The following is a 144,179-nucleotide window of genomic DNA, read 5'->3' as shown; positions in this document are numbered from 1 at the left end:
TTTTACTTTAATAAGACCAGTTAATTTAGATATTTACCACATGAAGCACATTTTAGGTTACCTTAGGTTATAATTTTTTGGAGTGTAAACATCACAAAACACTTCATGAAAAATAATTCTTTCTAAATTACAGAGCACTAATTATGTGTATTTTTCTTGCCACATCTCAAAACCATGCCAGCACAGAATACAACAAATTTTTTGGTTATTAATATTTTTTTTTCCAAAATACGACAATCGCTACGGTCATGACTTGAAATATGAAAAAATATAAATCAAATTAAATGAAGAACAAGAAAAATAACACACTGTATTATTTCAGCCACATTAACCAGAGAGATTTTAATATATTACATTATAACCTGGCAAAAAATTCTGAGTGCTGCAAAGCTGAACGCTCTGCAAATAAAGATGATGAATACTGAAGAGAGAATGAGCGAGAGCGTGTGCGAGAGAGAGAGCAATAGAGGTTCACATGTGTTCCTTCGGTCCATTTAAGACATGTCCTGTTGGGCAAACCGCACTGCTCTTTCAAGCCTGCCTCACATTACCATGGCAACACACAAACCCCCGCTGGCCTCTGCCAGACTCACTGTCCATGTAAGAGAGTGCAAGCAAGACATGCTCACTCGCTCTCTCACCTTCTCCTTCCTCCGCACACACCTAAACATGCATGAACACACACACACGCACGTTACAGTAGGTGACAGCACACACAACAAACACAGAAGTAGTGTACCGTGCGGAACGACTAATTATCATTCAGGTACAGGGAGCTTTATATGTCAGCGACGACACACTTATGGCACAGTGATAAGCTGCATTAATTCCAAGGAAAGCAGAAACCCTGGAGTCATGTGTATCTAAGCATGCAGATCTGGCTAATGGCTCAATGCGGAGATAGAATCAGGGCTCGAGGGGGGATCATGCAGACAGGCAGCCGATCACAAGCCCTTCCCCATGGGGCGTAACGGCATTTTCCACGGATGAGCTGGGATGTCGCTGCTCTGTTCAGGGAGCCCAGAGAAGGACAGACGCAGTGTGACAGTCTACCACCTTCTGCAGTGGATGAACAAACTGTGAACTGTTGTGCTGCCATTAGTTTTGTAGCCAGTGCACAAAATCAAAGATAGAATCGCGCCCGCTGATGGTGACGTATTTTATTTTATTTTAATTTCTTTTCATTTTTTTTAAGTTATTGTTATTAAATATTATTTTGTTTCAATTTACGAATGTTCCACAAAGGGTTATGTTTAGGAGTGAACCTTCATTCATTTTTCTTTCTGTCTTTCTTTCTTTCTTTCTTTCTTTCTTTCTTTCTCCTTCAATTCAAACCGGCTAGAACTAGCAAACCAGCTTAGTCTGGTTTTAGCATTATTTTATTTTATTTTATTTTATTTTTTTAGGTTATTGTTATTAAATATTATTTTGTTTCAATTTACTAATGTTCCACAAACAGTTATGTTTAGGAGTGAACCTTCATGCATTTTTCTTATTTTCTTTCTTTCTTTCTTTCTTTCTCCTTCAATTCAAACCAGCTAGTACAAGCAAACCAGCTTAGTCCGGTTTAAGCATTATTTTATTTTATTTTATTTTTTAGGTTATTGTTATTAAATATTATTCTGCTTCAATCTACTAATGTTCCACAAAGGGTTCTGTTTAAGAATGAACCTTCATACATTTTTCTTTTTTTCTTTCTTTCTTTCTTTCCCCTTCAATTCAAATTAGCTAGAACTAGCAAACCAGCTTAGTCCGGTTTAAACATTATTTTATTTAATTTAATTGTATTTAATTTTATTTATTTATTTATTTTATTTTAGGTTATTGTTATTAAATATTATTTTGCTTCAATTTACTATTGTTTCACAATAGGGTCATGTTTAGGAGTGAACCTTGATGCATTTCTTTCTTTCTTTCTTCTTTTTTTTTTTTTTTTTTTTTTTTCAATTTGAGCCAGCTAGAACTAGCAAACCAGCTTAGTCCGGTTTAAGCATTATTTTATTTTATTTTATTTTGTTAAATATTATTTTGCTTCAATTTACTAATGTTCTACAAAGGGTTATGTTTAGGAGTGAACCTTCATGCATTTTTCTTTCTTTCTTTCTTTCTTTCTTTCTTTCTTTCTTTCTTTCTTTCTTTCTTTCTTTCTTTCTTTTTCTTTTCTTTTCTTTTCTTTTCTTTTCTTTTCTTTTCTTTCTTTCTTTCTTTCTTTCTTTCAATTCAAACCAGCTAGAACCAGCAAACCAACTTAGTCCGGTTTAAGCATTATTTTATTTTATTTTATTTTATTTTATTTTATTTTATTTTTTAGGTTATTGTTATTAAATATTATTTTGCTTCAATCTACTAATGTTCCACAAAGGGTTATGTTTAAGAGTGAACCTTCATGCATTTTTCTTTCTTTCTTTCTTTCTTTCTTTCTCCTTCAATTCAAACGAGCTAGAACTAGCAAACCAGCTTAGTCTGGTTTAAGCATTATTTAATTTAATTTTACTTTATTTTATTTGTGTACAAAAGCAAAGATGGCATCTTTGCTGATGGTGTTGTTTATTTACACATGCCATCTGCTTTGTTTTAGAACTTGATTTAGTTACGTTGGGGTCGTTGACCATTTAAAGACATTTTGTATAAAGGCAAGTTGCTGAATTTTAAGCTTGGCCTATGGTATCCGTCACACTATGTTGCTGCAGGAAGAACAATCGAGATGCGAAGTTGCATTAACAGTCTTTAATAAAAGAAACACAGGGGATAATCCACAACAGGAACTTGAGCAAACACACATAGACCACAAGTAGACCAGACGGGAGAAATGCACAGACAGGAACTAAAATACCAGGGGTAATTGGAAAAACACAGGTGCACTAAATGATAAACTAAACAAGGACAGGAACATGACCAAATAAGGGAAAACAGGAACAGAAATAAGGGCAAAACACAACAAAACAGGTCCATAATCCTGACAGTACATATTTATGTGGGTATTTTTTATTTAGCTCATATTTTTTTAATTTTGAGATGAAACAATAACTGGCAGACCCCCTGCAGTACTGCCTTCGACCCCCTGTTGAAGACCTCTTAACTAAAGGAATCATGCAAATCAGGTAACGATGCAAGTATGGGCTAAAAATGATTGCTGAACTCAATTTGCATGGCACTTTTTCTTTGTAGGTTGGAGTGTGTGGATGAACCAGACTACCTATTTTGGATTATTTTTACTGTATGTACACACAACCCAGGTAACAAAATTGGCTCTTAAAATGGCCAAGTATAATGATTGTAATACGTTTTTATTTAAAAGCTGTAATTTTTGTGCTATTTATATCAAATCCATATTGTTTTCCCATAGTGTTCCAAGAAAGCTTGTGAGATCTATGTAAATCAGTGTCAAGAGTGCTGAAGTTCTGAACTATGCCATTTTCAAACTATTTTAGGTTTTGGTGAATTGGTGGCCATTTTCATACAATTTATCTACTTGCACTCAACTAAATATAGGTTTAGGGGTGGACCTTCATGCTTTTTTCCCCCCACAAAAAAAGTCTTACATGTTTGTACAAATCTGATCATACAAATTCAAACAATTTACCACTAATTTGCCAAAACATATAAAGATTCGGTTGGTTATTTAACCTATAAATCACATTTATCCACAGCAACTTTTACAGAGATTACTTTTGCTGTCACCCTAGAAGGATCATGACCATATCTGATGGTATATTAGTTTGTTTTTGGTTAACAATAACAACGCTGGTCAGGCTGAGAGACCAATTTAAACCAGCTAGCACCAGCGAACCAGTTTAGGCTGGTTTAAGCACCTAATTTTTTTTATTTAATTTATTTTTTTTTTATTTTATCTTTTACTTACTAATGTCCTACTGAGGGTTAGGTTTAGAAGTGGACATGCTTTTCTTTCTTTCTTTCTTTCTTTCTTTGTTTCCTTCTTTTCTTTCTTTCTCCTTCAATTCAAACCAGCTAGAACCAGCAAACCAGCTTAGTTTATTTTATTTTGTTATTAAAATATTATTTTGCTTCAATTTACTAATGTTCCACAAAGGGTTATGTTTAGGAGTGAACCTTCATGCATTTTTCTTTCTTTCTTTCTTTCTTTTTTTCTTCTTCTTCTTCTTCTTCTTCTTCTTCTTCTTTTCATGCAATTCAGATCATGCACCACCACTTCACCAAAACATAACATATAATATTGGGTTGTTGTTGTTGTTGTTGCTTTTTGTTCACCTCAGATTTGTTTTTTAACTTATAAATGTTAGATTTCCAGTACATGTATATTATAATAATTATAGTATTTTTCAGAAACAACAATTATTGTCACCCCAAGACAAGTGATGATATATAATGTTGGTTTAATTTAATTTCTATTTAATCTCATTTCTAAGTTGTTAAAGGGATAGTTCACCCAAAAATAAAAATTCTGTCATCAATTACACGGGGGTGCCATGTCGTTCCAGACCTGTAAGACCTTCAATAATCTTCAAAACGCAGATTAATGTATTTTTAATGAAATACAAGAGCTGTTGTGAATGTGCATTGAAGACTCAAAAGGAAGAGAAGAAATTGTTGAATAAAGTCGCTATTTTTGTTTTCTTTGCAAAAAGTAGTGTTCTCGTAGCTTCATAACATTATGTTTGAACCACTGATGTCACATGGACTATTTTAAGGATGTCCTTACTACCTTTTTGGGCCTTGAACGTGGTAGTTGTATTGCTGTGTATTGAGGGTCAGAAAGCTTTTTGGATTTCATCAGAATATCTTAAAGGAGTCATCAGATGCCCATTTTCCACAAGTTGATATGATTCTTTAGGGTCTTAATGAAAAGTCTATAATATACTTTGGTTAAAAATTCTCAATGTTTGTGTAAAACAACACACTTTTTCCCTTGCCAAAATCAGCTCAGCAAAATGCATCCTGTTCTGGTCGAGGTTGCTTTAAATGTGTAATGAGTTCAGCTCGCCCCGCACCTCTCTTCTCTCTGTGGAGTGACGAGCCTGTTTACTTTAGCCGCATTTAGCCGCGTTTAGCTGCTAAACAAAGGCGATCGCAAAGATTTATAAAAAAACCTTAATACTCACTTCTGCTGTAAGTGAAGCTAGATCACGAATGATTTGCGCAAACATAGACGGATATATGTAGATCTGGAGGTGCATTCCCTTCACAAACAAATGTAATTAACTGCATCTTTAGTGGCTCAGATGTCGGGAGTAAATGACGACCACTATGTTCATTATTAAATCCAGCAACACAACACCTCAATCACTCAATCTGAGATATTCTTGTCTAACTTACATCCCTGCTCCGGCATCGAAACAATGGAGAATACTGGACCGTTACAGCTGATGTCAATCAACTGTCATGAAAGCAGCCTATTATTAGGCATCTGAGAATGGCTCGATTTGAAAAAGGGGATATTATTTTTACAGATTAATTAAAAACCACTGCATGAATTTTTATCATTATAGGGTAGATGTGCACATACACTGCCAACACACATTAATGTTCAAACAACATGTAAAAGTGAACTTAGCATCCGATGACCCCTTTAATTAGTGTTTGGAAGATGAACAAAGGTCTTACGGGTTTGGAACAACATGAGGGTGAGTAATTAATGACAGAATTTTCGTTATGTGATGAACTATCCCTCTAAACTAACAGTTCCAACTATCATGTCACCCCTGTATGTTTTCCCCCATCATCTAATTTAAGCACATGAATGTCTTTTTTCAACAAAATTGAATTTGCCACCTACTTTACATGAGCATTTATAGTAAATTGCAACAGGAAAACATAACTTACGTGAATAATTCTGCATAATAATCCACATTTACATAAAAAGGAGGCACGTTTGCACTCAGATGACTTATATATAGCTGCTGTTTGCAGGAATAAGACCTAGATTTGTTAAGTGGCATGTGAAAATCTGAGCATCTGAGGAAAATGAATTCAGTCAAACTTACATTCGGTTCTGAGACTGTTAATCAGAAACATGTTTAATGCAGACGGCTGGACGTGCGACTGGCTCTGATGCTTCCTTTGCGCTCTTCCGTTCGTTCTCGTTCGCACCCACTGGTCCTGTGCCCCTCCACTACGGAGAAGATGAAAATGATGTGCACTCGTTAAATTAACAGTCCCCAGTGCAGTCTAATTAGCATGTAATAGGACACCAAATCCAGTGCAGGAGGCTTGTTATTTAAGGATAAAGCTCATCTCTCATTTGAATGCATTTTTCATTAGCCGTGCTAATTAAGTTTCATTAGCATTATTAATTAAACATGAAAAGTTCCTCATCCCCTCGCTATGATTATGTCTGCATTAGAGTGGGTCTGAGTGACAGCACTCTATGGGGCGGAGAAGGAAATGATTAGTCCCAACACTCAGCATTCGACCTGGTCAAAAGCGCCTTCGCCGCCAACATTTATCTCCCAGCACGATGACTCGGTTTTTCTCGCAGAGCCAAACGAATCGTGTTGTCTGAAGCCGCGCCGTTCCTGTCTTATGAATGTATTTAGACCGTTTGAAGATTGATTTCTCCCCGTATATGAATGGAAAATGTACGCAGGTTGAAAGGCCCGTTGATACGGACAAACTAAGTGCTTACAGCACCCAGCAAAAAAATAAAAAAAGCCATAATAGGCTTCCCGGAATTCATATGGCGGATTATAAGAAAGTGTCAATCAAAGAGGAGCTCGCTTTGTGTGCGCGGGTTTTATTGAGAACGGGCCTGACACTCGTGATTACTCACTCTCAATCACACCGGCTAGTGTCATCACCCGTAGCCGCTAGCAATAAAACCTCCCGCCAGCCCCAGAAGAGGTTCTCTGCTGTTCCCCCTTCAAAAAAAAAGAAGAAGAAGAAAAAAATCTGGTGCTCGATCCTGGCTAAGCAGAACAGGAGCATGGCTCTGTGGAAATTGAGGTGAGTTTCTCGGCGGGAGGCTTGCTCTGAATCTGTTATGGATACCCCGCAAACTCATCTCTCACTAGACTCTGATAAGTGAAACCGAATCGATTTTGCATCTCCCTGGGCTAAGTGTCCTCCCGTTGGTCATGCGCCCCCCATCCCAGAATCCCATACTCTGTGGTTGCTCCAGTTGCCCTTGGAGCGGAGCAGGGTTACGAACGATCTTCTGGTAGTCGAAGCGGTGTGTTTTGGCGTGTCTCTTTATTTTACAGCGTGAAGCTCAGACAAAAGCGAACATTTGCTCTGTTTCTCTCACTTCACCAACACAGGTGCTTTGGCGTTGTTGTCAGGTGGTCCGCAAGGAGGAGAAATCCCTCACCACCTGAACTAAAAATAATCCCAGAGGTGAACAGGCTCTAATTAAAAACTAGAGGCCAGATGTTTTGCCTTCTCTGTTTCTTTTCCCAAATGCTTTGGCTTGGCATCCGTCGACTCTTTTCGCTCTTGCAGCGGCACACAGATTTGGATGCTCAATAAAGCAACATAACCTGCTTTAATACCCAGCCAAACTGATGCTGTGATTGGGTTTGTTCTGCCTCTGATAGCGAAACATGTGCTTTCTCCCAAAAATAAGTTGATTTTGAATGCAGCGAGCGTTTTATCATTTTGATGCAGAGTATTTTTGGAGCTTGTCCAAGCATGTGACAGCTCAGCCTTGAATTTTCTCACCCATAAATCACTCACTTAATTAGAGTATTCTCACTCTAAATATATCATTAAATTTAGAAGATTATATATATATATATATATATATATGTATACAGGTGCATCTCAATAAATTAGAATGTCATGGAAAAATTAATTTATTTTAGTAATTTAACTCAAACTCGTGTATTAAATAAATTCAGTGCATATAGACTGAAGTAGTTTAAGTCTTTGGTTCTTAATTGTGATGATTTTGGCTCACATTTAACAAAAACCCACCAATCTTGACAAATTAGAATATGGTGTCATGCCGATCAGCTAATCAACTCAAAACACCTGCAAAGGTTTCCTGAGCCTTCAAAATGGTCTCTCAGTTTGGTTCACTAGGCTACACAATCATGGGGAAGACCGCTGATCTGACAGTTGTCTAGAAGACAATCATTGACACCCTTCACAAGGAGGGTAAGCCACAAACATTCATTGCCAAAGAAGCTGGCTGTTCACAGAGTGCTGTATCCAAGCATGTTAACAGAAAGTTGAGTGGAAGGAAAAAAGTGTGGAAGAAAAAGATGCACAACCAACCGAGAGAACCACAGCCTTGAGAGGCTTGTCAAGCAAAATCGATTCAAGAATTTGGGTGAACTTCACAAGGAATGGACTGAGGCTGGGGTCAAGGCATCAAGAGCCACCACACACAGACGTGTCAAGGAATTTGGCTACAGTTGTCGTATTCCTCTTGTTAAGCCACTCCTGAACCACAGACAACATCAGAGGTGTCTTACCTGGGCTAAGGAGAAGAAGAAATTGACTGTTGCCCAGTGGTCCAAAGTCCTCTTTTCAGATGAGAGCAAGTTTTGTATTTCATTTGGAAACCAAGGTCCTAGAGTCTGGAGAAAGGGTGAAGAAGCTCATAGCCCAAGTAGCTTAAAGTCCAGTGTTAAGCTTGTGTTAAGATGATTTGGGGTGCAATGTCATCTGCTGGTGTTGGTCTACTGTGTTTTTTGAAAACCAAAGTCATTGCACCCGTTTACCACAAAGTTTTAGAGCACTTCATGCTTCCTTCTGCTGACCAGCTTTTTTAAAGATGCTGATTTCATTTTCCAGCGGGATTTGGCACCTGCCCACACTGCCAAAAGCACCAAAAGTTGGTTAAATGACCATGGTGTTGGTGTGCTTGACTGGCCAGCAAACTCACCAGACCTGAACCTGAATATAAAATATAATAATCTTTATTATATAGGATATATGATTTAATAGAAGAATAGTATTAGAATAATATTTATTATTGAGTAGAAGAATAATATGTATTATTAATTAGTAATAATTAATCTTTAGAAAATTCATTGTCTTAAGCTTGTACACAAGTATTTAATAATAAAGTATAAATAATTCAAGTAAACAACAACAACAACAATAATAATAGTTAAATGAACAAGAAATGCCACCTGATTTTACCACCGGTCATTATTATATTGTTATCATTATTATACTGACATCTCTTAATAATAATAAGAAGAAGAAGAAGAAGAAGAAGAAGAATACTACTACTACTACTACTACTGATAATAATAATAATACATTTATTACAATTTTAAATAATTCTAATTAATTAATATTTAGCAAATTATTGTCTTAAGCCATTGTAAAATATAATAAAGTCTAAATAAATAATGTAAATAATAAATTAAGTACATAACAACAACAACAGCAACAAAAATAAAAATAATAAGAATTATTATTGTTGTTGTTGTTAATTCATCATTAAAGTAGGTATATAATCTACTATATATAATCTATTTTGTAAAATAATATAATAATAATAATTATTATTATTTTTATTATTATTTATTGTTACTACTATTTTTATTATTTTATAATTATTATTGTAAAATTTATAATAATACAAAACTAAAATAATAATAATAATAATTTAAAAAAAAAAAAAAAAAAACTTGATCTAAAACTTATTATATAACTAATTAATTTAGTATGGAGCATATTTTAAACATAAACCTTATATATCTTTCATACAGTACAATGTGATCTAATTAAATTCATGGTCAGACAAAAAAACTTTATTTTTTTCTTCAGCAATAAATCTATAAATATATCTGCCTGGCCTCTTAGAACAACCCCCAAGTGAAAAATCAATGTTCTAGATTTCGCCCCATATGAATAAACAGTGGCATGAATTAATAAAGAGATTTGAAAATGTAACTGTATCTAGGAGGAATGTTGGCGTGGCTGTCTTTGAGAGCCCCTGGGATTGTGGGGTACACAGGCTGAGTGGGCGAGTTGTTACCGACTAGAGGGCTATCAGAGGAATATCACTGATGAGACACTTTCATTCTGCACGGCTGCTTGTCTGCGCTGATGAGCTGCACTGATGGCTTACTTTTGATTGGGTTTTGAGAGAGACAGTGGAGAGACCTTGGGGAAAACACAAGGGCTATGTGTGGAGAATTAGAGATTGAGCTGTTTAGTTGCTGAATTGGGAGTTCCTGTCTTAATCAGACATGTGAATCGCATTAAAAATCCCCCAGTCTTCATTCCCTGATTGCAGCTGACAGCATTGTCAGTGAAGTCTCATATGTAGTGCTATGACAAATCATCAATGTTGCTGGTCTAAATGGCCTCCCGCAGGGGCAGCGGAGGGTATAGATGACACTTTTCTGCTAAGATGATATACTGTGATCCATATGCATGATATGATCTTGGCATAGACTCAATATTGCACAATGCATTTGGTGCACGGACAACATGCACACACACATACAAAGGGCCTCTGACCTTTTCTTTTATTTTTTTGCAAGCACAAATTTCAGTCACCTTCACCTAGTCTATGCTGGATGTTCTAAATTTTTCAGGATTTTCTTCAGTCACAGCAAGTGGCCTTGACGTCCCATGAAGTGACCTGGCATTGCACTCACACCCTGCTCTATTTCCCACCTACTCCAATAGACGTTATGACTCATATCTACTAATAGAAACAGTACCGTCAGATGAAAAAGTACAGTCAAATGAAACAGGGATGGATTGATAAATAATTAGAAAGCACATATCACATTTTATAAATGTAATAAAATGTAATTATATTAAACATTTTGCTTATATAGTAGGAGTGTAACAATGCATGTATTTGTACCGAACCGTCACGTCACGACATTCATTTGATATAATATTTAGTATTTTCACATGTGGAAAAAATCGTAATTTGTACTATACTGTCTGTTTAAAATAAATGTAAAGAAACCTAGCATAGTAGATTTTTTTTTTCTGTTGTACCGAAATCGTAAAGAACCTTGACCCTCGAACCGAGATACGTACCGATCATGACATCTGTGTACCGTTAGACCCCTATTATACAGATAATACAATAAAAACATTGTACAGTACATCTTGATATAGAGATAATTCTAAATAAATAGATAGAAAGTATCATAAACAATTAAGACCTAGTCTAACACACGCACTGTGTAATACAGACATTTTATGCTAGTTTATTATCTCATTATATCAGAGATATATATCTGCTGTAAATTATTGTGCATGTAAACAAGTTTTAATTGCTTAGAATGATAGAATGATAGATCAATAAAAAAGACAGATAGATAGATAGATAGATAGATAGATAGATAGATAGATAGATAGATAGATAGATAGATAGATAGATAGATAGATAGACAAATGAATAGATGGGATGGATGGATGGATGGATGGATGGACAAACAAATGGACCGATAGACAGATGGATGAACAGATGGATGGATAGACAAATGGAGTAATAGAAAGATGGATAGACAGGCAGATGGATGAATGGATAGATGGATGGATGGACAGACAGATGGGTAGACGAATGAATAGACAGACAAATAAATAGATGAATGAATGGATGGTTGGACAGATGGACGGAAGAAAAGGATGAATAGATCAGGTGGACACACATACAGGTGGACAGACAGATAGACAGACAGACAGATGGATGGATGGATGGATGGATGGATGGATGGATGGATGGATGGATGGACAGACGGAGACAAACTGATAAATTAATGAATATGGATGGATGGACAGACAGATGGGTAGACGAATGGATTGACAGATGAATAAATAGACGAATGGATGGATGGTTGGACAGATGGACGGAAGGAAGGATAGACAGATAGATAGATAGATAGATAGATAGATAGATAGATAGGTGGACAGATGGACAGACTGAGATGTAAACTGATAAATGAATGAATATGGATGGATGGACAGACAGATGGGTAGACGAATGGATTGACAGATGAATAAATAGATGAATGGATGGATGGTTGGACAGATGGACTGAAGGAAGGATAGACAGATAGATAGATAGATAGATAGATAGATAGATAGATAGATAGATAGATAGATAGATAGATAGATAGGTGGACAGATGGACAGACGGAGATGTAAACTGATAAATGGATGAATATGGATGGATGGATAGATGGATGGACAGACAGATGGGTAGACGAATGGATAGACACAGATGAATAAATAGATGAATGGATGGATGGTTGGACAAATGGACGGAAGGAAGGATGAATAGATCAGGTGGACACACAGACAGGTGGACAGACAGATAGACAGACAGACAGATGGATGGATGGATGGACTAATAAACAGATGTATAGACAGACAGACAGATGGACAGACAGGCGGATGGATGGATGGATGTCTGGACAGACAGACAGGATGGGTGGACAAATGGATAGACACACAAACAAATAAACAGATGGATGGATGGACGGATGGTTGGAGAGACCAGATACAGATTCTTGTCTTTGACTAATAAAATCATTATGAGGAAGTGTAAGAGTAAACTACTGCTCTGCAGTCTCTAATTGACCCCTAACACACAATGTTGCAGTCATATTCCTGACATCCGATCTCATCAATTCTGTTTATGAAACTCTATCAACCTCAATGGAGAAAATAATTAAGTCTATAGATCACAAAATTATTGGCCCACTGTTTATTCTCAGTTTGAGGCATTCTGGGAAGAGGAGTTTATCCTTTGATAATTAGCCTCTCAGTAAAAGCTAAAAAAAAAAATAAACAGAGGTGTTAGTTATGTGTGAAGATATAATTCCATGCTTTGATAACAACAGGACACCCTCTAGCAGAGAAACACTAGCAAAGCTACAGCTAATTAAGGGAGGATTTGGCTGTTTTTCCATATTACACATAGATTTATTTATAAGAGTGTGGACCGAATGCAGAGTCTTCGGCCAAAAGTGGTCTGGTGTGAGTCACATACGGAGCGTCTCATTATTGTTACAAAGTGGTAATAACCTTTGAAACAATCCCTTAGATAATAAAAGACAAACGAGTTGCAGGGCTCAAAGCTGCTATCAGCATCTCGCCGCCGCATTTAGATCCGTCACCCTCCGTCTTACATTACAGAGCCTTTTGATGGTGTCTCTTTAGATTTGCTAAACAGCACAGAGGGAGATCATTTCTCCATTCTGACATGAACAGCACATTGCATTTCAGGGACATTACAGTGTCCTTGTTACATATACAGTAGTACATGTTAACAGAATTCTTTATACTGTAATAATAATATCAATGCAGCAATAGTAATTACAAACAGCTCTAGCACATAATTACATATTAAGTGCGTGTTTGTAATTAGCATGACCTTGCACATTATATTGCAAAGTGAGCAGTGTAATCTAAAGCGCAAACCAGTATTATAAAGAGCTAGTCTAACAGAAACCTGGGGCAAGTAGTCACATGAGGAATTTTTTTATTTTTATTTTTTTTTGGTAATTTGACCTAAAATATTTATTGCTGTAGCTGTTGTATAAACAAGCAAACACAATAAAAGCACATTAGCATGCATTCAGGCAAGAGTCAACTATATTAAAGCAATAAGCCACGAGAGGCCATGTGTTACAGTGATTTTACACAAAGCAGAGTGTCTGAACCCCCCTACGCATGCTGTAATTCACTACAACGCACAGACTCCAGCGGCTTATTGCTTTTATAAAACACTGGCAATGCCACTGTGATAAAAGACACTAGTGTTCAATAAAGGTTTACATTTATTATAAACAATTAGCGGTATAATTCATCCGAGTTCATTATCCTGCCTGTAGGCCGGTTATGGTTGTAAAGCAATATGATAAAGTGTACAGTCGCAGGTGTGTACGTTTTATGTACTTTAAATGTGTCACAACCAGAATTGTAGTCACAAAATCAGAATTGTAGAAAAATACAATAATAATATAGTAACATATGTCTATAAAACAAAAGAAACAGTGAATACTTTTCATTAAAGCCAAGTGAAAGTTGTTTTTTCCCCTATATCATACATTTATAAAATTTATTTGAGATATATATTTTTGCATATAAAAACAAGTTTTAATTTTTTACATAATTGTGTCTAAGGCAAGTAAGACAGATGAATAGATAGAGTGATAGAACGATAGAACAATATATATAGATGGATGGACGGACAAACAGACAGATGGATGGATGGATGGATGGATGGATGGATGGATGGATGGATAGACACATGAAGGGACAGATCAATAAATGGATGCATATGATGGATGTATGGACGGACAAATAGACAGACAAAAAGTCGGATGGATGGATGGAACAATGGATAGATAGATGATAGATGATAGATTGTGTCTAAGGCAAGTAAGACAGATGAATAGATTGATAGAACGATAGACTGATATATACAGATGGAAGGATGGACAGACACAGACAGATGGATGGATGGATGACAGATAAATAAATGGATGCATATGATGAATGTGTGGACGGATAAATCGACACAGGCAAAAAGACAGACAGATAGATAGATAGATAGATAGATAGATAGATAGATAGATAGATAGATAGCTGGATATGGATGGACAGACAGAAGGGTGGACAAACAAATAGAAACAGACAAATTAACAAATGGATAAATGGATGGACGGACAGAAAATTGATGAATAGATGGATGGAAGGATAGACACAGATGAATAAACAAATAGATAGGATGGATGGACAGATGGATTGACAGACAAGTGAACAGACAGTTTAACAGACAGATAAATAGATGGATGGATATGGATTGATGTGTGGATGGGTAGACACAGACGAATAAACAGATAGGTGGATGGATAGTTGGACAGACGAACAGATGGACAGACAGACAGAAAGACAGACAAATAGACAGATGGATGGACAGACAGATGAATAGACAGACAGACACAGATAGATAGATAGATAGATAGATAGATAGATAGATAGACAGACAGACACAGACAGATAGATAGATAGATAGATAGATAGACAGACAGACAGACACAGATAGATAGATAGATAGATAGATAGATAGATAGATAGATAGATAGATAGATAGATAGACAGACTGACAGACAGACACAGATAGATAGATAGATAGATAGATAGATAGATAGATAGACAAAGACGTAGAGAAAGATAAGGCTAATAGATGGATGGACAGATAGATGATGGATGAATGGACAGACTGATGGACGGACACAATAGACAGATAAATGGATGGATAGACAGCTGGACAGACACAGATGTAGAGAAAGGTCAGTGGATGGATGGATGGAGACAAACAGGCTGATAGATGGACAGACAGATGAATAGACAGATAAATAGATAGATGGATGGATAAACAGATGGACAGACACAGACGTAGAGAAAGATAAATAGATGGATGGATATGGATGGACAGACGGAAGGGTGGACAAACAAATAGAAACAGACAAATTAATAAATAGATAAAGGGATGGACAGAAAATGGATGAATAGATGGATGGAAGGATAGACAGATGAATAAACAAACAGATAGATAGGATGGATGGACAGATGGATTGATAGACGAATTAACAGACACAGTTTAACAGATAGATAAATAGATGAATGGATATGGATTGATGTGTGGATGGGTAGACACAGATGAATAAACAGATAGGTGGATGGATAGTTGGACAGACGAACAGATGGACAGACAGTCAGACAGAAAGACAGACAAATGGACAGATGGATGGATAGACAGAGATGAATAGACAGACAGACAGAAAGATAGATAGATAGATAGATAGATAGATAGATAGATAGATAGATAGATAGATAGATAGATAGATTAAAAGTTAAAGTAAAGTTATAAAAAAAAAATGCTTCCATACGACATCTATTCATGAACCTCGAATGCAAAATGTCTCATAAAGCATATGTTTATCATTCTGAGAGATTATGCTGTAGGCAAACCTTCACATTTACAAACAGGCAAGTTAATTTCCGTGAAAGAACGGACCCCGCATTGTGTGCCACATTTGCCCACTCAATAGAAGTAGGAGAAGGGCTTTTCAGTCCACCTCGAATGGAAATCAAGAAAGGCAGTGTATTAGACAGCAGTTTAATGCCACGGCACGTTTCCTCATAACCACAAACAAGAACATTGTCTGCCATCAAGGCCCCCGTGAGCAGGTGTGCTACTTCACTGGAGCAGGACTTGAGGACTGAAAACTCAAGTGCCCATTCAGATTTGCCCTCCTCTAATTTCTCTCAGGCGCCGAGGCGTTTTTATTTTTTTGTCTCGGGATCTGGTTTTCAGGTTTTTGCTCTTGTGTGGGCACCGAGACCAACCATTAATCACACAGCGCTCGCCTCGCACGGTCCATTGGGAGCGAACGAGTAATGAATACTTTCAGCTCGCCTAAAATGAATCAGCGTTGTATTAAAACAGGCAAGCAGCACATCCATTTTTATCTTTTTGAACAATACTCTGTACAAGCGATCTAAAGCGGTGTGAAAATGTGCGGGACTTTGTCAAACGAGTTGATAAATGACACTTAAGCCCCATGTCTATTGGATTAGCATACATTAGCAATGCAGCGCACTTTAGCCACACGGCAACACTCGGCCACTTAGAACATGCACGGACGGACTGAGGAGCGTTGGACCCTCCCAACACTACATTATCTCACATTAATGAAGAGTACTCATGCACACAGGGCGCGCTCACACACTCTCATGCCAGAATAAATCTCTGACGGTGCCCAGGGAGAGAGAGTTTACAGTACATTAACGCTAGCAATATGGAGACCTTTCCGGATAGCGGTCATTACCTTGCGCAGGTATCATTATGTTTAATGAAAAAAAAAACAATTTGAGGGATTAACCTCGCTGACTGGAACTGATATCAGTTTTCGTTGGCGATGAATCGTGTAGCAGCCGGTAACTGCAACTGTCATGGTTTCCTGGCCATAGTCTACGTATTGTCTCTCTGAGAAAAAATGGCAATTTGAGTAAAATGGCAGAAATGTATTGTCTGTTTAATGGAAAGCATTTTAAGACATCATGATACTATATATTCATCTTTGATGACACAATTCACAATATAAGAAGTAATTTGACCCAGGACCACAAAACCAAAGGGTAAATGTTTTGAAATTGAGATTTATACGTCACCTGAAAGCTGAATAAATAAGTTTTCCACTATCTGGTCGAGATATTTGAAAATCAGGAATCTTAGGATGAAAAAAAAAAAAAAAATACCTTTACAGTTGTACAAACAAAGTTTTCAGCAATGCATAATACTGATCAAAAGTTACGTTTTGATATATTGATGGTAGAAAATTTACTAAATATGTTGACATTTGATATGATGACACAATTTGCAGCAAATCAAGTTATCTGCAACATAACTGTCCTCTAAACTAATAATAATAATAATAATAATAATAATAATAAATATAAAAAACACATTAATTTATGCTTAAAACCACTAATGTCCATAAAGTTTTATTTTTAAAAATTTTAGGTTTATTATTAAAAATAAAAAATAATAAATAAATAAATATTTGGATTGATTGATTCATAAATTAATTTATTTTGCTCAAAACTAACTTCCATATTTATTTTAGTGTAAAAAATAATAAGAATAATTTCTTAAATAAATACACACTGTTTCACAAAATCTAAGTTATCTTCAACATAACTGTCAATCATTACTGAATGAATGAATGAACCATTGTTTGTTTGTTTTAAACAATTATTCTTTCAAAATAACTTCCATAAAAATTTCTAGTTTTTTTCTTTGTTTGTTTGTTTTTGTTTTGTTTTTTAAAATAAAGTTTGTATTTAAAGTTTTATTTATTTTTATATAAAATGTTGTCTGTTCAATGGCAAAAAAACGTTATGATACTATATATTCAATACTTAATATTAAGAACTCTAATTAAATAAATAAAGTCAATATTTACTTATTTTGACTGACTGATGATTTATGTATTCATTTTTGCTCCAAACAGCTATTGTTTAAAAGTCACTTCCATAAAAATTTCCACTTTTCTTTAATTAATTTATTTATTTTTTAATTAAAATATTGTCATTATAAAAAAGTCATTATGATATATATTCAGTTAATTAATTTATTTATTATTTTTGCTCCAAACAACTATTGCTTAAAAATAATTTCCATAATAGTGTAAAAAGTAAAATAAATAATAATAAAAATAAAAACTTAAACAATAAATTTATTATTTTTGCTCCAAACAACTATTGCTTAAAAGTCACTTCCATAAAAAAAAAAAAATATTTTTTTTTGTACTTTTTTTTTTTCATTAAAATAGTGTCTATTCAATGGAAAAGATCATTATGATAATATATATATATATATATATATATATATATATATATATACATATATACACATACACACACACACACACACACACATACAGACATACATACATGCATACATTTGTTTGTTTTAAACAATTACTGTTTAAAATGAACATCCATGATTATTCCCAGTTTATTATTACAAGAAACATATGTTTGGTTTGGTGTCAATGAAAGCACACTTGAGTCTTACTAATGGGGCTGTGCAGTTGCATGAAAAACAAATTAATTTCACTTTTCTTTGGCAATGAATCGCATTGAGTGTGTGTAGCTGTCAGCGACTGCGAACGTGACGATACCTTTGCCATACGTATTGCCTCTCTGAGACAAATGGCGAATTTATTGTCTGTTCAATGGAAAACGCTTTAAGACATCATGATACTATACATTCATCTTCGATGACACAATTCACAACGTATGAAGTTATCTGCAACATAGCTGTCCTCCATATGCACTCGTACTATCTAAAGCAATCTCTCGGCGTCAGCAGCCGCACAGAGTTCAAGAGATATCTTCTCACAATCGATAACCATCTTCTCGGCACGCAAACACACTTCACACTCTTTTGATATTGCTAATAACTGATAGAAGGAAAGTTAATGAAATTGCCTCTGCCGCAGTCCTGACACTCAAACCAGGGCCTGGGCTGTCAGGGTTTTATCAATCTAATGTTCAGGCATCATGCCCGAGCTAGTCAGAGAAGCAGTGACTCATGGGAACACAAGCAAATGGCTCCTGACCAGCATCTGCATTTTGTCTCAGCGGAACGCCTTTGATTAGCGGAGGCTACACTTAAGAAAGTAAACACAATACATACAAATGATATATAATCACCCGGCCAACGGCAAGGCCAATAATCGATCAAGGCTGTCGACCCGCCTGCTGATTGCCTCTAGCTCTCTCCGGGCTTAGATGTGTTTGGTCAGCAAAAACACAACAGCAGCTGGGAATGGGGATATTAGCTAACTTAGCGCAAACCTGTTACGAAGGATTGCAGGAGGACACACCCATCCAAGCAATTTTGTTTACATCACGTTCTTCACCACCTGCCTGCAAACTCCCTTGACCATTCGGCCCAAGAGGTTAATACCTGGCTTGTTAGTGTACTCATGTTAGCTTTTGCTAAGAGGTTGCTATTGCATAACATCCTGTTTCATTTGGAGCCCAAATTATCTCACAATTCTGACTGTCTTTCTTGCATTTGTAAGTTTACATCTCGCAATTCTTTTTTCTCAGAACTGCATGATAAAAACAGGCAATTTTTACTTTTTTTTCGGAATTGCTTAATGAGTTATAAAGTCAGAATTGCGAGATACAAAGTCAGAATTGTGGGAATATAAACCCACAGTTGTGAGAAAAAAAATCAGAATTGTAAGATATAAACTCACATTTGCAACTTTTTTTCTCAGAACTTGTTTTATCTCACAATTCTGACTTTTTTCTCACAGTTGAAAGTTAATATCTAGCAATTCTTTTGCAATTTTTTTTTTTTTTCTCAGAATTAGGAGATATAAAATTGCAATTGTGAGTTATAAAGTCCAGTTCTGAGGGGGAAAAAAGACAGATATTTTCTCAGAACTGCAAGTTTATATCTCAAAATTTTGACTTAATATCTCGCTGTTATATTAGTATATATAGTATTGCGAAATATAAACTCACAATTCTGATTTGAGTTTATATCACACAATTCTGAAAAAAAAAAGAGTCAGAATTGCAAGTTTATATTTTGCAATTATTAATATATAACTCACAATAGCAAGGTTATTTTATGACTTTATGACTTTTTTTTATGAATTATGAATTATGACTCAAAACGCAATTATGAGTTTATATCTCACAATTCTATCTTTTCTACTGAACCCAGAATTGCAAGATATTTAAACACAGAATTGATGATTACTTTTTAAAGTTTTTATTCTGTGGCTGAAACCCCCCCCAAAAAAAGGTATTGAAGAGAGAGAAAAAAAGAGAAATCTGAGAAAAAAATGTGAGACATCTAATTTTTAAAAACTGACATACATCCAGAATTCCGAGAAATCTGACATACATTCAGAATATATCTCATATTTTTTCTCTTAATTCTGACTAAACATCTTGCAATTGTTTTTGTTCTTTTTAATAAAAAGAAACGTTTTCACTATGTCAAGTTTTTGAACAGTAAGTTGTTTAATGTTTTTAAGCCTCCTTTGCTCACTAAGCCTGCATTTACTAGTACGGCAAAAACAGTAACATTTTGAAATACTTTTACCATTTAAAACATCTGTTTTCTATTTAAATGTATTTTAAAATGTAATTTTTAGCATCATTACTTCAGTCACATTATCCTTAAGAAATCATTCTAATATTCTGATTTGCTGCTCAAAAAATAAATAAATAAATAAATAAATAAAAAAATAATAATAATAATAATAATAATAATAATAATAAAATTCTCTCTCTATATATAGAATTAGAATTATTTTTCAGGTTTCTTTGATGAATGGAAAGTTCAGAAGAACAGCATTCATCTGAAACAGAAATCTTTTGTAACATTATAAATGTCTTTATCAACATTTTTGATCAATTTAAAGCATCCTTACTAAATAAAAGTATTAATTTCTATAATTTCTTTCTCAAATAAATAAATAAATAAATACATATACTGACTCCAAGCTTTTAACTGATGTATAATGTTACAAAAGTTTTTTTTTTTTTTTTTTTTTTTTCTCAGATAAATGCTTTGGATCTTTCTGTTCATCAAAGAATCATGAAAAAAAAATTTACTCAACTGTTTTAAATATTGATAATAGTAAGCAAATTAGATAATATATCAGCATATTAGAATGATTTTTGAAGGATTATGTGACACTGAAGACTGGAATAATGATGCTGAAAATTTTGATTTGATCACAGAAATAAATTACATTTTAAAATATATTTAAATAGAAAAAAGTTATTTTAAACAGTAAAAATATTTTTAAAATGTACTGTTTTGCTGTACTTTGGATAAAATAAATGCGGGCTTGGTGAGCAGAAGAGACATCTTTAAAAAAAAAAAAAAACATTAAAAATCGTACTATTCAAAAACGTTTGAGTGGTAGTGTAAATCCAAGAAAAAAAGTCTGAATTGTGAGGAAAAAGAGTCAAAATTACCTTATTTCTTTATTCTGTGGCAGAAACGTAGACCATCAATCTATAAATTAGAATAGTTATTAAATTATTATAATATAATATAAAAATAATTTCAGAGTGTACTTCAAATAAACATTTAAGAAGTTTGGATAATACAGAATTTTTTTCCAATTGATGGTTATTCATATGTAGCTGTGTATTGTAACAAAATTTTCTGTAAACAGCATTTAAATATTTAATTAAACAATAGTTGATTGTTACCATAATGTATAATAAGTTTAATGACTATAAATGTACACATAATTTAATTATTTTTACTTTTATTTTTTTTGGATGGCTTTCTCCAGGTATTATAGACCTTGTTGGCCCTTGTCGGCCCTCTACTGGTAACAACAGACACAAACGTTGACCTCTAACTTCCTAAAGTTGAGGACGAGAAAACTGTATTTTTCTTGTTCTCCATGAATCGTCCGTTCACTATGTTGCTAGGGGTCAAGGGAGTCGAGTGTAAACCAATGACACCGCAAAATGATGTGACCCAAACGCTGGACAGAAACAAATCAGCGCTCTACAAACCACCGCAGGATACTGCTCAATTTGTAATGTTGCAAGATTTCTGGAACATGAGGAAAAATGAATTTCTGACTCAATCCATCACACTTGGCAGTTTTGTGAGATGGTGGTCCAGGGAGGGAAATGAATTAGATTTGCAATGTGGCCTGACGTGGTGAAATGAGCAGCCGGACCCCAGTCCTGTATCTCCTGTCAATATTCATGATCTCTGCATCGCAGAGCTGCCGGCTGGCGAGATGAGAGCTGAGATGATTGTGTGCATGTCGGTTAACAATGCCAGTCTGATGCGGGGTGCTACAAACAAGAGCCTTGTTGGTATGGCGTGACCATACATGTTCAAATAAAAGATGGAAGCTGTCCATCAAAATGAATGGCGCTATTTAGAGGGTGCAGCGGCCTTCAGATTGTCCTGTTTGATAAAATCAGTGTGGCACTCCAGAACACTATAAAACATGTCATGTGCCATTCTAAAATTTATCCAATTTAAAATCTGATTACATGTTTTTATTCGAAATCTGTGAAATTTGTGGTGAAGGAGAATGTTGGCATATGCTCTGCAAAATTGAAATGCTGTGTAATTACTAAATGATATTGTTCACTCAGCTGGTCATTATCACAAAATGAGCTCAAAATTGACATTTATACTTCTGTAGTTTAACGTTACATCAATGGACCTTTCTCACATTTCCGGGTTTCTCGTAGCGGAAGTCGTCATAGTTGGGTAAAATCCGAAAGGAGTGAATAGTAGAGTACCGCAAATATATTTTTTGCATTCCCATTTGCTCAAATAGTAAAAGAAAAACTGCATGATCCTTTCAGTCAAAGGACAACAATTGAGAAAGACTGATATCGGCAGTCAGAGAGAGAGCAATGTCAAATTAACCGTCCCTCCCATAGACGCGGCATTAGAAATACCCTCGCATAGCGTTAACTAGTTTTTTGTTTTTTTTTGTAACTTTATGAAACTGTGACATAATACAAAATATAGTGTTATAAATGTACATACATATTTTTAAAAATCAAAATGCAAAAAACTTTAAAGGATTTATGATGATGATGACCGTTAAAATGAGAGGGTGCTCGCTGCAGAGCCAAATGGGAGGAGCTGGAGCTCTAGTTCCTCCTCGCTGGGGGTAATGGGTGGAGATAGACACCTAACCACACCCCAAATCCTACCCCTTACCCTATTCTGAACATAACTCCACCTTTTAGTTCACACAGAGGTGGAGCTGGACATCCAGAGAGGGGGAGCTGGAGGCCATTCGGCTTTGCAGTGAGCTGTACTTGGTTAAAACACTTCATTACAGGCTTGTAAAAAAAGGGTCCATACCACAGTAGGTGGCACCCTCGAATAAGCGAATCATTCAAAAACGTTTATTCATTCAGATATGAAACAGGTCACTGTCATCACGAGTGATTCATTGAATCATTTAGTCCACCAGTTTGCTTAAAAGACTTTCAAGAATGAAACAAATGACTCTCTTTTATGAATTAATTAGTGAGACTTGTTCAAAACGCCAATTCAGTCAGGGATTAAACAAACAACTCTTTTCTATGAGTGAATTACTGAATCATTTAGTCAACCGATTCGTTTAATTCCGGAACAAACATCACCGCGTGTTGGTCGGAGACTCAGCAGCTGTTACATTTGTTTGGAACTGGTAATATTTTTTCTAAAAGGTAAGTTATTCAATATTAACTTGTTTATTGAGCTGCTGTGTTAATAAAATGTCATACTCACAATGCTGCAGTGTTGATACCTGCGATAGCTGACACACAATATGGCGTCTGTTGCGTTTGTACAAGAAAAAGGAGAAAGCGAGTTTATTGTGTGAAATGCCACACATTGTAAGGCCACTTTCATATGTACTGACTTTAACAGTCCAAAAGAAGTCTGTTATGCTGTTGAAATCGCAAACATGTATTTGTTGTCTTATTAGCTATTAAGTTGGCTTGAGAATACCAACTTACTGATCTGCTTATATACAGTAAGTATATTCTTCTGAGCCAAAATTTAGTCAGTATCTCCTCCTAGAGCTTTAAAGCAACAACCACCAAACTTGGGTCAGACCTTTAGACTGATCTGAAGTTAGCTGCTATATCTTGTCTAACTAGTCCGAGAACCTGACTATGAAAGCCATCTAAAGTCCCATAGACTTTCAGTGAGGGTGTGAAAACTTTTATACAATGAGACTCATCGTGTATAAGCTGTCTATTGCTATAGTAAAGCTTAACAACTCCCTACTAAAAAAAAATACTAAAACCAGCCTAAGATGCTTTGGCTGGTCTTTCAGGCTGGTTTTGGCCACTTTTTTTTAGCTGTTCAGGCTGGCCTTAGCTCTTCAAGCTGGGAGACCTGCTAAAAGACCAACCGACCAGCTATTTTAAGCTTAAACGAGCTAAGACTAGACAACCAGCCTAGGTTGGCTTTAGCTGTTTTTAAACTGTTTTTAGCCTGGTTTAAGCATTTTTGTTTTCACAAAATTAGCTGGTTTAGCAACATGCTAATCATGCTAGAAACATGTCAATTTTTAAAAACATGCTCACATTAAAAATATGCTAACAACATGCTAGTCATGCTAAAACCATGTTAGCAACATGCTAATCATGTTAAAAAAAACATGCTAGCAGAATGATAATTATGCTAAAACATGCTAGCAACTTCTATCTAAGCTTTTTAAACCTGCTAAAGGACCAACCAACGTAAACCAGCTATTTTTTAACTGGTTTTGGCTGGTTTTAAGCAGTTTTTTAATGAGATCAGTTGGTTTATAGCTAGATTTATTCATTCATGTTAACATGTTAAATACATACTAACAACATGCTAATCATGCTAGAAAAGTGCTAGCAGCATGTTTATTGTGTTAGAAACATTCTAGCAACAAGCCAGACACGTTAGAAATATGCTAACAACATGCTTATCATACTAGAAACATGCTAGCAACATGTTAATCATTCTAGAAACATGTTATCAACATGTTAAGCATGTTAGAAACATGTTTTTTTTTTTTTACCAAATCAGCTGATTTTACTTGATTTTAGCTGGTTTTAGCTATTTTTTTTCATTCATGTTAACATGTTAAATGTAATTTTTAAAAAAACATGCTATCATGTTAAAATCATGCTAACAACATGCTAGTCATGCTAATACATGTTATCAACGTGTTTATCATGTTAGAAACATGCTAGCAACATGCTAATAATGTTAAAACGTGCTAGCAACATGTTAGCAACATCTTTCTATCTAAACTTTCTGCTAAAAGACCAACCAATTTAAACCAGCTATTTTAAGCTTAAATTAGCTAAGAAGACTAGACAACCAGCCTAGGCTGGTTCATTCATGTTAGCAACATGTTAAATCATGTTAAATACATGCCAACAACATGCTAATCATGCTAGAAAAATGTTAGCAGCGTGTTAATCATGTAATAAACATGCTAGCCGCATGCCAGAAACATGTTATAAATATGCTAACAACATGCTAACCATGATAGAAACATACTAGCAACATGTTAATTATGATAGAAACATGTTAGCAACATGCTAGTCATGCTAACAACATGTTAGCAACATCCTTCAGTCTAAACTTCCAAAATTAAAGCTTTTACAACTGCTTTAATTTTCTCTAAACTCTCTAAGTTTGTTCTCAAACATTACTCATCTAGTTTTAACTTACTATCTTAATCAGATACAGTCTTTTTGGGGGGCAAATAGTTTTAACGTTTACTGTACTTTGTTTTTGTAGTATTTTTTGTCTGTATAGGCAAAAAGTGTCGTCACAAGGAGAAATTTCACCAGGCAAATCGATTGTCTTTTGTCAATATTATGCATAAAGCACTTCTCAGAAAGAAATCAATTTCAAATCAAGCAGTTTTGGTCAACCCACATTACCAGCTTGAACATACTGAATCAGAAGTCTTGAACTTTAATGGGAAATTTACTTAAGTTTATATTCATTTTGAAACATAAAGATGCCGCATGACCAAGAACGAAAGAAAGACGCTGTTATGAAACATCTGACCTCTGTATGCTACGGCTGACCAGTCAGAGTAAATCCAGAGCGTTGTGTAATAATTAAAAGCAAATCTTAAATGGAATAGCCGATGTTGAAATGCACTTGTTGCGTAATAATTCATCGAAATTCTTGCCTGAATATTTGTTTATTCCAGTTGTATGTCTCTGTAGGGCTGAGTAAATATGACAGCGTGGGAACATTTTTCAATTACAGAGTTGACCACTGCTAGTTCAAAGAAAAGATCTGCATTAGCGAGATAAAAAACAGGGTTTTTAAGAGTTCCAGAGTGTGTAAATGTCAATAAAAGCCAGATTACACCTTTTTAAAAACCTCTGCTTATTAAAAAATGCTGTTTTCCACTTTGTGAATTTGTTTTAACTGCCATATCGTTGACCTGCACTTCTGGCATCCAACATCTCTAATGGAGCTCTAGCACACTAAACTTACTGTGGAGTGTGTGTGTGTGTGTGTGTGTGTGTGCAGGTGTCTGACAGCAAGCCCCGTGTGGGTGGGTGGATCTGTGAGTGCATGCTTGTTAAAAGGTGTTTGTGTCTTAGACCGTAATAGGCCGGTGTATGTGTGTATTTGAGTATGCTGAGTTTGTGTTTGCGAGAGCAGTTCTGCCGGTTAGCTGTGTGTGAATTTATTTGAGCGACTAAGACAAGCGTGTGTATGTGCGCTCATCAGCTGGAGCAGAACAGGCGCATCGGGGGGAGATGCATTGCTACAAATCTGTCTGTCTAATTAAATAGTCTGAACGCCACATGCGGTGCTATAGCTCTAAACATGAAAACCCTTTGCTTTGTGCTCTGGTAATTATTGAGCCAGTCCTCTCTTGTTCTGAGCTTTAAGGGGCCATCGCCTTCAAAGGACCAAGCTCATTTCCTCTGTGCCGGGCTCGCCTGAGGCTTCGCCTGTGTCACTTGTACTGTGAGTATGAGGAAGTGGGAGTTTGTATTATTTAGTTGAGGTATTGAAGGGGAAGGTGTGTATGGAATATGGATTGAATCTGAGGACGTAGGCATAAGAGCTTACTGTGAGACTAGAGGAATAGAGGATGGTGGGATGATGTCATGAGGAGAGCAGAGGAAAATCAAGGTTTGTAGCAGTAATGCAAAAACATAGAAAAAGGTTTGAACACTTTAGCTTTGTTCAGATTCACAAGGTCCCTGTGCAGTTTTTATTGCTCCATATTCATATGAATATCTGTTGAAATTCATTTAACGTGGCGGAACTTGTACATTTGAAACCCTACAATATCAAACACAAACACTTTGACACAGATTGATTGATTTACACATTTAAAAGTTTGGAATATAGGAATAATAATAATTCTAAAATAATTAGGATTTTTTTATAACGTTTTTGAAATAAGTATCATAAAAAAAAATAATTGTCGATAGACAGATAGATACATACACAGACAGATAGATAGATATAGATTTATGCATTATTTTTTAACTTTTAACTTTTATTTTTTCACATTTATTTATGTATTACAGTGTTTCCCCAGCCATTATATTAGAATATATATATATATATATATATATAATTGATTATCATAAAATTTAAAAAAACAAAAATTTCTGAAAAATAGAAAAGAAAACAATTCTAGGGCCCTATTATTCAAAATGAGATATTTTGACCTTTTTTTCCACTGAAATAAATGTTTTTGTTATTACACAGAGAGTAAGTACTGAAAAAAGTGTATATATATATATATATAGAGAGAGAGAGAGAGAGAGAGAGAGAGAGTCCTAATTATTTTAGACTTATTATTGTTGCAATATTACAAACCTTTGACCAACTTTTGACCGATATTTACAAATCATTCAACAAATCAATCAACAAATACATTTCTGCAGGGTTGGTCTCCCATATATTTAATGAAATATATGAAATAGTGTTATTAATTATTAACAGTTGAGCACCAAATCATCAAATTGGAATGATTTCTGGAGGATCATGTGACACTGAAGACTAGAATAATGACTGCTGAAAATTCAGGTTACCATCACTGGACTAAATTATGTTTTCAAATTTACTTTAAAAAATTGTATTTTAGATTGTAATATTTTACAGTGTTACTAATTTGATAATAAGTCTTTTTTTTTTTTTTTTAAGTTTTACTGTATTTTTTACATATAAATGTAGCATTGGTGAGCATAAGAGACGTCTTTCAGACAAATAGTTTTTAATTATTTCAGATGTCATGTTAATAATAATTACTTGTGGATTGTTGTGACTTTTCTATCAGCTGTTTGGACTCTCATTCTTGTATTGAGTACATTTTCCCTTGCTTGCATTTGGAATTTACCCTTTGATGTGCTCTAACGTACACAGAAAAATTGATGTGGAAGCTGTTTTCTCACAGAAATTGCAAGCAATTTTCACGAATAATTATATAGAAACCGCAAGTAGCACATTGAATTAAACATGAAATCTCGAAATAAAAAGACTGACATAGTATTTTCTAGTAAAAATGCTACATTCATTTTTTGTTTACAACTTTGAAAAATCATTTTTTACACTGTAGGCATCCACTGACCATTGATAATTTCCGAGAAATGGGTGTAGATGTGCTTTCACCATTCCATTTTGCTGTATTCCTGCTTGATTTCCACCCCCTCCAAATTGATCTCACTCATTCTTATCCATCAAACATCAGTGACTTCAATAGTGTCTAAAAGACAACAGAATAAAAGACTCTAGATGATTTTAATGAATGCGTAGGTGTGGGTATGTGTGTGTGTGTGTGTGTGTGTGTGGACATGTACTTCTGTATGCATCTGTGATTGTGTTGATGGGAGACGAGGAGAGGTTGTGCATATAGAAAAAAAGGATTTACAATTTCCTTATGTGCATATGTACGTTCGTGTGCATCAGTTTAATTAAGTGTGTGTGTGTGTGTGTGTGTGTGTGTGTGTGGGTGGAGGTTTTGACTCCGCAGGCGCGTGGCTGGTAATTAGTTCCTTCCACTGCTCTTGGCTGGCAGTCCAAACACAAGCCCAAACTCCAACATTTATATTATCCAGAGGCTAATTACTGAAATGACACAACATTTATAAGAGAGAAACAGTGTGGATCCACACAAACTACAAATCAATATATATTTTGTCTTTAATTGGAGCTGTGTGGGATTAACACAGTGTCAAAAAAGGTTGGGGGGAAGGCAGAGGAAATAAAAAATTAGAGTTAATACATTTTTAAAACTACCATGTTTTAATTAAAGCAACACACTGTAATCCTCCATAAAAATTATCTCTCTTTTTTGTTCGTATTCAAATAGCTGAAGTTCCTTAGGGAATTTTAGTGTAGACACCAAAAAGCTTTCACAGAGTGGGCTGAGAAGTTCAGGACCAAGGGCAGTAACAGATCTGCACTGTAACGTGCATTTGAGGACATCCTCAGGCGAACGCTGTCATCATTTTCTCACCCTTATGTCGTTAAAAATCCATGTGACTTTTTTCCTTCCGTGGAAAACAGAAGCAGATGTTAGACAATGTTCATGCTGCTTTTTCCCCATACATTTAAAATGAATGGGGACATGTGCTGTCAAGTTCTATAAATGACAGTAAGAGCAGCACTGCACTATAACAGTCTTCTTGTGTCATTTTAAAAACTTGCCACAAAAATTGTGGCAAAATTGACTGTTTTTGTTCCTTGTTTTTGCTGCTCAGCAGCGCCTACTTCACTTTCATTGTATGGGGAAAGCAGCGTTAAAATTCTATCCATCATCTTCTTTTGAAGAAGTAAATAAATCATACAGGTTTGAAATGACATGAGTAAACGAAGACAAAATTTTCATTCTGCATTTGCTATCCCTTTAAAGGAACACTCCACTTTTTTTGAAAATAGGCTCATTGTCCAACTCCCCTAGAGTTAAACAGTTGAGTTTTACCGTTTTCGAATCCATTCAGCTGATCTCCTGGTGTGGCGGTAGCAGTTTTAGCATAGCTTAGCATAGATCATTGAATCTGATTAGACCGATAGCATCTCGCTCAAAAATGACCATATATAATGACAATGTTTTTCCAATTTAAAACGTGACTCTTCTGTAGTTACATCGTGTACTAAGACTGACGGAAAATGAAAAGTTGCAATTTTCCGGGCTGATATAGATAGGAACTATACTCTCATTCCGGCGCAATAATCAAGGAACTTTGCTGCTGTACCATGGGTGCAGCAGGCGCAATGATATTACACAGCGCCTGAAAGTGACCGGCACTAAGTTTGTGTAGATGCAGAGTTGCAGCCGGCAGAGTTGGCGGTTGCGTAATATCATTGCGCCTCCTGCACCCATGGTACGGCAGCAAAGTTCCTTGATTATCACGCCGAAATAAGAGTATAGTTCCTAGCCATATCGACCTAGAAAATTGCAACTTCTCATTTTTGTCCGTCTTTGTACACGATGTAACTACAGAAGAGTCAAGTTTTAAATAGGAAAAATATCTAAGCTCTTTGGTCATTTTTGAGCGAGATGCTAACGGTCTAATCGGATTCAATGATCTATGCTAAGCTATGCTAAAAGTGCTACCGCCAGACCCAGAGATCGGCTGAATGGATTCGAAAACCGTAAAACTCAACTGTTTAACTCTAGGGGAGTTGAAAAATGAGCCTATTTTCAAAAAAGGTGGAGTGTTCATTTAACAATGTAGCCAACAATGCAATGTTTACTTGCACTTGTTTACTTGTTTAATTTTCGTCAATCTGAATAAATCCATTTCAGTTTCATATCTTGAAAGTTGTTTATATGTATAAATTATGCATATTCTGATCAAAACTTCAGCACATTTTGAACAAGGTATTTCAGGTCTACACCACACTGTAACAAAAAGTTGTCCCAACTTAAAAAAATAAGCTAACTCAACTAGCAACTGATGACTTAAAGGAGAAGTCCACTTCCAAAACAAAGATTCACATATTATGTACTCACTCCCTTGTCATCCAAGATGTATATGTCTTTCTTTCTTCAGTCGTCAAGAAATTACGTTTTTTGAGGAAAACGTTTCAGCATTTTTCTCCATATAATGGACTGATACGGTGCCCCGATTTTGAACTTCCAAAATATAGTTTAAATGCGGCTTCAAACGATCCCAAATGCGGTTGTAGATCCCAGCTGAGGAAGAAGGGTCTTATCTAGCGAAACAATCGGTTATTTTCATAAAAATAATACAATTGATATACTTTTTAATGTCAAACGCTCGTCTTGTCTTACTCTGCCTGGACTGTCCTCCGGTTCATGACAGTTAGGGTATGTCGAAAAACTCTGATCGTTTTTTCTCCCTCAACTTCGAAAACGTCCTATATCACTGTTTTACCTTTTTTGTTAAGGGTGTTTGATCTTCTTTGCATGTTCACTTTGAAAAGACTGGGTTGGTACTTCTGCAGGATGATTTTGAAATGATTTTTAAAGTTGAGGGAGAAAAAACGATTGGAGTTTTTTGACATACCCTAACTGTCTTGAGGCAAAATACACAGAGTTCAAGCAGAGCAAGGCAAGACGAGCATTTGAGATTAAAAAGTATTTAAATTGTATTTTTTTTAATTAAATAACCGATCGTTTCATTAGATAAGACCCTTCTTCCTCGGCAGGAAGTTTACAACAGCATTTGGGATCGTTTGAAGCCGCATTTAAACTACATTTTGGAAGTTCAAAATCGGGGCACCATATCAGTCCATTATATGGATAAAAATGCTGAAATGTTTTCCTCAAAAAACATAATTTCTTTGCGACTAAAGAAAGAAAGACATGAACATCTTGCATGACAAGGTGAGTATATTATATGTGAATAATATACTTGGACTTGTAAGTGGACTTCTCCTTTAAAGGGATAGTTCACCCAAAAATGAAAACGTTGTTGTTGATTACTCATCCCCATGTCGTTCCAAAAGACCTTTGTTTATCTTCAGAACACAAATGAAGATATTTTTGACGAAATCTGAGAGCTTTCTGCAACGCAAGACTGACACGGAAGAGAAGAAACTGTGAAATAAAGTACTTATTTTTGTTTTCTTTGTGCACAAAAAGTATTTATGTAGCCTTATAAAATTAGTTACACCACTGATGTCACATGGCCTATTTTAACAATGTCCTTACTTGCCTTTATGGGCCATAAAATGTTTCAATTGCAACATTTGTTTTGCAATAATTTGTGTTCTGAAGATGAATAAAGGTCTTATGGACTTGGAATGACATGAGGGTGAGTAATTATTGAAAGAATTTTCATTTTTTTAAACACTTTTGTGTGACAAAAAAACCCAGTTATTTTCTTGTCAAAGCAACTAAAGATGAAGAAGAATGTAGCAATTCAAGGAGCCACAAAACTCATTTGTTCTTTACTTTTGATTTTCAAAGCCTACTACATGATATGGCTGTTATTTGGCTCTTAAAATTAGAAGTAAACATATTAACCTAATAGTCAAATATATTACATCCAGCAGTTGCAATGAAATGCACATCGTTAACACATAAATCTTAAACACGGTGATTATCAACAAACGTTGATATCAACAGCTAATCTTAACTAACAGTGACAGCAGCAGCATTAATTAACTCAGTAATTGAATGTAAAGCTATTTGTTTTTATAGTTACCACAGTTATTTTCAAGATGCAATGCATTCTAGGAAGTTGCACAATAATATGACTCAGTTTGGAACTGTTTGGTTTTGAACAAATGAGCGTCTAAGTAACCTTTATTAGAAACATGTTTACAGTATTCTTATTCAGTTTACACACAAAAATGGATTTTTGGATTGGATTTTGGTTGGATTTTTTTTTTACAGTGCACGCCCTTCAATCTGATTGAAAGCTTTTGAACTGAGCCATTAAACCAATTACAAACTGATTATTTTGGTTGCATGTTAATGTACTGTCAGTTAATAGATGTTTCAGCACCATGGACAGAGCCGCACATCTGCAACTTCAGATCAGTATGGGAAGCATGCCTTAGTATGTGCTGGAATGAAAACTGTGAATAACAGCAGCAAATGTACACTCGGCGCAGATGACAAGTCTATGTCGCAGAATGTAAATAAGCGAAATTGCCAAATTTCCTCTACTGTATTCATCTTTTCTATTCCAAAGAGAGAGCGACGAGAGCCCGTGCGCTCAGCTATCCTGACAATAGCAACTGCTAATGCGCCATTGTGACATGTTTTGGCTTACTATGTGAATAATGAGCTAATTACGTTTCCTCCATTGTGCATTGAGATAATCCTCAGTGAATAGGCGAAAATGATTGTGTTGTCATTTTCAAATTGTAAAGTAATGTTCAGCTAAACCAACTCCAGCAGGCTGAATTCCTCTTTTTGAGCGCCTGCCCCAGAGATCAGCCACTCCGGAGATCAGCAGCTCTGACAGCCTGTAGTGATCTCTGCGCACGCTGTCTCCAACACTATCAGCTGGGGGACAGCATCTCAGTAAATGGAAAATAGTCTGGTGTACAGTGGTGTTCTCGGAGGCATAGTGCGTGTTTAACTGCCAGCGCGGCTGCGACAAGCTCTGCGTAAACCTTCTTTATGACACATCTCCTTGTGATGAGGCATCGCGGCATCAGTGTGGCTTACAACCGTAGCCTGGAACAGCCCTGAGCTTGGCTGTTTGTTTGTCTTATTAGCGCTTGCTGAATTAAAACAATCCTTCAAACGCGTCATTGTCATCCGGGGGTCCGTGGGCCCCCGAGGGTACTGCAGGGAGTTTGAGAGAGACAGATAGATAGATAAATGGATTGTAATTACTCTTTGTATTAAAGTATAATGAATGATATATGAAGTGTATACCTATCTATCCATCTAGCTGTAATTAATTGTTATATAGTAAGAAAAGCAGTTAACTTAATACGAGTTTGTATCTCACAATTCTGACTTTTTTCTCGCAAATACGAGTTTGTATCTCACAGTTCTGATTTTTTTCTCGCAAATACGAGTTTGTATCTCACAGTTCTGACTTTTTTCTCGCAAATACGAGTTTGTATCTCACAATTCTAACTTTTTTCTCACAAATACGAGTTTGTATCTCACAATTCTGTCTTTTTTCTCGCAAATGCGAGTTTGTATCTCACAATTCTGACTTTTTTCTCGCAAATACGAGTTTGTATCTCACAGTTCTGACTTTTTTCTCGCAAATACGAGTTTGTATCTCACAATTCTAACTTTTTTCTCACAAATACGAGTTTGTATCTCACAGTTCTGATTTTTTTTCTCGCAAATACGAGTTTGTATCTCACAGTTCTGATTTTTTTCTCGCAAATACGAGTTTGTATCTCAATTCTGTCTTTTTTCTCGCAAATGCGAGTTTGTATCTCACAATTCTGACTTTTTTCTCGCAAATACGAGTTTGTATCTCACAGTTCTGATTTTTTTCTCGCAAATACGAGTTTGTATCTCACAGTTCTGACTTTTTTCTCGCAAATACGAGTTTGTATCTCACAGTTCTGACTTTTTTCTCACAAATACGAGTTTGTATCTCACAGTTCTGATTTTTTTCTCACAAATACGAGTTTGTATCTCACAGTTCTGACTTTTTTCTCACAAATACGAGTTTGTATCTCACAGTTCTGACTTTTTTCTCACAAATACGAGTTTGTATCTCACAGTTCTGATTTTTTTCTCACAAATACGAGTTTGTATCTCACAGTTCTGACTTTTTTCTCACAAATACGAGTTTGTATCTCACAGTTCTGATTTTTTTCTCGCAAATACGAGTTTGTATCTCACAATTCTGACTTTTTTCTCGCAAATACGAGTTTGTATCTCACAATTCTAACTTTTTTCTCACAAATACGAGTTTGTATCTCACAGTTCTGATTTTTTTCTCGCAAATACGAGTTTGTATCTCAATTCTGTCTTTTTTCTCGCAAATGCGAGTTTGTATCTCACAATTCTGACTTTTTTCTCGCAAATACGAGTTTGTATCTCACAGTTCTGATTTTTTTCTCGCAAATACGAGTTTGTATCTCACAGTTCTGACTTTTTTCTCGCAAATACGAGTTTGTATCTCACAGTTCTGACTTTTTTCTCGCAAATACGAGTTTGTATCTCACAGTTCTGACTTTTTTCTCGCAAATACGAGTTTGTATCTCACAGTTCTGACTTTTTTCTCGCAAATACGAGTTTGTATCTCACAGTTCTGACTTTTTTCTCGCAAATGCGAGTTTGTATCTCACAATTCTGACTTTTTTCTCGCAAATGCTAGTTTGTATCTCACAATTCTGACTTTTTTCTCGCAAATGCGAGTTTGTATCTCACAATTCTGACTTTTTTCTCGCAAATGCGAGTTTGTATCTCACAATTCTGACTTTTTTCTGAATTGTGTTCAGATTTACGTTGCACTTTCTTTCTCAGAGTTGTATGATATAAACTTGCAATTGCGAGTTATAATTCTGACTTATTTCTCGCAAATACAAGCTTGTATCTTGTAAATTCTGACTTTTTTTGCAAATACGAGTTTGTATCTTGGAATTCTAACTTTTTTCTCGCAAATGTGAGTTTGTATCTCATAATTCTGACTTTTTTCTCACAAATGCGAGTTTGTATCTCACAATTCTGACTTTTTTCTCGCAAATACGAGTTTGTATCTCACAATTTTGACTTCTTTCAGAATTGTGTTCAGATTTACGTTGCACTTTCTTTCTCAGTGTTGTATGATATAAACTTGCAATTGCGAGTTATAATTCTGGCTTTTTTCTCACAAATACGAGCTTGTATCTTGTAATTCTGACTTTTTTTCTGGCAAATGCGAGTTTACGTCGCACTTTTTCTCAGAATTGTATGATATAAACTTGCAATTGCGAGTTATAATTCTGATTTATTTTTTTGCAAATACAAGTTTGTATCTCGTAAATTCTGACTTTTTTTGCAAATACAAGTTTGTATCTTGGAATTCTGACTTTTTTGTGAGTTGATGTCACACTTTTCTCAAACTTGTATTTTATTAACTTGCAATAGCAAGTGATAATTCTTACTTTTTTCTTGCAAATATGGCTATGTCACAGATTTTTTCTCGCAAATGCAAGTATGTATCTCACAATTCTAACTTTTTTCTCGCAATAGCGAGATTGTCACTCTTTTTTCTTAGATATGTATGAAGTAAACTTGCAATTGTGAGTTCTGCCTTTTTTTCTTGCAAATACAAGTTTGTATCTCATGATTCTGACTTTTTTCTTGCAAATGCGAGCTTTGTCACACTTTTTTCTTAGATATGTATAAAGTAAACTTGCAATTGTGAGTTCTGCCTTTTTTCTTGCAAATACAAGTTTTGTCACACTTTTTCTCAGAATTGTATGTTATAAACTTGCAATAGTGAGTTATAATCCTGACTTTTTCTCACAAATATGAGTTTGTATCTCACAATTCCGACTTTTTTTGCTTGCAGTTGTGAATTATATGGCAATTCTGACATTTTTTCTCAGAATTGTGAGATATAAAATCCATTTATAAGGGGAAAATAATTTTCTCAGAATTGCGACCTTTTATTTCACAATTATGACTTTAGCATAAAACTATTATGAAGTCAGAATTGTGAGATATAAACTCACAGTTCTAAAAAAAAAAAACTATTCTAACAATTCTCACAATTCTTTCTTTATTTCTTAGAGTTGCGACTGTATTTCTCACAGCTGAGTTTATATCACACAATTCTGACATTATTTCTCATAATTGTGTCTTTTATATTATACAGTTACTTAAATATGATTCTATCTATCTATCTATCTATCTATCTATCTATCTATCTGTCTGTCTGTCTGTCTGTCTGTCTGTCTATTTGTTTTTTGTTTGTTTGTTTGTTTGTTTTTCCTTAAATGGATCACATTCTTACATCTGTCATGTGGCATGATGACTCCAGTACATGAGAGAGTAGGTCAACGCTTTAGTAAAAATATTCCTTAAACCATTAATAAAAGTGATCCAGTGTTTCAGAGTATTTTTATATCATCAGTTCCCTGGACTCTTGAGAGTCTGGGGTGGGAGGGGGTCCCTGGGTCCAAAAAAGTTGACAGCCCCAGCTTCAGACAACCGGATGGCGGTTCCCCGAGTGCCCCCCCCTCCCGTTCAAGAGACGACATCTAAAGGCCTAATTACAGCACTGGCTCAGCCTGCAACCGGGCTGACCGTTTTTGCTCTGGCTTTTATTCGGCGTCTCTGACACTGTCGTCCCCAGGGCGCTCTTCCCAGAAAACGCAAGGAGGGAAGCGCTTCTCTGGCTCTCTGGCTCTCTGGTCTCTGGCCCTGATTTGGAAAGGGGGATGGGTGATGTGAGAAATCGAGTGCCCAGCTTCATATCGCTGACAGCTCATTACCACGGAAACAGCACTGTCCTGACATCAGCACTCCAGCCTCATCTCTGGAAGAAAAATAGAGAGAATGAAAGTGGTAGGGTAGTTTTATTCTCTCCCACTCCCTCTCTCTCCAATTAAGATATTAAACCAAAGAGTAAGGGTGTCTGAGCTGGATTAGTCTGTGGCTTTTTTCATTGGATAATCAAGCACTGGGACTCTAATAACAAAGAGAGGGAGCCAGAGCGAGAGAGATGGGGTAGTGGCTTTGCTGGCATTGCATCATAACTGCATAACAGGTGAATGTTGCCCGTAAGTGAGCAGAACATCATTGTGCACAAATCTAATTGCGCCAGGGAAGGATGTATGAGACAATTCGCCATTTTTATCCCAAAAACTACAGCAAGCCCGGCTCACAGGATGTGAAATTTAAAAGTCTGTAATTAATAAATGAATTCATTAAGTGATAGATTAAATAACTTGTGATTTCCTGGCATGCACTTAAGTGCTTTAAGTGAGTGTTTCAGTTCCCACTGTCCCACAGAGTGAATCTGGTAATTAATGGTCTCTCAGCGGGGAGCGCTGAGTATGGCAGATGGCATGGGTTACTCGGAGTGAAAGCAACACTGCTGAGCTCGCATCCGAAACGGCGGTGGAGTGATGAGATCTCGCTCTGAACATGAATCAGCGTTTTTGATTAGACCCCCAAGATATGAATGATGCTACGGCCGGCTTGTTTCCTAATCAATGTACCGCAAGTTTTTAATTTTAAAAGGCAGGATGTAGAGTTATACTGCAATTTATTTAATAGTAACACCTGGATGGTTTTATTGAAAATGTTATCAGTCAAAAATACAGGGCTTTTTGTCGTTTTTTTTTTTTGTCTGAGCAGTACAGCCAATCTAAATTCCCTATGTTAAAAATGAAGTCTTACAAGGTAACGGAATATAAAATAAAAAGAATGGCAGATATTTAGGCCAAAGTGGGTGAAAATAAAATCTAACGTAACAAAGATACACATTACAAAAACACATAATTAATACATAAATACACATTATAAATACATAAATAAACACATAAATAAAACAAACAGTGCTTTATTTATTTATTTATTTGGCACAGTATGTTTATTTAGCAGTACAAATTATGAAACTGAATGAACAAATATAAAAATAAAACACTATATTCACTTCACTGTATAAATTATTGATTCTTTTTTAAGCAAGTATATTAAAGTTCTTCAGTCAAGAGCAGTGAGTGATTTTACTCCTTGTGTTTTGTTGTTTTATTACCATTGAAGTGATAGTTCACATGTCGTTATTTACTCACACTCAAGTTGTTTTAAACCTGAATTAGTTTCTTTCTCCTGTTGAACATATTTTTTTTTTTTTTTGAAGAGTGTTGCTGGTTCCCAGTGACTTCCATAGTATTTATTTATTTATTTATTTCACTGGGGACCAGCTTTTGTGTTCAGCACAGAAAAGAAATTAATACAGGTTTGGGACAACATGAGAGTGATTAAATAATGACAGAGTTTTAATTTTGGGGTTAACTATCCCTTTAATGACAAGCGCCAGCATTTTTAGTACTTTTAGTGCGCTGTCACTTAAAGAGCTGTACACATCTATTATACAGATACACATCCGTTTTTATTTCAGCTGTTTTCTTTTACTTTAGACATAATCAGCTGTGTTTATATGCAAACCTTGTGTGTTTTTGATAGTATTCGCAGTAGGGATGCACGATATTGGATTTTTGCTGCTATCCAATATGCCAATATTATTCATATTTATGTTTATATTATAAGTCATTTTGGCCAAATAGTCGATGCCGATATATTTCCTTTTGTTTGGAAACAACACAAAGACTCTCCTGTGCAGAAATTATAAACAAATTATTTTTAATTTTGGTTAGTTTTTAACAAGAACTTATTTGTAATAAATTAAGTAAACAATAATAAAGTTCTTTTATAATGACAGTACACTGAAGCTTTGAAAGTAACTATAAATAAACTATATATAACAATCACTGCATTTTTTCCTGGAAAAATGCAGTGGTGACGTTAACATTTTATTTTAAGATTTAACATTTGTACATGGTCTTAAGCAAAAGTGTTGCAAAACTTCTGAAAATCTGTTGGAGCTCCTAATTTAAAAAAAATACTTAAACTTAAAGCTTAAAAAAATAGGAGCACAGTCAAAATTTCAGGAGCAACTTCTAATCAGTAATCCAAAAATCTGATCAAAAATTAGCCTTACCATTACAAGGTGATATTTGACTGCTTAAAGTGATTTACAGGGGAATTTTTCTAACTTTATTAAAAGTATGTCATCTTTTATGTCAATTTTTTAAAATATATTTTATAAGCTTTTTAAAATTTCTAATTAAAACAACACAATACGAACAAGCAGAATAGGAAATTGCTAATTAACAAAATTAATTTGTACTACAGAGGTGGCACAAAAGAACACAAGAGTGGCTTGTAGGCGTATTTTCATGTTTAATGAGGCTTAGAGGTGGCAAGAGTGCAATCAAATTCATAATTCATGTTGAGATTAATGTTTCAAATATAACATTTTGAATATAGAAATATTAAATGATTTAAATAACTGAAAAGATACTTTAAAAATGAAACTAAATCTGCCAGTAGGTGGCGGCAAGTCACTGATTTAATTGCTGAATCATTCATTCATTTGATTCATTCGAACGGCTGATTCATTCAGGAATAAAGCAAGTGACTGTCTTTATGAATGGAAAATTGAATATATGACTCACTAGATTCATTTAAAAACTCATTTTCATTTATAAACAAAACGCCACTGTGTTTGAATGGAGATGCGCAGCGGTTCAGTTTTGTCTTGTTTCAAACTATTTTTGACGACGACGAAATAGACCAAATTCAGGCAATAGTGTTATAGTCAGACAATGTAAGTCACTTAATATTAACTTTCTGTTTATTTAACTGTTGTATTAAATCAATATCTCATTTACAAACTCCCTTAAAAATCATTAAAAGCTGTCACTCATCTTAGTTCATCGCGATCTCACAAAGTTCCATTATAATCAACGAAGCTCTCTACACTGCACAATGAATCTCTTATTTACACTCTCTCTACACTTTGTTTATGAAAGGATTTGTGAGATATGTCTGTGATACATTACTCAACGTTGCAAAAACAAGTAGAAACCTTTCAAGCTCCCCCCCAGCACAAACATGATCGGTCAGTTGCACTGGTTTCTTAATCGCACGCACTGAAATGGTCGCAATGTAGAGCCCAGTTTTATTAGAAGTAAACCAACAGCGCCCCCTATGGAATTAAAAAGAACTGCCAGAACTGAACTGATAGAATGTATACTACAATATTTCTTCAAAACCAGGTCACGGAGACATTTTAATCATCCACGATCAAAAAATGTGATATCGAAAACTCTAATATGAACTGTTGTTAAACTGAATGACGTTTTGGTACATGTAGTACATGAAAAATGTAAAAATGTATGGTAGTTATTGTTTTTTGTTCAGAAAAATTAATTAAATTAAATTAAACCAAAAGAGGACACACTGTAATGTAAAAGAAAAAAACTTATTATTTTGAAGTTTGAAACTCCAATAGAAATCCAAAGTCAGAGAATCAAAAAAAAAAAAAAAAATTCTGAAATACCTGGCGCCCTAAACCTCAGTTCTCTGGGGTCGTATCACAAAAACATCCTGTCTTAAGATCTGACAAGTTGTACGTTTCTGAACTGACATCCCCATGGTAACTAAACAGATGAGATAGGTATTACGAGGATTTGTGAATTCTTTTTTGTGTAGCCTCTACAACAAGGAGGATTTAAAACATTATCCCTTCACTTATTTGACAGTTACTCAAAAACTATTGATTTAATCAGCTTGAATGAAACTAAAAATCTTAAACAAGTGTTGTTCTCAAAACAAATGTGATAATTTCAAAACCAGCCCTTTGTCACTGACATCATGGATCAGGAAAATTGCAGTGGATAGTGACAAGCAGGTGTTTCGGAAAGTGCTGGGGTACTATTATGTGTTTCGGGAGAAAATAAAGCCAAAAGGGGCCTTTTATCCCGAGCGGCTTTTAGCCTCGTTGTTCCCCGTGTTTGGATTAGTAATTTCACGAATGGTTTTAGTTTAAAAAGTTTCCACCAAGTCGACTGTACAAATCACTGTCATCTTGTTCCATTATGTAAATGAGCTGTCAGTTTGCGGTATTATGTGATGATCTTCGCATTGGAAAAGCTTTTGCATGGATCACTGTTTAGACATTGACACTGTCACGTTCTGCGCGGTGATGTTCGAGCATCTTGCCCTGTAGTGCACGTCTAGAGTTTAAATCCAGTAATATCACTTTAATGAACTTCTAAAACTGCGTCTCATTGGCATGAAAGCCTCAGATGCCGAGGAGACGCGTCTGAGAGGAAAGTGAAGAGGCAAAACATCTGCGCTCCAATTTTTAATTAGACTTGGCTCTTTCTCGTCCGTTTCTTGTTGAGCCAGTGCCGGGTTTCTGGCCTCAATGACCGAACGATGGGCTTCTCTCAGACTCAAATGAGAATTTAGATCACCAAAGCAGGCCAAGGGAACCTTTGCGTGTGTGTTTGTGTGTGAATAAACATGATTGCTGCCTTTTGCATGGAGTAATCTCTGTTTGTAAGCGAGTTAGCTGGATTCTTCAGTAGTGTGGAATTAGCTCAGCTGTTCTCAAACGGTATCGCTATTCCAGTAACAAGTTGCTTTTTCAAACGAGTAGAGATGTAATGCATTAAATGCTACATTGTCTTTTTGGTAACACTTAATGGTAACAATAAGATTCTATTTGTTAACATTAACCACATTAGTTAACATAAACTTCAAATGTACTTCTAAAACATTTGTTATTTTTAGTAAATGTTATTTTTTTTAGCATTTACTAATACATTATTAAAACCAAAAATTGTATGTTATACAATATTTAAATATTTAATGACCTAATTGTGAACTCACAATGAATAGCTGTGTTTTTTATTAACTAAAGTTAAATTAGATTAATAAATACTTTAACACATATATTGCTTATTGTTAGTTAAAGCATTAACAAACGTGACACTGTAAAGTTTTTTGTTTGTTTTTTTGGTGTGAGTGGCATAGTCGAAAATGTCAGTGACAAAAAAAGAAAGTAAAATATATGATTTTTATGATATTTCTCATTATTATGATTTAGTAACTCATTATATTAAGAAAACTTCTTGAGAAAAAATTGAATAATTATGATTTAGTATCTTGTAATTATGATTTCATGAAGTGGGTTGATTCTGACTCACAGGCTTTCGTTTTGATTTGTTTTTGGATTCAGTTCAGTTCAGTTCAGTATCGATTATTTTGTACATGCCAAATTTTCTCAAGGAGACAAAAAATCTCTCAACTAATGCTGTAAAATATAAATGTTTAAAAAAAAGTTACATGTATATCATTTTTAACAGTTCATTTTTTGAAGTACAGGTATATGTGAAAAAAAAAATCATAAAATTCATAAAAACCTTCTTCATACATAAATAAAACACTAAAAAACAGTATAAAATTATAATAAATATGTTATATGGTGCATATATCTAGCAAAATGCTCCTCTCTAGAATTATTTTCTAGCAGACTAACAAGATTATAGTAATTGAATATGTTTTTTTCTGTTAAAGGAGAAATCCACTTCCAGAACAAATATTTACAGATTATTTACTCACCCCTTTGTCATCCAAGATGTTCATGTCTTTCTTTCTTCAGTCCTAAAGAAATTGTTTTTTGAGAAAAACATTTCAGAATTTTTCTCTATATAGTGGACTTCTATGGTGCACGTGAGTTTGAACTTCCAAAATGCAGTTTAAATGCGGCTCTAAGTGATCCCAGCGAGAAAGAAGGTTCTTATCTAGCAAAATGATTGGTTAAATGCTCGTCTCAAATGCTCGTCTTGTCTAGCTCTGCGTGAACTCTGTGTATTCCGGTTCAAGACAGTTAGGGTATGTCAAAAAACTCCCATCTAATTTTCCTCTTCCTACATTGCTGTTTTAACTTTTTTGTAAAAGGTTTTTGATCTTCTTTGCACGTTGACTTTGTAAACACTGGGTCGGTACTTCTGCAGCGATGTAGAACGATTTTGAGGTGGGAGGAGAAAATGAGATGGTTTTTCGACATACCTGTCTTGAACTAGAGATCAGACAAGATGACAAGACGAGCATTTGAGGTTAACAAGTATAGTAATTGTAATTTTTTTTAGAAAATAACCAATCGTTTTGCTAGATAAGACCCTTCTGCCTCGGCTGGGATCATTTAGAGCCCTTTGAAACTGCATTAAAACTGCATTTTGGAAGTTTAAACTCATGGGCACCACAGAAATCCACTATATGAAGAGAACTCCTGAAATGTTAAATGTGATGTTTATGTGGCATATTGTTTAGAAGCTGTTATTGATGTCTTTTTGCAGTTAAAACGCTGATTGAGCGATTACATGAGACAGGATACAGATTTCAGTAAGTTGTACTCTTTCTTTTAACATACTTTCAGATGTTCATTCATTTTTATTTTGTGCTGTAAACAATCAGTTCACGTGCTGCCGCTTCTCTTGTACTGAGGGGCTAAAGCAATCTTTCACTCCACATTAAACAGCACCAAAATGGCATTTATTGTTTGAATACTGTAATAAAATGACAGAATTTGAAATCCAAGACTTTGTATCATACCAAAAGTGACAAAGCACAAAGCTTATTGCGATCTGGATGTGAGGTGCGCTACAATATTACATTCATTAACTGAAAACAGGCTAAACTAATCGATTCTTGGGATTTAAGAATCAATGTCATTTCATAAAAATGAGAATTGATTAAAATCAAGACATTCAATTTTTTTATATAATAATGAGAATTTGTCATAATAATGACTTATTGTGAGATGTTGAGTCATTCTTATTATTATTATCTCAATTTTACAAAAGGTTCTCATTATTAGAATATTTATTTATTTATTATTATTATTATTACTTTTTTTTTTTTTTTTTTTTTTTAATGAAGCAGAAATGGATTTCATTACTAAAAAAGTGAATTACTACAAATTTGCCATGTACTTTTTAAAGCAGATTCATCAGAGTATACCTCCTAGCAGTAAAAAATTAAATAAAAAATTGTGCAGGGCAATATTTGTTTAAAAGCTGCTGGCCATGATTGTTTTTGAGAGTTTTGTTTTTTTATTATAGTGTGAGTGCATGGCATCATTTGAGCGGCGAGATCGCCGCCAGGCATTCCCTTCGGTGCATATGCTCCCCATTTTTACGCTCTTGGTTCTGGGTTAAATACAATTTAAGCTCTGTTGACAACATCTGTGCCATGCCATCCCGCCGATTACCACAGAAAATAATTCTGACACATCCCACAGTTTGTAGGAAAACAGTGTTTGTTTGTGTTACAAACTGTGGGACGTTTCGAAACAATTCTGTGGTAATAAACCGCATGTCACAACTTTTTAATCAGTTTTAGATTTAATCCAAAAACTTTGAAAACAACTAGTGGTCTTGTTAGCTAGTTTCCAGCAGCAATGAGAAAAATAATGATCAAATTGTGGTTTGGATATTTCTTTAAGCATTCAACCAATTACAGCACATTCATCCTATATTTCTTCACTTAGAAGCAAGAGTGCAATTTGCTTTAATTAAAGCTAATTTGTTCACCGCACAAGTAAACATATCCATCAACTGTGCACTCTAAGCAATGTGTGTCGAGAGAAACGGGTTACGGGTTTTCAAACCAATACCACTTTCCACCACATTTTTACAGTCCATAGCTGTCTGTCATGAAATTTGAAAGCCTGAGCCTCTAAAGGACTGAACCCGAAATATTACAAATCCTGATGTATCCAAAGACCACGGAGCGGAAAAATCACAAATCCAAAGGTTCTCTGAGACTAGAGGGCTGTCAGAGTGATTACTGCCCGAGGCGGCGCTCATCCCCGCAAAGAACAAAGTCTGGGGCTGACAATAGTTCCACGCTCGTATGCGATAAAAATAGCCAGATTACAGTTCCTGCTCCCTGTCCGTAAGAGGCAATAACGGCGAGCATTATAGGGGATATTTTGTTACAAAAAGACACCACGGCTCAATAATCTTCAGCTTCGTAAATCTCCGTTACATTCGAACGCTGTGAATACAAGCATCCAGCTGCCTCGTGACAGGTCTGAGCCCTTGAAACTCTGAATAGGCGAGATGGAAACAATGCAGGATGAACTTCCTCAGCTGTACGTGACCACAAAGCGAGGAGAAAGAGTGACGGAAAGGAAGGAGGTGTGGTAATGGTGAAAGATGCTTAATAAAACAGACTTCTCGCTGTTCTTCTCACAAGAAGTGTGAACGACACCCACATCACACCACTTACAAACGTGCAACCTTCTCCCATGTGGCTGATTAGATTCGGAACGCCGCTACAGTCGCTATTTGTGCGCCTACGTATATGTGTATGTGTGTTTATACACATCGTGCATCATCAGTGACAGTCGCAGTTGAAAAATGAGATTGTGCTATTGCTCTCCTTTCGATTTCTTCCGCAGCGCTTCCTTTTTCTCAGGGCAGGCCCGCGAGTCAGAGCCGCAGATGGGGCGAGCGCGTCCACGGTCCCCGCGCTTTCAGTCTGGGCCCGTCAGGAGCCGAAAAACATGGAGTCTTTGTCTGCATTTAATGAGAAACCGCAAGCCCAGAGGGCAGATGTAGAGGAGTCCATCCGAGCAGAACATCCTTTTCTGTCTTTCTCTCAGCTTCGATCTGTTGGAGACCTCAGCCACACATGGAGAAACGTCTGCCATTTTCTTCTGTTTGATAATGAGTCTCCTTAAATATCCTCATCATTGCCAATCACTCGTAAGCAATATTTGCTCCATGCCGCTCAACAAACTACAAGCGGCAACAGATTTGTTTATGAAATGGCTTGTAATTAAACTAGTATGAGTTTACTCTTTGAGGAGTTAAAAAACTCCTACACTAGATCATGCGGTTCAACTTCTGAAACTCAAATCTTACATAAAATTCATCTTCAGGTTGAAAATTTCTCATCATAATGACTTGGCGTGTCATAATAATGAGAAACTTTCTCTAAATTGTGGGTGGTATCTCATAATATACAAAACCATGATCTGCACTCACATATTAAAGTCTTTTCTTTTTGTTTTATTATACATATATCACCAAAGGAACAAGGATACGAACGTTTCAGCTCAAAGGGCTTCTTCAGTGTGCTAAACAATACAAATCTTCCACCCACTTTTTAAATCACCAATTTTGACCTCGTCATTCATTCACCAATGTTTATTCACACAAGCTTATGTATTCCATTTCAATATTGGAAAATTTTCATTTAAAAATCACACATATAATCACATGCACCACTGCATTATACATCTCTTATTGGCACATAAAAATATATAGGATTTCATTTTTGCACTCTTGTATAAACAGGCAGTTAACATAAACCACCAGCAGAATTTATTTTTAACTATGGAAAATTCAATGGTTAAAGTCATCAGATATACTTTGTCATTAATAATCATTATTTTGCACTCTGAATGCTTAAGTTAAACAGAAAGATTCAACTCCTCATTCATACCCTTTGGAGTTAGTGATTTGAGTTTATAGATACAAAATGCTTATTGTTTCAATAATTCTTTATTTATATTACCTCCTCTACACAATCCAATAACTTCCTCTATACCTATACATTCTGATTGTTTGATGTCATGTCCCAGTTCATTAAAACATTGGTGATTGAATGATGACGTCAAAATTGGTGATTTAAAAAGTGGGTGGAGTATTCATAGTATTTAGCACACTGAAGAAGGCCTTTGAGCGGAAACGTTTGTCCTTGTCCCATTGGTGATATATGTGACCCTGGACCACAAAACCAGTCATAAGGGTAAATTTTTTACAGTTGTCCAAATGAAGTTCTTAGCAATGCATATTACTAATCAAAAATTAAGTTTTGATGTATTTAAAGTGGGAAATTTACAAAATATCTTCATGGAACATGGTCTTTACTTCATATCCTAATGATTTTTGGCATAAAAAAAAATCGATCATTTTGACCCATACAACACATTTTTGGCTATTGCTACAAATATGCCCGTTTTGTGGTCCAGGGTCACATGTGTATAATAAAATGGAAAGAGAAGACTTCAATATGTGAGTGCGGATCATGATTTGGTATATCAAGTCATTTCATTGCTTAACGCACCCAAACGAAAGATAGGGTGATGAAAGAGCACGGTGCTCTTTGTGACTTTGTATGACTCTGCCAAACATTCTCATCAGAACACCAGTCGTAGTACTCTTGTGAACGCGTGTCAGCTGACACGGAAAAGAAGAAATTGTTGAAAAAACTTTTGTTGTCTTGTAGCTTCATAAAATTAAGGTTGAACCACTGATGTCACATGGACTACTACCTTTCTGGGCTTTAAAGGAGAAGTCCACTTCCAGAACAAAAATTTACAGATAATGTACTCACCCCTTGTCATCCAAGATGTTCATTGCTTTCTTTCTTCAGTCATAAAGAAATTATGTTTTTTGAGGAAAACATTTCAGCATTTTTCTCTATATAAAAGACTGATATGGTGCCCTCATTTTGAACTTTGCAAAAAATTGAAGCCAAAATACACAGAGTTCAGGGAGAGTGAGACAAGAAGAGCATTTGACATTAAAAAGTATTTAAATTGTATTTTTTTTAAACGAAAATAACCAATCGTTTCACTAGATAAGACCCTTCTTCCTTGGCTGGGATCGTTTGAAGCCATATTTAAACTGCATTTTGGAAGTTCAAAATCGGGGCACCATATCAGTCCATTATATGGAGAAAAATGCTGATATATTTCCCTCAAAAAACATAATTTCTTTACGACTGAAGAAAGAAAGACATGAACATCTTGGATGACAGGGGGTGAGTACATTATCTGTCAATTTCTGTTCTGGAAGTGGACTTCTCCTTTAAATGTGTTAGTTTCATTGCTGTCTATGCAGGGTCAGAAAGCAATCGGATTCAGTCAAAAATATCTTTATTTGTATTCCAAAGATAAATGAAGGTCTAATTTGGAACGACATCAGGGTGAGTAATTAATGACAGGATTTTCATTTTAGAGTGAACTATCCCTTTATTATACTAGAAGCAACAACAAATGTGTGTGAAATAATGGCTTGTAAATAACCCAGCACAATTTTACCAGACTTCTGTGAAGCTTTTAGAGACTCCTAAACTAGATCATTTAGGTGAACTTTTGAAATTGAGTTCCAAAAGCTCAGATCTTACATAAAACGCATCTTCAGGTTGTTTTACACGGTGTTATTCGATCAAACGGCATAATGCCATTCCTCGCGTCTTCTACCTCACTGAGGCACGGAGCAAATTGCATTAAGGAGAATTACAATGAAATTAAATCAGATTCTCTTCCTCGGCTAATGCTGCGAGCTCACCATCGCCGATACCTCAATGACAATTTCCCTTCCCGGATGGCTGAATACTGATGAGTAGACTAAACCTGACCATTTTTAGTCATGACTGACTACATCTAGCGCAAATAACCGGAGAGATAATTTACAGTTTGTTTGACTATTTAATTACGAGGAATTCAGATCACGCATATCTTAAAAGCAAGTGAACCGTGCCAGCATCCCATACACACATCTGCCCACAAACCACATGCTCTATTAAACCAGTATCGAGTTACTATAATGATCTTATGGGCTCAGGAAGCGAGTTGAGAGAACAATCAACTAATTTGACCTATAGGCAGAGAGTCTTGTTTTGACAGTTCTGTCTGAGCTCAAGAGGCGAGCGAAAGGGAATAAAATCAGTCATTCCCGGTGGTGACGCAAGCGTAGTATATGAGAACCTCACCAAAGTACTTTCTTCGCAGTTAGTTCCAATAAAAAGCGAGCGGGTTTGTTTATGAAAGTTTAATGCTGTGGAGTCTTTGTTTCTAGTCATTCTTAAACAAAAAAAGCATTAAAAATGCATTCATGCAACAGTGATACATTATTTTTACACAAGCACGGTGGGTTTCCTCTATTCAGCCTGGGCTTTTTCCCATTCTTTTCTTCTCTTATTCCTTTTTATTTGCAGAGACAGAGCTGCAGCAGACAGCTTTCTATCCTCGCAGCCACCCAGGCAGTTTCTGAAGAGGGCTCGCATTACCTGACAGCCTGTTATGTCAGTGCCAGCCAGCCAATTTCATAAACATATGCACCAATTAAGAAATCCATTAATATCCATCATGTCCTGTCATAAATCATACAGCTCTGCAGCGGGTCTGACTATGTAATTATTGTTGAGCAAAAAGCGGAAGTCCTTGATTAGGTTGACTCATTATTTCTCTCCAAATGATTCAGCTCGGCCCTGAAATAATGGAAAAGTAAAATGAAGCAACTCCGCTTCAGTGTGTTTATAATTGCACATTTGGGCTCTTTTGAAAACGCCGGCCGGGTGGGATGCCGCTTTCCCTGCGGGCTGATGAATTCAACTGGCGCTCGTACCTCCCAAACGCCTCTCATCCTCCCGGGCGACCTCGCATCCACGACCCAGAGGAAAGAATCGGATCATTATTTAAACCAGGGGAGACGTTTGCACCAAAGCATCTGCCAGGAACATAAAAGTAAATGTAAATGCAAAGTCTAAACTGAGGATTAGCGATATGTCCAATTTGTAACTAATTACAGATGGGAAGTCTTAGCTGAGCCACCGGAGGAAACATTTGAGACTGATTTAAAGAAACTGAATTAAAGAATATTCCCGCTTCGATACAAGCTGAGCTAAATCGACAGTATTTGTGGCGAAATGTTGCTAACCACTTAAAATAGTTTTGACTATTAGAATGGAAGTGAATGGGGACCATTTTTGGATACTTTAAAGGGATAGTTCACCAAAAAAATGAAAATTTGATGTTTATCTGTTTACCCCCAGGGCATCGTAGATGTTGTTTCTTCAGTAGAACACAAAGATTTTTAACTCAAACAGTTGCAGTATGTCAGCCATGTAATGGCAGTCAATGGGATCCACGGCTTTGAGAGTCGAAAAAACATGCACTGACTAAACCAAATTAAACCCTCAAGCTCATGACGATACACTGAGATGTTAAGACACAAAACAATCAGTCTGTGCAAGAAACTGAACAGTACTTATATCATTTTTTACCTCTGATCCACTGCAATGTCCAACTGTCCCGAGCGCGTTCACAACAGCAGGCGTGTGACACGTCAACATGCTCTGGCATATACAAGAGCAAGCAACCATAACGTCAGTCAATCAGGCTCAAAAGTTGGGAGTCGATGAGAAGTCAACACTCCCGGATTTTTTTATTCAGTTGCAACAATCAGGACAAGCACAAATTACTTAATTTCAAACGGACAAAGTTCCCAGACCTTCTGCTGTTAGCCTGAAAGTCTGGCTTCGTGAGGCTATAAGCCGGCTGTTGTGAACGAACAGTTGAACACTGCGGTGGATCAGAGGTAAAAAATTACATACAGTCATGGCCAAAAATATCGACACCCTTGCAGTTCTGTCAGAAATGCCACACTTCTCTTAGAAAATTGTTCCAATTGCAAATGTTTTGGTATTCTTGTGCTTATTGTTTTTGTTTGCACTGCAACAACACAGAGAAGAAAAGAAAAACTTGATAAAATTTCACACAGAACTCAAAAATAGACTGGACAAAATTATTGGCACCTTGTCAAAATTGTAAGAAATAATTGCTTTTCAAGCATGTGATGCTCCTGGAATTTGTATTTAGACACACCTGTGGCAAGTAACATGTGTGGGCAATATAGTAATCACACTTGCAACCAGAAAAGTTGACTCAACCTTTGTGTTGTGTGTCACACTGAGTATGAAGAAAAGAAAGAAGTGTAAAGAGTTGTCTGTGGATTTGAGAGAAATAATTGTGGAAAAACATGGACAATCTCAAGGCTGCAAGTCCATCTCCAGAGATCTTAATGTTCCTGTGTCCACTGTGCGCAATATCATCAAGAGGTTTACAGCCTATGGCACTGTAGCTAATCTCCCTGGATGTGGACGGAAGAGCAAAATTAATGAAAAATTACAACGAAGGATTGTTTGAACGGTGGATAAGGAACCCCGATTAACTTCCAAACAAATTCAAGCTGATCTGCAGACACAGGGTACAACAGTGTAAGCTTGCACTTTTGTCATGATCCGCAGGGTTTAGTTTGGTTTTGTCTGTGTATGTTTTTTTTGACTCTCAAATCCGTGGATCCCATTGGCTGCCATTATATGACTGACAGACTGTAACAGTTTGAGTTAAAAATCTTTGTTTGTGTTCTACTGCAGAAACAAAGCCACCTACATCTTGGATGCCCTGGGGGTAAGCAGATAAACATCAAATTTTCATTTTTGGGTTATCCCTTTAAATGAATTCTTCTGTTAAAACTTGTGTATTATTTGAGCTGTAGTTTGGGGGTTGTAGGCATCATGTTTGCCATGGCAAACAAAGTTGTAAAACTGGATAAATATTTGTCAGTCGACATTACGCCGACAAGCGCAGTCGATTGAGTTGAACTTGTATTGAACCCAGAATATTCAATTAATGTCTCTGAACGTGTTTGTTTTGTAATATTTTCTCACACTAAGTAGTGAATCAGGTGTATTTCTATTTTAATTCTGCCTTGGTGAGTCCAGCGCTCTTGGTAAACACGGCCTAACTGCAAATCCAAATTCAGATTGGCTCGTTATTGCCGTAGGTTGTATATCTTTAACCCTATTGATCTCGCGGCGCAGCAATTTCTCTTAATTATGAAAATAACCCGATTTACAGTGGCTGCATATACGAGATTAAAAATATCCTTCAACCTGAATGCAACACGCCAGACTCTCAGTTATGTAGACTAGTTGGCGAGCAGCCAGAGCTGACTAATGTCTCCTCGCTAGAGGGGGTTGGAAGAGAATCGATACCACCCAATAACCAGTTCTTCCTCTAGGACAGCAAGGAACACGTAAGGCTCTGAGAGCAAACCCTATTAAAAAACGACACCGTAGAGGCATACATTATTTAAAGATTCCCTTTTCATGAAGCCAAATCAAAACAAAAATTAATTATGCATCCGTTTCAAGTCCGCCGTTTTGATTATCGCCAAAGGGGATGTGCGTAAGTAAATGGTGTAATGGTAATAATACAGAGTTCGGTATGTTTGGATTGTTGGTTTAAAGTGCACTGGAAGCACTGGGTCAATGAAGGCACTCTGAATGCAGGGAGGTGATCCACTCCGCACAGATCAAAGTTAATGGGGGTTCGCCATCGCGGCCTGGCCACATTAGTGGAGGCTCTCACGGTGTATCGATTAGAGCCCAGGGAAAAAGTTTGGCCATTATGTGAAAGCGGTGACGGGATGGACCAGCTCTCTGGGAGATCAATGATGTGCCCACAGCAGTAATCACCAGGCAGCTGATGATGTTTTCATTGGCCTAGCAAGTACTGGGAATGTGTTTGCAGTTTCTGTTGTCCGTATCGTGTCAGCAGACTGAGTGGCTCGTGGTGGACTGGGAACAGAATTAGGGCGTAAAGTCAACAATCATTCCGAACATTATACACAAGTAATTGTGCCTCGGAGCACTAGATTCTTCCTAATGCACTCGGAGAAGGTGCGGGGCTAATTTTTTTGCCTTCCTTTTTTTTTGAAGCTGCTGTCTAAACAACAAATAGAGCATTTGTTTTCTGTGTGAACAACACACCGGGGGTCTGATGGAGCTTAGTGTTTTACATCCAGCAAAATGAAAACCATTAAAAAGAAAATGCTTTTTTAGCTTCAAGACATTGTACTGTAGTTTTAAAAGCTGAGCAGTGTTTTACACATTGTTTTGACAGCACTCTGGTATATTCCTATCACTGCTGAACTGATTAAATATTAGGTCTTCCAGCATTCTCTGCAGCCTTTTTTCTGTACAGCATATGACATGTTAACATGTGTCTCAAATCCCACTGTGCTGCCTACCTACAGTAGATGTTTTCTGGGCATTTTATTGATTCTAATTATGCTACCTTCTAAGATAATTTTGTTCAAGAGTTTACTCAACACACTGATAAGCCTAGGGAAATATAATTTAGTCTGTACCAACATGTAGTGATAGATTTAAGGGGGTCTTCGGATGCCCATATTACACAAGTTGATATGATTCTTTAGGGTCTTCATGAAAAGTCTATAATATACTTTGGTTAAAAATTGTGTAAAACAACCTTTGAGAAGAAGTCATGGCTCGTCACAGTACACCAGTTTTAGGGTCACGGTTCGATACAAGTTCGGTGCAACAGGAAATGTATTTTTCATTTATTTTGTATTTTTCATTTATATTATAACAGACAGTAGTGCAGTTGTTTTGATTTAAATTCGACCGTATAATTTCAAGATTTAAAGATGATGCCCCTTTTTACAATATGTAATATAAATCTCAGGTGTCCCCAAAATGTGTCTATGCAGTCTCAGCTCAAAATACCCCACAGATCATTTATTATATAAATTTAAAAATTCCCATTTCCTTTTCTAGAATAGTGCTGTGCCTTTACAGCACGTACCTCAGATACTCTCCCAAAAAAACATCTGTTTGGTTTTGATTATCATGTCTATCAAACTGCGTTTAAATCATATTAGTTTAAACTTCTGATATAGGGTTTTCTGAGCACACACATCCAAAGCACCTGCACAGAAAGTAGCTGTAATACGATTAATAATGTGATATTTCTTTCATGTCTTATTGCACTTAAACTGTCAAATACACACAAGTTTATGTTAAAAACACACCCGATTACTGGACATGGAAGAAGTCAGATTTTCATGACATTTCACCTTTAAAGCAAAATCTTTTTTTGAAATTATGCTACATAAGACACCTGCACAAAACAAAAACAGCACATGGACTGAATTAAAATGCAAATTCATTCTCTGACAGCAGGTGGCATGTATGGAACAGCAGTGACATAGAGTTTCTTTGGTTACCGCTGTAAACAAAGCAGCTGCGCTTATACTACTTGAATATGAATATGAATTATATGGAGGTAGGAGGAAAAGGAAATGCCATCAAAACATTTCTGGAGAAGGTCAGTTCCTGTCAGAGATGCATTCATATAAATCCCCACATGTTTATCTGCCTGGTACAGCATTTTCAGACTTCATAAAAAATTCCACACAAATTATATTTTGCAATACAGTTTGTGTGCAATTGAGAATAGAATAAAACTAAAAACTGGTTCTATTTTATAGCTGGTTGACCTGTACATCTCTCGAACCCGAAACTTTTCCAAACTGCTGATTTAAAACAAGCAGGCGGTTTTTCGAGCCCTTCTGTGCCGTCTAAACTCGCCATTCTTGTTTTGGGTTGGTGCATAGACCATCTCTTCTTCTGCTCTTTACTGTTGTGACAGTAGGCGTTGCATTACCGTACGCGCCCTCTTTTGAATTGATTGCCTGTGACTGACTGTATTTGTCATCCAGTGGCGGCTACTGGTCTGTCAAATAGGGGAAGCTCATTTTCGGCTATTACGCTAGGTAACTCTGTAAAAGTGAAACAAGGAATGTGGTGTATAATTGTGTGAAATGTATGATGAAAATCAAGCAATTTCGCCAAGCAAATATAAAGAAATAGGTTGCAGCAGTTTTTATTTCGACTGAACTTGAGAAATCCGCGATGGGACTGAGCCAGTGTTGCCAACTTTTTTCAATGGAAAGTAGCTAAACCCCACTTGAAAAGTCGTCAAATGTCGCTAAATGACGTCATACGCTCATTAGCATATTAGCTCATTAGCGTACGTTGCATTGTCTTGCGTCTCTGTGCTCACATACTGCTATTTAATGCAGCCAAATTCAATAAAACTGTTTTCATTTATATATTTCATAGATATATTGATATATTTTACGGTTTCCTTTGTCAGACAACGGGGTAAATATGAAATAGTGACTGAAACGCGGCCCATTAGGACTACATAACCAGCTCTCGAAGATATTTATCTACACTAAAATCTTGATTCATAATCAGGACATTGTCTAATGAAATAAAATACACATACGATTAAGACAATGGCTGTGCTGTGATTTCGGCTATACTTGCATGTAAAATAGAGTTAGAAGCATCAGAATATCTTTTTTTTATCTGAAAGTGCTGCTTCTCAACCGCTCACTGAACAGAGCAGACGCAGATAGAGAGAGAGGGAGAGCGCGCGCGCTGGGAAAGCACGACTTTGCGCTCGCGCGGCAGTACCAGAGAGTCTCATAAACTAAATAAGGTTTGTCCAAGAAGTCGCTAGATTTGTCGCTAGGCGCTTTTTCGAAAAAAAGTCGCCAGGGGGGTCTGAAAAGTCGCTAAATCTAGCGACAAAGTCGCCAAGTTGGCAACACTGGACTGACAGCGATTTTGTACTATAAGGAATCGCTGGAGCTATTCGCGCTCAGTGACTGAGCGCGAATAGCTCCAGCGATTCCTTATAGTACAAAATCGCTGTCAGTCAAAAGGAGATGCAATCTTTCGACAGACCCTCCAATCATCACGCAGAAGCTCGGAGTCCAGGCCAGCCCACTCCTCATTTGCTCCTCATTCACCCCCAGAGACGCTGAGCGTCCGTGGGCGGGACATAATCGCAGCGTTTATCCAATGACCGTCTAGTTTCAAAGCACTGAAAAAAAACGTTCAAAGCAGCCGCATTGAAGTCAATGGACGCTGGGCTTCAACGGGGAAATGCACTGTGACGCTACGGGAATGTATGAGAAGTTAGATAGTTAGATATAGCAAGTCAGCCGACCTGCTATATCTAACTGATTCTGAACGAACTCGTCTTTGAGATGAACGTTTTCTAACGCATTTTTAGTCAATAAAATGTTAATACAATAGTACATAATTTGACCATTAATTTTGTGACATTATAGGGGAAGCTGAGCTTCCCTTGCAGTCTTAAAGAAATCGCCACTGTTGTCATCTAACTGCTTGAACCAGTCTATGACGTCCGTACCGTGATGGTTCGGAATGAATACAGTGGCATGTGAAAGTTTGGGAACCTCTTGCAGAACTTGTGATAATGTGAATAATTTTAACAAAATAAGATCGATCATACAAAATACATGTTATTTTTTTATTTAGTACTGTCCTGAGTAAGAAATTCTACATGATATTTCAACAAAATAAGAAAAATTTGGACATCTTCATACTGTTCAAAAGTTTTCACAGTTTATTTTAATAGTTTGTCTTGTGGACTATATGTAAACATCATTTATGTAAAATATCTTACTCAGGGCAGTACTAAATAAAAAAAAAAAATCTCTCTCTCGTGATCTCTCTTATTTTGTTAAAATTATTCACATTTTCACAGATTTTGCATGCCACTGTACATGTAGACCCCTAGAATTCTGACACGGGGCAGGTGTCTAAGGCAAATTCTTGGCTTAGATCCAAAAAGTCAGATTTTTTAAGTAATCCAAAAATATCTACGAACAAGCAAAAAACTGCTGCTGGGGTGTAAAAATAAATAAATCGGTGCTCTTTGAGTCCGGGATTCTTTTGTGACACCAAAAAACTCATAAAGGCTTTTTATATTTTTCATATTATTCGAGTGCCTTGTAATGTGAAAAATATAAAAAGCCTTTATTCACATGGCCTTTATTTACATGATGCGTCGGTGTGCAAATGTGTTGTTTTTTAAAACTTTAAAGCCATGTGAATAAAGGCTTTTATATTTTTCACATTATTCGAGTGCCTTGGACTTCCAAAAATACTGTGTTAAGTCAAAATTACCCAAAGAAGAAAACTGTGTCACCATTTACTCACTCTCCACTTGTTGTTTTTTCTTCTGTTGAACACAAAAGAAGATATTTTGAAGAATGTTGTAACCAACAGTCACTGACTTCCATAGTATTTCTTATAATGGAAGTCAGTGGCTACCATCAACTGTTGGAATTTTCATTTTTGGATGAACTATCCCTTCTAGAATTTCAAAGCAGTTACTTATGTGGACACTGAGTCAGTTCACTAGATTTTAAAACAGCATTTGCTTTAAACAAAATTTTCAATTTAAAACCTTTTCTGAATCATACCTGTATTCTCTAAAACATTTAATATCGTCATATACTTCTCAGGATTCTCTCTTAACACGATCAACATTTCTGCTCCATTGAGATCGGAAGTGACCCTTTCTATTTGAAAAGCAATTTGCCATTGTCTGCACCTCAGGGACACACGTCTGCGCCTTCGCACCAGTCGAGAGCTGTGACCTCTGTGATCTTTCTACAGACTGATTTTAACCTTCACTCCGAAAAAGAAATCTCCTCCACGCTCCCGTTTGGCTTCAATCACAAGAAGCCTGATTCAGAGCGCCAGCGTAGACGTGCTGAGAGATGTGGGGTGTTTTATACTGCTGAGAATGTAAGAGGATAGTGAGAAAGAGTTCATTTTTCAAAGTGCTGAGAGGCATGTGATGGTCCCTCAGCCATTGTCTTGGTGTCAGGGCAGATGAATGGGACAATATGGGGGGAGAATAGCTTGAGACTAAAAAACCGAAGACAACACAGGGAGCAGCGCAGAGAATGAAAGCAACTAGACAACGGCATTAAAAAGCGCTACCTCCCTTTTCCCTCTCAAGCTCTCTATGTCATATCATATGCAATTCATCATCCCGCACGCCCCTCGTGGGAAGATCTGTTCCTTTTTAAGGTAGCGCTCCGAATCGCTTCTCAGAAAATTGCGGTACGCCTTCTCATTACGTGCTTTAAAGTTTCACATTTATTCCTGGAAAAACGCCTGACAGCCATTCGAGATTAGAACATTCGTGATATTTCCGAGGAATGAATGCTTTGACAGCTCTGTCAGGGAAAAGTGAGAAACTAAACACAAATATGTCAACTTATTGAGTGCTCTTTCTGTAAAGGACGGCCCACCGATCTGTCATTGCATTCTTTTAAAGGGATTCAATGATTTTGGGGTCAATAGAACGCTGTTAGCGGCTTGTCTGTCAGAGCTGTCGGCTTGTAAGGGAGTCGAGCGAAAATGTCAACTGATGTATCTTCATATCTCTCCGTCTGCCGTTTCCTGATGGCCGCGTGCAGTCGGGCAAGCTGTGTGATGTGCGTTGCGTAATTCTCTCAAATAATTCATAAAAAGCTTCGCGTTTGAGATGAAAAATTTGACTACAGTAGACTATCCTCCCGTGTAGAAGTCGGATGACGCTTCATGAAGTTTTTGCCACGCTACGTTCATCCCGCATTCAGGATCAGACAAAACATGGTGACGATGAGAAATGCCACCAAGATGGTATAAAATTTCATGGCATTACCGTCGTGAAATGTCACAGGCCGCTGGCTAAAGCCGCCGCACGTCCTCAGGGGCTGTGCCTTTTCGCATTGTGCGTTGTAACTGATTGAATAAATATTCATTATGAAAATTAGATATGAAAAAACAGCTCATTTTGCGAAATATTGCCCAGATCTATTCTCCGAGAGCTTTCGAGCTAGAGTATTTATCTAGCCAATTGAAGCAATATTACCATAATTGGTCTGAGACCAAACGACAAGACATTGCGGTGGGAGTCATGCTAAATGATTTTCAACAATATGAACCGAATTTCTCTGCAATTTCACTTTGAAATGTCAATGGAAGAACATCAAAGTGCATTTCATCAGCGCTAAATGAAGGTACCGCGGTATGATATGACATCCCTTAAGGGTCATTTACGAGCTGTTTTGAATTGATAAACGGAAATGAAGGAAATTGTGAGGCTTGAGTGGCTTATGTTATCAGAACAACAATACTGATGCTTTTAGTTCTGTCAAGATCACTTCAAACATGATGAAAAATGCTGGATTCTTTGAGAAGAATGTTCTACAGCGATTCTCATCAACCTTGATAGAGCCTGCTATGTGAATGCTAACAGTAGATGTTGGCAAAAACAACATGGCGTGTGTTCACGGCTGCAATCTACTGTACATATGTTAAGCTTGTTTGTCGATAATCCTGCTGTAAAAGCTCTTCTCCACACACTCTTTAAGTTTTTGGGGCTGAGCATCCTTAATATATTCACTTTTATGCTTTGAAGTGTGAAAATGCCTTGATCATACAGTTATTGTGCAATGCTGCGTATTTAAGCACGGGGATGGTGGTGGAACAAGGCTGTGCTATTTATCTTTTTTCCCCTTTGTGTTTGCGGATAAGCAATTAAAATAAGTGGGTCACCCGTTGTTGAACGAGCACTTGAACCCATAGGCGCAGAGGTTTCGTATCTGATTTTAACACTGAGGCTTTTGTCTTTCAGTTCCCCGGGTCTTTCTGCTCGGAGAGATGGAGAATGAGAGAGATATTATACTGATGACAGGCTAGAAGCCCGTATTTACCTACAGTCTAATCTGCACATATAATGCGATTTTATCATTGGCATGTTCCAGCGCCGCTGAGAATACGAGGAGCCACTCTCTGCAATTTGCTCGCCCCACGCCGGGGATCGAGTGCGGCTGCAACAGGCCCTAGCCGACGTGATCGACAGGCACCGGGACCTGTAAAATATCCCCAGGCCAGCGCGTCTCACCCCCATCCATCCACAGAACTGTCAGTGATATTGAGAGACTGTCAGACTCCTTCTCAAGTACGTCCAAATCAACAGTAAATATTAGTCCTGTAGGGCCTCTGGGAGCTCAGTTACATCCCCTTTATTAACCTTGCAGCCTGGCTGTTTGATGTTAAATAATTACTCTGGCAGCTCTCGGGGGAAAACGAGGCACAGGGCTCTTTCCGTCCCTTAGCCGTGCCGCCGCTCAAGGGGCTTCACGTTTCACGCCGACTAACACACATCCTGAGCATGAACCTTCATAGGGTGATGAAAATAATGATGTCCATAATGATAATAATGAAAAAATCTAGGTTCTTTTAAATGTACTCTTTGTATTGTTGGCTTTTAAATATATTTTTTGACAGGAGGCAAAATTGTATAAATATAAGTTATAAGTAATATAACATTAAAAATAATATAAATCACTAGTTTTTCTAAAGAAACATTGTCCGACACAAGCAGGTAAAGTTACAGTGGGAGTCCGCATCTCTCTCACCTCCCCTGAGCCTGTTGAGTTTTAACAGACCCCCTAAAGTGTGCTGTGAGTTTGGTGGGGGATAATGGAAATGCCTCCATTATGATATGATTGGATATGACTGGTTATGATTGGTTGTGATTGGTTCATGCGATAAATCCCGCCTCTTGTGTTTGTGCGCGTTTTGTGTTTGCGAATCAGTGTAAATAAACAATATAATGGCGTTAAAGGAGAAGTCCACTTCCAGAACAACAATTTATAGATAATGTACTCACCCACTTTTCATCCAAAATGTTCATGTCTTGTTCATGTTTTTTTGAGGAAAACATTCCAGGATTTTTCTCCATATGATGGACTAATATGGTGCCCCGAGTTTGAACTTTCAAAATGCAGTTTAAATGCGGCAGTTTAAATCCCAAATGTGCTTGTAAATGACCCCAGCCAAGGAAGAAGGGTCTTATCCAGTGAAACGATCGATTATTTTCATAAAAATAATACAATTTATATACTTTTTAATGTCATGTTTTTTCCTGTTCATGACAGTTAGGGTATGTCGAAAAACTCCCATCTCTCCCTCAACTTCAAAATTGTCCTATATCGTTGTTTTACCTTTTTTGTTGAGGGTGTTTGATTTTCTTTGCATGTTCACTTAGCGAAGTAGAATGATTTTGAAATGATTTTTGAATTGGAGTTTTTTGACATACCCTAACTGTCTCAAGTCAGAATACACAGAGTTCAGGGAGAGCAAGACAAGCGTTTGAGATTAAAAAGTATTTAAATTGTATATTTAAAAAAAAATAAAAATAACAGATTGTTTCGCTAGATAAGACTCTTCTTCCTCGGCTGGGATCGTTTGAAGCTGCATTTAAACTGCATTTTGGAAGTTCAGACTCGGGGTACCATATCTCTCAATTATATGGAGAAAAATCCTGAAATGTTTTCCTCAAAAAACACTTACAACTTTTACAACTGAAGACAGAAAGACATGAATATCTTGGATGACAAGGGGGTGATTATATTATCTGTAAATTGTTGTTCTGGAAGTGGAGTTCAACTAAAATGGTAATACTAATTAAAAATGTAAGTAAACAACTCACACACTTAAGATACATTCAATTTTTAGGTCAAAATAAGAATTAAAATGGCATTAAAACAGGATTAATAATCAGCTTGAGGACATTTAAAGTAAATCTCCATGTCTTTGACCAATATTCACCAAGCTTTGATGAAAAATGAAAAAATAGTTAAAAGTTAACTATAAAAAAAAAAAAAAAATAGCTGAACATAAATTCACAAATAAAATATACTTGTTATGGAGGGAACGAGGCAAAGAGTGGGCGGATCCATGCGCAAGCTTTTTAATGACTTTAGACAGAGACATGGTAATAAACAGGCTGGGTCAAACACAGGCAAACAGGCAAAGGGTCCATCAACGGCAAACGTAATCCAAGGGGGGCGATCAGATCCGTGATGACAACTGACGAGAAAAAGGAAAAATCCATGATGGGCAAGAACCAACAATGCTAGGGTCAAGACACGAATGACAAAACTAGATAACAAGAAATAATTAGACATAGGAACTAGGAAAGGGTAATGCAGCTAACACAAACGAGTGCTAAACGCTGTACAATACTTGGCCTAGAATAGTGGGAAGGGCCTCGTATTTATGCAGTTTGTGATTGGCTGCAGCTGTGAGTGTGGTGAATGAGGTGGAACATGGGAAAGGTAGTCCGGGGTATATATATATATATATATATATATATACACACACACACACATATATATATATATATATATATTTTTTTTTTTTTTTTTTTTTTTCCTGATAGTGTAAGTTATGTTTATTTAACCAAGAAAATGTGAACATGATTTGACATTTGATTTAAAAAAAAAAAACTTATTTCAGAAAATAACTCATTTCAACACACCACATATCACTGATTTTTAAAAGCATTTTTTTAAACAAATATCATAATTTAAGAGTTTATAAACATCATTAAGTTTGGAGAGATTTTGGTAAAATGTTATATTTAAGTAAGATAAATCTTCTAAAAAAAAAATTAAATATTATGCCAAACCACTTAAGGTTTTTATTTCCATAGTGTTATTATTTTAATGAGGCTTTTTTCATATCATGGTGTCGCTACAGTTGCATCATCCTGACATTCTAAACTTGATGCCACCCAAAAATATAAAAACAAAATTTAATTCAGAAATGAAAAACATTGTCATCTTGTAACAGGTGTTTTTTTGTATGCATGAAATACATTTCTGCTTTTACATTTTTTGGATGTGCAGGCAAAATAAATTCAAAACAATGCTTTTTGGTTACACTTGGATTAGTAAGTTCACCACAAGGCTTGAGGTGAAAAGTGTTACAGTATCACAGATCTAATTATGGGTTGAGGGGGTGTAAATAAGGCAGCTGAGACATACAATTCTCGCAATCATTTGCACTACAGTGGATGAATTATTTATGATGCCTGTTATTTGTGGCCTTACGCAGCTGGGCTGCGGAAACATGGGCCTGTCATGTTGACATCAAAACTCACACTGTTCTCCACAGTGCGGCAAACATGACTCTTGTACACACACAACACCCCCCACGAACCCCCCTCGACAAAGCGCAGTCTGGAGTCCGAGCAGCATCCTCACTCTTATTCAAACAAACAGGGGCTTACTCTAATCCTTGCTTCCTGTCTCCCCGGCTTGTTTCCAAGGTAACGTGTCAGAAGAGACAAGAGCGCTGCTGACTGCCTCCACGGGGCCAGTTCCCCTCCTTTGCCCAAGTTCATCTGACTTTTGGTCACATGACACCTGTTCCCATGACAACCAGGTTGAGGACAGCCCGAGAGCACGCGAGCAAAGGGAGCTCCGCACGTTCTGCCAAAAATGAGGATGGGGATTGAGATCGGCCTCGCTCCTTGAAAGTCCCCCGATATTACGCACCGCTTAACTGCGCCAGCAGCTAGACGGTTCTCAGGTGCCTTTGTTAAATGGAGAAAACATATTGTATTTCAGACAATCCAGAAATCACTCAACAGTGTGATGGCTCCGAAACTGCTTTAAATGAACACCCTCTCCAACAATAGCAGGTATTGAAACGAAACTGAACAGGGCTCATCATCAAATACTCGGGCACATATTTTCTTCCTTTCCTGTTGCAGTTGTGTTGCTATGGGAACGTGATTCCAAATGACAGCATTTGAATAAAGGTTTTGATGTTAATTTGGAGGAAAATCACTTGGCTGAACCTGTCCGGGGAGAGATGCGATGCGTTCTACTTCTTCACCTCTTCATTTCTTCACCAGGTTAATCATTTGTGATTGTACGCTCGAGAGTGTAAATGTCTCCGTTACAGTCCTAAAATATGAGCAGCTGCCGACAATTATCATCAGATTTAATTCACATGGCTGGAATTAGACTCCAAGTATCGTGCCTTGGACGTTAATGTGTTATCTTCAGGAACAGCGCTTGACTTCTTGGCTACGGTGGGCATAGAAGAGACCCTAAGAAAAGCAGATTTCATCCTTTGAAAAGCAGATAAGCACATGACCTTCTTGTAGTCACTGTAAACCTGCACTGTCTGCAGGCCTTTTAGTTTGTGTAAAGATCAGATTGGGTTGGAACGGAGCCATGAGATGGCATAAGAGTCCCAGTTGAGTAGTGAGAGCCAGGGTGGTTTGGCCTCAGACACCTGTCCCTTCTTACTCCCTCTCACGAGCCCGATGGATCCAACTGCATTGATCCAGGCTGCGATGTAGAAGCTGGTTCGTCTCTGATGGCCATTGACTTGGCTCTTCACACACTGTCCAATGCCATCAGGGACCTTTGTGACCTATAAGACTTATACGAGTGTCTGCCGGGTTGGGATCTTCTCCTGACAACAGTATTAAAGGATTAGTTCACTTCCAGAATAAAAACTTCCTGATAATTTACTCACCCCCCATGTTATACAAGATGTGCACGTCTTTATTTCTTCAGTCGAAAATAAATTAAGGTTTCTGAGAAAAACATTCCAGGATTTGTCTCCATATATTGGACTTAAATGGGAGCCAACAGGTTGAAGGTCCAAATTGCAGTTTCAATGCAGCCTCAAAAAACTCTACACGATCCCAGCTGAGGAATAAGTGTCTTTCGTAGCTAACGATCAGTCATTTTCTAAAAAAAAAAAAAAAAATGTATGTGGTTTTTAACCACAAATGCTCATCTTGCACTAGCTTGATTTCACAAATTACAAGTCACTTTGGAAGGGTCACGCATGACGTAGGTGGAAGTACCGACCCAGTGTTTACCAAACTCTGTTTACAAAAAAGATAAAATGAACAAGAAAATGAAGGAGAAAATGAACTTTTTGAATCACAGTACACAGATGAAGAACTAACCATGCGTGACCTTTCCAACGTGATTACGTGAAGATTCGCACGTAAGAGCTAGTGCAATACGAGCATCTGTGGTTAAAAAGTATGTACACTTTTATTTTTTTTTTAAATGACCTGGGAAATAATAGAACCTCTTCTTCCCTCAAACACCGTAGCAGATTCAGACACTGTAGGAGAAGTACAGACCCAGTGTTTACAAAGTGAACGTGCAAGGAGGATCAAAAAAAGGGCAAAAACAGTGATGTAGGAAAATGTTGAAGTTGGGGGCGAAAATGAGATGGAAGTTTTTCAACATAGCCTAACTGTCTTGAAACTGAGTGCAGAGTATGCATGCGCATTGCAGACCAGAGCTAGACAAGACAAGCATTTTTGGTTTGATAATTTTTTTAGGAAAATGTCAGATCGTTTTGCTAGATAAGACCCTTATTCCTCAGCTGTGATTACCCTTTTAAGCTGCACTGAAACTTCATTTTTAACCTTCAATCCACTGAGCACCACTTAAGTCCACTATATGAAAAAAAAAACCCTGGAATGTTTTCCACAAAAAAAAAACAATTTCTTTGCAACTGAAGAAAGACATGAACATTTTGGATGGCATGGAGGTAAATTATCAGGATGTTTTTATTCTGAAAGTGGAGTAATTCCTTAAAAACTGTTGCTCTTATCTACTCTGTAGCATGCAAAATACGCATTTAGTTGTGTGTGTCGTGTTTTCTCCGTGCAGCTTGTAGGTCTCTGGCTAACCGGCTAACAGCAATATCTGCTCACTCACAATTGTCTAGAACCGTGTCGATGAATAGTGGATGTTTGTCATTGATATTACTTGGAGTTCTGATAAAGAATAGAGCAATATGTTGGTGTACAAACTGCAGTGCTTTATCAGTACGTTTCTGCGTTGGGCTAACGCATATACCATGGCTGTTTGGGTGTTTAATGTAATGGTGATGTGTGTTCCATTTCCAACAACAGACTAGGTCAACGAACCAATCACCGCAGATTAGCTTTGCAAAGGATGAAATGAATCGTTGATAAATGAATCGTTGAGCAAACCATTTGGGAGTCATTAAGCAAATAAGGTGAAAATAAATGCATATAAGACAATAAAAGTGTTTTTTGACCATGCATGCATGTCAAGCTGTTGTTTAGGACTCCCAAAACCAAAATATGAACCTTTTATAATCTATAATAGGGCCATTTTAAGGTCACATCTGGATTTGAGTAGCAAGAGCCAGGGTGGTTTGGCCTCAGACACCTGTCTCTTCTTACTTCTTCACCTAAGGCTAATAGATCCAGCGGCATTGATCCAAGCTGCGATGTTGAAGGTGGTTCGTGTTTGATGGCCATTGACTTTGCTGTTCACACACTGTCCAATCCCATCAGAGACCTTTGTGACCTATAAGACTTATTCGAGTGTCTGCTGGGTTGGGATCTTCTCCTGACAACAGTATTAAGGTCACATCTGGATTTGGCGCCGTAATGGAACAGACGGCGGTGTCAAACCCAAATCCAGACAGGCACTATGAATGATCAGACTAAAGCTCATTCATCTTCGCCTGGAATCCTCACAATTGTAACCTGACAGTCCATCAGTGTTACGTATCCCTGCTGTTACTATCCCACGTGTGAGTCAGACTCCCGGAGCTGCCGCGTAGCTTTGTCTGACAACCTCATGCGTTTCCCGCCACTGTGACTTCGCAGGAACACAAATCACCTCGCGTGGCCATTAAAAACCAGTGAATGGAGCTCCAGACTCCTCTGATTTCCCATCCAACCAATCGTGCTGATTTATTGTCCTCCAAACACCCAGAGAGCCAGCAATAGATCAGAAAGATTCACGCCTTCCTTGCCGGAGCAATATGAACTGCTTCCACGTCTCACAGGAAGAAGCAGATGATTAGGGTCACGCTGGCAGAGTCGATGCTGACACGCTCCTCTGAATCAGAGCGGGCGTTCCCAGACCTAGGGAATCCTGGGAAACCCTCGTTGTGATCCATCTGCCATACTACTTACTCAGCATCCAGGCCTACTTGGGAGGTTCCTAGGTTTCTATACTTTGTTCTCTCTTCGTCTCCTCCATCATTTCCCTCCATCCTCTGCATTCCGCTAATAAATCACCACAGTGGAGGCCTTGGCTGCTAAGCTCAACCCCGCAGTGCGCTGAAAACCTGATTAGTGCCGTTTACCCAAATGATTTACAGAAAACAATTGCCTCAACTAATTCTAGCCGCCTAATTTCATTTGCTCTCGTATCCTCAATTCATACGCGAGAAAATTATGTACGGCAACTCGAATGACTCAAGGCGATCATTTTACATAAAACGTCAGACCGTAGTCGACAATTTAGCTTTGTCGGCTGACTGTATGTGTGTTCTGGCCTGGCCCGGGCTCTGTTTCGCAGAATGAGAGCTGGTTAGAAAGAAATGCAAATTACAAGGTCACACACACACACCGACTGAATTTCATCCTGATGATTGGCTGTGAAGGTTCTGACCCTGCTAATATCTCTATTTCACCTCTCTCATTTCACGCCTTGCCTGTCAGACCATTGGGAGAAGAGAGGGAAATGATATGGTAATGTATTAACCAGTATAATGTAACATTAAAGCCTAGTCAGAAACTCTACCACCGTGGAGCATTTAACGACGTAGCCGTCGCTGTACAGCAGCCGGTTTTGATTTTCGCAGACTTGCCAAGGCTTTGGTCTGTGTTTTTACTCTCCCTGGATATTGATGTTGTTTAACATGATTTACACAAGTAGGAGCTGTTCCTGGATCGACATCCTTTGTCGTTCCTGGAACTGCTTTCCCATCAACCAATCGCAGCCCTTTTATTTTACAACCAGGGTTATGACGATGATTGGTTGATCCAGCAACAGAAAAAAGATATCAATACAGGAACTTAACCTTGTATAAATCATGTTCTGCTGATCTGACCTAAAAAGACAAAATACAGTAAAGACTGGAGTGAAAACAGGTCTTTTAGACCAGGAAATTTAAATCTGGGGTCTGCAAAAAAATACCAGTATCTTTCCCCAAGAAAGTCTATCTAATTGTACTCGTACATCTAATGTACCCATGTAAAACAGGTCTATATCTGTGTTTAGCCAAGCTTTAAGTTGATAGACTATCGGGTGTAGAAAAATGAAGTCTTTTGAAATAGCCTTCATGGTTCTGTGGGACCAAATTGGTGATATGGTAATATACACCCAAGAGGACGGTACGATAAGGGGAAATGAAGTCATGTAAAACATGGAAGGTATGATATGTGGATATGAGAAAGTATATCACCAATATAATGTGTTATTATGCTAATGAAATGTAATAAATCATTCTCATGATATCTAAATGATCCAGTTTTAACATGTGGATAAATCTGCACGCCCTGAGCTCTTACAGCAAATGTGTGAAATTCAAAGTGAAGTGGAGCTCTGGTCTTTAGCACTAATCAGACGACTGCTATCCATATTGACTCTCAAATAGTCAGAATAATTCAAATCTACATCAGAGGATATTACTTTGCATATTTACACAAGGATTTGCATAGAGAGGGAGTTGGAGAGAGAGCGAAAGAGAAAGAGAGAGAGAGTTCAGCGGCATTGACAATATTGCAGACCAGGCTTTATTGCCATCCCCAAAGGGACTGCAAAGGAACCATTAAATTAGTATTGGACTGAGTGGTGAACCTTGCTGTCAGCATCAGCAGTATGGCGAATAGCTTTGTTATTGTATTTGACATACTGAGACAGATTATAAAATGAATGTCTACATTGTGCCTCCCAAAAAAGATTACCCAGATTAACTGTGCTTTCCATTCTCTTGTCTCTTTTCAGAGACTCCTTTTATCCACACACCTTCCGGTCCGAGAGATATGATAGCAGAGTCCATTATAAATGTTATTAGCTCTTTCAGGGGCATATGGAAGATGTATATTTAGTGGAATATTTCACAGAAATATTAGATTCTGTCCTCATTTACTCACCGCATACCATTCCAAATCATAGCTTAATTTTGAATATTACTAATGTAGTCACCCTTTCTTTTTTTTTTCATTCCCCTTTTCAAGTTTCAAAAAGTACACACAAACACCATAAAACAGGCTGGAAACCTTTCAAAAATTCAACTTATCTGTTCCAAAATATGCAAGTCATATGTGTTTAGAGCGATATGAAGGTGAGCTATTCTTTCAGACTGGAGTGTCGGAGGCGGGGTCATGTAAAACCTCAATGCGTAAGCGAGGTTGGCTATCCTGGGACTAATTAATTACTCTGTGGCAGACTAATAATGCCGCTGCCATTAATTCACACAAGTTCATTAGGAACTGCTTCCTCTCTCATCACAGAGCTTTGCTGGAAATATAAGCTCGCCCTACGCTGAAATCCGGAGAGCACTCACTCTTCGCCACCGCTCAGCTGTCTTCATTTGTTTTGGCCAAAATCCAAGTCTCATGTCATTCCGACCCACTTACGATCGTTATAACTCTCAACTGATAGGTCACGACCCAAAAATGTCTTGCAAGTCTGTTCTGATAGCAGAGACAAAATGCTAAATGCAAATAATACAATGCAATTAACCAGATAATCATGCATTGTTAGGACAAAGGCTGTATATACCCAGACAGTTCCTCTGAATGGGAGACAGTGTGATGCGCAATATGGCAGAATAAGTCCTGCCTTCTAAATGAAGGAGCCAGTCACCAACTGGTAAAGTCATCGCATCATCGCAGCTGGCGTTATAATCCCCGGTTCCCATAGAAACACTCAGTGTCGTGAGATTCGCACTTGGGACTGCACATGTCCACTGACTGGACCAACTAGAATATATGCTTTTTAATGCTTTTGAAACTACTTTTACAGTATGGGACAGTTCCTATTAGATTATGAGATTATATTAGATTTTTAGTATTTCCCCATTCAGTTAGAAAGGAGCTGGTCTTGCATACTTAATAGCTGCCTGGAGGCTTTGGAAATATGGCTGCTGCGTGCTAGGACTTTGGTTAGGGTAAAAAACAAATACACTTCCTGTAATATTTATTGGCATTAAATATGTAAATCCAGTGAAATTACTGTGTTTTTTGGTGCAGATTCATCTGTCACTTAATTATATTAAATCAATTCTGCTGTTATTTATAAAAAATGCAATGAAACAAAATGTAAAATAATAAAGGTTTTAATAATAAATGATCTTTTTTTAGTTTAAGGTGTAAATGGGTCATTACTTCAATTCCAATATAAAATCTGAAGCTTGAAGAAAAGCCATGTGAGAAGCACCGCTCTAATCTGTCAACAAGGAGATTTTCTCATAATGTCTGCCGTGACTTAGCCGAGGTTGTGTCGTGCCTCTGTAAATGCCATCGTCTCTTATTTAATTTGATCGGCGAGCCGGTATGCTATTCTAGAGTTATCAGTGTATTAAGATGATACAATAACTGTGTTTGTACTTGATTAAGAAGTCTTTGTTCTGCGGTTGTCGCTGGGTAAATTAACTTGACAGAGTCACCTCAGGGTGGTGAGTAGCAGATACAGATACAGTCAAATTACAGTGCTGCCTTGGCTGTGCGTGTGGAGGATCTGACCCAGCGGTGGATCGATACGGCTCACCGTCCAGCACACAGCCAGCCATTAATCACGCCATCAAGCCTGTCGGCCCCCATATAAGGCCATCTGCCTCAAAGGACTGTATACAAACACTGCACGGCTCCTGTGCTGAGGATGCACTCGCACAATTCCCAGCATCGCATCATGCGAAATTCAGCCGCTAAGTGAGGGACGGATATAAAGGCGCAATCCCAGAAGCCTTGGGAGGTTCTTACGCCGACAGGATTACTGGCTTTCTCTGTTCTGGCTCACCTGACAAACCCATCTACTCACTCTGTATATGCGCACAATAGGAGTTGGAGTGGAAATCGCTGGAGGGAAAGATATAGAGAGTAAGAGAGAGGAAGGTGTGTGGGTGTGAGAGAGGAAGTGAGAGGGAAACTGAAAACAATATAATTCCTCATTGTCTTCAGCGAATTGGAACTAGTCTCTAAGATATTTCGGCCTCATCTTCTTTGTGGTTGGTTGGTGATGTTTGGGCGCTCAAGCTCCCTACAAGCTCCCCGAAGACTGGTGTGGCATGGCGAAGCTCGATCCCTCCCCTCGAGCTCCAGCCTCGTGCTAATTACGCCCGGCTCCATGCTGATGAGACGTGCAGCTGTCAGGCCCTCCACGCGTGCTATAAATCACCGTTCCGTGGGCTTTGTTTATCTGATTGGACGGGCTATGGGGGAGCCGGCGAAAGCTCTCCTATCTCTCCGCCTCAGATCCAGCCCGCTCCGCTCTTTTCCTGTGTCTGCCAGCAGGTTTAATCTACACGCTCAGACGGAGTCAATTCTCCACCTCACTGTCGCAGGCTCTAGATCCGCCGCATGGTCTCAAATTGAATTGCGGACGCAGACTGTGGCATCAGGCCATGTTACCCCACACACCGTCCTCTGTCATCACACTCTGTGCACAGATAATGCCAGAACAGTGAAGCTCAGAGATTCTGTTATTATGGCTCTGTTAAATTGCTTTCACATGTTTAGGACTCTTGCCAGTCTCATTTTAGACCGGAAGAATAGAGTTTTCTTCTCGCTTGAAAGACGTGCCTGCCGCATATGTGCCGTATATTCTAATCGCTGACACTGATGATATTGTACTTTAGATAGTAAAAAAAATGGTATTTCTGTCATCACTTACGTCGTTCCAAACCTGCAGCACTTTGATCTGTGGAAGATACAAGAAGAATGGTAACCAAAACTGTTTGGTTACCAAAATTTCTCCAAAATGAGTAAGCATCACTATTTGGTTACCAATATTCTTCCAAAATGTGTAAGCATCATTGTTTGGTTATCAACATTCTTCCAAAACTGATAATCAAAACTGTTTGGTTACCAATATTCTTCCAAAATTGGTAAGCATAACTGCTTGGTTAGCGATATTCTTTCAAAATTGTCATCAAAGTTATTTGTTACCAACATTCCTCCAAAACTGTCATCAAAGTTATTTGTTACCAACATTCTTCCAAAACTGATAATCAAAATTGTTTGGTTAGCAACATTCTTCCAAAATTGGTCACCAAAGTTGTTTGGTTACCAACTTTGTTTCAAAACTGGTAATCAAAATTGTTTGGTTACATATTTTCTTCCAAAACTAATCAACACTGTTTGTTTAAAAACTTTCTTTCAAAGCTGGTAATAAACCTGTTTGGTTAGCAATATTCTTCCAAAATTGTTAAACACTGCAGTTTGTTACCAACATTCTTCCAAAATTGGTCATCAGAGTTGTTTGTTTACCAACATTCCTCCAAAATTGGTCATCAAAGTTATTTGGTTACCAACATTCTTCTAAAATTGGTAATCAAAACTGTTTGGTTACCAACTTTGTTTCAAAACTGGTAATCAAAATTGTTTGGTTACATATTTTCTTCCATAACTAATCAACACTGTTTGTTTAAAAACTTTCTTTCAAAGCTGGTAATAAAACTGTTTGGTTACCAACATTATTCCAAAATTGGTGTGCATACAGTAACTGTTTGGTTACCAACATTTTTCCAAAACAGGTAATCAAAACCAGGTTGGTTTGGTTACCAACTTTCATTCAAAAATGATAATTAAAAACTTTCTTCCAAAACTCTTAAGCAGAACTGTTTGGTCACCAAACTTCTCTTTGAAACTTTCTTTCAAAACTGACAATAGAACTACCAACATTCTTCCAAAGCTGGTAATCAACTTTCTTTCAAAAATTTTACTAAAAACTGTTTGGTTACAAACTTTCTTCCAAACATTTTAAGCAGAACTGTTTGGTTGTTCAATATCGTTAATCAACACTGGTTAAAAAACTTTCAAAACTGGTAATAGAACTGCTTGTTTACCAACATTGTGCTACTGTTTGGTTACCAACATTGTTTCAAAATTGGTACACATAACTGTTTGGTTACCAACATTCTTACAGAACTGGTAATCAAAATTGTTTGGTTACAAACTTTCTTCCAAAGCTGTTAGGTTACCAAATTCTTTCAAAACTGCCAATCAATGCTGTTTGGTTAAAAACTTTCTTTTAAAGCTGGTAATAGAACTGTTTGGTTACCAACATTCCTACAAAACTGGTAAGCTCTACTGTTTGGTTACCAGCGTTCTTCCAAAATCGGTGCGTGCTACTGTCTGATTACCAACATCCTTCAAATCATAACTTTTTGGTTACCAACTTTCTTTCAAAATGGTAATAAAATTGTTTGGTTACAAACTTTCTCTCTTTGGTCACCAAAATTCTTCCAAAACTGGTAATCAACACAGTTTGGTTACAAACTTTCTTACAAAACTGGCAATAAAACTGTTTGGTTACCAACATTCTTCCAAAACAGGTAATCAAAAATGTTCAGTTACCAACTTTCTTTCAAAAATGGTAATAAAAATTGTTTGGTTACCAACATTCTTACAAAACTGGTACACATAACTGTTTGGTTACCAACATTCTTTCAAAAATGGTAATCAAAATTGTTTGATTACAAACTTTCTTCCAAAACTGTTAAGCAGAACTGCTTGGTCACCAAAAATCTTCCAAATAATGGAAATCAACACCGTTTGGTTGCAAACTTTCTTTTAAAACTGGCAAAAAAACGGTTTGGTTACCAGCATTCCAACAAAACTAGTAAGCGCTATTGTTTGGTTACCAACAGTCTTCCAAAATTGGTAAGTGCTACTGTTTGATTACCAACATCCTTCAAATCAAAACTGTGTGGTTGAACTTTCTTTCAAAATGGTAATAAAAATTGTTTGATTACAAACTTTTTTCCAAAACTCTTAGGCAGAACTGTTTAGTTACCAACATTCGTACACAACTGTTAAGCGCTACTGTTTGGTCACCAACATTCTTCCAAAATTGGTAATCAAAAATGTTTGGTTACCAACATTCTTTCAAATAAGTAAAAAAAATAAATAAATAAAAATAATAATAATAATAATTGTTTGGTTACCAACATTCTTACAAAACTGGTACACATAATTGTTTGGTTACCAACATTCTTTCAAAAATGGTAATCAAAATTCTTTGGTTACAAACTTTCATCCAAAACTGTTAATCAGAACTGTTTGCTCACTAAAATTCTTCCAAAATTAGCAATAAAACTGTTTGGTTACCAACATTCTTTCAAAACTGGTAGGCAGAGCTATTTAGTTCTTTAAAATACACAGTATTATTTTACAAATGACACGTGAATAAATGATAACAGAATGTTCATTTGTAGGTGGACTATCCCTGAATAATGTTATTCGAATAATACAAGGAGTTCCATCCAAAAACATCTTAGGTATGTCATTGTTCTTAAGAATAAAGTTCCTTTGAATGGTTCTTTGATGCACTTCAGCAAGTTTTTGTTATCAAGAGCCATTTTTCATTATATATAGTGTACATTGGGCCATTTTGAGATTAAAAAGTTATTGACGTCAGCTGTCTGGAAAAAAAATGTGTGAAAATTGTACCTTTAGGGTTACAACAGCTTGTCATTGAGGCAGCAACTTCAAGGATATACCTTTATATTTTATCTATCCCTTAAGGTTCTTTAAGTTACTAACACGTACCCGTTAGGAATAGATACGGTACAAAGGTGTCCCTTTGAGGTTATTGCCTTAGTGACAAGATAAAGATCTTTGAAATTCAACCTAGTATGGAAAAAACAGTGATAAGCGAATGTGCGTATTCATATGTAAGAATACCAGCTTTTTCATTAAATACCTGCTGTTCTAGTATTTTAAAATGACCACGGATTTTGTTTTGATGCCTTTTTAGAGCGTTTTAATTGTTTATTTCCTGTCGAAATCATTAGCGAACCGTAATGGAATAAGTAGAATGCTGGATTGATGTCCATTTGGTTAACCTCATGTTCCCTTGGACCTGAAAGAGGAAATAGGCGGGAACCCACATTAACTCTGGTACTGGTGTTTAATTATATTCTCCAGGCCGTGTCGTATTAAAAGCTTTGCTTGCCTGCTGGACCCTGGCTGCCCAGCGGCTCGGCGAGCGCCGTGTAATGTAGATTATTAATTGCCCTGACACTGTCACAAAGCGTTTGTAGAAAACAAACATCCAGACTCGATCTTTATTAGAATCACAGTCCTCTCAAAGCAATATGTTGGTTTTTATTGTTTTGTTTGTAATGATGTAAGGCTGTTGCTGTGTTTCACCCAGGGGAAGATCTTTGGCTTTGCTAGGGAAAAAACTCGGCTATCATAATGTGTCTGTAGACTAACACTGCATTCATTTGAGTTATCTTCGCACACAGTTCACCAGCACGCACACACTCGCACAAGCACAGGAAAGCAACATAAATGTGCCAGCACTAATACACACTCTTTGGTTATCTTAGCGCACAGCTCTCTCTATGGCGGGGAACCTTGTAACTGTTCATGTGTGATTATTACATCGGTTTCCATGGTGACCGAGCAGAATGCGAGTAACAATGCGATTGAATGCCAGCCGAAGACCTTTGAGGAAACGAGCGCAGATCCCTCGTAGCAGTCCAACAGACACAGTTTAAGCCACAATCATACATCTATTCTTTAGCCTTTTACAAGAAGAAAAAACTGCTTGAACAAGTGGTAATTGGTTTCGCCTAATCTAGTTTCTTTTGACACGGCCTGTATTTAATTATTGAGTTTGTACAAGTAAAAGCCCCTTTTATGTTGCAGAGTTTTAGTAGAATTCAATTTAAGATTAAAAATAAAAAGAAAGTAGGTACATTTACATTCAGAAATGTCCACTGACATTTTTTTTTTTTTCTTTTATACACCTTATTAAATAATTGTCCAACTGATTCAAGTTAAACTGGTAACAAACGGTGTTGGGAAGGTTTGTTAAAAGTTACCGTATTTAAAATGTAATTACTTTAAGTAATATAACTGATAACATGTCATTACTTTTTGATTACATTTTGTTTCAACTGCTAATCATTTTTTAACATTTAAACCAAGGCAGTGTTAACCTTAAAGTAGTACCCAACACTGATTGACTGAGAATCCTTCATAACTCGAAATAAGATTATAAGTTTATTTAATTTAGAATGAAAATATTATAATTTAACTTAAATTTAAAGCACAACCACCACAAAACAAGAAATGTAACCCCTTTGTAATCACTAACATTTTCATAAGTAACTATAATTACACATTTTTCTCAGTAACTGTAATGGATTACAGTTACATTTATTCTGTAATTACGTACCGCTGTTACATGTAGCTAGTTACTCCCCAAAACTGCTAACAATAAACAATAGACTATTTTTACAACTTGTATAAGTCTAAATGTTTAAAAGTTGTATAAATGAACATGAATTAACAATGACCAATAGTACATTTAACATAAACAAGCAAATAAATAATTATATGCTGTAAAATGTTATTTTCGTTATATCTGCTTTTGAACTGTTGCTTAGGTTTAGGGCTAGGACCTTCATGCTTGCATTTTATTTTCGAAAAAAAAAAAAAAAAAAAAAAACTTATGTTGCCATATAAATCCCATTGTTAGTTCATATCAATTTTACAACCTCATACATTTTTTGAAGTATTAGTTCCCTTTCAAAAACAAAGATTTACAGATAATGTACTCACCCCTTTATTCAAGATGTTCATGCTTCTTTCTTCAGTCGTGAAGAAATTATGTTTTTTCTGAGAAAAACATTTTAGGATTTTTCTCCATGTAATGGATTTCTATAGAACCCCCCAATTTTAACTTCCAAAATGCAGTTTCAAAGGGCTCTAAACGATCCCAGCCGAGGAATAAGGGTCATATCTAGCGAAACGATTGGTTATTTTCTAAAAAAAAAATACAGTTTATACGTTTTAACCTCAAACGCTTATGAAATGATCTTTTTTATTATTATTATTACAATTTTAGCCTCAAACACTTGTCTTGTCTGGGTCTGTGTGAACTGTTTTTTGTTTTTTTTCCAAGTATGACAGTTAGGGTATGTCTAAAAACTCCTGTCTCATTTTCTCCTCAAACTTCAAAATCATTCTCCATCTCTGTTTTTACCCTTTTTTTGTAAATGGTGTTTGATCTTCTTTGCATGTTCACTTTGTAAACTCTGGGTCAAAAAAAAAGCGTTCACACAGAGCTAGACAAGACAAGCATTTGAGGTTAAAAAGTATATAAATTGTAACATGTTTTTACTCCAAACTCTTTACTCCAAACTTCTTAACATCAGTCGAGCGTTTGAAATAAATCCTTCTGTGAGATGATGTGGCTTTTTACACAGAATAAGGCACACAACATATTTCATAGTATTCTAAGCAGTGATAGAGGCATTGCATTATTATATACTCTATAATAAGAAAAATTAGTAGAAGAACTCAGATAAACCATACATTGTCGTAGTCGTGTGTTTATTAGTCACGTTGAATCAGTGCAGTTAAATCTTCTGTTTATACAGCTGCAGCAAAGCCAGGCATTTCCTGGGTGTTTTCTTGGGGGGGTATTTGGAATTTCCGCTCGAGAGCGCCCTCTGGCCTTCAGATGATTTACCACTGATCACAGAACCATGCTTCACTGAAAGATACGCATTACAATCGCAGCTTTTGATTAATCGCAATTGCATTTTAATTCCGATTTATCATGCAGCCCTAATTGGAATTACATTCCTCTATATACATTTCTGCAATACTGAAAAAAAAAATATATATATATATACCTAAATGCATACAAATCACTGCAGAATCACTGCAGTTGAAATTAACACTAGGCAATAAAACTCTAACAACCTTTATTCCTTTTCACACAATTATTTACAGACTATTGTATTATGGCTTCAAAAGAATTTTAACATCCTGCGTGATTTAAAAAAAATGTTACTTTTGAACGTTATCGTCAGCTCATGCGATACGGTGTTGCACTTGAGTGATGAAGATTGATGAACAGCTCTGGTATGAACCCCATGAATCTATGTTTCGTCAAAACAATACATGTCTATACTAACGTTATAAAAACGTGCCACGGTCACATATTGAATGCGTGTTTTAGCGCCACCCTCTGGTTATTTCACTTTGAAACTGCTGCGAAACGTGCAGTAAAGTACGTAATTACGGTGTTGCAGAAATGTATGTAGAGGCATGTATTTCCAATGAACCTGGGATGAAATATCTCCTTTTGTGTTCAACAGAAGAAAGAACTACAGGTTTGGAACAAGAGGAGGGTGAGTAAATAATGCCAGAATTTTCATTTTTGGGTGAACTATCCCTTGTTATGGTTGAACTCATGAAAATGATGCCACACTCCAAATATAGTAAAGTGGACCAACAAAATCAACATGACTTTTCTAATAACAACATGACCACCAGATAGACCAGCACTAACTAGCTTCGTAATCCATGCTGAGTTCCACAGTAATAAAACTAGAATTCAAAGCGGACCCTGTCTATCCAACTTCCTTCATATTAAGGCATTACGCTCAAATATGCCACCTGCAGATGTAAGTAGAAACCCCCCTGGCTGCCCCCTACCTGCACAGAAGCATACGCACAGAGCAGCGCCCGCTGCGCGCAACAACAACAGGCCCGAGAAAGCTGGGACTGCAACAATATGGCTGTCAATCACACAGTGTGGGCTTGTGTACAGAGAAGGTTCAGCTCAGTCAATCGACTGTGGGCCCCAGTAGACACCAGCACCACTGGAGCATCTAATGTGGATTATTGTGCTTTGTCGGCCAGTGAGGGCTCAAAGCAGGGAGCAGCAGACAAGACTTCTCTTGCCTCAGTGTGCTTGAACTCTAAAGAGTCTCTTGACCCTGGACGGTGGACGAGACAGAGCTATAAAAAGTCCAGGTCGTGGCAGTAACCCCTGTGGTGGAGGAGCGGTCAGAACTGCTGGGCTCTGAGAAACCGTCGTATTGAAACTGTTTGTCTGGCCCTTGTGTTTTCTAATCTATGCCAGAAACCTGTTCAATGACTCTAGCTTTCACAGCTCAGAAGCAGTCTGTTCATACGACACGCAGTGGCTTCAGCCGACATTTTCTTTTTCCCCATTCTGTTCTATGTAGTTAATATGACATCCTTCTTCATTAAAATCTGAAAATTGCGTAATTGCCAAACATTCACCTGCCTTTGTTTTAACAGCCTAAATTGAGCAAGGTACTCAATTATCTTGAGGATCACGCCTCATATGTTAACAAGGCACATCTGTATTCTCGAATTCACCACCTCCTGTGTTCAGTTGTTTGATTGCACAATAAATATCTCTTACTTTGCGAGGTCTCACAACAAAAGCTGTCACAAAGACCAAGGAGCTTCCTGTGAGATGTCAAGTTGAGCTCTTAGAGGTAAATAAAATAAAAAACAGGAGAAGTTTATCAAAAGAATAGCAAAGCTTTTAACCTTCTACAAAGAAACACAACACCTCCACAATAATATATAGTAATAACATGCGCTTCAACAAAAGTACAAACAAAAGTTTGTGTTGCTGTCCATGCAGGGTCAGAAATATCTCAATTTGTATTCTGAAGACGAACGAAGGTCTGATGGGTTTGGAACGACATGAGGGTGATTAATTATGACTTTGAATTATGAATTTGAATTTTTGACTGAACGATCACTGTAAAAATATATAGTTGCTTTTATATTGTAGCAAGGGAGTCCTTAGACTCAAAACATTAGAGGATTAGAGGACCAGAACTGTTGCATAATTGCAAATTAAATCATTTTATTTCAGACACAAGGTGAAGTGTCATATGGTTGAGTAGCTTTGCAGCACATCAAAAATAGAAACAGGTCGTGTAGTAGCACAGTGTATGAACTTCCAAAAAAATAGCACAATCCAGACAGCGCTACAATCAGGCCATCCTACCAGCCCAAGCAACCAGACAAAAAGGGCATTTGTCTGAGAGGTGACCGTGAGCCGGCTACAACACCAACAGAGCTGGAAAGATTTTATGCTGAAATGGAAGAACCTGTCCAGGCATCAACAATGCCTTCACAGATTTGGCCTCTTTGGGAGAATGGCTAGAAGGTAACCACTTCTGAGGAAGACCGACATTAAGTCATGCCCGGGGATTGCTAGAAGCCATGTGACAAAACCTGAAACCCTTTGAAAGCAAATGTTGTGGTCTACTGAGTTGTGGCCTCAAAAGAAAGTGCTATGTTTGGCACAAACTAAACACACCAGCACCTTGGAAAAAGAAACGCTTGTTGCCAGCTAGAGCATTGTGGATGGAGCCAAACGCAGGCAAATCCTTCAGGAGAGCCTGTTTTAGTCAGCACACGATCTACATTTAGGGTGAAGATATGTTTTTACCAGGACAATGACCCAAATCACGCAGCACAAAATGACGAAACAACTTGAAAGTAAAGTAAAGTTGGCACTCGCAAGCGCCCCAGTCAGAGCCTAGACCTGAAATCTGTGGTATGACCTGAAAATTTCAGTCTGATGGCACTCTCCAAGTTATTTGGCAGAAGAATTTACACAGAAGAATGGGCAAAAAGCCTTCAGTTACAAAGAAATTAGCATTCTTGGACACTTAATATGAAATATGTGTTGTGAAGATAGAAAAAAAATGAGGTGCAACAAGAACAAAAACAAAAAAAAGTGGGTAAACACTCTCTGAAAGCACCGTAAATAAATCTGGGACAATGAATGTGTCCGTATGGGAAGGTTGGCACTTGGATTTGATAATTTGGTGTGTCAGGTCGACTGATAGGACCATTAATTAAGGTGAATTAGTGTGTCGGTTGTGTGTATTGTCCATGCGTGCCATCTGTGTGTATGCGAATGTGTGCGTGTGAGCCTGCATCCATCTGTTTAGGAAGCGTGGGAGCTCACAGTAACGAGTTGTGTCTCGGCTCATCGGCCCACGCACAGCTTGGGTCACTGTGGCGCCCAGCACATGTAAAATCACCTCCATCCAGATCTCCTCTCACTTCCTGCCTCTGCTTGTTTTTAAGCCATCACCACAGACTGTAAATAAGACCGAGTTTTAAAGTAAATTCAGATGGAATGGTCGAGAATTTCGACAGATATGTTTCCTTTACAGTGTCATTGCATTAATTAAACAACTTCCAGAGATGAAAAGTCTAGTTTTAGATGAAAAATATTATCTTACAGCATTTTAAGTTAGTGTTACCAATTATTTTTCATAACTACTGTCTTTTTAAAGCAAAAAATAGCTAATTTTGGCAGACTTGGTGACCCACTGCATATAAAAGAAATGATTTTACTGGGCTTCTGGTAAGATCTCATTTGAGTTTATGTGATATGAACAGATTTTTCAAAAGTATTTGATGTTTCTTTATGTGCAAAACTTTTTTAATGAGGGAAATGCACATTTAAATGGATTTTGTGTGATTTTAATATTCATTTTAAAGTAAAAACAAAGACTTAAACTTTAAATTATCAAAAGAACTTTTGTTTTCTACTTATTAGTAACAATTATCAAACATGATCTAGGGCTTTTACAGTTTAAAGTTATATTAAAAACAACAAAGCTTGTAATAAATATAACCTTAAAGGGGTCATCGGATGCTCAGTTGATATGATTCTTTAGGGTCTTAATGAAAAGTCTACAATATGCTTTAGTTAAAAATTCTAAACACCCTTTGTACCTTGCCAAAATCAGCTCTGCAAAAATCATCCTATTCTGGTTGAGGCTGCTTTAAATGCAAATGAGGTCTGCTTGCCCCGCCCCTCTCTTCTGCCTGTGGAGTGACGAGCCTGTTTACTTTAGCCGCGTTTAGCCGCTAAACTTGCTAACTAGCACATTATTAGGAAAGGTGATCGCAAAGATTCATAAAAAAAACCCTTATACTCGCTTCTGCTGTAAGTGAAGCTGGATCACGAATGATTCACGCGAACATAGACAGATATATGTAGAACATAGAAGATATATGTAGATAGGGAGTCACATTCCCTTCACAAACAAACGTAATCCACTGCATCTTCAGCGGCTCAGATGTCGGGAGTAAATGACGACCACTATGTTCATTATTACATCCAGCAACACAACACTTCAATCTCTCAATTTTTCTCTAACTTACATCCCTGTTGCGTTGTGTTTACAATTGTAACAATGAGCGCTAATTAGGATCAATTAAATGTTGGATTTGCATAAATATGTGAAATATATCAAGTATGTGCCACAAAATCTTTAAAATACGAGTTTTACACACCTGTTTGTTATTGTGGGGATATTGCCACACCCCTAAACATGACACGGCACAAAATAAATCATGATTGGTTGCTTTACCTGTCAGTTATATGACCTTTGGTCAGTCCTTAGCCATTCAAAGTAGCCAAGGTACCCAGACCTTCTGTCATCAGTCTGCTTATTCGAGACTAATCAACTGCGGTCCACTGCGGACGTTTTCTGAGGCTCCTGAGAAATACCTGTCTAAACTCTTCCTGCATTAACAGTCTTGCAAAAGATATTTCTCACCTTTTTTATGTTTTGGTTTGATTATGACAATTAGATGTGTGCAATGATTCTGTGATCTCAAGAGCAACGCTGCTATTATAAATATTGCAGAGTGTCACAAAAACATTTCCAAGACACATTCCACCTAAAATGAAAATAAAAAAGTAGTAAATTGAATTTTGCATTCAATTTGAAATGAAATTGATGTCTTAATAGTATCTTATAACCCACATGTTCTGTATCGGTTTCATGAGATTCGATGACACATAATGCATCCTCTAGTATATACAGTTGAGATCATAAGTTTACATACACACATACATTATTTTACCAAAATCAAAGGGATGATACAAAATGCATGTTATTTTGTATTTAGTACTGACCTGAATAAGATATTTCACATAAAATGCATTTACATATAATCCACAAGAGAAAATAATAGTTGAAATTTTTAAAAACGACCCCATTCAGAAGTTTACATACGCTCGATTCTTAATACTATGTGGTTACCTGAATGATCCACAGCTGTGTTTTTTTGTTTGGTGATAGTTGTTCATGAGTCCCTTGTTTGTCCTGAACAGTAAAACTGCCTGCTGTTTTTCAGAAAAAAATCCTTCAGGTTCCACAAATTCTTTGTTTTTTTCAGCATTTTTGTGTATTTGAACCCTTTCCAACAATGACTGTATGATTTTGAGATCTGTCTTTTTACGCTGAGGGCAACTGAGGGACTCATTACAGAAGGTTCAACTGTCACTGATGCTTCAGAAGGAAACATAGTGCATTAAGGGGGGGTGAAAACTTTTGAACAGAATGAAGATGTGTACATTTTTCTTATTTTGCCTAAATATCTTTTTTTTTTTTTTTTTTTTTTTTTTTTTTTAGTACTGCCCTTCAGAAGCTACTAAAGATATTTACATGTTTCCCAGAAGACCAAATAAGCCAAATTTACCCTAATCATCAAGTTCAAAAAGTTTTCACCCCCTCTGCTCTTAATGCATAGTGTTTCCTCTGGAGCATCAGTGAGCATTTGAACCTTCTGTAATAGTTGCGTATGAGTCCCTCAGTTGTCCTCAATGTGAAAAGATGGATCTCAAAATCATACAGTTATTGTTGGGAAGGGTTCAAATACACAAAAATGCTGAAAAACCAAACATTTTTTTCTGAAGAACAGCGTGCAGTTTAACTGTTCAGGACAAACAAGGGACCCATGAAAAACTATCACAGCTGTGGATTATTCAGGCAAGAGCACAGTATTAAGAATCAAGTGTATGTAAACTTTTGAACAGGGTTATTTTTATAAATTAAACTATTATTTTCTCTTGTGAACTATATGTAAATGTCTTTTATGTGAAATATCTTATTCAGGACAGTACTAAATAAAAAATAACATGCATTTTAAATGATCCCTCTTATTTTGGTAAAATAATTAACATTTTGCAGATTCTGCAAGGTGTAAACTTACAACCTCAACTGTATTCTGTCCCTCTGATCAAATATGTGACAAATGCTAAATAACCATATTGTATGAACAGTGCAGTTGGCAAAACTGCTAAAAATACTCAAAAATGTCATCAAAACGTGTTAAAATATTTGTGTGGTGTGCACTAACACCTCATGTTGCTTGTATTCGAGGCAAATTGTTTAATTTTCAAGTCTGTGAAAATGTTTCCAAAGCAGCAAGTCTTGAAAACTATCACAGAGGAAACTGCCAAACCTGAACGCACAACATATTCCTCACTAAGATTTCAAAATCCTCTCTCTCTGTGTTAGAGTGTATAAAAAAAACACAGTCAGGGCATTATGATATCCTCATAATCTAGTTCAATGCCCACAGGATCCAACATGTATAATTTTAGTCTTTCGTATTGGATGACTGTGAGTGAACTGATCTGAGAAAACCTTTAGCTGTGCGGTCTAAACAGCTTTCAAGGTGAACAATCTATTATCTATCCTAGCCTAACTCAAAGACGTTTTCTTGTCACACACTGATTGTGTGTTTTTTCTGGTTTAGATCGCTGACTCTTCAAACACCTTACAGGTACTTCTGACTATAATGCAAAACAATCTGAGAAGGCTCTTTAGCAGTGTCAAGCATGCTAGGTGCCAACACAAGTGTTCGACTGAACATTTATGTCCATTTATCTGCCTCTTGTATGATTCATCAGCGGGTTTTGCTGTAGATCTCCCAGCGTTTTCTTCAGCAGTATTTTTCAAAGGTTAGAAGTCAGATTGGAGTGGCCAGTCGTGCTACAAAACCACTGAAGTAATCAAAGGTTCGCTGCCTTACTTCGACCACATGCTGAGCTGCCTTCCACAACACTAAAGATCGAACGGACCAGTTCTTCTGCCAGGAAAAAAATAAAAAAATAAATCCACCTAATCATGTACCTCAGTTTAGGCTTAGTACATCATTTTGATTGCCAATTGATTCCTTTATAGTGGTCTGCAATGAAAGAAAGTAAGCTAAACTTTAGCAGGTTACCATTAAAAGGATAACATCCCTTGCGGATTAAAATACCCAATCTTTTCCGACAGTTTTCATTTTGCGATTTTATTTCAGCCAATTTGAACCGTGCGCTTCAAACACAGGCTGGTGATCAGCAGCTTTTATCGTGAAGACAGCGTCTTGATAGGTGTGAAGAGACTGACAGATAAAAACAGATTGAGGAGCAGAAACAAATGTAAAAAATGCGCAGAGACGTCAGTCATTTCCGCGAGCAGGTTGGGCTGTCACAGTAGTTAAGCATTCAGGTACAGCTTGGGAGATAACTTGTTATGTTTACCGAGTTCTCAGAACAAGATGTTCACTTAAAACGCAGATTGGAGTGAGTATTGCGAACGTCTGAGGGAGCCGTGTTTTCGTTTACACAGCCTCGGTGCAGTTGCTTGAAACCGTGTCGAATGCTTATCCTTTTTTTTTTTCTCACCACTGAGCTAATTCGCCTGGTTGTGAAAACGAGCTGGTGTGAAACAAACGCCCAGGTGGAAAAGATGAGAGGCGGTTCGGTTAGTTTGTTGAAAAGGTGCAGAAGTCCTTGAATTAAATTACTGAGGGTCTGAACGCTTCTGAACATCAGCATGCAGAGCATTCTGCTCTAATAGGGCTCGTTGAGGCCGGGTATCAAACAATGTAATAAGCAGTGTGTTTTGTTGCCGTGATGCTGACAGCTCTCTCAATCAGGCCTGGGTTTGAGGGCTGCAACAGATGTTTCTTCTAAAATTCCTTGGGAGAAATAAAAGAAGAAGGAATGGAGATAATAGTTGGCGTACAGTACGAATACAGAGCTAGCATAAAAGGGATTTCAAAACAAAACAGAAGCAAATGACGTTTGGTTCGCTTCGCTACATACAGTCATGTGAAAAAGTTAGGACACCCTATTGAATTTCATGGTTTTCTGTATCGGGACATAATAAAAAATTATCTGGTCCTTGGCAGGTCTTAAAATTTAGAAAATAAATCCTCAGGTAAACATCATCACATGACATATCACACTGTGTCATTATTTATTTAACAATAATAAAGCCAATATGGAAAGGCCATGTGTGACAATGTTAGGACACCCTATGAGTCAGTTGCCTGTAGATCCACTTTTAGCAGCAATAACTTGAAGCATTCATTTTCTGTGTGACTTTATCAGTCTCTCACATCGTTCTGGAGGAATTTGGACCACTCCTTTTTTCAGTGTTGCTCCAGTTTATTGAGGTTTGTGGGCATTTGCTTATGCACAGCTCTCACCACAGCATTTGAGCCAGGATGAACTCTAGACATGGACTGGGCTGTTGCAACACCTTGATTCTTTTCTTTTCATCCATTCTGTTGTAGATTTGCTGGTTTGCTTGGGATCATTGTCCTGTTGCATGACCCAGTTTTGGCCCAACTTTAGATGTCGGACAGATGCCCTCGCATTTGACTGTAGAATACTTTGATATACAGAGGAGTTCATGGATAACTCAATGACTGTGAGGTGCTCAGGTCCTGTGGCTACAAAACAAGCCCAAAATTATCAGCCCTCCTCCAGCATGTTTGTCTTTTGGTATGAGGTGTTTGTGCTGATATGCTTTTTAGGTTTTCACCAAACTTGGTGCTGTGCATTATGGCCAAACATCTCCACTTCGGTCTCGTCTGTTCAAAGGACATTATTCTAGAAGACTTGTGTTTTGCTCAGATGCAACTTTGCAGACCTAAACTGTGCTGCAATGCTGCAATGAAGCTTTCTTCTGCCAAGCCTTCCAAAAATGACATTTTCATCCCATATTTTTCTAATGTCATTGTCATGAACTTTATCATTTAACATGTTAACTGAGGCCTGTAGAGTCTGAGGTGTAGTTCTTGGGTTGTCTGCCATTTCTCTGAGCTTTACATGGTCTGATCTTAGGGTGAATTTTCTGGGACGTCCACTCCTGGAAGGAGAGGTGTCTGTTTTAAATGTCTTCCACTTGTGAATAAACTTCAAATTGTTTGGAAATGGCCGTATTACTCTTCTCAGATTGATGGCAGCAACAATTGCTTCTCTAAGATGATTGCTGATGTCTTACCTTCTTGGCAAAGTATAATGCAAACCTGAAGGCTCCAGACCAGCAAACTGCCAAAGCTTATGCTTTTATAGAGGCGCTCAGACTTGCTGATGATCAGTTAATCAAAGGTATTTAATTATCAGTGCTTGACTGTTATTTACCCTCTTAATTGCAATGTTAACAGTAAGGGTGTCCTAACTTTGTCACACATGGCTTTTCTATTTTGGCTTTATTTTTGTTCAGTGAATAATGACACGTTGCAATTTGTCATGTGTTGTTGTTCATCTGAGGTTTTATTTTCAAAATAAGACCAGTTAAGCACCTTTTTTTTTTTTTTTAAATGATGTCCTGATACAGAAAACCATGGAATTCAATGGGGTGTCCTAACTTTTTCACATGACTGTACCTGCAAACTTGTCGCATTTTGGTGAAATTCGCAGTTCTGAAGGTGCGGTCAATCAAACCCTTTGTAGAGTTTGATTGACAGCAATCTGACCAATCATAATGCTGAATCTGCCATTTTGTCTGACAAACAAACCAAACAAGAAAGTAGATTAACGTTGGTGGGCTTGAATTTGAAAAAATTGTGTATTGACGTCATCTTATGTTTATTTCATGTTTATTTTGTGCTATAACTAGTAGAGGAAGAGATTATTATTTCACATGGCGATTGAACTAAGGTGCAACAGCGATCTGTCACAACATATTAAAGAGCCAAAAAATCGTTTCTCCGCAATGTTTTTTTTCACTGCGTGAGAACATGAAGTGTTGTGTGAGAGCACCATGGCTTCCTAATAGTCGACAAAAAGTGGCTTGGTCGATCAAAATTGTATTAGTTACTTAGTCACAGAAAAAAATAGCCACTCAGTCCATGACAGACAGATCGTTAACGGCTGATCTATGTGGTAACATAGTACATTGGGCAGGACATCCAAACACTCACCTATCATTCATCGACCTCAAATCTTGCTTTTCATCTGAACATAGCAGCTCAATCTAATGTTAACCTAGAAAAATGTGTGCTATTCACAGGGTTGCCAGGTTTTCACAACAAAACCTTCCCAATTGCTACTGAAAACTAGCCCAAAACTAACCCAATGGCCTTTCAAGGGGGGCTCTCTCATTAAAAATCTCGATCTAGGGGATGTTCGCATTTCAGGGGCTAAATATGACGTTATTGGGGTCAATTCAACCCTTGTACATTGAGCAGGGGAAGACCAGGAAGATGAGGAAGATGTTTTAGGTTGGGGGTGCTGTACGTGGGGGTGGGGGGTTTGTGACGATAATTTGGTGGATATTTAAAAATGAATTCTGATGTAAAATTAATGGTCGCCTGAGGGCGCTCTACGACCATTGTCATCTTATCTGAGCGCAAAACGCTGCTCGGGAGAGTTTCAAAATACTACAAACAATAAATGCCATACACTATATAGGGATTAGTAAATGAGTGAATGAGTGAGCGTTTTCAGACACAGCTCAGAACATTTGACTGCTTAGGGAAACAAATCAGCCGAAGCGTTTAAACAACTAAAAAATATAAAACTTTTTTAACGTCCCTCACGCGTTGTAATCGGCAACAACAAATCTGAATGTTTAATAATGCACATCTTGATTTGACATCTTTCCCACAGGAAAAAAACAAGGGGTGCTGCAGCACCCTCAGCACCCCCAGTTTCCGCACCTATGACATCAAGAGCCCATAGCAACAGTGTTAAAGTAGCCCAATCCTGCAGGGAAACTGCAGACTTGGCAACACTGGCTATTCAAATGTCTGTGTGGAGTGTATAAGCTGAATAGTAGCGCGCTCACTGCATGACAGATGGAGGCGCCGGTGCAGTCACTTGCTCTTAAAATACTCCGCAATTTTTGGTCATACAGATAAAAGTAATACATCTTTCGAGACTCTATGTTTATTTGTGTGCACTCAGAATAACAACGAAACGTTGCGCTTTTGTAAAATAATGAAAGCAAACAGGATGCGCTTTCTGCCATCTTGGCTGCAAACTTGAGCGCGAGACTTCAAATCTCTGTGTATACTTGCCTTACAGACATGAAAAATATATTTATACAGAGTGAAATGTCTACTTTTAAATAAACCAATTCAAATAGAAAACAAATTAAACATGCATACAGCCACATCACTACTGCAGAGATAAAGAGGCAGTGTCGCAGACTTCATCTCTTAAGCCAAAAAAAAAAAACATTACTTCTGCCGGTGTGCTGTGGCAAGCTGTATGCACGTGCTTGAGCGCTTATTAGGCTATGTAGGCAATTAAAGTCTCATTATTATGATTTAAATGGTTCATTAATAAATGTGCAATTAGTCTAATGCTTAAAATGAACAACTACTATTTGACCAGAAAAATCTTTAGTTAAGGGCAGCCTTACTACCTATACATTGTGTAGTTTCAGGTGCTGATTCTAATGACAAATTTCAACTCCACAGCGGGCTCATAAACTCTTTGTGAAGTGGCATTTAGGCGTCTTAGGTGTCGCATCAATTACAACTGTGTGCTTTAATAATAGGGGCTGAGGTGGGTTTGACCAGGCATAATTTAGTCTGGCTCCTTTGCCTTAAATCGCCTGTGTAAATGAGTCAGTTCCTTTTAGTGATTCAAACACATACAGCTTACACCTCACACAATGTATCAGTGGGTGCCTGCTTATATGACAATGTGTAGTTAAAGATACACATTTTGTTTTCTCAGTAGCATTTTATAAATATTAATGAACTGAATACCACATGTTTGCCACATGTTTTGTTTGTTTGTTTGGTGTTGTGATATACAGTAAGGCTAATCATTTTGTTGGATTTATGACACCACTAAAAAAGAATGTGGACATTCATGAAACAATCTGTTGTTGTTGTTTTTTTTTTTTTGTTTTTTTTTTTTTTTTTTTTTAATTCATTTATTAGCCTAAAAATACTGGAGAAACATTTATGTAACTGGAATTGGTAAATTCTTTACAGTTCTTATTCTCGATTTTCACTCTTATATTGGAAAGGTACTGAATGAGAGGACAAATAGAATGACCAAGACAGTGGACATGGATTATTAACATATTTTCTGAGTCACAGTAATGCAGTATCAAAGTCCATCATTTCAATCATAGGCATTGCCAGACTCCATCTTTCATCTCAGCTCCTTTAAAAATACGCAATTAAGTTGTCAGCCTTTTTAGAAATCTGTGATTATCCGATCTCCCAGTTCCAGCAGGATTTCTGGGGTTATTTCACTCTGAATCCTCTACTTACTAGTTATTCAAAACTTTAAATTTGCTAGATTAAATATTATCCATCCCTCTAGCCATAGATGGAACAGGGCAGCCATGGAGATATGAACTTTTTTTCAGCATCTTTCATTCAAACGCTCTCTTTTCCAGTAAAATTGGTAATATATATGTACATTTATTTGCTTTTTTAAAATAAATTGGTGTGTGAGTTTGTGTGTGTGTGTGTCTATATATACAGTGGAGATCAAAATTAGAGAACAACCGATAATTTCCTACATTTCAAGGTCACTGCTTAGTCCTGTATGAAGTTTTACTAACAGAAGTAGAAGGACAGTTTTTTAAGCGTATTTTATAAATTAATTGTGTTCTGAAGCACAGTATAAAAAACTTACACTTATAGATACCTCCAAGTTATTGATGTTATTCTGAAAACTGGGGCTAATTTCGATATCATAATCTCACGATACGATAATATCACAGTATGAAGTCCACGATACAACATTTATAGCGATATTTAAAAAACTAAAAGACCTGGGTAAAACATTTAATTTTGTACATTTTAAAGTTAAATTATTCTATCTAATACACTTTGAGAGTTCAAAATAAAGAGCTCCAACCCATGTTCCACGAGAAGTCAGAAAAAAAGTCAGTGACTTGACTTGTACCTCAACATTAAAGGGAACTCAACCCTCTTTTTAGTTGTAGTATACTCTCTCAGTCTAAATTACATTCACACTGGTGTTTTACAAGCTAAACAAAGAGTATAATTAATAACAAAAGTTTTATATTATTGTTATTCCTATGATGGTAATAACCATATATTTTAAAACAACTGCACTGTAAAATAAATGAAAATTAATATTTCAAAGGTATATTATTTTTGCTTTACACTACAGTAGGGAAATTACAATACTTCTTTCCTTATTTCTACACTTGAAAGAGATGTTTTTGAATTTGGACTGCAGTAACGTTACCCACTGAAACCGCTAGCTGTCAACAATTCATACTGCACTTTTATTTTGGATGGCCAAACGTCCCAAATGTGTGCTAAACTTGCCGTTCTGAGGCCTGGAAAACACCAGTTAATGAGCTGATTGCCTGAACGAAGTGCGCGCTTCTGAAACTGTTTTACACTGCCATCATTGAATCCGTCCTCTGCACCTCAATAACTGTGTGGTTCAGCTCAGCTACCAAATCTGACCTCAGAAGACTGCTTCGGACAGTTCGGACTGCTAAGCGAATTATTGGTACAACCCTTCCTACTCTCCAAGAACTGTACTTAGTCAGAGTGAGCAAACAGGCTGGCAAAATCACTCTGGACCCCTCACATCCAGCCCACTCACTCTTTGAACTGTTGCCGTCTGATCAACGCTACAGATCACTGAGCACCAGAACAGCCAGGCACAGGAACAGTTTCTTCCCTCAAGCAATCTATCTCATGAACACTTCACATAAACGTGGAACACACAACACTATTACACATTCACTTATCCAATTATTTATTTAACACACATACTTATTTACACTTCAAATTTGCACCTTACGTACATAGTAAATTGTTTATTTTGTATATTGTAAAGTTATTGCTATTTTGCACATTGTCCTGTCATTCTATTGCACTGTGGAGCTTCTGTCACTTCAACAAATTCCTAGTATGTGTAAACATACATGGCAATAAAGCACATCCTCGTTCTGATTCTAATTCTTTGCTTTGAAACGCGCAGTGAAAACAGACTTAATAAACAAAGCAATTCCAATACGGTCATTGCACAGCAGTGCTCGGGCCCTAATTAATGGATTTATTTGACAAGATATTGTGCAAAAGCATAATGGCCCAAAACACAACTTTTATGTTAGAAAGTTCTTAAAAATCTACACTTTTTGCCTGGAAAATGTGTATTGTTTCACATGTGACCACAATAATATTGAGACAGTTTTTTGTTATTGTGATACCACAATATTTATAATATCGTGCATTGCTATTATATGACAGACCCTAACTGGCAGCATTCCTCCAATTTTCACTGAGATTGCAAGATGGCGGGCCGTCTGAAACCCTGTGACGAGGTTGTCCAGATGAAGGGCAAAGGGACGACTCTTTAAGCCACTGCAAGAGAAGTTGGTCATTCCAAATCTAATTTCTCTAATATTTCAGGTTTACAATGACACTATCTCATTCAAGTCCCCCCAAAAAGCTGGTTTTCCATGTAGGACAAATGCACGAGAAGAAAGGATAATCCAGAGACTCTCAGTGGGGAATGGGTTCAACACTGCAGCTGGAATTGCTTGCTGGTTCAATGCTGAACAGGGTAAGGATCTGTCTCAGCATGTTTAAGAAAAGTCAGACTGAAAACGCACTCTGCAATGACCAAACCTCTCATCTGCAGAAAGAATCAAAAGACTAATCTCACCTTTGCTGAGAATCATGTTGTGTGGCGAGACGAGAACAGGTCCAAAGTTTACTTTAGTGATAAGAGCAAGGGTAATTTAATTGAGTCTGATGGGGAACATTTTTTGTTCTGCATCAAACTGGGGAAAGACTGAAGACCAAATTCATGAAGAAGGCAGTGAAAGGTGGAGGCCTGCAATTTTCACACCAGACAACATTCCCGTCACACTGCAAACAGGCAAAGCAGTTCCTTGAAGCTAAGAACGTTGAAATAATGAAATGGCCGCCCCAAGGTCCTGATCAAAACCCAACTGAAAATCTCTGGAGAATCCTTGGCGACAAAGTTATGGCTAAGAAGCCCACTACAGTTACCAAACTATGGAATAGAGTGGAAGAAGAGTGGACCAAGATCCAAGGGCTTCTACACTTCCTAATTTCTGACAGCTGTAACCCTCAAAAATTGTAGTTGCAATTTTCTTTCATGTTACGGTGGTTACTGTGCTCTAATCTAATCACTGCGTTTTCACACAAAAAAAAAAAAAAACTGCGTTTTTGTTGAAACGCCTTGGATATTAATTTAGAATCCATTGGTTATCAACTCTAACATAAGAACAATCACCGGCTTATCATATTGCATGGAATTTTAATATCCATGTACCCCTGAAAAGAATTAGCTCTTTAAATACACTCTTTAAAAACTCAAATCAAAAAACGGAAAAAAAAAGCCTCTCATCCACAACATTTTGTGTCGGAAAGGCTAAAATCCTAAAGTCGTCCACAATTTTAACCGTGAATGACTTGATCGCAGGTTGAGATGATCATAGGTTGAATTAAGTGCTACATGGAGGAAAGGATTACAGAGCCGCTGGAGGGGGAACACAGCGACCCCTGCAGCATTCGCTTCCCGGATCCCTCTCCAATCCGGCAAACATCTGAAAAAGGATTATTAGAGGAACCTGAGAACAAGGTCAAAGACTTATGGTGGAACAAGGAGCAAGTTTAAGTTTAACTTCCACTTCATCCCTGAGCCTCTGAAATACTCTGCGGCTGAAGCTGGTGAAAGCTCCCCCGCCGGCGTGCTAGGCTCTACTTTTGATGTTAATTCCTTGAAAGCTGTTTCTTTAGCTAGGGATTAACGCATGGAGAGCTTGGCTTAGCATGCTTGGGCTAATAAAGATGACACATCTAACACAGGTAGTGCAGCCCGGGAGCTGCTTTCATAAAGTTGCCTTAATTATGATGAACTGCCTGCTCTTTAGTGCATTCAAGAAAAGCCACACTATCCTGCTCTGAAAGGACTTGAATCAAGAGCAGATCTGGATTTTAGGGGCATTAGCTCGCCCATTATCACCATGCAGAATGCTGTTAAGGCCTTAGCGCGTGTCTTTCGTCACATTTTCCCTCACTTCTACGTACTTCGTAGCCCAACGAGGCTCTGTGCCCAGGTTCCAGAGACTGACAGTTATGAAGTGTGTCCATTACAACCCGTAAACGACTATTATGGTTACTGATTAGCTGCTACGGCCGCGCTAGCTCCGGGGAGCACCACGGCTAATGATCGCATGGCAGCATGCATACAAAACTGACATCGCGATTTATCTGCTAAACCAACGTCCCTAAGATTGATTGGTAATTCCCCTAGATGAGTCCGCGTGGTGAATGCTAAAAATGATTTCTTTACCCCATTCCAGATATCTGCTCTGTAATATTTAAAGCAGCAAAACAAATCAAGGCCCAATTTCTCCCTCTGTGATCAATTATCTTTTATTTTCAATGGGTAGGTCTGACAATGCAGGATTTCATGACAAACATCCTAACTGTGAAATATTATTTTGCATTTCTCCATATTCAACACTGTAATTGAGTTTAGTTGCGGTCCACTTTTAGATGGACAATTTTTATTGATGTTTTGAATTTGTTTTTTATTTTCATATTTTCTTTTTTCTTCTAAGTTTAGGCTATAATCATTTTAGTAATGCAGATTTAAAATTATAGTTTTTTTTTATGTCTTTAAAAACATTTTTTGTAATTATTTTATTACATTAAGCAAAATGAAAATGAAAAGTTTCCCTAGCATATAGCTGAAATAATAAAAAAATCTATTTAAATTAACATTTTTTATGTGTACATATTTTTATTATATGTATAACAATATTGTTTTTGTGATTTTAGTTTCAGTTAACTATAATAATAGAATTATTGAAATATTTCTGTCATTGTGGTGACCAAAACTTTCCATTTTTATTATAATTTTTTTGTCAATGCCGGTTTAGTGCCACGTTAAGAAAAAAAAAATTCTAAGATTACAAGATTAAAGTCATAATATTTCGAGAATAAAGTGAAAATTGCGAGAATAAAGTTGAAATATTTTGATAATAAAGTTAAAGTTATGAGAATAAAGTCGAAATGTTCCGATAATAAAGTCAAAACTACAAGTTGAAGTGTTTCAAGAGTAAAGTCAAAATTACAAGAATAAAGTTGTAATATTTGAAGAATAAAGTCGAAATATTTCGACAATAAAGTGAAAAATGTGAGAATAAAGTTGTAATATTTAGAGAACAAATTCAAAATATTTTGACAATAAAGTTATGAGAATGAAGTCGAAATGTTTCGATAATAAAGTCAAAATTACGTGAATAAAGTCGAAGTTTTTTGAGAATAAAGTTGAAATTACAAGAAGTCTTAATATTTCTAGAATAAAGCAGAAATTATGAGAATAAAGTAGGAATATTTTAAGAATAAAGTCTTAAAATATATCAACAATAAAGTGAGAATTCCGAGAATAAAGTTGAAATATTTTGACAATTTAGTCAAAATTACGAGAATAAAGTTGAAGTATTTTGTGCATAAAGTCAAAATGTTTAAATTACAAGAATGAAGTCTAAATATTTCGACAATAAAGTGAAAATTACGAGAATAAAGTCGTAATGTTTCGAGAATAAAGTCGAAATATTTTGACAATAAATTCAAAGTTATGAGAATAAAGTCGAAATGTTTTGATGATAAACTTGAAATGATGATAAAGTTGTAATATTTCGAGAATAAAGTCGAAATGTTTAGAGAATAAAGTCGAAAGGTTTCGAGAATAAACTCGAAATTATGATAATAGAGTCATAATTTTTCGAGAATAAAGTCGAAGTGTTTCGAGAATAAAGTTGAAATATTTCGAGAATAAAGTCGAAATTACAAGAATAAAGTCAAAATCAAAATTACGAGAATATCAATTACGAGATTAAAGTTTAATATTTTGAGATTATATTCTAGCCTATTGCGCATGCAAATGGCCCGGATTGGTAGCGCTGGGAGATATTCCAAAGTCTCAGCTTTCAAAATCTGTTAGTTTTATAGCGAAATACAAAGAATATGTCTTACAATAATGTGTTTTTCATGCTCTTTAATGTGGTGTGACAGGTTGCTGTATTTGCCTCAGTTTAAGCGGCATATAAATCATCTTTCCAATTACAATGAGACATTCAATTCATTAAATTAGGCTATACTGTTTTTTTAAATTCCTTCTGATGTTCCTTCACGTTTATATTGTGCCATATTCTTGAAATAAAGAGGAAAACACATTTATAATTTGTATTTTGTGATAAAACTGGAAAAATTTGAAAGCTGAGCTGTGTTATATTAAAATCAACAAAGCACAAAATTATTGCGATTACTGGGTAGCTGGCGTGCTACAAATAATGAATGGAAAATGTTAAATATTATATCCAAACATTTACTGTATTATACCGTGAATAAAAGAGCTTGTGAACCTCAGAAAAGACAACAATACAACTTATGTTAATGAGCTGGAGTCCACTTCAGCCTTTAGAACGTTTAATTGTTGTTTTTAATTAAATACATGTGAGGAATGAAACATTGGATGCCACAGATGTTTTTTGCAAGGTAGGTGGTGGAATTTTAACAAAGAAAACTTATTTAATGAATTGTAATCAAAAAGACGATTGACCACATTAAAAAGCATGAAAAACACATTGTTGCAAGACTTTTGTTTGTTTGTATTTCACCATAAATCTGACAGATTTTGAAAGCTGAGACTTCGTTTTATATTAAAAGCACCAAAAGCACAAAGCTTATTGCTATTATTGGATGGCTGGCGCATTACAAATAGGCCTAATGAATGCAATCGAAGACATGAAATATTATTTCCAAGCATACTGTTCTTGTGAGCATAACACATGGTATGATTTCTGATAATAATCCCACATATATTTAAATAAATTCCAGTGGCCTGGCATTTTATCCCGGTGCTCCCAATCTGGGCCATTTGCTTGCGCAGGCTATACTTTTAAAATATTATAGCTTTAATTGCTACAATTTAATTCTCATAATTTCAACTTTATTCTTGAAATATTTCAACTTTATTCTTAAAACATTATTCTCAAGATAACGTGGCACTAAAACGCTGTCGTAGTTTAGTAATACAAATGTTGTTGTGTTTTTATTCTGTTTTTATTGTTTTATATTCTTAGGTTATTTTAGTTTTAGATATTTTAGTAAATAAATTTAAACTAAATGAAAATGAGAAATGTTGCTGTGGAAAATAGCTGAAATTACAGATTATACTGACCTATTTATTTATTTATTTATTTACTCATTCTTTCCTTTTTACATGTATTTTTATTAGTTTTATTTTAGTTTTAGTTATTTTAGTACATAAATATACGTTTTTTTTGGTTTTGTTTTATTTAAGGTTTTAATTTTAAGGTTCTCGTTGGTGCACAATTGTTTGAATACTTTTTTCTGTTATTTTAGTAAAATATATTTTCCATAATAAATTTGATTGTTTACATATATTTCTTTCTAAATCAGATGCCCATTTTCCACAAGTTGATATGATTCTTCAGGGTCTTAATGAAAAGTCTATAATATACTGTGTTTAAAAATTCTCAATGGTTGTGTAAAACAACACCCTTTTTACCTTGCCAAAATAAGTTCTGCAAAAATCATCTCATTCTGGTCGAGGCTGCTTTAAATGCAAATGAGCGCGGCTTGCCCCGCCCCTCTCTTCTCTCTGTGGAGTGACGAGCCTGTTTACTTTAGCCGCATTTAGCTGCTAAACTTGCTAACTAGCACATTATTAGGGAAGGTGATCGCAAAGATTCATAAAAAAAACCCTGTATACTCACTTCTGCTGTTACAGCTGATCTGAGGTAAAACGCTCATGTCAATCAACTATCGTGGGAGCAGCCTCTGTGGGTGTGATGGCACAATGACAGGCATCTGAAAATGGCTCGATTTGAAAAAGGGATTATTATTTTTACAGATTAATTAAAAACCACTGCATGGATTTTTATCATTATAGGGTAGATTTGTACGTACACTGCCAACACACATTAATGTTCAAACAACCTTTAAAAGTGAACTTAGCATCCGATGACACCTTTAAGCAATTATTTTTCCACCACAGCTCGTTCAACAGTATTTCCTGAGATTATTTAATGTAAATGTAAACTGGAATTGTGTTAGCAGTGTCTCTCAGGGCTGTATGGGTTTCTGCAGGTGGATATTTAACATGACCCGGGGATGTTTGAGATGCAGACGGTGTGATGGTGCGTGAGTGTGAGGCTGGCGTCTGCTCCAGGAGGGAGGTAAGTAGAGAGGTCACGTAACATTCCTATACTGATGATAGAAATTCAGAACCAAGAATCAAGTTCTTTCAACCCAGTCTCCCAGGGAAACGTAACTGTTTTTATAAGGTGGCAATTTCATATCAATTTGTACAATGTGATTTGTACAAAAAACAGATTCAGTACAGAATTTTTTTTAAAAAAGCTACACATGAAAATCTACCTCTGTCTACAGTGGGGAGTAAGCAGATGGTATGAAAAGATATGAACGAGAAGAACAAATTGCCAAAACATAAAAAATTGATGCACATTGGCATAAGAGCATGCTGGTCTTTTCGATTTTCAAATATCTAACTGTAAGGCAAACATATAACTTTTTAAACTTCTTTTAAACTCTCGAAACTCAAAGTTTGACTTTTTTAGTTAATTAATTTTCCAGCCACCTTTTTAAATACAATTCTGCAACCTGTTTAAATACATTCTAAATTCATTTCTAAATGATAACACCACACTCCAGATCACAGAGCAAAAATAAATAGAATAAAAAAATGCTGAGAACTATATATATATCTCAATTTAGTTCAGAATAATTCTAATAGTTCTAATTAGTTCACTTCAAATTCATTCTAATATGCTGATTTATTAATTTATTATCAGTGTTGCAAACAGTTGTACTGCTAAATATTTTGTTTGGAACCTGTGATATGTTTTTCAGGATTCTTTGATGAATAACATGTTAAAACAGCATTTATTTAAAATATAAATCTTTTCTAACAACTGAAGTCTTTACTATCACTTATTATCAATTTAACACATCCTTGCTGAATAAAAATATTAATATCTTTCATAAAAAGAGAAAAAAAAATTACTGACACCAAACTTTTGAACCGTATTGTATATTGTTACAAAAATATTTATATTTCAAATAAATGCTGTTCTTTTAAACCTTCTATTCATCAAAGAATGGCAAAAAAAAAATTAACCAACATGTATAATAAATCAGCATATTACAATGATTTCTGAAGGATCATGTGACACTGAAGACTGAAATGGCTGATGAAAATTTAGGTTTGCATCACTAAATTCTATTTTAAAGTATATTAAAATAGAAGACTGTTATTTTAAATTCCAATAATATTTCACAATATTACTGGTTTCTTTCTGTATTTTTAATCAAATACACAGCCTCGATCAGCAAAAAAGACTTTCGTCTTCATGATAAGTTTGAATAATTTCATGGTGTTTTGTCATTTTTATTATTTTTTCTTTTCAGCTTCAGTTTTTATTATGTTAGACATCAAGTTAAACTAAATGAAAATTAGAAAATATTGCCTCTGGCACCTAGCAGCTGTTTGTTTGTTTATATATTTATTTCAGACAACATTTATTTTATTTCAAATAATTAAAATGTTTTATGCTTTTGAGCTTAGTTAACTATAATAAACCTCCCACTGTTATTGTGTTATTGAAGTAGAATATATGTCATATAATACATGTAGGCACTTCACATACAGTATCTTCCTTTCTAAATCAGAGGTTCTTGATCTGAAAATTCAATCTAAAATAATTTCTGAATTGCCGGACCACAACGGACATCACAGAGCAGTGAAGTATGAGCAAGTATGCTGCAACCCAGAACAATTAGAAAAATTCCACCACAGAGAATGGTAAAACGGATCAAACAATCGACACAATATGAATGATGTCCTGTGAGCATGATGTAAGGTTATGAAGGAAACATCACAAAGGCAGAAGAATAATGAGTTGGTGTGAGTTCATTACAAGCCTTTTGAAAATCCTATGGCGCTTTTTGTGCGAGACATCACAGCCCTATTGAAATCCACAGCGATGTTCGCAACAGCAAGATACAAAACGGGCTGTTCTTGAAGCACAGATGAACCTAAATCAACTAAACAGCCCCAGGGCTTAAATCATTAAATTTGGACTTAAGAGAGAATCAAGCGGTGGGGTAAAAATGGCCTAAACTTGACATTGCATTTTAGACATTCTCTACGATTTCTGAGGCATTATTTTATTTTTTAGAAGCCTAAACCGTTGCAGATCGTTGCATCACTAGGGACTAATTTCCGAAAACAAAACAAGAACGGGTGTGGGGTTACCCGCCGATGTCATCAGACGGACGCTGAGCATCCAAGCCCTTGGCAGAGGAGCCCCAAGGCCAGATGTGACTATCATTACTGAGGCATGTCATCAGAAGCGCTCCGCGGTACCGCCCTGCTCCGGTAGGGGGCGATGTGACGGACGCTAATCTGCAACGAGACATCTCGTGTACAATAAATAAATCACAATCGGTTAATCAACAAGAACGTATGCATGACTGATGAAAGGTATTGATTGAATATGCATGCGCGTAGCTTGAGGTATCAGACCGGGCTATAATTCAATATTTTTCGCAGGCAGGGTTTCTTGATGTGGTTTAATTAGCCAACAAATCAATACCCTCATGTGTCTGAACTCCATATGGAATGTCAGAGGGAGCACACCGTAATATGTTTGGAGCGCTAGCTCTGCGCCTCCAGCTAAAGAATCATCTGCTTTGCTCTGCACACCTGTTTCCCTCGCCGCCGTAACCAACAAACCCTCTGCAGACCTTGTGGGACTTCACAAAGAAGTGAGGCTTGTGTTATATGAGCCTACAATCTCATTTAACTCTAAGTGGTTTGTGTGCAACGCAACTCGGCAGATGCACAGTGCCTGCCCGGCTACGCTAAATGTCATCGGTTACGCTAACAAATGCAAGCAACTCGGGATTTCGTGAAATTGAGCTCGCTCGCTTGACTGTAACAGCAACGGCTTCGGTTTGTAGCTATCGAATATCTATACAAACATGCTAGCTGCTACGACACCTTGTCATCGACTTCCTGTTGCTTTCATGGAGACGTGAGGTGTAAGAAGCAGTGTATTTTTAGCAATTATATGTGGTGCTGTCAGCTAGGAAATTTCAGCCACTGAACCTAACAGCCTGATCACTTTCTCCTTTTTTTTTTCCCAGAGCTCGCTCTATCTTAGCGGCCGGACTGTCAGTCAGTCATGGTTTGATGTGTGCATCTGAAGTGGGTTCAGTCGATGTCAAAACTTTCAATTCTATTTTATACGCATCACTAATGACGTCCCCCCCACTTCAAATTCGCTCTGCTCTTGTGTTTTTTTTTTCCTGGGCAGAGTAGCACCACAGTGCCCCCTCCTGACTGCAGGCGGAAGGATGCCACATTTCACAACCTTCCCTCTGTTTCTGAGTCACATTCATCAAAGCCTTGGGTGCAGTTTGATCTCTTTGCACATTCTATTTTAATCATGTAAGCATGTCAGAAACGTCTCCCGATTGCATTTTTTTTTTCCACTTGTGTAAATCCAGCAAATTAGTTTCACAGAGAGATTCTTAAGCAAATTAGTTTAGCTCCCATCAGTTTAGGCTGCATCTTATGTAGGTGTCCCTCACATAATGAGACCCGGTTTAACAGAAATTTGCATTTAAAAACGCACATAATTTGTTAATTTTGCTAAACAAGCCACTTTCGGAACAGGAGCTTCAAGAGCAGTTGAGGAGTTTTGAATGCAAAAGCAGGAGACGGTGTCTGCCATTGAGATGAGGGGTTTCACCTCAGCAGTTTCTGCCAGGCTCACGTCTCATGGTCAGCTGTCTGGGACCTTCAAATGTGTTCTGTTGAGCTGGTCCATAGCAACCGTGCATTGAAAAATAAAGAAAAATTAGACGGATTTAGTGTGGGAGAATAGCTGCGCAAGCTCAAACACAGATAGGAGATTTCATTTCTGATTATTTATCAAATCATTTCACTGGGTAGTATTCAGAATATCTGATTTCTCTCCCCAAAGAAGTGATTAAAATGCTTTTTTCCCCCTTTTCTACACTTAATGGAATTTTTTAAATTCCCTTTAAGAAAGGAAACGCAAATTGGGTTAAAAGTAGGCTAAAATGTTTCAGTTAACATTTCTGTAATATGGAAGTGAAGCCTACATTTTGCACATGTAACATAGATCGGATCTCTATGGAAGCCGCAATTCCAAAAGTCAGAATTCCAAGATACAAACTTACAGTTTTTATTTTTTGCGTAATTCTGAGAAATAAACTTGCAATTTTGACTATTTATCTCAAAATTCTGACTTTTTCTTGCAATTACTAGTTTAAATCTCACAATACTGAGAAAATATCAGTCTTTTTCCCCCTCACAACTGGACATTATAACTCACGATTGTGAGTTTATATCTCACAATTCTGAGAAGAAAAAAAAATCTGGCTTTTTCTGTAATTCTAAGAAATGAACTCACAATTTTAAGTTTTGTCTCATTATTCTGACTTTTTTCTCACAATTGCGAGTTTAAATCTCACAATTCTGCGAAAATATATTTTTTTCCCCCTCAGCACTTAACATTATAACTTGCAATTGTGAGTTTATATCTCACAATTCTGAGAAAAAGTCAGAATTTCAAGAATTCAAGAGAAAAAGTAACTCGCAATTCTGACTTTTTTCGTAATTCTGAGAAACAAATTTATTTCTCAGTTTATATTTTTCTTGTAATTGTGAATTTATTTCCCACAATTCTAAGAAAAAAAGTCAGAATTGTGCGATTTAAATTTGCAATTATGAGAAAAGAAGTCAGAATTGTGAGATAAAAAGCAGCAGGTCACAATTACCTGTTTTTATTCCATATTCAGTGGCAGAAATGGGCTTCAATAGATCTCAAGATATCAAGATTTAAACTCACAATTGTGAGAAAAAGTAACTCACAATTCTGACTTTTTGTCATAATTCTGAGAAATAAACTCACAATTTTAAGTTTTTATCTAAAAAATTCAGAGAAAAAAATTCAGAATTTCAAGATTTCAACTCTTTGCAAGTTGCGAGTAAAAGTCAGAATTGCGAAATATAAACTCACAATTTAGATTTTTTTCTCAGAAGTGCGAGTTTGTATCTCACAATTCTGACATTTCCCATAATTCTTCGGAAAAAAAAATTCCCCCTCAGCACTTAACATTATAACTTGTGGTTGTGATTTTAAAAGTCGGAATTTCAAGATTTAAACTCACAACTGCGAGAAAAAGTAACTTGCAATTCTGACTTTTTTTGTAATTCTGAGAAATAAACTCACAATTTTGAGTTTTTATTATATATATATAATTCATTAAAAAAATTCAGAATTGCAAGATTTAAATTCGCAATTGCGAGTAAAAGTCAGAATTGTGAAATATAAACTCACAATTTAGATTTTTTTCTCAGAAGTGCGAGTTTGTATCTCACAAACCTTTTTTTCTTGCAACTGTGAATTTATTTCCCACAATTCTGAGAAAAAAATCTGAATTGTGAGATGTAAACTCGCAGTTATGAGAAAAGAAGTCAGAATTGTGAGATAAAAAGCAACAGGTCACAACAGATGTTGCACTAGACTTTAACATTGTATGTCATTTTGAGGACAGGGTCGTAAAACTTCTGTCATAATCTATTATTACCCGTCATTATAATTTTATATTTTAATTATAATAAAACATTTAATTGATTTTATTTTTGTTCACATTTTCATTTTTAATCATGAACCTACACGACGACAGTGCAGTGTTTAAAAACAACAAAATATGATAGGGCTGGGTAAAACAAAAAAAAGAAATATATATATATATATATATATATATATAGAATCACAATCGATCTTTTGGTCTATGCTGTTTTTAGTTGATGAATAAACAGTACATAGTGCCTGTTCCTTCCAAAAAATAGCAATATGCTAGGCTTTGTGTATTCTTTTGATATAAAACAAAGTCTCAAATGTCAAATTCTGTCCATTTCATTAGGAAATTCCAGCAATAAATACTGTTTTGGCGCTCTGTATACTCCTCTGTGTGCTGCAGTGCATAATCAAACATAGGAAAATATTCGTGACAGTTTCGTTTTTGTTCTTGATCCGGCGCTCTGTTGCTACATCTGAGCGCTTTCGCCACCAACTGGACAGGTGTGGGAATTACAGCTACAATTTTACAATAGATCACCCTCAGTGTAATCCGTCAAAATGACGGACGGCCTTCAGATTTTCCGTCACTGATAAAAAAATTCTGTTAGTGACGGACAGTTTTTGGTTAACGCGACCTCTGGGTCACAATTACCTGTTTTTATTCTTTATTCAGTAGCAGAAATGGGCTTCCATATATCTCCAATAAGGGATTCAAAGTCTGATTAAAGGAACACTCCACTTTTTTTGAAAATAGGCTAATTTTCCAACTCCCCTAGAGTTAAACAGTTGAGTTTTACCGTTTTCGAGTCCATTCATCCGATCTCTGGGTCTGGCGGTAGCACTGTTAGCATAGCTTAGCATAGATCATTGAATCCGATTAGACCGATAGCATCTCCCTCAAAAACGACCATATATAATGACGATATTTTTCCTATTTAAAACTTGACTCTTCTGTAGTTACATCGTGTACTAAGACTGACGGAAAATTAAAAGTTGTGACTTTCTAGGCTGATATGGCTAGGAACTATACTCTCATTCCAGCGTAATAATCAAGGAACTTTGCTGCCGTACCATGGTTGCAGCAGGCGCAATGAAATTACACAGCGCCTGAAAGTGACCGGCACTAAGTTTGTGTAGATGCAGAGTTGCAGCTGGCAGAGTTGACGGCTATGATCTAATCGGATTCAATGATCTATGCTAAACTATGCTAAAAGTGCTACCGCCAGACCCGGAGATCAGCTGAATGGAAAAAAAAGTCAAATAAAAAACATGGAGTGTTCCTTTAATTAAGAAAAATTGTGTGTGTTTTATTAGATTAAAAATACAGTAAAAATAGTAATATTGTGAAATATTATTAGAATTTAAAATAACCGTGCCCTGTGATGTCAAAGCTGAATTTTTATCAGCCATTACACTAGACTTCAGTGTCACATGATCCTTCAAAAGTTATTCTAAAATGCTGATGTGGTGATTTTTTTAAAAAAGGTAATTGTGAAGAGATGTTCCACTTCTTCCTGCATCAAATAAAACAAAGTACTGGCAGTTTTATGACAGGATCAAATGGTTTGAAGAAGTTTTACTAAACTTTTTGTTGTTGGAAATCTTTTGTGACAAGCTCCAGAATCCCCCAGTGAACCCCATGAAGTAACTTGTGCTCTAAAAAGCAACTTGTCAAAGGGTCTGTACAGTATTTGATGTAATCAGATGAGAATGGACCCTAACATTAGAGAATTCCAGGAGAAGCACAAATGACCATAAAGGAAATATCAGAGGACGCTGTTTTCTTTAGTCTGAACTGAAGGTTTTCCAGTTTTTGATTTAAAAAAAAACCTTGTGAGCCTTTTAAACGCAGCAGCAGAGCAAGTACAGAGAGAGAGCGCAGATGAAAAACTGTGAAGGCAATTGATACAGATCAATAGTAGATAGAGGCAGATGTCATGAACACAAATTTATGGAAAAATCAGCAATAAATGAAAACATTCTTGATATAAAAAAAAAGTTGACCTTGAGCATCATACCTGCCAGAAAGCAAGAGATGTACAGTATGCAGTCTGAATACTCCCACTACGAGGAGGCAAAGCCACGGCCAACGGACGCCCACTCCAACGCCCATGCATCTGTGTGTGCCTGTGGGATTGCTCACTCTTGCTCCGGATAGGCAACAGAAATTAGTGCTAATAGTGTAGCAAGGGTCTTTTTTTTCTTCAAGCATTTAGTTCTTTAAGTCTACAATTGAGGATCCATGAGCTATTACAGTTGTGGCCATGAGCAAACCACTTAACCTCAGGTTACTTGAGGGGGATTGTCCATGTAATAAGTGTACTGACAGTCGCTTTGGGTAAAATCGTTTTCTAAATGACTGCTTGCTACTTGTAGGATGGATGAATTGACGGGTTGTCACATTGCTGGTACTGCAGCGCTGATGTTTGTGTATTGGACAGGTATAATGCTAGTAGACATCACAGCTGGAAGGAAGCTCTGTTTTCCTTATTCAGCACCATGTAATGACACTAAGAGTTAACACAACATGGAGCGTGATGTGGAACGGCAACGCGGAGCTCACGAGAGGAACGAGAGACACAATACCGTGACAGGGCATATGGTGTTAACACATAATGATACTAACATGACGAGCATATGGGAGAAAGCAAGCTGAGAGTACAAACATGTTGTGTGTCACAGACCGTCAAACATTAAATATAAGGAATAATTAATGGATAGTGGAATTAATCAATGAATCAGGCTCTTAAATACAATTAATCAATCAATCAATCAGCTGTAGAGAGAACCTGGGCCTTGAGTGGTCTTTATACAATCTACTTACCCTGTAAAAAAACAAAAAACACAATTTGTCAAGTCATCTTAAAATAATTTGTTACCTGGCTGCCTTAAAATTTTAAGTTCTGTCAACTCAAATAAGTTTAGTCAACTTGAAATTTTAAGTTGTACTAAGTGACAACTTAGTTATTTCATGTTGTCACTTAGTATAACTTAACATTTCAAGTTGAATAAACTGTTTTTGAGTTGACTGAACTTAAAATTTTAAGGCAGCCAGGTAACAAATTATTTTAAGTTGACTCAACAAATTGTTTTTTACAGTGTAGGCTTATAATCCTTTCGGATACAAAGCTGTGAACAATAAATTAATAAAGTTAAATTAATGAACAAATAAGTTAATGAATGAATCATGTAACCAGTATCATGAATCAATCAATAAATAGACAGAACCTGGGACATGTTTCCCAGAAGCATCATAAGCCTATACTTAGATTATAGAAACCACTGGCATGAATAATCTCTCCTATCTAGGCTTATGATTATTTTGGGAAATGCAGCCCTGAACAATAAAGGATTTAATCAATCAATAATCAAAATTAAATTAATCTTGCAGAAGTCATTTTCAAACTAAGCAGTGTCATGGGGACTTTACATAAACAACTGAAATCTGCATGGGGAAATCTTTTGTTCCAATATGAAATGTGTAGATTCCTAAACTAGTTCTTTAGGAATAAATTAATCTGCCAAATCTTGAATCGCATGAATCAGTCCATCAGTCAGTCAGTCAGTCTAGTGATGCAATCAATTAAATCTACCAAATCTTGAATCACTGAATCAATCAGCGAATTTATCAGTCAGTAAATCCACCGAACATAAGGAATGAATCAGTCAGCCATTCATAACAATCATTAAGAACGACTCAATTTGCCAAATCATGAATCAGTGAATCAGTCAGTCATTTAGATAATCTATTGAACATTAAGAATGGATCAATCAATCAAACCTCGAATCAACTTTGTCAATCAATAAAGCAATACAGTAGGAATGACTCAGTCATTCGGTCCTACATATGTTGAATCAATGAATCAATCAGTGAATCAATCAGTCAATAAATCTATTGAACATTAGGAATGAATCAATCAGTCATTCAACATAACAAGCCTTAGGAATGACAGTGAATCCGTCAGTCAGTCAATCTACTGAATAAGAGTGGATCAATCAATCAAACATTGAATCTACCACATCAATCAATGAAGTTATGTGCTGGGAATGACTTGGACATTCAATCCTCAAACAAACAATTATTAACTTATTAAATTATTAATTTATCATTAAAACTTATTAATAAATAAATAAATCAATTCAGCCTATTCAGCAATGTTTAATTCTATATATGAAACAATGATTCAATTATATGAATAAATGAATCGTGAATGATTCACTGATTCAATGATTAATTAATACATGAATCAATCAAAATCTTATTATGAATCAACAAATCAATGAATCAGTTCTGATGAATGAATGAGGGAACCAATCAATCAACTAAACCTTAATGATAAATTAATTGATTTATTAATTTAAATATATATATGTAGAAACAAATCAAACTTATTAATGAATCAATAAATTGCTTCAACCAAATCTAATAAATGAATGAATGAATCAGTTGAACTTTAACAATACATGAACCTAATTGTTAATGACTCAATCATTTAATCCTCCATAATCAATGAATGAATCAATCAGTCAGTAAGTCAGTCTACTGAACATAAGGAATGAATCAGTGAGTCATTCAACATAATAAGCTTTGGGAATGACTCAATCCACCAAATAATGAATCAAGAAATTGATCAGTGAATCAGCAGCCGGTCAGTCAATACTGAACATTTAGAATGGATCAATCAATCAAACCTTGAATCAGCCACATCAATCAATGAATCAATGCACTAAGAATGACTCAGTCAGTCAATCCTACACATCTTGAATCAATGAATCATCAGTGAAATAATCCGTCAGTAAATCTACTGAACTGGATGAATGAATAAATGAATGAATGAATGCATGCATGGATAACATAATCAATCAATCATTATACTGAACAGTAGGATTGAGTGAATCAACAGTAAACCAAACCTTAAATGAACATGATCAAATTACCATACATATGATATAAATCAAAATGTAAATTAAACTCCTTATCCAAGTGTTAAGATATATTTCAGAAGAGTGAAAGAGCAATGGACAAAATTTAATTATTTTACAATGGATTCAATTTGGAAGGAAAACTGGCAGTCGTGTCTAAAGTCATTTCTAACCTTGATATATTTATTGTGGGCATGAATACAGATTGCTGATGTGATTTCATATTCTGATTGAACTATTCAAATACAGAAAGCTTCGACCTCTACCACTGTATTTTCATAGTGATGTGCAGAAGTTCATCTTTTTATCCATCTATCAATAATACTAATGTCAACTTCCCAAACTTTTTCAATTATCTCAGGGAATGAGGGTTGCAAACAGCCTCAGAGTTTATTCACTCATTCACTCTCTCAATTCTGTCCTTCTCTATTGGGGAAGGTGCTTCACCCAAACCCTGTGAGCTCCACAGTGCTTTAAATTGCCAGTTTAATATTAAACTATTAATTTGCCATAATAATGTACTCCTCAGAAAAGACAATCTCATCAAGAAATGTGGTGGTTATGATAAATTACTAATGCATTAGTAATATCAGAGCATGAATAATTGATGCACAGCTGACCTGCCATGAAAGAGAGCTGTAGTCCTGGAGACAGCAGTATGATTAGCACAAACCCCTCCGGCTCTGTGGGTTTGGAGAGGATGTGTGTGTGGGTGGGTGGGAGAGTGTGTGTGAGGTGTGGAGAGAGAGTGTGTGTGCGTGTGCGTTTGCTGCTTCTATGAAGGCCACAGTGCGGCTGAACACATGGATTTCTCAGAACTCGGCCGTCTGCGAGTATGTGTGGAGGAAGCAGAGCTGCATTATGAAGAGGCCAAAGGATATTTTTATTGCTCTGAGGTTGCTTTTCATAGCTCAAGAGCTTTGCTGGATTTCTCAGCTATGCTTTTATCTCAGATGTTTCTCTTAAAAGTCCATTGGAGAAATATAAACTGTTGATAAAATAGGAGTCTGAGGCTATTGCAAAGAGAGCACAGACCAGATCATTTGAATTCTTAAATAAATCAAAAACAAATCTAATGAATCAATTTATAAACTGAACTTTAGCAATAAATGAATCATTAAAAAAAAAAAAAAAAGACCAATCAAATGTACATGTATATGTACAAACAATCAAAATCGTATTAATGAATGATAAATCAATTTAAATGAATGAATCAATCAACTGAATCCTAACAATTAATGAATTCAACTAACTGTTTTATATGAATAAATGATTCAATGGTTTGGCTAAATGATTCATGAATGATTAACTAATTCAGTGATTAATTAACACACAAATCAATCAAAATCATATTAGTGAATCAACAAATCAATGAATCAGTTCTGATGAATGAATAAATGAATGAACCAGTCAATCAATCAATCAACTAAACCTAAACAATTAAATCAACTGATGATATATAAACAAATCAATCAAAATTTTGAATGAATCAGTAAATCACTTCAACCAAATCTAATAAATGAATTGATAAATAAATGAAACTTTAACAATAAATTTCCAGGGGAGAAAAAAATCACATAAATGAATTAATTATTTAGTGAATGAATTAATGAATGAATCAGTCAATTAACCCTAACAATGAATTAAATAAAGTACATTTTCTATATGAACAAATTATTCAATGATATGGATAAATGATTCGTAAAAGAATCACTGATTCAATGATTAATTAATACAAGAATCAATCAAAATCTTATGAATGAATCAGTCAATAAATTGAACCCTAACAATTAATAACTTAAACTAAATTTTCTATATGAATAATTATTCAATGATATGGATAAATGATTCATGAAGGATTCACTGATTCAGTGAATAATTAATACAAAAATTAATCAAAAATCTTATTAATGAATCAGCACATGAATGAACCAGTCAATCAATCAACTAAACCTTGACAAATTGTCAAACTGATGAATCAATTGAAATATTACATATGTACAAACAAATAAATCAAAATTATGAATGAATCAATAAATCACTTACACCAAATCCAATAAATGAATCAATAAAACTTATATATTAATTATTTAGTCAATGAATGAATCAACTGAACACTAACAATTAATTAATTAAACTATTTTTTTTTTCTATATGAATAAATTATTCAATGATATGATATGGAACTGAATGTTTCAGGATATGAATCAATTAACATCTTATTAGTGATTCAACAAATCACTGAATCAGTTCTAATGAATGAATGAACCAGTCGATCAATAAATCAATCAGTCATCTCAACTCAACCTTAAGAATATTAATTGATGAATCAATCAAACTATATGCACAAACCTATTAGAAATCTATTACAATTACGAATGAATCAATAAATCACTTCTACAACTAAATGTAATTAATTAATGAATCAACTGAACTATAACAATAAATTAATCAAAACATATATATTAATTATTTAGTGAATGACTGAATAAATCAAAATCTTAATAATGAATCAATAAATAAATTTAACGAAATGTAACGAATCAAACCATAAACTGAACTTTATCAATAAATGAATCAATTAATCAAACTAAATATTACAATCAAACAAATCAATCAAATTGTGATTAATAAGTCAATCAATTCAACCAAAGCTAATGAAAGAATCAATCAACTGAACTAAATCTTATATGATAAATGATGAGGAATCAGTCAAAATCTTAATGAATCAATAAATCAGTTCAACCAAATGTAATGCAAGCAATCATCTGAATCATTATAATTCAAATAAACTAAATCTTATATAGGATAATTCAATGAATGAATGAATATAGCAAAATATTAAAATTAACAAATCAATAAATCAGGTCAATTAAATCGAATGAATGGATAATTGAATGAATCAGTCCATCAGATGAACCTTAACAATAAATGAACTGATGAGTCCAATTAAATCTTATATTTATCTTATGTTTATCTTATATTTTTATGACTGAAATTGAATGAGAGTTCACAGAATATTGTTCAACTGTTCCTCATAAAATACAGCTCCCGAAGACTCACACAGCATACTTATATAGCACACAAATCATACAGACCGCTTTATGATGCTTTTGCCATTTTTCAAGTTTGACAACATCTATTTACTGTCACTGTATGGTATAGTAAACATTTAACCTAACATTTCCTTTTGTGCTCCACGGACAAAGGAAACATGTTCGGAGCGCCATAAGGGTGAATAAATGATGACAGAATTTTCCTTTTTGAAAGAACTAACCCTTTTAGCGAACGCCTCCATTGCGATCTGTGAAAAACAATTGAGACGTTAAACAGATCTCATTTGTATTTTTTCCAACAAAGACGCGAGAGAGCGAGAATCGAACGGGCCATGTAACCGGCTTTCACGCTGTCATCTCTGTGATTGTGACCAATCATGATAAGTGGCCTGCATTGATTCGCCGTGCTCTCCTTCTCCATCCTACTTGCCCTATCAGGTCAATGGAAGAGGTGAAGCTATTATCAGCACGCTCTTCACCTACCTGTAATTTAGAGGCACTCACCTCCTGGTTGGAGCCCATGCTATGCCTCTCACATTTATGTGTGCGTTTGTCAAAGCATTTGGCATTCAGTGTACGTACACACGTGTGTATGTGTGTGCTAGTCTGGAAGTGTGGTAAGTGCTAATTTTATACTTGAGCAGATTCAGGACACTCGGTGTTGCCTGAAAGAGATCCTTATTACCTCCGAAAGATTGTAATGGACCAAAACAGCCTGAGCTTGGGTGTGAAAGGAAAGTCTGTATAATCGGCGTCTCGTAGAGTATTACACTCTCTCGTACGCTCTCACCTTAAGGACCATGTAATCTGATGCTAAGCGCTAAACGGGCCTAGCTTTTTAGCGCAGAGAAAAACAAAGCAGTTCAAAATCCTAGTAGTTTCAAGGCTAATTTGTATTAATGCACTGCAGAATGACGGTAAAAGTTGTACATTTTTGGAAGATAACTGATTAGTGGTTCTCCTCTGTGAAAAAGTAGTCACTGCTAGCTATGCTAGTTGCTATGTGATTGGGCCAAGTCAAGACATACCATCTCCTTTCCTAAAATATAAAGGCAGCTATAGTGTTTTCACAATGCATCATCAGTCGGCCATATTGGCAGTAGTGAACGTAAACAATGCCACTGATCCGAACGAAACTCTCAAATTTTGCTTATTATTTCTGCTGAAAATGGTCAGTTATTGTCATGTTTTGGGCTGTACTAATCGGTCGGACCGGGAAAAACATTTGGAATTCTACAGACTGCCAAAATTTATAATAAATCAAGGAGAAGAGTCCAAAAAACTGTTTTGTAGTTGGCCAAACTGAACCATGATTTTCAGGGCAAGAATCTTGACAACATTTCCGTTTGTTCTTATCATTTCCAGTCAGGTAGGTGAAATATTAGGCTAATATCTTAATTAATACTGCTTGTACGTATCTTTACCACCTATTAACTTTAGTTTGTCAAAATATTGTGCCCTTTCTTGGTTACTAAGTCCTTCTCTATATCATTTTTTTGTGTGTGTGTGTGGTTTAGACAGCATAAATTAGCAGAACAACATATTCAGTGGTACATTAACTGTGCAATGGATGCTGTTGTTTACATCTGAGTTTCCAATATGGCCGTGCATTCAGATAATTGACCAAACCATGACATATGTGCAAACCCTCTATATGTCTTCACATTTTATACCCGTGGTTCTCAACTGGTTTGACCATCGGACCCACATTTTCCCATGGTCATCAAGCCACGACCCACTTTTTTAGTATATATACTGTAGATACCGTCCCTTTTTAATTTAACATACACATAAATTACAAGAATATGACTAATACTGATAAATAAACAGCCTATAAGGTAAGGCTATTAAACAGTCCCAAACTATTTTTTGTTAATATAGTTAAGATGGTATGAGCCACAAGTCATTTAAACGTACAAAATAACACAAAGTGAAAATAACATGGTATTTTTGGATTAAGAAAATAAAAGTTACCATGAAAATACACAATGAACTAATAACGAAACATGGAAGCTGCTGCCGAATAGAATAAATATCACACCTTCATGCAATTTTTCCCAGCTAACACACAAAGTACTATTTCACACTTTGCATGCTCGTTGTTTCTTGCGCGATTCAGTATCTGCGGCTTTACTAAAACTGCATCTGACAGAAGCGTCAAGAGCTTTCACGCACGTCATTCAAAATAAAAGCCCAGCATCAGAAAAACATTTAGAAATACGTTTTTTATTTGTTTTTTATTGTTAATGCAGTTTCTTTGACTGTACATGGTTACGACCAACCAGTTGAGAAACACTGATTTCTACTATATTTATGCTACCGTCCTGACATCGCTGCAAAACACTTTGTGATTGTATCGCTGTAGCTTTGTGTAGCTTTGTTTTGAAACGCTCTTTGTATGACTCTTTGCTGTTTAAACTGCTAAACTTATCTAATATATTTTTCATTATATTATATTGCCTATTAAATTAATCTGACATCACTTTTTAGTCTAAATCACTACCGCTAGTATTCGTTTGTAAGCGTTACATTTGCTGTTAATTTGTCATTCTTGTTTAATGTCTATTTTCTGTCTCTCCATCTTTTTTGAGTCCATCAAACCACTGAAAGTTGGAAGCCACCGATGAAAATGGTGAGTTATGGCATTTTCTCCTATTATGACATTGTGCAAAATGATATTGTGCCTTTAATATTGTTATTCAGCTGAAGCGAAAGGAAATTAAATTTTATAAATTAATATTTGGATATATTTGTTTTTCTACCCACTGTAAGAGTAATGTCAGATGTAGATGTCACTGATAACTAGGCCTAAAATTAGCTATTAGGTAATAAAAATAAAGCTGAAATAAATGTGAAAAACTTTGAACTGAAATAAAATAAGTTTAAAGGTCCTTGCACACCGAGTCTGAAATTCTTGTCCGGAAGTTTTGCACGTTAAAAAATAAATACGATCTCACGTTGTGTCAGTCACGTTTACACACTGCTTCAGAAACTTTTGTAAGTAAAAAAAAAAAAAAAAAAAAAAAAAAAAAAAAAAAAAAAAAAAACGTGTTTTTTGCATCTGTAGCAAGCATTTTGAGGGGTGTTTTGGCAATTCAGAGCCACTGTGACGTTTTGTGCACGTATACAGAAATTTTTGATTCGGTGTGCAAGAACCTTAAGTTTTAAAACTAAAATAATTAAAGCTTAAAATTAAAATGAACACTAAAATATTAATTCAGTGCTACTTAAAATATGATTAAATATTTAAAATATAAATAAAATAATACTAATTACATTTAGGTTTTACAACTGAAATAGAAATAAATTAAAGCTAAATGGAAATAATAACAAAAAAATACAAAAGAACATAACTAAATCGCTAAAACCTATTCCAAAATTAAAATTAATACTAAAAAATATAAAATTAAAGACTAACTACAATATGATTAAATATTAATATGACTGATTAGAGTTCACCTCATATGTATTTGTATAGTGCTCTTTATGATCAACATAATTCCAAAGAAATAAATGTAATTAAATATAATTTACAGTTACCTTTGATAGTCCGCATATTTTAAAATTTTTGTTAAAAAATGCTGAAACACATGCAAAAATATTATATTATATTATATATTATATTATATTATATTATATTATATTATATTATATTATATTATACATGTAAAATACAGCCTCAGTAGATTTGTATAGATGTTTATCTCTTGACCCGAACTTCATTCTATTGAAATGAGGGCATCACTAGCACTAGTCACATCCAAACAGACGTGTCTCATGAAACCAATCGCACTGCAGCAGATGTTTCAGATAGCACCAATCACACGGTGGCAGATGTTTCCCACAGAGCCATTTGGATACAAGCAATTACCTCTCAACATAAGCATCTAATACAGGCCGATGTCTCTTGCCGTGTACGTCGCGTTACAGGCCAGATGTTCTGCACGCAGGCATGAAGCAACAGCATCTGAAAAGTTCCAGCCGTGTTCTAAAGGAAAAGGGGAACAGAAAGCGACGCTGTTTACAGAGAGAGATAGAGCTGTCAGAGAACGCAAAAGGTCAGGGTGTTGGTCAGGTTATAGTGTTGCTATAGTGAACGCTGCCCTGTGGTTTCACAACACAGAGGACATGCAGTGTCCTCCCACAGACCAGAGATATTGTGGATCTCTGCGTCTTCACTGTTGTTTGAAAGCAAACAGCAGAGGTTAAGAGTTCTTTCTTTATGCTGGAAGGACGACCCTGGGAGAACTATTTTAGAAATGCTTTGAATGCCCGTTTTGCACATAATGCTGCGTGATCTCCAGCTGTACGCCTTCGACTGAGTTTAGGTCATATTTTAAAAAAGAAATATGGCATATTTATTGTAATATTACTGCTTTGTGTGCTGTAAAATCGCAGAAGTACAAATGCATTCCATTAAAAAAACAATCAAGATGGTGTGATGTCTAAAACAAATGTACATTTTTCTCTAAAGCCTAAATGTCTGCTGTAGTAGGGTTTTTTTCTTCCCAAAATATAACAGCATGCATACTTTTATATACAAAGACTCATTTATGCTATAAAAAAATAAGTGATTACAGAGATAAACAGTTTTACATACACCTTGCAGAATCTGCAAAATGTTAATTATTTTACTAAAATATAGGCATTATACTAAATGAATGTTATTTTTATTTAGTACTGACCTGAAAAAGATTGTTCATATAAAAAGATATTTACATATAGTCCACAAGAAAAAATAATAGTTGAATTTATAGAAATGACCCCATTCAAAAGATTACATACGCTTGACAAAGAGTCGGGGTGTGAAAACTTTTTGAATTTGAAGATCAGAATAAATTTAACTCATTTTGTTCTCTAGGAAACATGTAAGTATCTTCTGTAGCTTCTGAAGAGCAGTGCTATATATATATATATATATATATATTTTATTTATATTTTTTTTTTTTTTTTTTTCAGCATATATATATATATCATATATATATATATATGTGATATTTAGGCAAAACAAGAAAAATGTACACAACTTCATTCTGTTCAAAAGTTTTCACCCTCCAGCTCTTAATGCATTGTGTTTCCTTCTGGAGCATCACTGAATGTTTGAACCTTCTGTAATAGTTGCATATGAGTCCCTCAGTTGTCCTCAGTATGAAAAGATGGATCTCAAAATCATACAGTCATTGTTGGAAAGGGTTCAAATATACACAAATGCTGAAAAACCAAAGGATTTGTGGGATCTGAAGGATTTTTCTGAAGAACAGCAGACAGTTCAACTGTTCAGGACAAACAAGGGACTCATGAACAACTATCACTAAAAAAAACACACAGCTGTGGATCATTCAGGTAACAACACGGTAAAAATCAAGCATATATAAACTTTTCAATGGGGTCATTTTTATAAATTCAACTATTATTTTGTCTTGTGGACTGTAAACTAATTTTATGTGAAATATCTTATTGAGGTCAATCCTAAATAAAAAATAACATGCATTTTGTATGATCCCTCTTATTTTGGTAAAATATTTAACATTTTGCAAATTCTGCAAGGTGTATGTAAAACTGTTCATCTCTGTAATCACTTATTTTTTATAGTATAAATGAGTCTTTGTATATAAACTTTTGTGTAAACCAGCTAAGTTTTTGTGTAAACTTTTGACCTCAACTGTATAAAAAAAAATATATAATAAAGTATGAAAAAAATAGCTAGATGAAATAAGAGATGAAAATAAAATAGAATAAATGAAAATAAAAATATTAAAAAATCAAATAAAATTAAAAATATTATTTTTTTAACTGCCATTATACACCCAAAACTATTTATCAAAATATTATATTTTGTATTTTAATAATAATAACAGTAATTATTATTTTATACTATAAATATATACAGTTGTGTATTACGCTGTTATTTTTAAACCACTAGAGAAATATTAGCCATATACACATAAAAAGAACATTAAAAAAAAAATTGCAATACTGAGAATTATTTCAGAAATGCTTTTAATGCCCATTTTGCTCTTAAAGCTCCAAGATCTCCAGCTGTACACTTTCAGCTGGGTTCAGGTCATATTAAAAGGAAATTTATGGCATATTTATTGCAGCATAACTGTACCGTCGCAGTATCACAGATGCAGTGCATTGAAAAAATGGAAGACCATGTGACGTCTGAAATGTTTGTTCTATTCACCCTTTAAATCCAATGGACTTAAGATTTTCCCCTAGAGCTTTGGGGTCTTATAAATGTCATCTGTAGCAGGAGTTTTTACTTCCTAAAATATGACAGCAACATTTTTTATGTACAAAGGCCTATTCATACTGTGAGCATTAATATTTGTATATTAATATATATAATTGGATATTTATTGCCATTGTACTGGTCAAAACCAATTATTACATTTTTTATTATTTATAAACATATTAAAAGCGTTTGTATTACACTGTTTCTTAAACTACTACTAGAAAAATAGTAGATGTATAAATCTAAAGGGGAAAAAAGTTTCTTTCAGAAATGCTTTGAATGCGAGTTGTGCACGTAATGCTGCGTGATCTCCAGCTGTACGCTTTCAGCTGAGTTTGGGTCATATTTCTAAAAGGAAACATGGTATATTTATTGCAGCATTACTGCATTATGTGCGATAAGATGGCAGATGCAGTGCATTGGAAAAGAACATACACTCTGAATAAATCGCCTAAAAATGATGTTTATAAAAGAGGTTGTAAAAAAGCTCCCATCAGCTGAGCCATTTACACTTAAAGATGGAGTTTTACCCCCATCTTTAAGTTTCCTTTTTCTTTCCTTTTTTGAACATATCGTACTCTGATGCTTTTCCTCTAATGGAGATTTATGAAGTCGCCCAAACGCCTGTAGCGTTTTAAACTTTTGGATCACACAAAATGAGATAGGAACTCTCTCCATAATGTATACTGAGAGCTGGAGCTGGAACAGCCAGTTTGAACTTTAATCCTTCTTATGTGTCATGAACGCATACACACATCTCCCATCTGTCATTACCAGACATATCACAGAAAAAGAGGGAGAGCCGAGAAGAAAGACAGAAAAATGAACTGGGGCTTGGGAAACTCTGCCTCGTTGTGTGTGTGTGTGGTGGGGGGGAGGGGTTGGTTTATATATACTGGTGGGGACTTAAACCTGAATACACACAGACTCATGGGGACTGTGTGTGGACCTCAACTAAAATTGAATTGAATTGAGTTGTAAGTGAGTTGTAGGGTATAAACGTAAAATATCCTTATTTATATAAATATAATATTTTTAGTATTTATTGTAAAATAAGTTATATATATATATATATATATATATATATATATATGTATGTGTGTGTGTGTGTGAGTGTGTGTATAAAACTTATTTTACAATAAATACTAAAGAGAACAAGTAATTACCACATTTTATTTTATTATATTAATTCATATTTTATTTTAGAATTATTTTATTTATTTTTAATGATTTCTATATAGATAGATAGACCTATCTAGATATTGAATTATTAATTTTATTATATTTATCATATTGTAATTATTGTGTATTTATTTAATATATATACACACACACATATATATATATAATATTATTATTATATATATATATATATACACACTTTTATTAGTAAGATATAAATATGTAAAATATCCTCGTATTTTACAATAAACACTAAAAAGAAAAAAAATAATTACTTTTAATAAAAATAATATTTTATAATATTTAATAATATTTTTAAAAATAATTACTTTATTGTTATTTATTTACTTATATTTTACTTTTATTTATTTATCTAAAAATAAATGATAAAATTAATTATAAAAATAATTATGTATGCAAACAAACACGCTTATACATTTTGTCACGGGCAAAAGGAGGTCTGGGTCCAAATGCAGGGAAGGGATTTTAATTAAACAAAACACAAATGAACATAAACCAAAGGCCAACACGGCACAACACAACTGGAATCTAAGATCAAAAAATAAACAGAACAGAAACACACTCGAAGACAATGCAGCCAGAATGAGTAGTGGGAAATGAGAGTTCTTATAGACCAGGTAATTGTGAACAGGTGAGAGCTTAGATGAGTGCTAATGACAAGACAGGTGTACAATCAGGGAAGTGCAGTGCAGGGAAACCAGCGACCTCAGGTGGCTGAGGGAAGCCCCACAGCCCAGATCATGACAGTACCCCCTCTCAAGGGAACGGCTTCCAGACGTTCCCAAAAAAAAAAAGTCTGGAGGGAGGAGGAACGGTGGAAGGTGCATCAGGGGGAGGGATGGCGGGCCAGGCCCGTGCAGCGGAGGAACGTCAGTGGACACTGCCGCCAGGGGAACGTGAGCTGGCCTCGCCACCAGTGGAACGTCCGCGGTCACCGTCGCGTCAGGAACAGAGAGCGCGGTCACCGCCGCTTCCAGAACAACAAGCGCGGTCACCGCCGCGTCTGGAACAGAGATAGCGGTCGCCGCCGCGTCAGGAACAGAGAGCGCGGTCACCGCCGCTTCCAGAACAACAAGCGCGGTCACCGGCGCGTCCGGACAGGAGATAGCGGTCGCCGCCGCGTCAGGAACAGAGAGAGCGGTCGCCGCCGCATCAGGAACAGAGAGAGCGGTCGCCGCCGCGCCAGGAACGGAGATAGCGGTCACCGCCGCGTCCGGAACGGGGATAGCGGTCACCGCCGCGTCCGGAACGGGGATAGCGGTCACCGCCGCGTCCGGAACAGAGAGGGCGGTCGCCGCCGCGTCCGGAACAGAGAGGGCGGTCGCCGCCGCGTCCGGAACAGAGAGGGCGGTCGCCGCCGCGTCCGGAACAGAGAGGGCGGTCGCCGCCGCGTCCGGACAGGAGATAGCGGTCGCCGCCGCGTCAGGAACAGAGAGCGCGGTCACCGCCGCTTCCAGAACAACAAGCGCGGTCACCGGCGCGTCCGGACAGGAGATAGCGGTCGCCGCCGTGTCAGGAACAGAGAGCGGTCGCCGCCGCATCAGGAACAGAGAGAGCGGTCGCCGCCGCGTCAGGAACAGAGAGAGGGCTCGCCGCCGCGTCCGGAACAGAGGGCGGTCGCCGCCGCGTCCGGACAGGAGATAGCGGTCGCCGCCGCGTCAGGAACAGAGAGCGCGGTCACCGCCGCTTCCAGAACAACAAGCGCGGTCACCGGCGCGTCCGGACAGGAGATAGCGGTCGCCGCCGTGTCAGGAACAGAGAGAGCGGTCGCCGCCGCATCAGGAACAGAGAGAGCGGTCGCCGCCGCGCCAGGAACGGAGATAGCGGTCGCCGCCGCGTCAGGAACGGAGATAGCGGTCGCCGCCGCGTCAGGAACGGAGAGAGCGGTCGCCGCCGCATCAGGAACAGAGAGAGCGGTCGCCGCCGCGTCAGGAACGGAGATAGCGGTCGCCGCCGCCTGCCCGCGGAAGAGCGTCTCCGCCCCCGCCAGAAAGCAGGGCCGCATCTGCGCAGCCTCTGCCCTACAGGTGTCCATCCCCGCCAGACAGGCATAGATGAACTCGAAACGAGCGGCCGACGCCGCCTCGAAGGACATCCCCGCCGTTTCGGGAACAGAGCGGGTGGTCGCCGCCTCCCTAAAAAAAAAATTCCTCCCCGCTGGGCCCATCGGTGCTGGCTGCATTCTGTCACGGGCAAAAGGAGGTCTGGGTCCAAATGCAGGGAAGGGATTTTAATTAAACAAAACACAAATGAACATAAACCAAAGGCCAACACGGCACAACACAACTGGAATCTAAGATCAAAAAATAAACAGAACAGAAACACACTCGAAGACAATGCAGCCAGAATGAGTAGTGGGAAATGAGAGTTCTTATAGACCAGGTAATTGTGAACAGGTGAGAGCTTAGATGAGTGCTAATGACAAGACAGGTGTACAATCAGGGAAGTGCAGTGCAGGGAAACCAGCGACCTCAGGTGGCTGAGGGAAGCCCCACAGCCCAGATCATGACACATTTATTATGTTGTAATTTTATTTTAGAAATAATTAGTTAATTTATTTGTAGTTATATATATTTGCATAATTGTGTATTTGTGAGTTAGAAACGTGCAGTATCCTCTTAATTTAATTATTAATTTAATTATATTTATCATATTGTAATTTTTTATTTATTTGAATTTCTAAATTATGTTGTTTACTTTTTAATTATAAATACGTGTATTTGTAAGATATAAATATGTAAAATATCCTCTTATTTTACAATAAACACTAAAAAGAAAAAGTAATTACTCCATTATATTTCATATATTTATAATTATTATTATTTAATTAATTATTATTTATTATATTTTAAATAATTGTTTTATTGTTATTTATTTACTTATATTTTACTTTTATTTACTTATTTAAAAATAAATTATACAATTAATTATAAAAAATGTATGCAAACACACATACACTAAAATACATATATAAAATATCCTCTTGTTTTACAATAAACACTAAAAGAAACAGTGATTACTCCATTATATTTCATTATATTTATATATTTTTTTAATTATTATTTATTTTATTTTAAATAATTATTTTATTGTTATTTATTTACTTATATTTTACTTGTATTTACTTATTTAAAAATAAATTATACAATTAATTATAAAAAATATGTATGCAAGCACATACACTAAAATACATAAATAAAATATCCTCTTATTTTACAATAAATAATAAGAATACTAGCATTAATACTTGACATTAAAAATACCACTTTTTTGATGTGCTACTACAATAAAAATGTGTGTGTGTGTGTGTGTGTGTGTGTGGAATTTTTGTGTAAGATATAAATATGTAAAATATCCTCCAGTAAAAATTGTTGCTCCACTCTTCATCTTATCATATTGTAAAAATAAATAAGAAAATAAAGTATAAAAAATATGTATAATGTGTATCTACTAAAATATGTTAATTATATAAAAAAATTACAAAATACAATCTATTACAAAATCTACTAATATATATGTTTATTTAATACTTTGACTTAAGTATTTCTGTATACATATCCTATGCATAATTATAAAATTATCACAAAATAGCATCTAATACAAAATCTAGAAATGCTAATTGTACTAATTATTGTATTAATTAATAAACATTGTATTAATACTTTGACTAAAGAATTTTACATCAGTTTTAAGCTATATGAAATGACCAAAGGTGATCTAATTAATCGAATAAAATGACGTGTTACCATTTTGTTTGTTTGGTGAATCTTGCCAGAGGGAAGGTTACAAAATTTAGGCCGTCACAAAGAACCTTAAGGCAAGAGCTCCGAATCTTTAGGTGTCCTTACTGTGGGTAACGTCAGCGTTCATGAATAAATCATCAGCAATGCACTGAACATGACTGGTGTTAAAATGAGATTATGAAGATGGAAGTTCTCTCTCTCCGAGCAGAACATTTGAAGTTTGCCAAAACCAGCCACTTTCGCAAGAACGTACCGCGGACAAAAAAGTAGAGTGCTTTAGGAAAAAAAACCTCAAAAGAATCCCATCTCAACATAAAGCATGAATTTTAAGTCCTCTGGACCCAGTTAACTTGCAATTATTATGAGAACGCCGGTTTTGTAGAGCACCAGAAAACTTTACGCTCTTTTATCCAACACAATCCATAAATATTGGACAGACAAAGCCATGAATATACATGAAAGCATGTTTTATTTTGGTGTTATTTCTTCACTCATACCCTCTTGTCAGGACGCAGCCGACAATCAACTCTCTTTGCGTAAAGCGGAACATTTTGAAGGGTTCTCAAACTTTCAGCGCTTCGTATCCTTATTTAATTTTCTATTTTAACAACTGTCACAGGGGCTCGCGTTTCATCACGCTGTTCGGAAGAGAATAAATGTCCTCAAATTTCCTGAGTCCTGTTTGTTAAATAAATCAAGCCAAATGTTCGTCCCTCACACAGATATCAGCGTTTCTAATTATGTATGTGATTTGTTTGAACAGCCTCGCCTAATGCAAATGCGGCATCCATTTACATGCAGCAGCACAGAGCTATATTCCACAAAGTCACACGCACAATATTTATACGATCGCATGGGGTTTTTATGTACCGGGGTTTTTTTGCATGCAAGGCCTGGAGAGTTTTGCATGTTCTTGACCATTTTGCTGCAGCGAAACTGGCGTCTATAAAAAAGCCTATAATCACCTATGCGATTCGATTTCACAGTCGGCGATCATGTTACTGAATTTGAATGTGGAAAGAGTCTAACATTGCGTTTAGGCTCTGATAAATCTTGCTGTTGTGCTCATATATTCCTTATTGGGAAGCTTGCAGGTGAGAGATAAGGTACAGGCACACTGCACAGATGGCTGAGAACAAAAAACATGTTTGTTTTTTCCCGCAGAGAGACAGAAACAAACAGGTTGGTTGAACAGAGTGAAATTTGTTAATATAAAACGATCTTATTCTCAAACACACTGTTTAAACGACAGCAGGGGACATTTATCTCAAATATACCAACATGGGAGACCTTTTCATATCAGACGTGACGTCTCAGAGGTTTCTTCTATTCGCCCGCCAGATTCAATGAAGGGCAAATGGAGACTTCAGATTTTTCTCTAGAGTCTCGTAATCTTGCATGTTTTCTGTAGCAGGGGTTTTCAAAATGTTTGATGACAGATATGAGAGGCCCTTCCTAATATATCACAGTTGCTGTATGTTTTAATGTGTAAAAACCAGATGTTTTGTTGTAATTGTACTAAAGCCAAAACCAGTTATTACAATATTATATAAATATTTATTTATCTTTATAATATCTATAAATATTTACTTTTGCATTAAGCTGCCATCATATGTTTTTTTAAACACTTTTGGAGAAATATTAGTTGTATATTTATTTATTGTTTGTTTGTACAAAGACCCATTTGTACTATTTTTGTAGAAAAATATAGATACTGTATATTATTTTTAAGACAAACATGAAAATAAATAACCAGGTGTTTTGTTGTCATTATATTAAAGCCAAAACCTATTAAAATATATAAATATTTATTTATATTTATTATATACATAAATATTTATTTTTGCATTAAGCTGCCATCATATGTTTTCTGAAACACTATTGGAGAAGTATTAGATGTACATGTCTTATTTATTTATTTACGGTATAAAGGCCCATTTGTACTGTGTAAGAAAAATATACATACTGTGTGATATTTTAGAGATAAACATTAAAATAAATAAACAGATCTTTTGTTGTCATTATACTAAAGCCAAAACCTATTAAAATATTGTATAAATATGTATTTATATTTATTATATCCATAAATATTTCGTTTTGCATTAAGCTGCCATCACATGTTTTTGAAACACTATTGAAGAAGTATTAGATGTATATGTTTTTTTTTTTTATATTTTAATTTAGTACATGTCTTATTTTTTAATTAATTAATTAATTAATTTACTTACTTACTGTAAAGACAGATTTGCACTGTGTGAAAAAAATATAGATACTGTGTGATATTTTAGGGATAAACATGAAAATAAATAACCTGATATTTTATACAATAATACTATATATATATATATATATATATATATATATATATATATATATATATAATATAGATGTAAATAATATTGTAACCATTTATTACAATATTATATAAATATTTATTTATATTTATAATATCCATAAACATATACCATATGTTTTGTTTGTTTTTAAATACAATTGGAGAAATATTAGATGCATATTTTGTTTTTAGCTATTTCCTCATATACTGTATTTGTTATTTTTGTATCCTATTTTTATTTATTGTTTATTTATTTATTTATTTTATTTGTTTACATTATTATTATTATTATTATTATTATTATTATTATTATTATTATTATTTTTTATTTTTTTTTTTGGAGAGTATAAAGACCCATTTATACAGTGTAAGAAAAATATAGCTAATAATATTTTAGGGATAAATATGAAAATAAATAACCAAATCTTTAGTTGTCATTGTACTAAAGCCAAAACCACTTATTACAATAGTATATAAATATTTATTTATATTTCTAATATAATTATAATATAATAATATTACTTTTGCATTAAGCTGCAATCATATGTTTTTTGAAACACTATTGAAATATTACAAATATTAGTTATTTCCTTATATATTGTATTTTTATCATTTATTTATTTATTTATTTATTATTCATGTTAAAAAAGCTAAATGAATAAATAATTAACTAAAAAGGGAACTATTAGATTTAAATAAAAAGTGAAACAATGCATTAATAGAACAATAAATTTAGTTTTAATAAATTAATTTGTTAAAATAAATTTAGTCACAAATTGTGCTCAGATTTGACAAGAGAATAGACATTTTTAAACATTACTGAATATTAACATGACACATCTTAGATACTTAAAGAGTTTAGCCAAAAGTTAAAAAACTATAATCATTTACTCACCTTAATAAGGTCTAAAACAATATTGGAACAACTGGCGGCCATTTTCATTTGAGGATTTTACTGACTCTAAGTCTGTTGTACACAGGGCACACTTGCAAGGTTTGGAGACTCAAGCTGAGGCTCTGAAGAGCCAGCTGGACCAGAGAGCCTTTCCAATCCCTGGCTAAGATGAGCTCTCATGCCTCAGCTGGGAGCTGCGGTCAAATCTGACCTGGCATCGACCAGAGCCAGAACGACGGCACTGGAGGCCCAGCAGACGCCAGGTAGAGGGCCATGATCTGACAGACGACGACCAAGACTGTGGAACAGGTTTTAGAGCCTGGTGACTCTAATTCAGAAGTGACACCAGCTGGATACCTGACAGGAAGTCGGTGAGGAAGTGACCCGGGAGCAGCGGGAACGAGCCGGGACCCAGATGGAGCAGCTCAGAGGTGCGAATACAGTGTCTCGACCTGTTCTTGAGCAGAGTAGCACTTAACAATCTCTTTATGACAGCTACAATATTTATATCTCGGAATATGCGTTAAAATGGAGAATGAGAATAGGAAACGCAGGGGTAACGAGGTCAACAATACTTTAACCGCTTCGTTAATGGGGTTTGTGCATCTTCTCTTGACATGTGAAGTAAAGATATACATGCTGTTTATTTTTTGCTCCATTTATCTTCCCCTCAAGTTTATTTTCTCACCTTCCTGCCTCTTACCATTAAGACTGTTTTTAATTGAACTACAACACTGTCTCATTTCATTTTGCTCGGTACATATTTTAATTTAATTGATGTCAATGTCACCGCAGTCATAAAGGCCAGACTGAATTCCAGCAAGAGCCGAGTCACTGAATGCAGATGGAGAATGCTGGTAATGAGAGAGCGCAGAAATGAGGCTCTGCTTTGATAAGATGTTTACACTGAAATATGTGTGTGTGTGTGTGTGTTATTACAGCGCTGTAAACTGAGATCCAAGGTCTGGAGGGCAGAATGAAAGCGTGGGAGAGTGGCTCAGAGCTGCTGAAGCATTACAAGGTATTCACTCAAAAAGAATTCTTTTTTAATTCTGTCGTAATTTTTTTTGTTTAAAGCGCAGAAATTGGACCTTGAGGCCTTTAGTCATAAGTTACAGTCTACTGTGGCCTGAATATAGAGAAAGAATATAGAATATAGGGACATTACTACATGTCTGGCAGACCAAATCACATGAGAAAAAAATCAAACAACTAATGGTAGGAAACCATCCATATTACTATTGCACAATGTATTTAAACAAAACCCAAATATTAAAAATTTGAACATTTTTTTAAACCGTTTTATTTAGGGCATATAAACTACCCTTCAAAACCTTTTAATTAAGAATTTTATCCAGCAAAGACGTGTTGAATTGATCAAAAGTGACATTTCAGCTAAAATGCTATTCTTTTGAACATGCTATTCATCAGAATATCCTGAAATAAATGTATCCTGGTTTATACAAAATATTTATCCGCACAATTGTTTTTATTGATAATAATAAGAAATGTTTTAGGATCATGTGTCACTGAAAACTAGAGTAATGATCCTGAAAATTCAGCTTTGCATCACAGAAATGAATTACATTCGAAACTATATTCAAACAGAAAACAGTTATTTTAAACTGTAATAATATTTCACAGTATTACTGTTTTTACTATATTTTTGATCAAATAAATGCAGGCTTGGTGAGCATACTTTCAAAAACAATTATATATGGTTGATTTTATTTGTTAAATTAGATATGCAATATATATGTCAAACTGTTTATGCAATCCTCAATGTGACTTTATGCAGTCCTTAGTGTGGGAAATTTAAAGGAGAAGTGCACTTCCAAAACAAAGATTCACATATAATTTACTCACCCCCTTGTCATCCAAGATGTTCATGTCTTTCCTTCTTTAGTCGTAAAGGAATTACATTTTTTGAGGAAAACATTTCTGCATTTTTCTCCATATAATGGACTGATATGGTGCCCCGATTTTGAACTTCCAAAATGCAGTTTAAATGCGGCTTCAAACGATCCCAAATGTGGTTGTAAATGATCCCAGCCGAGGAAGAAGGGTCTTATCTAGCGAAGCAAGTGGTTATTTTCATTGAAAAAATTCAATTTAAGTACTTTTTAATCTCAAATGCTCGTCTTGTCTTTCTCTCCCTGAACTCAAGACAGTTAGGGAATGTCGAAAAACTACAATCGTATTTTCTCCCTCTTTTTTGACATACCCTAACTGTCATGAATCAGGAAAAAAAAAACAGTCAAGGAGAAGTAAGACAAGACAAGCGTTTGACATTTTAAAAAAGTATTTCAGTTGTATTTTTTTCAATAAAAAAAAAACAATTGTTTTGCTAGATAAGACCCTTCTTCCTTGGCTGGGATCATTTACACATTTGGGATCATTTGAAGTCACATTTAAACTGCATTTTGGAAGTTCAAAATCGGGGCACCATAGCAGTCCATTATAAAGAGAAAAATGTTGAAATGTTTTCTTCAAAAAACATAATTCTTTATGACTGAAGAAAGAAAGGCATGAATGAACATCTTGGATGACAAGGGGGGTGAGTACATTATGTGAATCTTTGTTTTGGAAGTGGACTTCTCCTTTAATAGAAAATACTATATTTAATACTAATGATGCTAATCAAGGAAACTCTATATCGCTGCCAATCCACCAGAGCCATTTCTGCCATCAGAGAGGAAATTTTTGTTTCACGCACGTATACATGTACAACCTCAATTCCAGAAAAGTTGGGATGTTTTGTGAAATGCCATAAATCAAGAATATGCTATCTGTTCATTCTCTTTCACCTTCTTTTAATTGACTAAAGTACGAAATAAAAATTTCCACTGTTTTCAGTGGCCAACTTTTAATTTTATTTTGTAAATATAACCAAATTAAATTTTCATGGCTGCAACGCACTCCAAAAAAAATGTTATAGAATATCCAAATTAAACAGTTTTTAAACCGTTCACAGTAAGCAGGTGAAATGGAAATAGGTGAGGATATCATGTTTGGGTATAAAAGGAGCATTTCAGTCTTTGCAAGTCAAGTTGGATCAAGTCTTATCACTTTGTGCCAAATCTCATGACAAAAGTGTCAAACTAATTAAAAAAAATCACATTTCTTAATATAAAATCACAAGGAATATAGTTCTTTCACCAACTACCCCAAATAATATTGTGAAAAGATTCAGGGAATCCAGAGAAATGTCAGTCTGTGCAGAGCAAGGCAAGACACCTCAGGTGAATGTGCATGACCTTAGATGGCATTGCATAAGAAACCGTCTGCGTTGTTTAATATAGTCACAGGGGCTCAGGAGTACTTTGGAAAACTGCCGTCACTTAACAAATTGTGCAGCTGCATCAATAAATGCAACTTGAATTTCTGTTACTCTAGCAGTGATGCCATGGAGTTCTCTGGGCCAGAGCTCATCTCAGATAGTCAAAAAGACGATGGAAGTGTGTGCTGTGGTCAGACGAGTCTACTTTTTTTTAGCTTGTTTCTGGGAAAAATAGATGTAGAGTTCTCAGTACCAAAGACCAAAGGGACCATCCAGACTTTCATCAGCGACAGATGCAAATCCAAACAACTGTCATGGTATGGGGTGCAGGCAGCAGAGCGAACAGCATTGGTGACTGGAATACAGTATGTGTGAAGGTACCACTGAAATGGAGGCATGTTTTGGGATTGTCCAGACACATATACTGCCATCAAGATGACATCTTTCATGAGAAGTCCATGGTTATAAGATCAAGACATTGTTAGATCTCAATCTGCATGTGCAACAACAGCGTGGTTTCGTATGGACACAGACTGAATGTGCTAGACTGGCCTGCCTGCTGTCCAGATCTGTTTCCTATTGAAAATGTATGACCAGTCATGAAAAGGACAATCAGACAATGACAATCACAGACTGCTGAGCAAGTTTTTTATCAAGCCAGACAGGACAACAATTTTGCCTGCAAAGCTTGAAGTATTATATCCTCAATTCCCAAACAATTAAACATTGTAATTACAAGGAAAGTTGATGTGGCACAGTGTTAAACATGTATGCAGCGTCTTTGTTTAGACCAGGGGCATTTCCTCAGAGGAGGCAAGGGAGGAAGTGTCTCCTCAGAAACTGGATGAGGAAAAAAAAACAGTACAAAAATAAAACAACGCAAATATTACAAAATATGACATAAAAAGCATATAAATCATTTTTTTTTAAGTAAAACTGTTCAACAGCAACACCAGCAGATAAACTTACCATGTCTTTCTGGCTTTCCCTGAACCCATTAAAGGAGAACTCCATTTCCAGAAATTTACAAATAATTTACTCACCCCCTTGTCATCCAAGATGTTCATGTCTTTCTGTCATCAGTCGTAAAGAAATTGTGTTTTTTGAGGAAAACATTTCAAGATATTTCTCCATATAAAAGACCTCACTGGTGCCCTGATTTTGAACTTCCAAAATGCAGTTTAAATGCAGCTTCAGAGGGCTTTAAATGATCCCAGCCGAGAAAGAAGGGTCTTGTATAGCGAAACGATCAGTCATTTTTTCTAAAAAATAAAAACTTTTATACTTTTTAAGCACAAAATCTTGTGTAGCACAGGCTCTGGGATGCACGTCCACAATGCTACGAATTAGCAATGGGTCGTTCTTGAACGATTCGTTCATTTTGAACGAATCTTTAATGTGACTCGGGAAGATCGAGTCGTCTCGGGTTAGTGATTCGTTCAGTTGCACATGCGTAACATGCTATTAGGTTCTGTACTGGAATTAGTTCACCTGTTTCGAGTCTTCGGGTTTTTCGAGTCGTTTGTTCATCTTATGGGGCTGTCACGTGATGAACGAACGACTCGAATCCGAAGACTCGAGAGATGAACTAATCAATTCTTTTTCCGGCTCACAATGCATTGGTTAAGCATATGGGGCTGTCACATGATGAATGAATGACTCAAACCTGAAAACTTGTCAGATAAGAGGTGAGGTGAGCTAATCATAGACTAAAGACCCAGGTAAACAATGAATTAATCGTTTCTGTTTCTTATAGCATTATAGTTTTGTCTTGTTTGTAGTGTGATCAGCATTTGTGTAAGCAGTAGATGTGTTAGGGAAGTAACACGTAACATTTTAATTATGTTTTGCTAAAATGAACGAAATTACTCTGAAAAGATTTGTTCATTTTGCTGAACAAGACTTAAAGGTCCGAGTCGATAAAATGATCTGAACTCCCCATCACTACTACGAATCACGTCTAAGTTCATCGTCTGTGTACTCCGGCACAAAAAGGTAGAGTATGGCAAAAAACTCCATTTTATTTTCTACAACATCTGCAGAATCGTCCGACGTTGTTATACCTTTTTGTTTGTAAACAGTGTTTGACTTACTTGCACTTCCTTAGTTTTTGCATGTTCGCTTTGTAAACACTGGGTCTGTAGTTCCGCCTACATTCCGTGTGACCTTTCAATGTGATTCAATAGTACGTAGTGTCATAAACGCACATCCCAGAGCCTGTGCTAAACGAGCTTTTGTGCTTAAAAAGTATAAAAAAAATTATTTTCCAAAAAAAATGACAGATCGTTTCGCTAGATAAGACCCTTTGAAGAGCCCTTTGAAGCTGCATTTAAACTACATTTTGGAAGTTCAAAATCGGGGCACCAATGAATTCCATTATATGGAGAAAAATCCTGAAATGCTTTCCTCAAAAACCATAATTTCTTCACGACTAAAGACAGAAAGACATGAACATCTTGGATAACAACGGGTGAGTAAATTATTTGTAAATTGTTGTTCTGGAAGTGGACTTCTCCTTTAAGGCAATGCCTCCATCGCGATATGATTGGATATAACTGGTTATGGTTGGCTATGGTTCATGCGATAAATTGTGTTCGTGCATTCAGCGTTCGCGATCAGTCTGAATGAGCAATACTATAATGGCGTTAATGAGAAGACTAATTTATAAAGTAAGTAAACAACTCTCACAATTATGTATCAACATTTTGTCAAGTCAAAATCAAACTTAAAATGACCTGAAAACATGATATGGGATTTTTCATGTCTATGTACATCTGATGACTGATGATCCAAAAATAAGTATCTGAAAAAAGAACAGCTGAACATCAGCTCATAAATGTAATATATAATTGTTTAAATTGTTACTGCCTTAAGTTCCTATTTTGGAATAAATGTAAAATGCTTAAAAACACTAAACTGGTGAGATTTACACTGTCAATACATTTTAATAAATAGAATAGCATATTACTTACATTTGTTAAGGTAAATAATGTAGATTGTCATTCTGGTAGTGTATGTAATGTTTATTTAACCAAGAAAGTGTGTCTGGGACATGCATTTACATTTAATTAAAAAATTAAATTTTAATTAAAGTGAGGCCTTTGCCTCACCACAGGCCTTAGTTTGTTAGTTTGTTTATATGAAGAGATTACTTTTATTTGTATAGTTTATATAATTGATTTGGGATTTGTTTTAAATTGTCAGTTTAATTTTGTTATGACATAATTTCACAAAAAATGTGCAGCATTTTGTCTGAGAACTAATAAAAGGACACCTTCTGAGAAAATCGCATCGTGAATTGACAGAATCGTTACATCCCTGCTAACACCCTAGCAACAGCTAAGCGATGCACTATAAGCCTTTTAGAACACCTTAGCAACCGCACAGCAACACTCCCGCAAGCATTCAGAGCGTCTAACATTGTGGCGGCAACATTTGCATGGGAGAGCAGCACTCCGGTTTTCTTCAGAAAATATAAAAATCTGGTTTTGTCTCTTCCACTTTCCCTTTCCACATTTCAGACATGATTACACAGACTACATTTCAGATTTACACCACGAATCTACAGAAACGCAATGATGTTGCATGAAGACAGCACTGAATGTAAAGCAGTTCTAGAGGAGCTGAGAAGAGACAAATGTATGTCTATACATATATATATATATTTTTTTTTTTTTCACGTTTTCACTTATTTACCCAAAGTAGTATAGAAATTTAATATCAGATGTTTATAAGTGATTATAAGTCATTGCATAAAAATAATTGTTGGTTTATCAGTGTCAGGCTGATTGGCCGCATGACTGGATCCTGTATAACAGCTCTCATTTGTGTGATATTGTTTAATTGTCACAGTTATCACTTTTCTATCTCGTATCACAGCCCAGACTCTGGTTCTAGAAGCCCTGCGAGTCAAAAACAACTCTACTCACACATGCAGACAGAAAAACAGACGTCCGCACCGCAAGAGCTCAAAGCTGAGGTAAAGAAATGGAGAGCGAGCACAGGTAAAACATACTCTGTTATTCACTTCTGTTTACTGCATCACACACAAACAGCTCATGACAGGACAGAAAGAGATGAAAGAGTCTTTTTGTGCTCACAGACTGCATTCTCGCTAAACAACAAAAGCTACTGTTTTTCTACAACCATCCGCTGGTGTGACAGCACAGACACGTCCATTGAATTCAGACCAAATAAAAGACAAGATATGACTGTGAAAGTGTACATTTCCTGGCATTATCAGTTTTGATAAAGCATCCTGACATTGCTTTATTCTCTCTTTCATGAGGATATACAAATGGGGTTGTGTTGATAAAACAGAAAACATCACTGTGGAAAAATAAAGGCTCATACATGCAGTCGTAATATGAACCTATATATTTTAAGAATATATATATGTAGCTTTGATGCAAAGGTTCATGTTCATCACACTGAAATCCTCTCTCAGCTCTCCAGTGTCCTCTAGTGGCCAATGAATTTGCATTTTTAGCAAATTGTTTCTGGCAGAGGAATAAAATATTGAAAAAAAAATTGATTAAAGGTAATAAAACTCGGACAAATAAAAAAGTAATAATACAAGCAGTATCCTAATCGCTCAAAAAGTCTCTAAGTTCAGCAAGTCATACTAATAAGCCAGACTAATGAGCAGCTGTTTTGCTGAATTGGAGTGCCGCTCATTTGTTCTCAAATCTTGAAGCTGTGATAAGCCTTAAATCTTGATGACAGGCCGGGCCTTGGACCCAAAGACTACGAATTGTAATTCCACCGAGAGTCTGTGAAAAACAACATAACGAGCTGTGGAAACTAGAGACTGGGCTAGTTCGGGGGGGTTAGCAGCTAATCATTAACTTGTTAATAAGTATTGGACACAGTGATCTTTAACCTTTATTGCAAGGGTGGCACTGTGGTAAACAGGACTGTGATGATAAAAGGATGTTAATGGTACTGAACAATTACTATACTCATGTACAATGGAATTTACACAAAAACATACTGTGGTGCTGTGATGTTTGTTGGTCATGTACTGTGGTATTCTAGTACCGTGGAGTACTATGTAAATGACATTATGTGTTTATTTCAGTACAATCACTTTAAAAAAGCACTGTGGCGATACCATGGTACAGTGATAGTATCTTTGTGATAGATACTTTGAAATATACAGTACCATGGTACTGAAATTCATAATACACTGATAGTAGCATGTTACTTTTTTTGTAAGTGATAGAAGTTTCAAAGTACCACATACTATCATTAAACCATTTGGAAGGTATGGTATTCTAATGGATTTTAGTACCACAGTGTATTACATTGCACACAAAACTATGTGGTTTAACATTTATTTTACAGTACATGCACTTTAAGTAAGTACTGAGTAGTACTGGGTAACTGCATGGACCTAACATGAGTTAACTTTAAATTTTGGGTTAGGTTCTTGCTTAGTACCTACATTGTAAAAAATTACCCAAAAATGAAAATTCTGTCACTATAATTACTAAGACCTTCGTTCATCTTTGGAACACAAATTAAGGTATTTTTGATGAAATCTGAGAGCTTTTCGACCCTGCACAGACAGCAATGCAACTGACACGTTCAAGACCCAGAAAGATAGTAAGGACATTGTTAAAATAGTCCATGTGACATCAGTAGTTTAACCGTAATGTTAAAATAATGACTTTATTCAACAGCTTCTTCTCTTCCTGTTAGTCTTCAATGTGCATTTCTCGGATTTCATCCAAACTATCTTAATTTGTTTTCTGAAGATAAACAAAGGTCTTGCGGGTTTGGAACGACATGAGGGTGAGTAATTAATCAAAGATTAAGTACACTATCCTTTTAATAATGATAGATTAAAAAAATATGTCAAAATACTACTGTAAAAAACATTTTTTTGCTTTATGGTACATTCCTTCACTATGTACTGTGAAAAACTGTATTAAATATAACAGGGAATTTAATGTAATTGTACAGTAAAATATTGTTACCTTTTAGAAAATGAAAAAGAACCATTTCCCAGAATTCCCAGTTTGTCACTTCGCATTTAATTATCAATCTATCTACAGCTGAGGTCAAAATTTTACATACACCTTGCAGAATATGCAAAATGGTAATTATTTTACCAGGGATCATACAAAATGCATGTTATTTTTTATTTAGTACTGACCTGAATAAGATATTTCATATAAAAGGGATTCTTAATACTGTGTTGTTACCTGTTTTTTTTTTTTTTTTTTTTTTGATAGTTCGTGAGTCCCTTGTTTGTCCTGAACAGTTCTTCAGAAAAATCCTTCAGGTCTCACAAATTCTTTGTTTTGTTTTTTTTTTTGTTGTTGTTGTTTTTTTTCCAGCATTTTTGTGCTGGGAAAATGATGGAAAAGAAGGAAAAATGATGCATTAAGAGCCAAGGGTGAAAACTTTTGAACAGTGAAGATGTGTACCATTTTCTTATTTTGCCTTATATATTTTTTTTATTTAGTATTACCCTTCAGAAGCTACAGACGATACTTACATGTTTCCCAAAAGACAAAATAAGTTAAATTTACCCTGATCTTCAAATTCAAAAAGTTTTCATCCCCTGTTTCATAATGCAATGTTTTCTCTTCTGGAGCATCAGTGAGTGTTTGAACCTTCTGTAATAGTTGCATATGAGTCCCTCAGTGTGAAAAGATGGATCTCAAAATCTGCTTTTTTACCATAAATTTAAATTAAGCCTGTAAAACTTAAACTATTTTACTGTAAATTTCACAGTTGTTTTTACAGTGTATATTACTGCTTTATTACTATGTTATGTACATAAATAATAGGACTGTGAAAAAGTGGAATTAATGGTACTCTAAGGTATTCCAAAGAATACCATGGCTAAGAGTACCATGGCAATTTTTACTAAAATTCATGGTGCTAAAGACAACATTATTAGGTCTGATGAGTTGGCAAGGACCTTAGTGAGACACCTTGTCACCGATTCTGGGACATTTTTTTCCAGCAACAGCTGTTTCTTAGTATTTTCTTGTTAGTGTTATGCCGTTGGTAATGAAACATGCTTCTTTTAAGAACTGTTCACTGGATGCTTAAGCTTTGGCTTCCTCCTATGGCTTCGCTACGAATCCCCCCCTCTGGTGGAACCTTAATTTTTAGGATAATAATCATAAATATTGAATTGTAATACTAATAAAAAAAAAGCAATTTAAAGTTTTTAAAATAAACAACGGCAACTGAAGTGTCCAGATAAATGTATGTTAGCAATTGTATACAGTACCAGCGGTGGCCTGATTCTCCTCATTCATGTTTAATGAGGATGGCATATTCCCCCAAGCTCTGTAATTACCTGAGTCATTTGCCTAAAATATAGAAGGACTGCATAATTCCCAGGAGAGCTGCTTTTGTCTCCCTTTGCCTCATTAGGGCGAGTACACAGATCTCCAGCGGTGGAGCTCATTGTAAGAGCTTAAGAAAGCCAGCGCAGGTAATTGGGAGGTCAGCTCATGCTCTGAATTCCTGTGTTTGTGCTCGTCTGTTCGGTTTCCGAACGACACATGTGCCGGGAGTCTTTAGCTCACACACACTGGCATTGAAATCTCTTGAAGTGAGGTCAAACTCAATGGAGAGGAAGGCAGCAAGACGAAATTGAGATGACAGCTAGAGTGCGGGAACTAAAGAGACAGACCTCAGGTGTTTAGCATCAAACACGCCACGTCTGCATGCTCACATATTCATTGTGGAGGGTTTTTCCTCAAATCATTTCAGAAGAAACAGAAGGCTTTTCAGCCCAGAAATTAGATAAATCCTTACAGTACCATTCAGAAGTTTAGGGGGACGATTTATTTAAGAAAAGAGCAATTCTTTTATTCAGCAAGGATGCATTAAATTGATCAAAAGTGACAGTAAAGGCATTTATTGTGTTACAAACGATTTCTATTTCAAATAAAACCCTTTTCTTTGGAACTTTGAAGATTTTGTTAGGAAAAGAAATGAATACTTTTATTCAGTTAGGATGCGTTAAATTGATCAAAAGTGACAGTAAAAGCTTTTATGTTATAAAGGATTTCTTTTTCAAATAAATGCTGTACTTCTGAACTTCCTATTCATCAAAGGATCGTAAAAAATGAATCATGGTTTCTACAAAAGCTGTTTTCAACATGAAATGTTTCTTGAACAGCAAATCAGCATATTAGAATGATTTCTGAAAGACTTGAGTAATGACTAGAGTAATGATGCTGAAAATTCAGCTTTGATTTGACAGAAAATAATATTTTATATTATTTTTAATAATATTTAACCATATTAAAGCCAAGCATTTCACAAAAAGAGGTTTAAGTTTCCATTATGTGAACATATACACACCACCAGTTCAATACTTTTGTTCTACCATCTAATTTACTCAATACAGTTTCGTTGTTAAGCTCAGGCAGCTGGTCAGAAAGCCCTGGAGAACCAATCAAAGTTCACCTGGAGTCTCCTAGACGAGCGGGAAACTTTGCTTGCAGGTTTAATGACTAAAAAAAGAACATCTTACAGTAATAACCTGGATCAGAGCTGCTCTAATTAACGTTCTGACATGTAAAAAAAAAAAAAATAATTCCTGGTAACTCGCTGAGAATCATTCACAAACACTAGATATCTATTTAGCGCTGATTATTTTACTTAACATTGTATTTGACACTGTCATGCTAGATTATTAGAGTCTTAGATCTGTTGTGTTGCTCTTGTGTGATTAGGCACTTGATGAGACGTGCAGCTCTACAGGATGTCTACCAGAGAGACGGCAGACGGGGATTGTCAGTGACAGTGCAGTCTTTTGTTATTTACACAGAAATGATGAAAAAATGATGTCTGCATTGAAACCCCAGGTATGTCACAGGTGCACTTTTTTATATGGAGACATTTTTAACACTCCAAAACACTCTGAGGAGGCAAGGGAGGCAGTGTCTCTTCAAAATTTTGGGTGAGAAAAACATTTTTAGTACAAAATTAAAACAACGGCAATATTACAAAACATAACATAACGAAGTGTATAAATCACTTGTTTTTCTAAAGAAACACTGTCCAAAATAGAAACTAGCAGGTGAAGTTACAGCGGGAGTCTGCATCTCTATCACCTCTCCTGAGCCCATTGAGTTTTAACAGACTCTCTAAAGCATGCGGTGAGTTTGGTGGGGGGTAATTGAGAATAAATGGAGGAAAGTCACGTGAGAGGAAGCAATGCCTCCATTGCGATATGATTGGTTACGACTGATTATGCTCGGCTGTGAATGGTTCATGCGATAAATCCCACCTCATGTGTCTGTGCACGTTCCGCATTCGCAAACCAGTATAAACAATATAATGCCGTTAATGGGAAGACTCACACACTAAGATATAACCACTTTGTTATTTCAAAATAAGAGCAGTGAAAAAATCTAAGATAAAAATCAAAGCAGTGGTTTTTAATTAATCTGTAAAAATAATATCCCCTTTTTTTCAAATCGAGCCATTCTTAGATGCCTGTCGACAGAGGCCGCTCCCACGATAGTTGATTGACATGAGCGTTTTACCTCAGATCAGCTGTAACAGTCCGACCTCCACTGTTTTGATGCTGGAGCTGTGATGTAAGTTAGACAAGAATATCTCTGTTTGAGCGATTGAGGTGTTGTGTTGCTGAATGTAATAATGAACATAGTGGTCGTCATTTACTCCCGACATCTGAGCCGCTGAAGATGCAGTGGATTTTGTTTGTTTGTGAAGGGAATGCACCTCCCAATCTACATATATCTGTCTATGTTCGTGCGAATCATTCGTGATCCAGCTTCACTTACAGCAGAAGTGAGTATAAGGTTTTTTTTTTTTTTTTTTTTATAAATCTCTGCAATCAACTTTTCTAATAACGTGCTAGTTAGCAAGTTTTGTGGTTAAATGTGCTAAATGCGGCTAAAGTAAACAATCTCTCAGAGCAGCAGAGAGAAAAGAGGGGCAGGACGACCAGAGCTCATTTGCATTTAAAGGAACAATTTCTCAGAATGGGATGGTTTTTGCAGAGCTCATTTTGACAAGGTAAAAAGGGTGTTGTTTTGCACAACCACTAAGAATTTTTACCCAAAGTATATTATAGACTTTTCATTAAAGGGGTCATCCGATGCCCAAGCTCTGCTTGCCCCGCCCCTCTCTTCTCTCTGTGGAGAGAGGAGCCTGTTTAATTTAGCCATATTTAGCCGCGTTTAGCCTCTAAACTTGCTAACTAGCACATTATTAGGAAAGGCGATAGCAAAGAGTCATAAAAAAACCCTTATACTCATTTCTGCTGTAAGTGAAGCTGGATCACGAATGATTTGTGCGAACATAGACGGATATATGTAGATCTGGAGGTGCATTCCCTTCACAAACAAACGTAATCCACTGCATCTTCAGTGGCTCAGATGTCGGGAGTAAATGACGAAAACTACGTTCATTATTACATCCAGCAACACAACACCTCAATCGCTAAATTCTTGTCTAACTTACATCCCTGCTCCAGCATCAAAACATGGAGGTTGGACTGTTACAACTGATCTGAGGTAAGACGCTAATGTCATCGTGGGAGTGGCCTCTGTGGGTGTGACGCCACAATGACAGGCATCTGAGAATGGCTCGATTTGAAAAAGGGAATATTATTTTTACAGATTTATTAAAAACCACTGCATGGATTTTTTTCATTATAGGGTAGATTTGTACATGCATTGCCAACACACATTAATGTTCAAACAACACGTAAAAGTGAACTTAGCATCCGATGACCCCTTTAAGACCCTAAAGAATCATATCAACTTGTGGAAAATAGGCATCCGATGACCCCTTTAAAATGGCATGAAAAGATCTGTGGGAGTTTTTAGTGAGCAGTCAGCTTGGTGAAATTTAAAGTAAATCTCTGTGTCTGCGATCAATATTTTTCGAGCTTTGATGACTCATGATATGAAAAATTCAAAAATAGTTAAAACTATTCAAAAGAATAGCTGAACATAAGTACACAAAGAAAATATATTGTTTAAATTGTTACTGCCTTGAGGTATTTTGGAATAAATGTAAAATGCTTAAAAACATTTGATGAGATGAGAAACTTGATAAGATTTATACTGTGCTTTAATAAATAGAATATTGATTACATTGTTAATGTAAAAACAAAAAGAAAAATATTTATTCAAGAAAATGTGACTGAAAAACATTTTAGAAAAAAAATCTTTGCCTCCTTATTTCAGAACACATTTTGGTGTGTACAAAATTTGTAATCTTTTATTTAATTAGTAATTTTGTATATCAGCCAATTTACATGCCCTGATTCTTATAGTTATATTTAAATGGATATATTACACTGCCATCCAAAAGTTTGGAAATACCCTAGAAAAGTGGGGTTTTGGACAATATTGGAATGAATCCTTTTTAATTTGTGATAATTTTGATAAGGGACAACACAAACTACAAAAACATATTTTGTTACATAAACAGTTTAAACATAGAAAAAAAAAAAATTAGATTCATCAAAATAATTACAGCTCTGCCTAATCTGGGCCTAAATTAATTGTATTCCAAACTTAATTGGCAATAAGTTGTTGAAGCTATTAAGGTGTGCTGACCCAAAAATCTTTTAAAAACCTGGGCCAAGTTTAAACCAGTAACCAGGCATCACAGCATCACATCAAAGGGGCATGTCTGACTTTGACATGTATATATTGCCATTATTATGTAATCAAAATGAAAATTATTTTTGATGGTCTTCAATGATAATGTCAAGTTACTTTAATGTATTTGCACCAAAAAATGGTAAGGATTTATGCTGATATAGTCCAAAACCACACTTTGCCAGGGGTGTTTCCCTTTTAGAGGGCAGTGTACATTAAAAATATTATTAATAATTTTACCCAAATTTAAATTTGACTTGAAGTTAAATGTTAAATGAAGTAATATGAAATATTAAATGATAATACTGGAATGTTATATTAATGTTAAATATTAAATTAGAATATTAATTAATTAATTTATTTATTTATTTTGCTTAAATATTTATTTATAAAGTGCATATTTGCACTATGAATTGTCTAAAATGCATTTTTTCTTTGTTTTGATTAACCCCTTGTGCTGTGACATTTCCACCTTTTAAAGGTGTCATCAGATGCCCATTTTCCACAAGCTGATGACTCTTTAGGGTCTTAATAAGAAGTCTATAACATACTTTGCTTAAAAATTCTCTATAATAGTGTAAAAAACACCATTTTTACCTTGTCAAAATCAGCCCTGTTCAGAGCGAGCCATTCTATTGCATGTTCCTTTAAATGCTAATGAGCTCTGCTCACCCCGCCCCTCTCTTCTGTGGGGTGACAAGCTGGTCTGTTTACATTAGCCGCATTTAGCTGCCAAACTTGCTAACTAGCACATTATTAAGAAAGCAAAGATGCATAAAAACCCTTATACTCACTTCTGCTGTAGGTGAAGCTGCATCACGAATGATTCGCGCAAACATAGACGCGTTTATGTAGGTCGCTGGGTGCATTTCCTTATAAAATGAAAGTAATGTTAATCCTCTGCTTCTTCAGCAGCTAAGATGTCGGGAGTAAATGATGACTGCTATTACATCCAACAACAATACATCTCAATCACTCAATCGGAGACATTCTTGTCTTCCCCTTCACCAGAGTAGACCCAATGGCAGTTGGAGTCTGCCTGTTACAGCTCAGTCAGGGCGGGTCTAAGGTAAGACGGTCATGTCAATCAACTATCGTGGAAGCGGCCTTTGTGTGACGTCATACCAACAAGAAGCTGAGAATGGCTTGTATAATTGTATAATTTGTATAATTTCTTATAAAGATTACAAAAATACCACTGGGTGGATTTTTATCCTAATATGGTGGTTGTGTACACACACTGCCAACACACATTTATGTTCAACATGTAAAAATGAGTTTTGCATCCGATGACTCCTTTAAAAAACATAACAACAAAATTATAAAAATTGACCACATGGTTCTACATCAGTATTTCATTGTATTTATACTATACATACTGTACTGTACAACATTTGTAACTGTTTGGACTGTTTTAACTATATTTCTCTCCTGATTCAGATGACTTTCACAGAAAGTAATAGAGCATTGATTTTCACACAAACATTGAAAATCTCGGAATTGACTTGACAAAACTGCATTGCTTGTTCATAATAAACAGAACGTTATCGTCTGTTGCTGTTGATGCTAATATACCTATTATTCTTGGTTTGAACAAGCCTTAACCCTGTTACTGGCTTAATCGCACTGCAGTTTATTTTGTAAAATTGTCCATTTAATGTACATTCAAACAAAACAGTTAGAACATTAAATAAAAATAGCTCAGTAAACGGTATTTCAGCAAAGTACTTCCTTGAGGTGCAAACTCCAACATTAACCGCTAGATGAAGTGGTTTTAGGCTACTTCCAGTTCAGTTAAAACAAACGTCTTTAATATTACATGTGAAAATATGGTTTACTCAGTTTCTACCGTTTTACCCACAGACCCACACAATTATTAATGATATTTACCCTTATCCCTCCAACTTGCTCTTGCGTTCCTGCCAAAATCTGCTACAGTCCCCCGAGATCCAAAATTCTGCTCCTCAAGAATTTTTCACACAATGTGTCTTTTCTTTCTCAAGTCTCTAGTTTCCCATGGCTGGCATTGGCACAATCAGGCTCATGTTAGCAACCAACAGACTTACCCCCCTGCTGCTTACAGCCATTATCACACCATATTTCCAAACTTGTGCAATGTGGGACTCTTTAAACAGTTCTGTCTAAAAAAACATAAATAAAACACCATGGGCTTCAATATTTGAATAGCGGAGACCTGTGACCCTGTGTTCTGTGACCACTGTTTGTTATACACTCAGGCATTTCCCTAGGAGAGGTTTCTGAGAGCAGTTTACTTCTATCTTTTATGATATTTCAGCTTAAAATTGGGCCCTGAATACTGCTGGAAGGTGTATGTGAGCAGTAGGCAGCAGGTGGACGAGGCATCCGTCCCTCTGTGTATCTTTTGAATCCAGATAAACAATATATTTACATACTTATTTATCCAGGGCAGATATGGCTTAGATTACCAGCCATTCAGCTCCAAAAGAAGGAAAACAGACTTTTATTGGGACATTATTTGTATTATGCAGACTATCAGAGCATCAGACTGCAGTGTGAGTCATCTAATCACAGGTGTGACAGGAGCATCAGTGGGACAGTCACATTACAGATAGAGAGAAAGAGGTCAGACTGCCCTCGGCATCCCGACAACAGACAGTCTTCACAAATATCTGCATATTTGCCATTTTTGGAGCATTTTCATGTGTACAGATAAGCTTAGTATTTCGTCATATTAAAAATGTTGTAGTTAATAGCCAATTAAATGGGGTTTGTATCAAAATCCATCATAATAAATAATCTGTACACAATGCGCAATATTTTAATATTTCACTCTGTGGTCCTCTCCATCCTCACCAAATAAAAAATACGCTCTGCTGCACATTCTGCATATGCTCAGAAGTTCACACAAGAAGGGTCATGTTGCAAAAGAAAAAAAATTAAAATCTGCTCGTACTAAAAGCAAGAAAAGGAATGAGGCCAGAAGCAGTGAAGGGGGACAGTAAACTAAAAGCAAACACAAACAAACAAAAACAAACATTAGGAAAGAAGAGGCCAGAAGCACTGTATAGGGACTAAGCTAAATAAATAAATAAATAAATAAATAGACCAGAGACAGTGTAGAAGCTCAACTAACCAGCTGTAAACAAATATATAAAATGGAAGGAGGCCAAAACAGTATAACAACTAACTAACTAAAACATTTGGAAAAATTAGACCCTTTTTTTTTCTTTTTTTTTTTAATTAGCATTGCAGGGACACAAACAAAAAACAAACAAACAGAAAGAGAAGGCTTGACACAGTGCAGCTAAACTGAAAATAAACAAATTGAGACCAGAAACAGAGTAGGGCATAACTAACTAATTAACTAAAAATAAATTAATAAATAAATAAAGATCAGAAACAGAGTAGAGGCAAAACAAACTAGTAAACCAACAAACAAAACAAATACAAAGAAAAGAAGACACTGGAAAAGTGCAGGGACACAACTAAATAACTAACTAACTAATAATAAATAAATAAACAGAGACCAGAAACATTGTACAGGCACAACAAACTATCTATCTAAAATA

At 36.1% G+C, this 144,179-nt stretch overlaps 1 long non-coding RNA gene across 2 annotated transcripts; it reads right to left on the bottom strand.

Annotated features, from left to right (window-relative positions):
* Window positions 1–36,744: 36,744 nt before the first annotated feature.
* Window positions 36,745–142,705, bottom strand: LOC127172478 (uncharacterized). 2 transcript variants are annotated; one of them, XR_007828629.1, is made up of 4 exons: window positions 142,519–142,705; window positions 115,185–115,301; window positions 43,014–43,055; window positions 36,745–37,350 (listed from the first exon to the last, which is right to left on the bottom strand). It is a non-coding gene; the product is annotated as an uncharacterized LOC127172478 (long non-coding RNA). The 2 variants fall into 2 exon arrangements; XR_007828628.1 differs by lacking the exons at window positions 36,745–37,350; window positions 43,014–43,055 and adding an exon at window positions 49,259–49,921.
* Between the last annotated feature and the right edge of the window lie 1,474 nt (window positions 142,706–144,179).

This window comes from Labeo rohita, chromosome 10 (assembly GCF_022985175.1).
Source record: "Labeo rohita strain BAU-BD-2019 chromosome 10, IGBB_LRoh.1.0, whole genome shotgun sequence".
Lineage (NCBI taxonomy): Eukaryota > Metazoa > Chordata > Actinopteri > Cypriniformes > Cyprinidae > Labeo > Labeo rohita.
The sequence above is the reverse complement of the archived record's forward strand: the minus strand, read 5'-3'. Positions and strand labels throughout refer to the sequence as shown.